Source organism: Oryzias latipes, chromosome 7 (assembly GCF_053564925.1).
Source record: "Oryzias latipes strain Hd-rR chromosome 7, Olatipes_Hd-rR_3.1".
Classification (NCBI taxonomy): domain Eukaryota; kingdom Metazoa; phylum Chordata; class Actinopteri; order Beloniformes; family Adrianichthyidae; genus Oryzias; species Oryzias latipes.
The window spans coordinates 17,250,147-17,392,706 of NC_136243.1; the positions used below are offsets into that span (position 1 = coordinate 17,250,147).

Sequence of the window (142,560 nt, forward strand, 5' to 3'; positions counted from 1 at the left end):
AACTTTGAATTCTACACATCAAAAGGTTTTTTAAATATATTTTATGAGAAAAGTATTTTTACAAACTTCTACAACCTGTCAATGGATCAAGAAGCCATTTAACTTTAAATGTCATGTTCATTTTTGACACCTCACCTGAAATAATCAATATACCAAAGCAATGTAGTCCTCAATAGGGTGTATGGAGTGTACTACTGGGTGTACCTGATGACCTCAAGAAAGTACAGCAAAAACAAAACATAAGTGGCATTTTTTTAATCCCAAAAGCCAGATATAATGACCAGGGTCAGGTCACAGAGGCCTTTGATTGCCACCCAGACTACATTACACCACCCCATTTTGAGCTTTCCTGTGGGTGGTGGGCCCACAAGGGAGTGATACCACATCATCCCATTAGGTGGGTCCATGGGGAGGGCCACAGCCACCAGGTGCTCCCGTGAGCCCCCACCCCAGGCTCGATGACCTCAATCTGAATCTTGATTTTGTCTACCCAAAAGGGTTTTTGTGTGCTGCTCATCCCCAAGGACTTGTCTGCCATGGAGACCCTACCGGGGGAGTTAGCCCCAGGCAGCTTGGCTTCTAGACTCTACTGGGAGCTAAGCTCTCAAACTCCCCCACCACGTTAAGGTGGAATTTCACAGTGGGGCTCCTCCACATTGAAAGGAGCCAGTTGAGGTGACTCAGGCATTTGGTTCAGATGTTTCCTGGACGTGTCCCTGGGGAGGTGTTCTGGGCACGTCCCACCGGGCAGTGAGCCTGTGGAAGACCCAGGGGAATCCCTAGGAATTCCTAAGGATTCCCCCAGAGGAGCTGGACGAAGTGGGCAGCGAGAGGGAAGTCTGAGCTTCTTTGCTCAGATTGCAGCCCCTGTGACCTGGTCCTGGATAGGGGGAAGAAATTCAATGAATTGATAAATATATTTTAAATTTTTTATCTTTTTTAAATTTGACAGATGCAACATATTTTTTTTGTTTTTTCCCAGTAGGAAACATTTTGCACTTTTATTTTATTTTTAATTCTTTGACTTTCCATTTTTTCTTCTAAAAATCAATCAGATGTGTTCATTGTTTTTTTAAAATTCTGCCTTTGATTTCTCTTAAACTCCATGTGTGAGAAAGGTGCCAAAGAGATCAGGCTGCTTTGCTTCGGGGGTATTTCACTAAAAAATAAAAATCTTTCACAGGGGGGTTCATTACAGTGGGGTAAATTATTGCAAAAAGATTAAGAACAACTGCAGTAATGAGTGTAAGCAAATGCTGCAATTCAGCCAGAAGGAATCAGTAAGAATGTGCAAAAGCAAAGGATAATTGTTTAATTCTTTCAAAGTGGGCACTTATGATTTAATGAAATTAAAATGTCATGCTAGCTAAACTGAAACAACATTTCAAGCAATTTCAGATCTTTGATTGCAAGACATTTCACTGAAATCTGTTTACTGAGCAGTTGAATGCCTATGAGAATGTCTGCTAATGAAGCTAAATGAACATTTTTCTGTTGATTCCTGAAGTGAAAGGCTGACATTCCTCTGCTTTTTAAATGGTGCTCAGAAGATAAGAGTGAGCCTTTCACAACCAGATGGCTGAAGGTTAGTGTCCCATGATATCTAAAGAAACATTTCTGTTGTTTTCAGTGTTTATCATTTAGAAAAAAGAACAATCTATGAGGATGCTGGAAGAAAAAAATGGTAATAGTTACCATAAATACGGGGGGGGGGGGGGGGGGGGTGTGAAATGAATAAACACACAATAGTGTCACTGCAAAAGTATCTGAGATCACATTTAAACATTTTAGAACAACAGATTTAACGGTCAAAGATGGCCAAGTAAAAGTCAGCAAACATGTTATGAAGACATTCTATGAATGGGAATTCTGGAGACAGATATCAAGTCTCAGGAAGGTGAGAGGAATAGGGAAGCTGCTTAAAATTCCAAACAGGTAGGAAAGAGCCTTCAGGAGGGTAGAGGAATATCTTCTATCACACACACGTTCATGTCGATCCTTCTGTTTCCTGATGACACAATGCATTCCTCAGCCCTTCAAGTGATGTTAGTCAAAGCAACCAGCAACTAGACTTTGGCTGATTTCACACTGAGATAGTCCCAGTTTGAATGGGGGGGGGAATGCAGATAAACGTTGCCGCGTCTTTTTGTTTGGTTTCCCACCCAAAATGATACAGTTCCATCAGCTGCGAGTTATGGGGGCAGTATTGTCAATCCTGAAAGTTCTGAGTTTAATATGATTTAAAGAGGTCAATCAGAGGTCATTTGCAAGGGAAGCAACATCTACCTTTCTCCAGAAGACCAGGGTTCACTTGTTTGATCTGCATCAGACTTTAAGGGCGTTCTTTAATGACTCCTGCGGGTCCACAACACCAGTGTGTTTACCCTTTAAGTACAACCCATAGTAAAGACCCACTCCTTTCATCTTACAAGCTATTCTAAGTGTTCCCAGTGGTTTTTTTAATTATGGTTATGCTGAATCAAAAACGTTTCTGTAGAACGGCACACTTTCATTAAAAAAGTGTGGGCTGTGACAAGAAGAGGCAGAGGGCTGGATCCAAGTGCAGCAGGTTTATTAGCTCAGCTAAAAGCTCAAAAAGCTAAATCAGGGTCAGGCAGGTGGGGGTCAACAGCCGGCATGAGATCATCAGAGGAGAGACGGGGTTGTCAAGATCCAGGCGAGAGTCGGGGCAGGCGGCAGGCGGCTGTGAGGCAGTGAGGCAGTGAGGCAGCATCTGAGAAAATTGTCACAAGAACATGTTAAAAACGCCAAAAGCACAATTTTTTTTTTTTATCAGAGTCGGTCTTTAGCAACGACACCCAATTCAACCAAACGGAGCTCCTGTTTTCAGGACCAGCTGGAGAAATGATATTTCTCAGATGGCCTTAAAGTGCTTCCGTTCATCTGAAAGAAACGGCTGCAGAGAGCTTTGACTTTTACTCCCTTGAAAGCTGAACCCAGAAAAGTGGGAGACAATGGATGTTGTACATTTATGAGAAGCTATATATACCTTTGTACAGTAGTGTTTCTATGTTTTATAAAAGAAACTAGTCACATTTAGATATTTATAAAAAATATAGCAAAATAGTCACTTATATTTATACCCCATTCTGAGGCGACAGTACATTCATAGTATTATGCAAACGGTAAAGTGAATACCGGTACTTTACATTCTGTCAAAGTGTGATATCTTTATTGTCTTCCTATAAATAAATTACAACATATTACAGAAATGTCAGGGTCCTACCTGCTTTTGGAGATACTATATGTTGGACTATTTCCCCCCTAACTGTCTCATATTTTGTCTTGGATTTAGAATTAAAAACAGATTTATTGAAAAATTTCTTTTTACTAATTAGACACAGTTTAATTTTAAGGGTCACAACATGATCAAAGGTGAAATTTGACACCTTTAATTGCCTGATAATTTTATAAAACTATATTAAAGACATAAAAAACAAAAAACACTTCCATCTTTGTTGAAAAGAAAACATCAGAAAAAGAGAACGTTTATCAGGTAATACTTAGTGTCCATGTTTGTGCTTCTTCTCCCTTAAATCTGTTTTAAAATGACATTAATAGAAGAGTTGGTTCAACAAAAAGAAAAGTTCAATAAAAGACATGATGGTGATTTAGGTGACACCAACACATGGCCAACAAATGACTTTTCCCTGCCTCCAGTTTCGTTTGTGAAACTCAGCCTCCATTATAGATTCGCAAATCAATGTGACTGGATTAAACAGATAAAGTGCAGAAATGGGGTCAGTTGTTGAACGGCTAGCTTCAAAGCCTCCACACTGTTCGAGCTTCAGTTCTGTAAAAACAATAAAGCTAGAGCAGGACTATGACTTAAAGAAAGGCTGTGTGCTCTTTATCTCAACGGCTGTCTGTCGAAGCAGGTAAAGCCTTAAACTGTCTGTTGACACACGCTGACCCTGTTTGTCCTGCCAGTTGTCCTGTTTACCAAGTGTGCCAGTGCAGCTCCATGTGCACTACAGTGTATTGCACAACTACATGAAGATGTCAAACAAGGAAAACATGGCTGAAAGTGGAGCCTGGACCTTAGAAGGCCTTTAAATGGATTTAGATGCTCCTCAATCTGTAAAAGCAGTAAAGAAAGTATGCTGACCTCAAAACAGAACATCAGGCTTCCGTTATGCAAAGAGCCTAGCAAAATCAAAGTGATTATTTTAAACAGATTTTCTTTTCTTTCTAAAACTACTATAATGCTTGTTTTTTGGTCATTGTTTTAACATCTTAGGGTTATTTTTCTCATGATGGAGGACAGGAACAGACAAAAAATTGCAGTCTGAAGCTCCCTGCTCTGCTTAATTCTGATGCATCAGATTGCAAACAAATGGATTCATGGGCGTCTTTGTTTTTCCTCGCCTGAGCTGGAATCTGGCTCAAAACTGTAAAGCTGAATATCTCCGATATTGCTCGCCATTTTTGTTGCACCAGTAATTAATTTTGGGTTGTTGTAAGGGACTGTAAGCTAGTGGGAGAGAGAGTGTCAACAGATGGAAAGGGGGAAGTAGAGGCAGGCTTATTTCACACAAACTCAGAGGCAAATTTCTACTTAACTACTGCTGCTCTGCAGAAACTATGTCCTAGAAAGCGACACAGGATTCTTAAATTTGGGCAAAAAATAGTAATCCTGTGTAAAAAGATCACTGGGAACAATTTTACAGAAGATCAAAAGATGATTGGAGTAGAGCTTAAACATTAATGTACTCATTTTAATACTTACAAATATGTCAGATGGGGATGAGAAAAAAAATAAAAAATTTTACTTCTTCTTTTCCTCCTCCAAATGTTTTCTCCTCTTTTCCACCCTCTTGATTCCTGGTGTGCACCTGCTCCATCATTGCCCTCACCTCCACCCCCTTTTTTAATGCACCCAGAGGTCAAAGAAGCACAAGCATCTTGGGCCTTCCTCCATGGAAGCACCTCAGGTGGACACAACCATGAAAGCAACAGCTGCTTTTGCTTGTAAGAAGAAACTCTAAAAACAGCAACCAAGACCGTTGGGTGATAGAAACACTCACCGTCTCCGGTACTTCCAGGAGATCACACACATACACACACTCCTGTCCTGCTAATTGTTGGCTATTAGTCTCCAAGTCTGGGATTACTTGTCTTATTAAATCCAGAATTCAAAATGAGCTCCGTTAAACAAGAAAGTGCTCTAATTTTAATGAATCTAATTTATATGGAAATTGCACATAATTCTGACGATTCAGCAAGAGATTTATCCTCCCTGGGAAAGGCGTAGAGGACTGCAGAACAAAACAGAGATTTTTTTTTCTTGTTGTTGCAGTTTCAGTCAAAGATGAACACTGCAGTGTTTTTGTTGACTCGCCTTAGATCAGGTTAGAGTTTGAAGCACACCTCTAGAAGGTGAGGGGGTCATGCACGCCTGCTCTGGGCACAGTCAGCAGCACCCCTGTGAGTGTGATGAAGAGCATGTGAATGAACTTCTATCCTTGTGCACCCCCTGCAGAGCTGCAGCCTGCCTCTGTGCCTCGCTCTGATCAATCAAGCTGTCTGATTGCCTGAAGAAAAGCCATTAGTCTGAAACAACACAAGACATTAGCTGTGAGCGCCTGTCTCCTGTCTGTGCCGGGCTGATTCCTCACCGCTCGTGGATGAAGGCCGTACTGACTGGCCATTTGATTCCAGATAACAGTAATAAAATTTTTACACCATTAATCTATGTGTAAATGCATGTGGATTCCTTTTTCCTGTTACCTTTTGTCTCTTTTAAAGCATATTTTGTAATCAAGCCATAACATGACCACATCTTTCTCTGAGGGAAGAGGTTCGGCGTTGCCCCCTAGTGGTGATTACTTAAAGATCTAAGGATGGCAAAAATGTTCTATTGTCACAGGACTAAAAAAATGTGGGAAAGGTTTCCAAACACACTCTAGCAAAATGCAAATGATTAAAAAAATGTAAGATAAAATGTAATTAAAAAAAATCTTTGATTTTGCTTCAGAGCTCCTCCCTAAAATGACCTTTAACCTCAGTTTGAGATTAAATTGGGAAAACAAACTTAATACTGTTGAAATATTCTGTCCATGCAGCATAACCCCTTTAATTATTTATATATAGAAAAGCAGGTAAAATGTGAAACCAGGATAAGTTTAACCACATCCGGAAACAAGACTTCATGACAGAGGAGGTATCAGACAATTATTATCTGCAACCTTTATAATTTACGGTGCACTTTTGCAACCGCAATCTTTCAGCGTCCTTTTGCCTCCTGTTACCTTGGAGACAAATGCATTATTCAGTGTATGCCCTCAAAGACAACAATGGAAACAAATTAAATGATCAAATGATACAGGTTAACAAACAAACGCTTTATTCAAAACATCAAATTAAAAAAAACAAAGTCAATGATTAAAAGTGGACAGTAGTGTTCAAAGCTATTAGAATTTAGACAGCAGATTTAAAAAAAGGAAAGTATAATATTTGTAAAGTTAATCAATTGTATAATTATAATGAAAATGCCATCTTCATAGACTGCAAGTGTATTTTACGAGCAATTCTAGTTTTTAACTCTACCATCCTACCATGACAAAGTTGGATAAAGGTGGAAAGATTTCATGTAATCCATGGACACCAGTGAAGATCACAAATCATTGAAGAAAAAAGGTTCAGAGCACTGTCTAGTGGGTCTAGATGACCCAACTCCCAATGTTAAAGTGCCTAGGATAGCACAAGGGTTAATACTTACAAATATACGTCAGATAGGGATGAGAAAAAAAAAGGGTTACAAGAATAAAGAATCCGTTGAATTGGGAGGACTGGCGCCATCTAGCGGCTGCTCGTGGTATAAATCCATTATATTATTGACAAAATTAACATTTATTGGAACAATCCCAGTCAATACGTGCCGAAAATACATGGGGGGGGGGGGTATGGGAGGAGCCTAATAAATTATAACAGCAAAAGGGAACTCCTGTAGGATCCGACAGGCTAAAAATCATTTTCCAGAGCCACATCGATCGCTGATGTTTAGATGGGACAACATGAATTTAAAAAAAATATTTACTTAAATTAAAAAAAAAGAAGAAAAACAGTGTAGGTTCGAGTCCTGTAAATCATGAATACAAAAACCTGCATTGTACATCTGCAGCGTTAAACAACCGAGTCCACTTAACTCTAATAAGGCCATGAAGTTACAGAAAAGAAGACAGTCGTAGCACAAAGCAAACACACATCCACAGGTCAGCAAGCTGCATCCTCACTACATACAGAAACAGGAGTGTAAAACAAATACTCACACATGTATACGCAACAACAGTCAACTTCAACAAGTTTTCTTTTATAAAAATACTTTTAAAATCTGACACGTTTTTTAGTACAGTGTAGGGTTAACGTTATATATTTTCCTTCAGAGACATGTTAATAAGAGGCTGGTACAGCAGTCCTCTGCTCCTTTCCTCCTGTGACATTGCCACTTGCAAACATGGGCCTCGACCGACCGGGAAAAGTCCAAAAGAGCGCCAGACCATCTCCTCCCCGCTGGAGGGCTGAGAGGAGCGGCTCGCCGCACATGTGGTGATGTCACGATCACTGAAAAGGTGTGGGCATGGAGCGCAGGGGGGGGGACAACATAAAACCGACCGACCGACCCGTCTACAGTTCAAAGCTGGAGCCAAAGAGATCTTCAGGGCAAAAAAAAAAAAAAAAAACCAAAGGCAGGCAGGACAAGGTGGACAGATTGTCACTTTTTCGTGTACAAGCATTTGGGGGGGAAAAAACGAGCGGTTACATCGTCGCTGAGCGTACAGTCAACTAAACAGCACTGTACACGCGTCATAAAAGGTGCACTGAAAGCCCCTGAACCCCTATAATCAACTGCTCCAAAGCCCCAAGAACCGGAGAGAAGAGAAACCGAGCACAACACAGGCAGGACATGTGACCAACATCGTAAGGACACTTGAAGAAAGATTGTATTGTTTTGCTATGGACCGCTGTTTGCTGGTTATAGCTTTTCCAAGCATATAAATATTTATCGCAGGACAAAAATAAATAACTGAACCCTCTTGCATCAGTTGTAAAAAAAAGGCCACTGAATGCTGAAGTGTGTGATATGCAACATGTGAAGTAGCATTGAAGTCCTCAGCCTTTTAAACCACCATGCATTTAAAAAAAAAAAAAGGGGGAAAAAAAGCAAGCTTAGAGATGCAGTTTCTTGCAAACATTACCAATCATGCCCATCGCAACAAGGTTTAACAGGATGCAAACAGCACAGTGTCGCCTCCTCGCCCTGCCAGGCAGGCTGCTCTGCCAGCGAGGAGACGGGGGAGCCGCAGAAAGAATCCGCTCAGCTTCAACGCTGTCATTTAACCAGCAAGGTAAAAAAAAAAAAAAAAAAAAAAGTGGCAGTAAAATCTCACTCGTCACCCTTTCTGAGAGTCCACAGTTGAGCATTAAAGGTTGAAGTTCTGCGGTTTGGCTTTTACGCTTTCTACTCGCCTCAAATCACTTCCCCTTTGACCTGTGGAGAAAGAAACTTTTACATTTGGAAACTTTCTCCCACTCACAATGCTTCGTCTCTTTGGCTCAGACACCTGAGGCTAAGTTCAGGTTTTTGTTTTTATTTATGTATTTATTTTTAATAAGAAGTTGCCCCTTTAAGGACAGCCACTCCACTTAGTGTTAAAACGACATGTGGGCCTTGAGCAGCCTTCATCTCTACACCATATTTTACATTTGACCATTAGCTGAGGGCCAACAAAACTCGTTCTTTCTCGAAAGCGTCATAACACCGTAAGGTCCAAACTCTGGACGCCAACACCTTCCCGGAGCTGCACTGAAGTCGGTCGCCTCCACAAAGTCTTGCAACGTTAAAATTTCGGAACTTCTATTCCACAAAGGGACGCCTCAAAAGAGGTGCAGAGCCATCCCCGTTAAAGCATCAAAACCAGCGATCACCCTGCGGCCAAAGAATGACCAACACCCACAGCAAACCGCAACACGCAGCCTTCTCAGAGGAGGAGCTTCAGCTCCAGACGGACGCTTTAGCGCGGTTTAAATGTTGTTTTGTTTGTTTTGGAGAGCAGGAGACAGAAAGCAGGTGTTAAAGTGAAGAAACTGTGCGCCGCTGCGTCCTCATGAAGCTTTGGCTTTTCTTGCCCGCGGCGACGTTTTATCCTCGGATTTGACCACTCCGTTGGCGGCGCCGACTGAAGACACAAGTCAGTCCAAACATTAGGAGGGAGTTTTGTCTTCATGACCTGAAACTCAAAGATGGAAGAAGATGAAGCGTCTCCTCACCCCTCGTTGGTTCCCTTTTATGAAGCTTGCTCTTTGGGCTAAACGTCTTCTTCTTCGACGCCTGACTCTGGCTGTGCTCTCTCCACTTCTTCAACTGGAAATTAATGAACTTCCACATCATCCAGGCTTGAGTCAGGCAGATGGCTGCCAGGCACGTCATCCTAAGGGGATGAAAAAGTTGGCTAGAGTTTGATCGTTTAACTAGATTGAATCCCCCTTTTCCCTGCACCTACCTAACGGTAAGCACGTTGAAGTTCCCGTCCGCTAAGGAAAAGCCGAGGTTTTCCGTGCGGGGAAGGCCGAAGCCAAACGTCAGCACCGAGAGCGTGAGGGTGAGGAGACGGGCGATGACGAAAAGAAGAGCCCACAGGGTGAAACTGGAGGAGCAAAGCCAACCACAGATTGAGAGAGAAGCAGACCGCCACGGAGAGAGCGATGCAGAACAAACGGATACCCTTTTTGCTTGTTCTCGTCGCTGAAGTAGAAGAGGCGGGAAGCGTGGAACAGGAGCTCCACAAGGTAGTGAGGAACCAGCAGCACCAGGCCCAGTCGGTGGAGGCTGAGAAGACAAGAGCGATGGAGAATCAACGACATACATAACACACCTGAAAACCGGATAACCCATTTCAAAAACTACAAGCTACTTTTATGCTCAATTTCTTAGTGACCAGTGGAACTCACTTCAGAACATAGGCACCAGTGATGTGGACGATGTAAAGGCAGATGTAATACAGCTGGCGCGGGATGTCTTCCTGTGGAAAAAATGACAGTTTGTTCCGTCAGTTCATTAAAAGTCTCACCGTGAAAGTCCCTCTTTGATCATCTTCTGATACATTTTCAAGGTGGTCTTTTAGTAAGAATGATGCCACTTTGAGCTAAATTAAAATTAAAATAAACTGTAATGTTTTCTAGGACAAAGTTTCTGCAGAGCAGCAATGGCTGATTTGTGGGCGGGGCTGTTTCCCATGCAGACAGTTCCTCACTATTTGATTTAATCTCAGTGATGTTTGGGGAATTCTCCTTCCTTATGTTTTTTATTTACATTTAGGGTTTGAGTTTCTATTGTGGAAGCTTAAGAAAAGGGGTTTAAAAATATCAAATGTAAACGTAAAATAACCAGGTTATTGGGAAATGTGAACTTTACATTTATTTTTTCACAAGGATTCTAAAATAAAAGGCAAATCTATGAATATGACATGATGGATTTGGTTCGGTTGATCGTTTCACAAACCACAAGACGGTGTTTTTCTGCAAAGAATCAGCGTATGTAACCCTTGTGCTATCCTAGGCACTTTAACGTTGGGAGCTGGGTCATCTAGACCCACTAGACAGTGCGCTGAACCTTTTTTCTTCAATGATTTGTGATCTTCACTGGTGTCCATGGATTACATGAAATCTGTCCACCTTTATCCACCTTTGTCATGGTAGGGAGAACCGTCAAAGTAAGGGTGGGGTCATCTAAGATAACACAAGGGTTAAACCAATATCACTCTTAATAACAAGCTCTTCTGGCATTAGATAATATGAAAACCTAAACACGGAAAAACATCTTGTTCAGGAAAAAAAAAAACAGCACTTACCTTTCGCACTTTCTGAAAGTACAGCTCAGGAAGAGCGTGGAGCCAATATGCAATTTGGCAAATGTAGAAGAACTTAACCTGAAAACTGGATCAGCATCAACTTAGGTTAATTATGAATAGTTTCTTACTCCAGACTATGATTTACAGGCTGTTTTTCTGCATTTATTTCAGACGTTACCATCATTTCATAAACTGAACAGGAAAACAAAATTTAGAAAATGCATCACATTTAACTTCTTTATACACTTACTCGCTTAAAAGTCAAAACATGTGCTAACATTTGTGCAGTGGGAGACATTTCTTTGTAAAAATGTGAACTATTGCTGAACAGAGATGTGTTGGTTTTTACTTACACCATGCGAGTGTGTGGGTAGCCCTCCCATAAGAATGTAGGATTTTTTGCAAAGTCCTCCTGCCATTGAAAACATAAACAAACCAAAAAAAAAAGAAAGACTGTGAGTTAGACAAAGCCCTCTGCAGCAGGAGAGCGCATGTTTTGATTTTTGGGAACAAGTGAGCCTCGTACCGCTGTCAGGATGCTGCAGCCCCAAACAAAGGAAAACAGGTAAAACGCTGCCAGCTGTCCAGACTCATTAAACTTGCTGTGTTTGGTTTTAGACAGATGCAACCTCCTGTTTATTTTCTGAAATACAATTAAGAAAAAAGCACATATAAAAACAAATGGTGCAACTTTCTTTATCTTTTTTTCTTCTTATCTAGCATGACTTTTTGCTCTAACGGGTCCTGCAAAGATCAGATGAGAGAAGTCCTCTGAGGGCCTTCGGGACGTCTGTGTAGAGCTCATCTGGATGAGAAACTTTAAAAAAAAAAGTGCCTTTCTTTGGTATTAAAATAAAACAAAACACTTGATTTTTCCCATTTTTTTCCTCTGCCACATCTGCTTTTTTTATGTAACGGTAGCTAAAAATGTATTTACATTTTTGCTTTTCATTCAACGCTGTCTGTTATTTGTATTAACAATGTACCCATATTATGGAGGCTTCGTCTTCATGGCCCAATTCACGAGATTCTTTGTTTCCGTGGACATAACCAGCAAAGTATAAGAATCATGGGGCTAGCACTGGTTTGTAGGAAGGTCTCCTTTATTTGGCAATACCAGGGAGGCTGTGGTAAAGAATAAACCAAAAATTTATTGTGATATTCCTACAAAAACTACATTTTTTCCCACAAGTAGCAGATTTAACGTGAAATATTTTCATTGTTTTGACATCTGCAAACGTTTTAGTCAGTTTGCAAATGGTGATAGTTTTTTTTTTTTTTTTCAAATAGACGGTGGTGCAAAAATTTCCCCATGTGAACCACAAACACGTTATTTTATTATAAAACTTTAAAAAATGAATAATAAAACTGAGTAATTACTTATTTTAATAGTTTATCAGAGGCTGAAAACTGAGGTACAAGTGTTTCAACTCAAAAAAAGGTCAAGTGTGTAAGATGATCACTTGCAAACAGAAATCAGAGTCGATTCAAACACAAGTGAAGCCTGAAGTTGGATATGATCCATGACTAATTCATATTTTTCCACCAACTTCATGTACTCACCAAAAGTCAATACAATGTAGAACTTTTAAAGCCATTTGGGGGGGTTGCATCACAAGTTAAAACTGAAAGAAGGCTAAACTAACAAAGCTATGGTTTCCGAACAAATGCACTTACATCGAGAATGTATTCCTGTATCAAGGCGTGAAGGATGACCGCTATCAGCAGGTAGAAAAACACAGTCGCCACGTCTTTGGGGCCGTATTGGTAAAAGTTAAGCGGCTCGCTTTTCTCATCTGCAAAGAAAAGACCAACGATGAAAGAGCGACTTCTGGAAGGATTCAAATTTAGATTCACGTCAGCGCACCAAGGACTTCAGTGACGTTGTACTGGACCGTGATGAACATGATGGCAAACTTTGCTGTGACCTGGAACCAAAACAAAACAGATGTCAATGAAACAATGACATCAAAATGTGCTTTTAGATCTATCTACATCAGGAAAAGGACACATCCTACATTCATTCTTCTCAAATAAAACAAGAACTCTAAGATAATACGTGGATCGTGCATACAATAGTAGAAAGCACAGCCAAATGATGCCAACACATAAATATTATAAGCAAGGGTTCCTCACACGGTGGAAGGATGCTGACAGCCGCATATTTCTGTGGGTTGAGGGTGCACACCATTACTTTACATCGCAAAGATGTTTTGGGTGGATTTGTAAGTTGATCTGAAAGTTTCAAGGCTGTGTTTGGGAGGAGACTTACTAGCTACTGCTATTTTGCTCTCTTTAGCTAGCTAAGCTACAGTCCCTGTGTAAAGTGCAGCAGGCTGCATGCATCGATAAAAATCACATGCTTATTATCTAGGGGGCATTAAAAGAGTCGTGTTTACAGAACTAGTGTCTGATGGGCTTTTAAATTATCTAAAAAAAAAAGGCAAGACGCGCGCGCCATACTCTGCTGTCATGCATGCTAACGACAGCTAGCATGCTATGAAGAAAGCTGAAGCAGAACTCCTAAACCAAGCGGTACCTCAAACATCAGTCCGAGGAGGATAATCATTGCCAAGCACGAAACCATGTCGGCGTGATTCTGGATCACGAACTCGTGGCTCAGCACCGGCGGGCTCTTATTTTTCTTGCGAAAACCCATGGCTCGAACGGCGGGTCCTGTTTCCTCCGTTGGACTGTGTTATTGCTACAGATGCCGCGCGCCTCAGCTGACAAACGCCAGGGGCCGATTCCTTCACTGCTGTGCAGAAGTCCGGTGAAACACAGCACGCTTTTTCTTAAAAACACGCATGGAGACGCGTTGCAGCGAGCACAGCACAACACCCAGTTTTTTCCTGCCTGGAAAAGTCAGAGTACTGGGCCCTCCCACTTGAGAACCCCATTCATGAACCGCCCCGTGCCAATGACGTAAAGGAGAACCCATGACTGCGATGCCTTCACGTACCTCACGTAAAGGTTTTTGCTTTTTTTAAATTAGCTTTTCAGACGAAAATCACAGTAAATCACGTCTCATATATTTTAATTTAATATTTAACAACAACAACAATAATAATAAATTAGTTGTTTTTATTTGTAAATGCAAATGTTCTTAGATTAAGATGTTGCACATCTTAATGTAATTCTGCTTGATTTAGTTACTTTCTTCACTTTCTGTATGTGCTGGATATATAAAAAAAAAAGAAAAGAAAAAAACACGATTTCAAATCTCCAGCAATATGCATTTTGTATGTAATTATCAGTCATTCAGTATAATGAAGTGCTCTCTAAAACTGCTGAAGTGATTTTTTGGTTGACGTTCATTACAAAAACTTTTAAAGAAAGAAAATAAAGAAATGAACACCCTCTCCCCTCCACACAAACACACAGAACACAGAGATGCATTGTTGCCAAGATTTATCATTTTCTTGTTTTTATACTTTATAAGTTCAAGGGGAAAGTATTAATTTCTTACATGCTGCTTTGGTACCGTTATTATTTTTATATATATATTTTCACGTCTGTAAGTTTTAACTTAAAGAAAAAAATCTTCTCGTGGCTAAATGTACATAAAATGTGCGTTATTGACATGACGACATTTCTTGTTTGCCAATTTAACAATTGACATTTTTCCCCTAAATAAAGTGACATTTGGCCAATAAATAGTTTTTTCGTTTTATCTCCTTTAGAGGGCGACATGACACAGACCTGGAACGACAGCAATGGTTGTTCCGGTGGTTAAGTAAACTATGTGATCGTTCCTGTTTTCATTGCCCGGCTAGCTCAGTCGGTAGAGCATGAGACTCTTAATCTCAGGGTCGTGGGTTCGAGCCCCACGTTGGGCGTAGATACTTTTTTCTCCCATTGAGTTTCTGTCTTATGGCGATTTTGTGTCGAATCTCGCATTACGTTATTTTTGATCCCCCAAAATAAGTTGGACATTTCTATCACGTCCCTGTTTGTTTTTGTTGATAACATTACTGTATGTACATTCTCTGTGCTTGATTGCATTTATTTCCCAAATTCCAACACAGAAATGATTCTTTGACCAACCAAAATCATTGTCTTATGTTTATGAACGGACTGCCTGTGCATTTACTATTCATAAACTTCTATGATCAAATTGAACCCTTAGTTTAAACTGTTCATAAAAATTATTGCTCGCTTTTTGCGACTTGGTTATAGAATTTGTTCATTTGAACAGGTGTAGGTGGATTTGGTGGAAAACTCTTTTCTCCCTTTGAGCCTAAGTAAGAGGGCGGAGTTTAAACAAAGGCCCTCTGCAGATGAAAATGGAGGCTTGTGTGGAGAAGCCATGGAGCCCTGTCTCTTACTGCACGTGAAACCCTACCAGCTCCACCTCACGAGGCTTCTATCTCAAAGACTCCACTCCAGAAGGTTTCACAACAACCGTCACAGAAGGTTTGTATATCAGTATCCTTGTATTCGTCTTGTATTTGAGCAGTTTAACTACGCTTAACGCTCACTTTTCCTCCCCTGCGTCTGGCTATGACAGCGCTGCCCCTGCCTGCACCGAACAAAGATAATTACCCAGGAAACATTTCGGCCAATCAGACGCGGCCTTGTATCTCGCCTGTGAGGAAAGCGACCAGTCAGGATCTGGCTACCATCGCTGGGCCTGATCGCCTTGCCTGAAGAACGGAGGCTTCCCCAGCTCAGGGTTGAGAGTGTCCTCCATGTTTTATAGGTGTTGACATAACAGTGTGTCAGGCAGCCATGCATCCACAGAGGTAAGCTCTGTCTCTTTTACCTTCACCTTCCGATAAAAAACATGGCTTCCTCGTTTTTGCTGCGGTGACTGTTGGTTTCCAGTGATCAGTGTACACACTTTTAAAGCCAGTTCTGTTGTGCAGGAGGAGGAGGAGCTCGGGTGGATTGGAGGCCTCATCAGGCCTCTGCTCTCCACGGGGCTGAGGGTGGGTGGGTGGGTCCCTCACCCTTGCTCTAAGGGTCACATGGGTGCCTCGGACAGCCAGGCTACCATGTATGAGGAAGGGTGCACCATGACCAAGTGTTTCCCTTTTCAGAGCAGCATTTAAAAGTGGGACTCACTGTTCCTCTCTGTTTAGTGCCTGGCATGGACAGACCTGGGGGGGATGGGCATTGTTCTGTGAGGAGTGTTATGTTCTGTCATTAGACTTTTCTGTTCTGGTTTTAGGTCTAATATCATGATAGGTGAGAAACACAAACATGCTACAAGGACAGGACGATTTTTTTCTTTTAATGTGAATATAGATATGCTGAACCGGACGTCATTATTTTGACACTGCACACTTTGTACAGCTCTGTCTCCCTTTAGTCATGAGGCAATCTCACATTGATTTTTCCAGAGTGTAGACAAGAACATTAAAAAAGGACAGACATCTTTGATCTGAGTCACAGGCCTTGACTTTTTTGCACCTCACTTCCTCAGTTCATTGTCAAAAGTGTGACCCTGTTGGTCTATTGCTCAGTAGAACTATAGGCTCTTCCAACTGATAGGGAATAAACACCAGCTTTCCTTTGTTTTTGTTTTTTATTAATATAACATGTTGAATTGGGGTCTTTACTGGAAATGCTGTTTTCCTTTTTCTTTGGTCAGGTTTTTCTCTCTTCCCGTTTCCACTCTTCTTCTTTTTCAGCTTCAAACTGCAAAAAACCCAAATGTACGGAACCACACTAAAAGTGTAACAACTCCAGACCAGACAAAAAAAAGCCGTATAAAAAAGCTTGTAGTTGTTATAAAATCTACAATCGGCAGCCCACAGGTTCAGCTCCGCACCATCCCACTGATCCACTTCCAGACAAGAAGGTCCATTTTAGTCTTCATTTTCATTGTCAGACATAGCATTTGGGTCAAAACTGTACAGCTGAATAGCTAGCCATTGGCGTTGCACCAGTAATGTTAGTTTGGGGGTGTCAGGCTGTAACTAGCGGGAGAGAATGTAAACAAAGTGATGATGGGGAAATGAAAGCAGGCAGTCCCGCCCACAACTCAAAAGTGAATTTCTGATTAACGGCTGCCGCTCTGCAGAAACTATGTCCTAAAAAACAATAGATTCTGGCAAAAAAAAACAACTGCATAATCATAATTAAAAGACCACTGCAATTGCTTTTTATAGTTTAAAAGATAAAGAAAGAAAATAAATCCTTCTAGATTTGGAAACCACGTGATTTAACACATTTAGTATTATTGTGGAACCTGTAAAAAGCCGTGTGACTCACGCTTAAGTAAAACATTACAATGTTTCCTTTTAGATCAAAGGTAGTTCAGTCGGAAACCACAACTGACATATTATTAGTCACATGGACCAAATAAGCTGACCTTATAAATGTTTTATCAATATGTCAGGAATGTACCGCATCCTGGAGTTGAGAACTGTTTGTGGAGAACTCTCTGTGGTTGCCTTTAAACGGGCAAACACATGCAGTGGTGCGTAACTCATTCCCTCTGACTTATGCATTACGGCCAGTGAACTAATTTCCCAGAAGACCATTATCCCCCCCCCCCCCCCTCCAGATTTATATTATCGTGATCACAAAAGGAACCAAAACAAGCTGCATATTGGAGAAGAAATCTCTGCATTGCAGCAAAAATTATATAGGCTTTCTGAGAGTACGAGGCAGCCTGCACTGGGTGGTCGGTGTGGCACAAGGCAGCCGACCAATAGTGTTCCAGCCTGTTGGCCCTCCAGCCAATTGTAGCAGGAGCTGAGGTTAAAGATCGACAATCAGGGGGGAAACAGCACAGAGAGCAAGGGCCTTCTGGAAAATTCCACAACCATCTTTGATCCACTCTCAACAGCATTATGCAAAATCCAGGTCAAACCTCAAGAAAAAAAGAGTACGGTATATGCTGTTACTAGCAGCAGAGCAGGATCTGGATTCACACAAGAACAGGCATGTTGGTGGCACACAAAATACTGTTGATATCACCCTGGTGTTTTGTTGTATGACGAAAGCAAACTATAGTTGTTGTTTTTTATTATGAAGTTGTCTGAGTGTCATAAAATGTTGGTATGGGGTTTAATTTCTGGGATTTCACAATCTCCGTCGACAATCGGACATTTTACTAGCGGAGAACAGACTTGTTGGGTTGTAGTGGTCACTAAACATTCAACAAAACCGTCTACGACACTAGTGTCCACAGAGAAGAAGGGAGGAAGGGCAGGCGGGTGCGCCTTACTTGGCCAGATTTTCCAGTCTGTGTGTTTCTCCTCCATGTGTGACGGTGAAGGTCTGTCCTCTCGCAACTGCTCGTGGGTTTTGTTTTGTTTGTTTTAATGACAAATTTGTACGGCTTTCTGTAGATCTCTCCTGGTCCTTCTGCGTGGATGTGCCAGTGCCTGACTCTCAGCCTTGGAGTGGGGGATGGGGGGGTGGAGAGGTGGTGGTGGCGGTGGGGGGGAGGGGAGCAAGCTGTGGCCTCCATTTTCTGTGACGAGAGAACCCTGCTCGTCTCTCACAGGAGCTGAGTCTGAAGCCACTGGCTCAGTGCTGCTTCCTTTTTGTCCATCAGGTACTAGACTGCTGACAGAGGGGGAATTCAATGTTTTCTTGAGCCGACCTTCTTTGGAATCTATTCCACAAACTGCTGGGGATTTATTCGCCTAACTGTCTTTGCCTAGTGGATCATATTTCCTGATCTAAGAAGAACCATCTGGATCATACTTTTTCTTTATTTAAAAAAAACCCAAACAAACCTCTGTCTGTTGTTGCAGCAGTGTTTGACACCTAGACCTCAACAAGACATGAGGGTGAGGGTTCTGGGTTGCAGTGATGGTGTGTCAGAATCGTAGACATGCTGTCTTTTCAGGGCTGTGGTGAAGAACGCAGATTTTGGCTAATGCTACATTTTCATGTGGGCCTTGTTTGTTCACTCAGTCCGGAACAGGAAGGCCCTGAAGGCGTGTGTGTTTGTGGGTGTGGGTGTGTGTGCATACTGGCAGGCTGAAACATGAAACCTCTGCTCTAGATTTCCTGGGAAACTTCATCCAGCCAATGTTTGACATTTTCCAAACATTGCAAGACATGATCTTCATTCCCTGAAACTTTGGGTCGCTGTAGATTTACTGTTGTTGGGTACAGTGTGTCCAAAAAGGGGCATGAATCGGCAGAATTTCTTTGTTTTGTTGTTGCTTTTTAGAAACTTTCTGTCCATACCAAGCTCAGAACTGTATAGGAACTTACTCAGCTTTAGACAGATTACAGGGAGATGGAAACATTCCTTTAGGTTTCCCACAAATGCGGTTGACCTTTCTTTTTTCCCTCATTCTCTTAAAAAAGCTATCATCTTAGCTGGAAGCTAGCTGTAGCCGCAGCCACAAAATGGTCAAGTTTGTGACTGGTCATGAGGTTTGTGAAGGGATTTTCCTCTGTGGGCCTACGGATAAAGGATCTATCCTTGAAACGAGTTCCTCTTGCTTTGACAAAAGAGGAGCCAACGTTTCAAAGACCCTCTTTAATTACCAGCTCCCCAAAACCTCATCTGTTCTTTCATTTTTCTTTTTTTGTGTATCAGTGTATATCTAAATGAATGAGGGAAGGAAGGGCTAGGAAATCCTGCATTTTTGTTACTCCTACATTAGAGACTGATGTTAGCGTTTGTCATAACGCTTTTTCCCTACACCTAAAACATGTAGGATCTAGATAACTTGGTTTATTTCGAGCCGTTGTTCTAAAACTCTGTAAACCAACAATCTTAATGTTTCTGGTGAGCTTTCAGGACAGGAGTCTGCAACCTGATGCTCTAGAGCATTGACTGTATATGAGAACTGGACTGAGGATCCCTCCTTTCTTTGCGTTCCAAACAGGAAGTACCCACTGGTCCCAAAAAGCCAAGATCCATAGACTCCAACAGAGAAATATACAGCTATTACTCAGTCATTATGTTTGTCAGAAAAACCATTCTTGATCTGCTGGCTTTTTTTATTTTTTAAACGTTCTTGCTAATCCTAATTTTTTTTCACGATATTTTTGCTTTAGTGCAAGTTATTCAATAAGTATTTCTCAATTAAAATAGGTTAAATTGCTCCTTACTGGTGATTTCTGGTTCCAACATGGCGACCACGAAAAAATGGCAACTGAATTTTCCAGTCTAGTCAATTTTCTTGTAGACACATGCGGGTCTTTTATTCCTCCATTGGGGTTCTCCAGCTTTGAAGAAAATTAATATCAATTTCAATAAATAATGGGTTTGTAGTTTTGGTTAATTGGGTTTGATAATCAAGTTTTTGGTTTAGACTTTTAAAATGTCAGATAACTGAACAAAATTATGGTAAAAGGTTTAATCTATTGCCAGAGTGGTTCATTGATAAGATAAAAGCACATATTCTGATCTGCTGCTGCACAGCAGTGTGTAGTTGGTGTTCTTATAGTATATTTATATACCGGTATATGTACACACTCATTTACATGTGTAGATTTAAAGAAAATGATTTTACCTTATTTTACAGGAGAATCTTATTTAACACAGGTTGTATTTTATTTTGAAAGAAATATGTATATGCTGTGTTAGAAGATAAGAATGTTATATAAACCCATAGAACAAATAACACTTTAAGATTCTATTATTGTAAATATTTAAAAGCTACATGTCATACATGACTGTATTGACCACAAAAACATATATAACATATGTATAAAACACAGTTTTGTAGTTTTAACAATTATTTTTTTAAACTTTTTGGCTCTTATTGGGTTTTGGTTGGTAAGAAACTGGCCCAAATTGCTCTTTTAGTGTTAACGCTTGCAGACCTCTGATTTATGGTAGCGATATTCAAACACACCACATTTTGAAGATCATTCGAGGGATTTGTTTCATTTGGTCTGAAAGAAAGGGCCCAAATCCTTTGTTACTGAAGGGGCTTTCATAAGGCAGTTGTTCTTAGCGTCCGTGTGTCTTTAATGACACCAACCGTTTTGCTGTGATTAAATATTATATGGGTGGGATATGAAAGCGTAGGGCATCATAGCCGTAAAGAACAGAGATGCATAGTAATATTGGCGAGACGACCCAATGTGTCGGCGTGCATATAAACGACAGCCTCACAGAGAGGACTGTTGCCATGGTGATTACTACTTTTCCTGGTCCCGGAACGTAAAGAACCTTTTCTTTTGTGTCTTGATTGTCCCTGACGACAGGAACAGGGGTTAAGCCTCGGCCTCAGACGGCAAATCAGCTGAAAACAATAACAATGGATGAAGGCAGAATCCCCGAAAGACAGATCCTCAGGGACCTAGGTGTCTTCGGTGGTGCTCCACTTGTTTACTATACGCTGATATGGTTGCTGAACACCCTCGCTGACTTTGTGTTCGCCCCTCTTACCGTGTGTGTGTGTGTGTGTATGTGCTCTTGTTTGTTGCTCTGCAGTTTGGCTGAGGACGAGATAAAGACTGAATCTGATGTGGTAGAGGGGATGGATGTTTCTCTGCAGTCCAAAGGTAAGTCTCGAGGCCAAGAGTCTCTCATTAGCTGACAAACACCATATTTTTCAGACAAAACTGGTGCTGGTTTGTCTTTATGAGAGCACAGCCTCGTTCATTAGACTATGGAGAGCTGTTTGCGCTGCAGCAGAACGGTTTGTTTGGAGCCTCTGAATGTTTTTGTTACAGATACTTTTGTAAATGTAACTAGTACTTTTTAAATGATTGTTGTCCAGATGGAGATCGCTCCACTGAAATGTTAATGACATTGAGGTTAAAACGCACAAGCTGTGAACTGAGCTGCTAAAAGTGCACGCTTTCTTTTGCTTTACATTGTTAGTACTGATTATTATAAGATTGTTTTTTTTGTACATTGTTGGATTAAATCTATATACTTAGTCTTTTGTGTACAGAATTCTTCGGACCATAAGGCGCGCCTGTTTATAGACGAGCGCATTACCGAAACTAAACAGTCGTATAATGTAGTATGACTACAATATCCAGAATGCCAACGGAGGCCAAGTGGCAGGCAACTGGTCAGAGGTGTTGATGGGAAGTTTTCTGTCTGAACTGTGTAATTGTTCATGTTTGTCTCTTTTATCTGTAATAATCAGCCTTTGCAGAAAGTGCGACACGACAGATAAGTTAAACCTTTTTGACAATAAGTCAACATTTTTCTATTGTAACATAAAATACAAAAAACAAAACATTTCAGTTCACGACGTTGAGGCACAGTACTTATCATTTCGCCAACCCCTTGACTGCGATAGCTGTAAAGCTCCGACAATCCATTAACTGCAGCGTCTCCGTTGTTGACTAAATTTGTACTAAAACATCTGTGTGGTTTGAGGTCAGTAAGATCCACCAGAATTCATAAGGTGCATCAGTTTATAAGGCACACTGTCCATTTCTGAGAAAAATAAGGCGTTCAAAGTCTGCATTACGGTCTGATAAATGAAGTAATTAGTTGGACTTGAGTGATTGAAGCTTCTCGCTGTTTGGTTCTTTGCACCTAGTCCCTGATCCTCCAGGGTCAGCAGAACGGCCCGCTCCACCACAGAAGCGAAAGGTGTCGAGTCCCACCCATTCTTCCAATGGACACTCTCCCACAGATACCACTCCCAGCCCAATTAAGAAAAAGAAAAAACCAGGGGCTGTGAACTTTAACAGCAAAGACCAGGTAGGACCTCTGGTGAGAGCAGACCTGGCTTGTTCACAAAGGACATATTGCCTTTTGAAGGAATTGTGTGCGTGCGTGTGTGAGTGTGTGTGTTTTTGGGGGGCACAGGGGGTAGTTTATAAAAATGGAGAAAAATTTGCTTTGAAAGCCAAAGTAGAAGATTGCATGTGATCACAAGGCCTAAACCAGCACATATAGTGGTTTTTGTGAGTCTTCTGGAAAGTTTTTATTTTTTATTTAAAATCTTTTTTTATTGTTTAGGTTAAAAAGAAGTTCCACTTTATTATGTTTTTAAAGCTGCTGCTTTTCCTTGAAACTGGTCATTCTCTAGCATAGTAATCATGCCTAGCATAAATGAGCATCCATGGTGCTAGACATTGTAGAATGCACTGATTAGAACACAGTTAAGTCTCTTAAATCCAGCTTAAAACGGCATTTTTCATGAATACAACAATTATTTAAAAAAAAAAGAAGAAGAAAAAGAAAAGTACAGAGGCAGTCATCTGCCCTTAAAGTTTATAGCTTTCATATTACACTACAATGGGCGGCTCTTCATCGTACAACACTGTTGATCACTGAATCGGTTCTTCAATGCATAATTTATTTTGCTCACGTCACTGTTTTACAAGATAAAAGCTGAAAAGAAACCAGTTTCAATGAAAATGAGCAATAAGAAAGATCTGTAAACAGTGTGTGGACTGATAATGAATTTTGCTTCAAGTCTTGTTTGTTTTTATTAAGCTGTATTTCCTTTAAAGACCCACTCCGATGAAAATCGTGTTTCTAACGTGTTCTTGTGGCATTTTTCTGATGACATGCATAGGGAAAATTAAGCTTAAAATTAAATTTCCAAGAATTTCTTTATTTAAATTGTTGTGAATCAGGAGCAGATGAAAAATGCCCTTGGAAAAAGATTGGATTTGTGACGTAGAAAAAAAACAATAGGCGTCCCACATGCTCCCTGCTACGCTCCGAGGAGCGGAAGTGGGGCGGGGTTGCTCTTCGCCAACTGTCATGCCCATAATTCAGTCCTAGAAAATGACTTTTTGTGTGTGTGTGGCTAAAAACATCATTAACATAGATTTTTAAATTGAACAAAAGATGATCAGAGTGGGTCTTTAAAAGTGTTATTGTTTGCAGAAAATGATGTTGTGTTGAGCTGAATGTGATTGATGCTGTTGAAAGTCCTGCTTAATTCCCTCACTGTTGTTTTTCTGTTGCACCTTTTTGTGTTCCTGCGTGTTTTTGAAACCTACTCCCCTGTTTCTCTTACCTGCATTTCAGTCAGAGCTAAGACATGGTCCCTTTTACTATATGAAGCAGCCAGCACTCACAACAGACCCTGTTGATGTTGTACCGCAGGACGGCAGGAACGACTTCTACTGCTGGCTGTGCCACCGCGAGGGCCAGGTGCTCTGCTGTGAGCTCTGCCCCAGGGTGTACCACGCCAAGTGCCTCAAACTACCAGCCGAGCCCGAGGGCGACTGGTTCTGTCCAGAATGTGAGGTATTTTGCTAAAAACGTGGACGAGGACTAGCCGGTTTACCTTTACTCTTAGCTTTGTGTTTTTCAACCTGTTTTTTCGGCCAAGGTCCACTTTTTCCTCTGCAAAAACCCCAAGGCACACCAAATATTTGAAAAAAGAGAACCTCTGTAGACTGTAATAATGATGTAACAGTCCCTCTAGGATCTCTCATGCATTTTTTGTAATAGCTGCGGCACAAAAAGTTTGAAGTTGCAGCTGTTTTTCTTAAAAAATTGCGATACATTTCAATTATTTTCAACTAAAGGCTGCAGGAATATTTGCAAACTGTTCTAACAGACTGGTCGATATCTTCATTTGTTTTTCTTCATGACAGTTAACAATAGCACAGTAACAGATCGCATTAACCCAATGAATCATGGGAGATGTAGTGAAAAAAATGGTGGTGCTGATGCCAGACTCGCATCTTTACGCTTCATTCTAACTCTGGCTTCTGTGAAGCTTCACCGTGATACAGTCTTTCTTATTAAAAGTGCCTTGAAAAGAAATCAAAGAAACGTCTTTTTATGATCTTTCTTATTTCTGTGAAATCTGGTTCCATTTTGATTAACGCAGCGTGGATATCCTGGAAATGGGAAAGGCTTTTTTTAGACCAATTAGGTCAAATTGCACACTAGTGCACCCAGGCCCACTGGTTGAAAAACACTGCTGTAGCGTGACTAAACATGGCCTAACTTTTGCAAGCATGATATAATGCTGCAAACTTTAAAAAAAGGAAATTTGCTTGAAAGATTGGTGCATTTTTGAAGTGCAACTAATAAAAGAGGGTGCGACATGTAACCTTTTACCACAGTTCATACTCTATTTGGATTTATTGAACTTTACATGTTTGTGTTCTATTATAAAGCAATGCAAAAAATGCACTTTTTTCTTTTGGTGCAGAAAATAACAGTTGCGGAGTGTATTGAAACGCAGAGCAAGGCCATGACAATGCTAACAATAGACCAACTCTCATACTTGCTCAAATTTGCACTCCAAAAGATCAAACAGCCTGGGGTAAGAGAGCTGTAATCGTTTTTCTGCATGTTTAATATTTAAACATATTTCAACAAATATGGCCAAAAAAATGGATTTCCAGAAAATGAAGAATTGAAATTTCAAATGTTTTGTCTTAAAAGACGGAGCCCTTTCAGAAGCCTGTATCTCTGGATCAGCATCCAGATTATGCAGAATACATCTTCCATCCTATGGACCTGAGTACCTTGGAGAAGGTAAAGTGCCATTCCAAATGAAAAAATAAAACTAAAACATTAAGGGAAACGGCAGAAACGGATTCCAATGCATATCCGAGTTTAGAATTTCCTGCCCCTAACTTTTTTTTTTCCTTCCCCCGTCTCCTTTGTGATAGAATGTCAAAAAGAAAATGTATGGCTGCACTGAGGCTTTTTTGGCTGACATGAAATGGATTTTGCACAACTGCATCATCTATAATGGAGGTTTGCTTTCTTTTACTCTACATATGTCTCCTACTGTTCGATTTTATGAAGAAAACTGAAGTAAAACCTTTTTTTTTTTTTTTTTTTCCTCAGGAAATCACAAATTAACAGCAACAGCAAAAGTCATCGTCAAGATTTGTGAGCATGAGGTAAAAGATTCTTGAAATCAGTGATGGCAGCAGCTGTTTGAGACTTGTTAACAGGACTTTTTGAACTTCAGATGAATGAGATCGAGGTGTGTCCAGAGTGTTATCTGTCTGCCTGCCAAAAACGGGAGAACTGGTTTTGTGAACCATGTGTAGGTCCTTTTCACAAACTATTGTAAATCGGAAACAGAGAAAACTCTGCTTTTGAATGATTTTATTTTGTATTTGTCTTTTGGATTAGAGTCAACCCCACCCCCTGGTCTGGGCTAAGCTGAAGGGCTTTCCGTTCTGGCCAGCCAAAGCACTTCGAGAAAAGGATGGTCAGGTGGACGCACGCTTCTTTGGGCAACATGACAGGTGAGGTGAACATTCGGTATCTACCGTTCCTCCGTTTGAGATGTGCTTTCGGTGTCGTTTTTATGCTTCGCTTCTCTGCAGGGCCTGGGTTCCCATCAACAACTGCTACCTCATGTCCAAAGAGATCCCTTTCTCTGTGAAGAAAACGAAGAGCATTTTCAACAGCGCCATGCAGGAGATGGAGGTGTACGTTGAAAACATCCGCAAGAAATTCGGGGTCTTCAACTACGCGCCCTTCCGCACTCCCTACACACCCAACAACCAGCTGCAGATGCTGTTGGACCCCTCCAACCCCGCTGCTGGGACCGTGAAGACGGAGAAGCCAGAGAAGCTGCGCTTCAACTTCGACATGACCTCTTCCCCAAAAATGGTCCTCAGTAAGAGTTCTACACACAGCAGCATGAGCCGGCGTGTGTCCATGACGGAGATGCCCCGCTCACCAATGAGCACCAACTCCTCGGTCCATACTGGTTCGGATGGGGAGCAGGATGGGGAGAAGGCCAGCAGGAACCCAGCCTTCCACTACAGCACAGGGGAGGAGTCCATGGACTGCACTAGTAAGCAAACTTTCTCAGGTTGCAGACATTTCACTTTGTCAAATGAAAAATAAAGATTGTAAACTTTTTTTTTTTTCTTTTAGCATCTCCTGCCTCAGGAAAGATGGGTCCTGCTGGCAGCGTGGCAGAAAGTCCAAAGTCTCTTAACCCTCTCCCCAAGCAGGAGAGGACCTCAGGAACGGGCGGCATCCTCAATCTCAATTTGGGTCAGAACCACCAATCTGTGTTTTCTTAAAAGATGCTGGGGCAAACGTCATCGGTAATTCTTGAATTTATGTGGGCTTTTTCAATGCAATCGTGCAGATCGAGTAAAAGCTGAAATGGATCTGAAGGAGCTGAGTGAGACTGTGCAGCAGCAGCAACAGCATACGCTGCCGGCTGCTGTCACCACGCCAAAGAGACCCATCAGGAGTCTGGATAAAACTATAGAGAGCTGCAAGGCACAGCTCGGTCAGTATGCAAACACCAGACACATGGGATTCTCACGTTTAAAAACATACTTCAAAGAATATTGGCATACATTGATGCTAAAAGTGTAAATTTGATATTTGAAAACCTATTCCGATCATCTTTTTCATCTATTTTAAAAGCCTTCCCAGTGGTCTTCAATTATGATTTTTTTTTTTTTTTTTAGGTAAAATCAAAAAAATCAGTGTCTTTTTCTAGATTATCCATTCTGCATAGCAGCAAGAGTTCATTAGAAATTCACCTCTGAGTTGTGGGCGGAACTGTTGGCATGGAGGAACACCGCCCCTCTTCCCATCCCCGTTGTTGAGCAGAGCCGAAAATAGAAATTGTGGCCCCCCCCCAGTGTATTTTCTTCGTCACAATTAAGCTCTTTTTCCAGCCACATTTTTTCTTCTGCTCCTGATTTACAACAGTTTCAAATAAAACAAATACTCAGACATGTAATTTTAAGCTTGATTTTCTTACATGTCCTTCATAATCAGAAAACTGACACAAGAATAGGATTAAACGGTTTTCATTGAAATGGGTCTTAAGTCATTTTTGTGCAATCTAATAATAGCTGCCATTTGTTTTTTTTACCGCAGGATCAGTTTATTTGTGTATTTATTAGGAATTTTGATCAATATTTTATATAATCTGTTCAGACAAACATCTTTAAAAAAACAAGTGTTGGTTTTTCCACACAGGCATCGATGACATTTCTGAGGATGTTTATAAAGATGTGGATCACAGCGACTCCGAAGACTCTGAAAAATCGGACTCAAGCGACAGCGAGTCGGCCAGTGACGAGGAACACAAAGCAAAGAGCTCAGTCCAGGACGACAAAGACAAGGCAAAAATGTCCAAAGCCAGCGCAGAGGGAGAGCACAAGGAGGGAGTCGCAGGAACAGGGGATAAAGCCACCTCTGAACCCCTGGTGAAAGAGAAGCAGGGCAGCAGTGGGGCAGATAAAGATCAAGACAAGCCCAGGACGCCCCAGTCTCAGCCACCCACTGAAAAGCCTAAACCCTCCGAGGAGGGCCGAACAGCTGCTGCCCCCGCCGCCGCACCCGTGACCGACCAAGACTCTGACTCGGAAAGAGAGCTTGTGATTGACCTGGGGGAGGAACATGGAGGCCGTGACCCAAAGAGGGCAAGAAGAGAGCTGGGCTCTTCTGTTGCCAAATCCCTAAAAGAGTCCAATGTTGCCAAGCTGGATGGTAAGACGTTCTTCACACTCAAAGGTCAAAACGATCAGAGGAAGGGAGAATGCTAGTGAAATGAGTACTCATTATACTAAAACATCTATTAATTGTTAACTGATTAAAAAGCAAAATAATGACTTAATTCAGGTGTTGGTATTGGCTTCATAACAACCATTCTATTTTTTGGTCGCCTGGGTAACAAACAGGCTTATGTCATTTTTAGAAGAATCGGCAAAAGTAAACTTTGGGATTTCCTCGGCAGCTGAGATTGTTAACCACGCCCACAATCCTAATGTCTTCACATCATACGTCATATCGTTCTGTTCAGCTTGAGCCAGGAATCTGTATATAAAAATTTCACATTTTACCAGCACAAAATACGCGAGCAACAAACGCTCATCAAAAACATCATATTCCAACATTTTAATAACTCTGGAGGAGTTATAAGGCAATCAAAATCCCCAGGAGTTTAAATTTGTAGCTAAAACTAGAGGCAATTTTAAAAAATGTATTTATTCAACCTATTAATCAAAACAACTTGTGTTGGTGGTTGTAGACTTAAGTTGTCAAATTTCACACTTTGTTACATAATGACCACCAAGCCCTAGGCATAGGCTTCTATGGCCATCCCATAATGGATTTCAAAACTTTGTTTGGATAACCCTGACAGCGTGTGTTGTAGTTTCGTTAGAGGATTTGAAAAATCTTTTTGAGTGCCGTAAAGATACAGACACGCTGAGCGTGTGTCGTGGGTTCTTGGACACAAACACACTCTTTAATAATCAGACAATGTTTTTTTTATTTTTGTTTTCATTGTGACTTTCATAGTTTAGGTCTATCTCTCTGTAAGTGGGGGAACTTGCACAATTGGTGGCTGACTAAATACTTTTTTGCCCCAATGTATATGAACAAATGAAATATATAGTATTATATCATTCCATTCAGGCACAAACTGCAATTATTCATTTCTCCGTCATGATCAATTTTTCAAATGGTTGGCACTTCCGTAAGTCGTAAGGGACGACGCTACCAGATCAAAGTCCCTGATTGGTTAACTGGTTTTACTTTCAACTCATGGAAATTGGCTGCGCGTTTTGCACACGCAGCCCGAAGCGGATGTGGAAACCTCTGTAGCTACGTGTGACTTTTCTTTGGAGGTGGATGCCTGATCACACGTTTCCAAGGGTGGTGTGAACGTAGCTTAACCCTTGTGCTATCTTAGATGACCCCACCCTTACATTGACGTGTTCTCCCTACCATGACAAAGGTGGATAAAGGTGGAAAGATTTCATGTGATCCATGGATACCAGTGAAGATCATAAATCATTGAAGGAAAAAAGGTTCAGCGCACTGTCTTGTGGGTCTAGATGACCCAACTCCCAACGTTAAAGCCCAACTCCCAACGTTAAAGTGCCTAGGATGGCACAAGGGTTACGAGATTTTATCCCCATTCATTCAAAGGTGCAGTAAGAATGAAGAATTGCGAAAACAATTTGGTCCTTTCAGTCCTAGACTGCTGCAGGCCATGAATGTTGTTTTTAGCCGTACGAAATTGGTGTGTTTTTTTTTTTTTTTTTTTTGTAGAGATTTTTATGTTTAGTTCACCCTAATTATTGAATATTTTTTTTCCCACCCAGGCAAACTGCCGTCTGCTGCGCCAGGTCCACCTGCACGAGAGCCTTCCTCCCACCTGAAAGAGCCGTCACAACCGCCTGTGGCAGCGGCTGTTGCTGCCAGCGCTGCGTCCACTGCAGCAGCCGGTCAAACCAGTTCTACCGCAGCTCCCAGCGGGTCCTCCACAGCGCCGCCCGCTCCTGCAGCGGTGAAGAAACAGCGCCCACTGCTGCCTAAAGAGACGAGCCAGACCGCGCAGCAAGCAGCTGCTTGGAGTCCTAACAAAATTCCGACCTCTTCCCAGAAGTTGCAGGTGCAGAAGGTGCAGAAGCATCAGCAGCATGCAGAGCAGTCAACTGCGCAGACACAAGCCCAGAGTCAGGTGCAGTCCCAGCAGCAGAGCTCCTCCAGTGGTTCCTCCAGTACTCGCTATCAGACCAGACAAGCAGTGAAGGGTAAATACACCCCCCCAGTTCTGCATGTTGATATAACTCCAGAATGTCTCTAAAATAATTTCTCTCTCATTTCTGCCGATGTCATCATCTTCAGTGCAACACAAGGACTCATCTCATAGTGTATCTCCTTCAACAGCTGGCCAGCTCACATCTGCCACCTCCTCTTTAATTTCAGCAGACCTGCAGATCCCCACAGTTTCAGCAGATGTGGCTGCAGATATCGCCAAATACACCAACAAAGTAAGCCAACATTCCCAGCTCCCTTTGATGTCCCTTTACTCTTGAAGCAAAAGCATCTCACGTGGCCACTGAGGTTCCAAATCTACTTTTCAAATGGAAATAAATAAAACACTATCAGTATTTAGAAGAGCAGAGGCACAACATCAAAATTTCTTGAGGTTTAGAGTTGAGTTCCCCCCAGTGCCAGTGTGTGTGTTGGCCTGAGACGCCACCGTTATGTCAGCTTAAGGTCAGCACAGCCATCAACTGTCTTTTGGAGCACTTCATCCTGTCCTCACCAGCTTTATGGAGATGCTGATTTAATTTTCCAGCGGGAACTCTGGCAAAGGATGAGTGTCTGGATTACAGACCACTGTCTGGTTGATTAGCCACAGAATTCATAGAAGCTCCAAAAAGATCCAAGAAGTTTTGTGAAGAGGAAGATACAAAGATGGCTGATAATGCATTGCTGCAGCAATAGTTGCAGATTTCAGAAAGTTAACTTTAGTTGGTTAAATTGTCCAGGATTCAGATTTACAGATTTTAATTTGTTAAAATGTATACATGTCTGCCTTTTTGTTTAATAAAAAAAACTCAAATGTAGTCTTTATTGAATATGTATACATTCCCTCTTTCAACTAAATTACTGAAAGTCATCCACCTCTTGACACCGACTGAAAGGCATTTTCTTTGTTAATAACAGATTTTTAACATTTTCTTATGTGTGCATTGAAGTTGTGTATTTCTTATTTTTATAGTTTGAGGTTTTTCTCATCATTTTTCAGATTATGGACACCATTAAGGGGACAATGACTGAAATCTACAACGATCTCTCCAAAAGTACATCAGGAAACACCATTGCAGAGGTAAAAATCCACCCTTCAAAGTATGAAGCACATATAGTTGTCCTTAAAATAACAACAAATAAGTGTAACAAGGTTTACTTTTGCCTCAGATAAAACGGTTGAGGATAGAGATTGAAAAGCTCCAGTGGCTGCATCAACAGGAGTTATCAGAGATGAAGCACAATCTGGGTACGTTGTTATGTTTCTGTGAATGAATGAGGGCTTGGCCTCCTGGGACGGCATTTGAACATAAATCCTTGTTCTTCCTCTAATTGTCAACATATTCAAGAACTGACAATGGCAGAGATGAGACAGAGTCTGGAGCAGGAAAGAGAACGTTTGGTGGCTGAGGTGAAAAAGCAGATGGAGCTGGAGAAGCAACAAGCAGTAGATGAGACCAAAAAGAAGCAGTGGTGTGCAAACTGCAGGAAGGAGGCCATCTTCTACTGCTGCTGGAATACCAGCTACTGCGATTACCCCTGCCAGCAAGCCCACTGGCCAGAGCACATGAAGTCCTGCACGCAGTCAGGTAACACATTACAGTCAGCTCTGTTTTAAGTGAGACAGATCAAAAAGTGCTCTGTGTCAAACTGGACACAGTTGCATGCGTCTTCCTGAAACTTCTGTCCAATCAGAAGGTCTGAATACTGTGATGTTGCCTAAGCCTGCTGGAAAGCCCTGCTGACACCAACTCAAAATCTGATTGGTTTGAAAGAAATGAATGACTGAAATTGAGTTCACATCACAGGACCTTCAGAACTCTTGGTGAAGGCCCTTATCCTTCCTGGCAACAGAGGACAGCTAAAATGCGATTGGTTTCCTTGAAGTTTTGTGTCTCTTAACTTGTCAGGAGGATAAAGCTTGGGTCCATTTGGGGAAACTAGTCTTACACTGAGGTTGTGCACAAACACTAAAATCAAATCATTACCTGATTTCTTGAGTTATTCCATTTTTGAGTCACCATATTAACATAATAATCCAACAATCTGACAACAGCAGGTTTTGGATGTGACATTGGATGAAAGCGTGTAGAGTTTCCCCCCCTTAGAGCCAATATTTCTGAACATGTTTATCCTTTTACCAATTTATTTCGTAGTTCTACATCTGAGCATTTGGGAATCTACTCTGTTTGAGAAAAAACTGAAGTGCAGCAGCAATACATCACTTTCTTCTACTTGATGCTTGTTTTTATTTTTATATATTAAACCACATAATTCCAGAACTGTCTTCTTTAGGGTGCCTATTCACGTGTTTTTGTGTTTTTTTTTATTCCAGCCACAGCATCCCAGCAGGAAACAGAAGTGGAGTCCAGCTCAGACCCTTCACTGAAACCCTCCAGCCACTCCCCTCCCACACAGACACTGCCTTCTGGGTCAGCGTCCTTATCAGACAAAAGCAACTCGCCTGCATATGTGGACAAAAACAGGGACAATGGCGGCGTTACTGTGACCTAACAGTTTCACTACAAACACTTTTGTGCACCAACTGTGGGGCTTGTGGCCCTCTGTACTTGAAGGCCTGTATCTCTGTGACAAATCACTGTTTGATTTTATTTTTTTAGTAGTTTGCATTCCTTTTTTTAACATCTTCTTGGTGGAGATCTATAAAGTTCTTTCATTCATCGTATTCCCTGTTCTGTTTTCAGGTCAGCTCACCATGTGAAAGTAGTCGGTTTGGAGAAACAAGCTGTACGTCTTACTTTTCACACTGTACTTTTGTTAGCTCCGTTGTCATTTTCCAGCTCCAATGAATGATTGTATGGATGCACAGAATAGTTTCCACATGATCCCTTTTTATGCTGCTTTATAGTTTTTTTTATTTTTCCTGTTTTCTTCATTCTTTGCTTGTTTATTGTTCTCCATATTGTGAGACAAAACAATCAAAAACTCCCATTTATCACAATCGTATCATTAAGGCATTTAAACTAACTAAAGTTTCATTTCTGACACTTTTCAAATGAGCCACATTTATTTGAAATGTCTTGGTTTAAACATTTCATGTTGTGGCATCTTTGTCCTAAAGCAGCTTTGTATGTTTTTGTTGTTTCACCATAAATGAAAAGACCTGATTTATAAAGAAAGACTACAAAATTTCAAAGTGTATAAAGCTTTTGTAAGAAGATACCTGAACAATATTTATAGTGTTATATGTTTTTATAGTATGTTTATTGAAATCCCATTTCTATGTGTCCTAAAAGTTATTTGAAAAGAATTACTCCATATGAATGTCATCTCTTGGTGAAGTCTGTGTGAGGTCGGTTATCTGAAGCTGATGCCAGTTTATAAAAAACGAAAGCTGCATTTTGCCCAGTTCCTTCCAGTGGGTATGTTTGTGTTCAGTTGTCTTGTTCTTTACGTTCTGTACATACAAGACTTGTGAAAGAAACAATAAAAGCTCTCCTGTAAATGCATTGCTTCATTTTATTAATTTCCCATTGTTGATGGGGAAATTCCTAACTTTACAAAACAAAATAAAGTGGAAATGAGTTTCTCTAGAGCTAGATAATTAGATGTACTTAAGTACATTTGTAAGGGGAAAAAACTATTTCTAAAAGTAGTCCAATTGCACTGGAGTAACTTTCTTTGGTAAATGTATAATAAATACCAAAGCTACTTATTCTACTCACCAGCAATTATTTTAAAATCAGAATTTAATTTGTGCTATCAAATACCACAACTCTGAAATGAAAAAGTTAACGAGGCTTATTATTTTCATGCAGTGTAACCAAATTTGAACCCTGGAGAACCCAAAAACCTTTTCTTCTGGGTCTTTAATTTAATTACTTTTTTTTGTTTGTCTATTTGGGTAGGAGCAAGTAACAGGAGCTAGAAAATATAAACAAACAAATCATAATAGTCTAAGGAAAAATCAATCTGTCTTGTCTGACACAAGTACTAAGAATATACTCATCTAAGTGAGTATTTTACTGGAAATTATCTTGCTCTTACTCTGTGAATTTTGTTAAAAAATTAGTTTTTTTGTATTGCTTTAGAATTTAGTATATTAGGCGTCTGTTAAAATGTCTATGGCAGAAGATAACTTGATTGGTAACAATGAACCTAATTAGGTATTTGATTTAAAGCAATTACTACAAAGAAGTGTATTCTTTGACAATATCATTGTTTTATTTGAGAACATTTGTAATAAATAGACATAATTATTTCTCTACATGGGCTATACTGACCTACTCACTAATTTTGTTTTACTCAAATTTTATTTCATATATTTAAAAGTTCTTAAACTAAAATCAATTGAAGTAGGTACTCACCATAGTTACTTCAGTTGGGGGAGGAGTGTTTGGGTTTATGAACAAGTCTCGCGAGATGTCTGCAGTGGGGCAAAGAAAATGGAAGCTTGTTAGCATGATAGCACCGCCGTTGACACAATAACTGGAAAAATAACAGTTTACAACGAAGGTATGACATTTGTATTGATGTGTTAGTGTCGATATCTCATTACTTCAGTAGAAAATGTTACAATATTCGTAATACTTTCATTTGTTTTGACTTATTGCCGAGCAAATGGCTGATAAATAGCTTAGCGAGCTACAGATCATCATCATCATGAGGATTTGCCTCGCTTCCTGCTGCAAAACACCCGAAAAAGAATGTCACTACCTCTACGCTGTGAAGTGTGAAAACGTTTAGGTTTCGTAGTTATTTAACCAAAGCAGCAATTAGTTTCGATTTTGGTGAAGTTTGACATAAGACGTTCAGTCTACCCTGAGTTTAATGCTTCTTACAAACTGCGCACATAAAGCTTAAATGTTGGGTCTACTAGTTGTTCAAAATTCTCCAAAACAATTATGCTAGACTGATTAAAGTATTTATTTTTATGAAATCAAGAAATTAATATAGCGAAATATGCAGGTTGTTGCATTAAGTCAACTTGTGTCCTTTGAATGCATTGTGCGTTGTTTTTTGACACAAGCCTCACACACACACAGCACATAGTTGTGCATCAGCATTCAGGACTTTATCATGAACAGCTCATGTTAAACGTTCACAGAACTAGAGCAGTTAGTGATGGTCAGAGGAGGGTAAGGGTTGAAACATTTTTAAAATCTATATGTAACATTTTATTTTCGAAAAACCATAGTTTTTTTCTAAAATGAAGACTTTTTAAGCATAAATTCACAACTCATTTCCTCATAATTATACAACTATATTTTCGTAAAATTTTCACATTTTAAAATTTATTTTACGACTTTATTCTCCTATATTTGTTTATTTTCTTCTTTAATGGTTGCCCTAATACTCAGTCATAGTATCTTATTTAAGTCAACTTTAAGTATTGTCTCCATACTTTTCCAAAAATGCCATCTGGAGTTTTTCCTATTTTATGTGATTTTACTTTTTAATAGGCTAGGGAAAAAATAAAGTGCTTTACTCACGAATTGCAGCTGCTTATGTTCAGTTACTCTTCAAAGCATTTTTACAGCAGTAAGTCATACACTCCCAGAGGCTTTGCACTCCAACTTTGTTCAAAAACTGTTGCAGAGCCTAATTTTCCCATATTCTTGAGAAAAGAAACAAATTAACTTGATTAACAGTTGATATTTAGAGGTTAGTAATTGATTGCAAATGCAACCTTTTGGTGCAAAGTTAACAATTTTAAGAACGCATTTGTCATTTGGGTTTAGTTAAAACATCGTTTTGAATGATTTGAAGGGTTTTTAACGCCAATTTCTACGTGTAGGTACATGGAGGTAATTACGTTTTTGAATAAAGGATTAAAAAAGAAAAGGTTAGCAAATCTTTAAAAAAAAAAAGCACCAACAGATATTTTTGGGATTTGATGTTGCCGTAATTAATCCTTGCTTAATTTACTCTGTAGTCATCAGCATTCTTTACAAAACCTTTTTCAAACTAAATTTGTCTTTTCTTTTGCTTACTTTCGATCACTAGAATGGACACAGTGGAAAATAACACCAACATTGAAGATTCAGGTACATGTCCCCCCCCCCCCCCCCATTTTTTTTTTTTTTTAAAGACCCACTTCGATGAAAATTGTGTTTTTGGTGTTTTAAACAAGTTGAGGGTTTTTTCTCATGATGGAGGACATGCATAAAGAAAATTAAGCTAAAAATTTCATTCCCAAGTATTTCTTTTTTCAAGTTGTTGTAAAACAGGAGCAGACAAAAATGCCATTTAAAAAAGAGAATGTTTGAGATGAAGAAAACACCTTAGGCGGGGCCACAAGCTCCTTGCTCAACATCCGTCTGATGCATTCACCTGTAGACAGCTGCAGCCAGACCTCCATCTGGCCTAAAACAGTACGGCTGGATAGCTCCAATCAATATTAGGTTGGGAGTTTGAGGGGCTTTAAGGTGGCAGGAGAGATTGATAACAGGAAGTGTGGCGGGGCTTACTCCGCACCTACAGTCCCACCCACAGTTCAAAGGTGAATTTTTAATGAACTACTGCTGCTCTGCAGAAACTGTCATAGAAAGTGACATTTGACATAATCATAATTTTAAAAAAACCACTGGGAACACTTTTACAATCGATCAACAGATGATTGGAGATGATTGATGAACAGATGATTGATCTTTGATGAATTTGTGTTAGTGGACGGCTCTTGTTTACTCTGTTTGCTTCTGCCTTTTTTTAGACGAGCAGCAGAGTACTTCAGAGGGATCAGACCTGGGTATTAGGCCAACCCTGTCACAGTTTAGAAAGTCCTGGGGTTTCAGGCGGACAACCATTGCGAAGAGGGAGTTCATTGAGGAGGTTGGAGAGCTTGCCCACAGTCCTCCACTTGTTCGGAGAGGCAGAAGTCGCAGAATCAACCAAACACCGCAGACCCCCACAGACAATGAAAGTACACAAAAACCTCTAACAGCTAGGAGTGTTTTAGATGACCTCCAGTGGTCTGCCCCATCGTCACCTCTGTCAGACGATGGAAAGCTTTCCTCTGAAACCTCTGCAGGAGATGCCCTTGATCCCCTTTTATGGCAGGATTTTGGTTCCGCCTTCCACACAGCCTTTTCTCTACTTGGTGGGAATGAGGGCCTGTCGATGACGATGATGGATTCAGAGGAAGTGTCTGACATTCTAGAAGCTACTGATCCCACTACAGCCCCAAGTCCTCCAGCTATAGAGGAGATGGAGGTGGCAGACAACATGGATGCCATTGGCGACGCACAGCCAGCTAGTTATGGCTTTGTTCAAGAAGAAAAGATCAGTGAGACCATTCTGATCTCTAGTCAAGAAGATGACAGCGATGATCTGACTCTGTTACAGGTGAAAGAGTCTGCTTACCCTAGCGGCAGGCAGGGTGGCACAGTGGCTCGTGGGGGTAAAGGGGGAAGAGGAAGGGCCAGAGGAAGGGGGAGAGGGAGAGGGAAAGGCAGGGGCAGGGGTAAAGGCAGAGGCAGGGGTAAGGCTCTGGAGCTTCAGAGAATCATTGTCGGTGCAGAAGACAGTGATGATGAGGTGATGATTGTTAGCACAGCCGAGCAGCAAGATACGCCAAAAGAAAACGATCCAGATATTCCTGCCGAAAAAGAAGCCTCTCCTGTCAACGTCCCTCTAGACCCTGCTCAGCAGCTCAGCCCAGACTGTGTAGTTTTAGACGGGAGTACAAGTCAGAGTGCTGCTGCTATCCTTGGCCAGTTTGATGATGTGCTGGAAGAGATTGAGGGCAAAAAGAAAGCAGAGAGTTTAAATACATGTACAAGCATATCAGACACTGAGGGGTGTGACCCCAATGCCCTGTGCTGCATCTATCACCAAAAACACGATCAAAGGTAAATTCTCATTTCTGGTAACCCCGTTTCTTGGTTGAAGTCATTTGCAAACCTGAACCATGTGTTACTTTCACTTCCTGGTCAATGTTTCTTTTAGGTTCATGGTCTGCTGTCACAGCTGCCAGGCGTGGTTTCATAATAGTTGTGCGGATGACAGTTCAACAGAAGTCTGGAAGACTGAGAGGAAGGAGCACAGAAACACTTGCCCCCAATGTGCCACAAAGACGCAGCTTGTATTTGAATCTCCCTCCCAGCCAGAAGCTGACCTTAGCCTTCCTGAAAGCTGGAGACAAAGTCCTACTGGAGATGATTCTGTGACGCAAGAGCTGCTGCATAACTTCAAGGTTGGAATTCTTTTAAATTTCTACTGAAAGGATGATTCCTCTTCTGTGCTTTTGTTTAGTCCGTTTCAGGTTTTAAGGGGATAATCTGTTTGCAGGAACATGAAGCTGACAAAGTGGAGGTGCAGCCGAACTCTCTGATGAAGAAGCACGAAGTTGAGATGGAGACTGACCATTCTCACCCTGTGTGCACTGGGCCTGGCTGCTCCAGACAGGCACTGCCAGATTCAGTGTACTGTGGCACAGACTGCATCCTTCAGCATGCTGCCATCACTATGAAGACGCTCTCTGACCCCAAGGTGCCTAAAACTAAGGGGCGTGGGTCGAGGAAGTCAGCAGGGGACAAACCCACTGCAAAGGTAAACTGAAACATTCAGTTTGTTAACATCAAAGTGGGTTATTTTGTTTTTCTATAAGGTATTTTCGGTAGTTTTTCAATACGGTAATAATTTTGGAGCGTCTTTTTTTCTTTTTCTCTATAAATCCCCATCACAGACACAAAAACCAGGTCGGATGTCCAGGAGATTGGCAGAAAAATCTTCTCAGGATGCTGACGAGGAGGAGAAAAAGGAGAACGATGGGGAGCAAGAGGCTGCTACATCCTCTATAACCTGCGACCCCAGTCTCACAGATGTTCAGTCCACTTCCATCCCACCATCTTATTTAAACACAACGTGTATGTACCATTCAATACTCGTACACATCGAAGCAGTTTTACACCATGTACAAAGCACTTCTTTGGCATTTCATGGATGCCTTCTCCCAGTTTCTTTTAATCAACACACCAAAACAGTCACACATAACCTACAAAAATCTTTACACCTTTGAGTTCTCTTTTGGACAACCAATAAGTGGCAGGGGTCAGCAGTGGGTAAGTATGACACCTTTTATAGCTGCTCTTGTTGAAAACGTTGCACCTGGAGGAAACAGGTTTCTGGGGCTGATTAATCACCAATTTGAACAAACGTCGGCGGCGTCTCCTGGGTTATCGCCACGTGTCTGGTTCCACTAGAAAGGGGTGTTTGGTTCTGCATTGTGCTATTCCACAGGTTTGGGCTCGACTTCAAACTGTTTTTCAAAGGTTTCCCCTGAAATCAAACATGACACTCAACAAATATCTGGCAGTGAATATATTTAATCTTTTTGAGATGCAACAAACACCAAAATGAAAATCTGCTTTGAAGAATTAAACTAAACTGCACATAAAGCTCTGATTACCTTGCATATTATAAATATTTCTCATCTTCTGAATATACTTACTACAGTTTGAGCATTCCATTTTAAATCCTAAAATAACTGCCTAAAAATGTCGTTTTTAAGATCTTTATGAGAAGTCCAGAGAGTGTGACAGATTTGATATAGATGAAATACTCTCAACTGTTATCAACTGCATACCTTATATAATATACTGTCAATCTGATGCTAAAATGCATAGCCTTATGTGAAAAATCTCATTTTAAAATAATCCAGTTTTGAAGATTTGATCACAGACCTTCAACAGTTCACAGCACTATTTTTCATCAAAAGTTGCTTCAAGGCGAATCAAACAAAAATCATGGTCTCACAATCAAATGAAGTTTGATGGATATGAAGTAGAAAAGGTAATTATGGGCTACAACAGAGCTTTTGCAGGATTTTCCGCTCTACTTTATGATTATAAGGACTTAAGTCAACAGCTGGTATGTGGCATTCTTTGTGTTGAAGTGATCGGGTTTCATATCAAGCCTGCTTCTCTGAACGGAATGGCAGCGGTCTGAGCTGCCCTCAGTCCTCAGACTCATCACCTTTACAGGATTTTTAAAAGCCTGACGTTACCCAGACCCCTCGCTCTTTAAGAGTCATACAAACTTATAAGTAAGGTTATATATGTTCTTTATTGTTTGATTGAAAGCCAAGCAGCAGATTGATGCCTGCAATGAAGGTTAAGTAGACTGACCATGTGCCTTTAAGAACACTTGGAAAATGTTTTATTACATACACACAACTGTGCTTCATTCAGCTTTCCAATATATATTTTTTAAAAGCTTTTGGTCTTGAATCTTCCACTCCCTTACACCCACAACACTGTTCACACATTTTTTGAGTTAATATGGAGATAAACTGGTCTGAACATCTGAATATCTAGAGATAAAAAGTGGACAGCTGGCATGGGGGAGTTGTTCTGAGTACAGAAGACACCACAGTGTTCAACAGGGGAAAGCTGGAGATATGTTACACTTAACCAACAGACATGTCTCACTTCTATAAATACCAAGTGTAACCTGGTTGCATTCTTTACTTTGAGTCACTTGAACAGTCATTGCAACTGAACACATCTACACACAACCATTCCGAGGAAGAAAAAGAAAACATCTTTTTACCAAGAAGTACAGCATTGCCTGGTCCTCATCCAATGCAGTTACCCTCACTGTACACACATAAGCAAAAGCAAGTAACCAAACTCAAATATTACCTTGACGTTTACTAAGCTGAGAAATGAAGTCACCTCTGTTTTCTATGGAACTGCTAGAATTATCTTCAAAATGGAAACACACATGGTTCAAACTAAACTAAAGTTGGTGTCAGAATATTCTCTATAAATAAACACACAACAGGCCTGTTCAGGATGGACTGCCTTTGCCAAAGCTGAGATTGGCTCCAGCATAGAATGTGAATGGATGGATAAATGCACAATATTTTACTTTTGCTTCATATTTAGTAGTTAAATATTTCCAAACAATCCTCACTATGACTCTACTGACAACAAAGGGAAATGGAGAGCAGCTGACTATTAGGAAATATGAATAATTAGAACACAAATCCATCAAAACTGCTTTTTCCTTTGGCTGGGGGACGGCGGCCATGGTGCAGAGGAAGAGCGGTAGACCTCTGATTGGAAGATCGTAGGTTCCGGTCCCGCTCTGCATGCTCATGTGTTGAAGTGTCCTTGAGCAAGACACTAAACCCTGATTCTGGTGGTTATAGGCTACCGCCAGTGTTTGGCAGCAGAGCCGCCATCAGTTTGTGAATGTGGATGGGTGAATGGGACTATGAAGCGCTTTGGGCCTTCTAAGAAGGTAGTAAAACGCAATGCAAGTATACGCCCTTTACTATTTTGCTCGTCAAGACAGTTTCATAATGTGACCAAATACAAGGATCTTGCTAAAGATGAATTGATCAAAAAAGTAAAAAATAAAGTTAAACCTTATGAAAACATGAGAAATTTGTAGTTTAAAAACCTACTACGACAAAGATCATGTTTTCTGGGTCAAAATGGTCATGTGGCATTTTTCTGATAATTGAAGACACATAAAGAAAAGTAAGTTCAAAATTTCATTTCTGAGTATGTCTTTATTAAAATCGTTGTCAATCAGGAGTAGACAAAAATGTTGTTGGAAAAAGAGCTTATTTGTTATGTTAAAAATATAATTAGCGGGCCAGAAACTCCATGCTCCACCCCGTTCTGATGGATCCACTTGTAGGAGACAACTAGATTCGTCTACGTCTTTTTTTCCCCGTCTGAGCTGGTATCTGGCTCTCACCTGTACGGCTGGATAGCTTGGATATTGCTTGCCTTTTTTTTTTGCACCTGTATTGTTAGGTTGGGGGTGTGAGGGGCTGTAAGCTAGCAGGGGGATGTGTAAACAGAGAACTCTCAGCAATGAGGAGAGGAAAGGGGGTTGGGGTTTCTCTTTGGGGCACCTGTTGCTCTGCAAAAACGTATGTCCGAGCAAAGGACACAGGTTTTTTGATCTTGGCTAAAAATGCCAATCAGAATTAAAAGACATTGAGAACACTTTTACAAATGTTCAAAAGATGATCAAAGTGGACTCTTAAGTTTAGTTTGTCCCTAAAATATTTTTGCTCTGACATAATACCAATAATGTTTGCTAAAAAATTTACCACATAGTTTTATTCATGAACACCGGCATGTTCTAGATTGTGTAACTTTGAACAAAACTCCCATAACCTTTTAGTAGATTGCTGTGAAGTCACTGAAATATGTGATTAATTATATTAAAAAATATATACACTGAATTTTGACTAATATTTAGGATCAAAGCTAAATTCTAACAGAGTGATGAACTATTAAGGTAATCTTTTTTTTTAAAATAACTTTTTATATTTTTACATTTACTTCACATTTTCAAAGATCAAACATTTAAAAAATGAATGAGAGACCACATATTTTTCATACCTGTGGCAGTACTGCCAACCAATCCATTATGTCCCTACACAAACACAGAGAAAACAAAAAGGAAAACAAGAACACAAGGTTAAAATCACATGCTTGTTGTCCTGCGGACCTTCAAAACCTCGTGATGACCAGCTGCACCAGTGTCTGCCTCAGAATGTGCAACTGTGAGGTGCTAAACCACTTCTGGAGGACATGACCCAAACTAAGCAGCTGGCTCCAGGCATGACAAATGTCATTTGACCACCTCCAGGATCTCACAGTGTCTAAGTGGGGTTGAGCAACATGGGATGAGACGAGCTGGGACGACATCTTCGCTCATGGTTCCATCAGGACAGCTTGGCTCTCCAACCTGACAAGCAGAATTGCTCTGATCTATAAAAGCCAGTACTTGAGTTTGGTGCTTCACTATGCAAACTCAGTCACTGATCAAATAGAAAAAGGTGAAATAATTGCACAAAATTCAGTACAGAACTGTTGGTTCTACGTCTTTCGTATTCTAGAAAATTGGTTTGAAGAAAACTACATCAACCCTGTTTTTTTATACGCCACATGATAAACCAATTATACGTTCCTAAGCTTGGGACGTCTCTCCTTTATGGCACTACTAAGATTCAATGGGTACATCTTTTGCTTGGTTCAATGTTTTTTAAAGTCAACACTTCTATTACTCAATTTTTATTTGTTCATACAGTCAGTAGAGATGGGATAAACAGATTTCTTACTCATTTTGATCATTGCTTACACTCACAAAACCAGGTCTTCACCTTTTCTTCTGTGCATACAGCATTCATGAAAAAAGGTCAACGTTGGCTCACCTCACACCTTCAAACAGTTCACTAATAATATTGAGCTTTCCAAATCTGATAGGATAAAATGAAAAGTTAAACAAATAAGTAAGGAAAGCAAAAACAATTCCACAAACGTAGTCCTAATTTCTTTAAAAACTTTCTATCTGAACATACCGTTTTAAATATTGTATCCTTGTGTAAGTCTGCATGTTGTAAAGCAGTAGCAGATGTGTAATGATTGTGTATAATCATAGGTGTTTTGGTGGCGTTGAATACCTTTCCTACGTGGCATTGAGAAACAAAACAAATGCGTAAAATGAAGATGTTCTGTCGTAATATGATCCAGAATAGCTAAACAATACTACTCCTGTAGTCTTGATTCTGCCTTTGTTTAAGCTGATGGCTTAAAAGAGGTGAACATTTTCTTTGACATACAGTTCATCCCATTTTAACATCAGAAGACTCAAACTCATCTTTTGACTTTTTCCAGCTTTTTTTTTTCTATTCAAAATTCTAAACCTGATGCAAAATGGATTTTCTTTCTATTTATTTGGAGTGTTTCAGTTTTATAATCTGAAATATAGACCTTGTTTTAGTTATTGCTTTAATTGCTGCGTACACCTTTGTTAGAGTAGGAGGGGTGTTTCGGACTGACCAATAATTGAGCAGGGGAGTGTTTGCAGATATTTCTGGAATAAAGGAAGTGAAAACCTGATTGCAGATGCACAGCACCACAATAAATCAACCATGTCAGAATGATGCAGGTGTAAAGTTCAGTAAAAAAAAAGGGCACAATAACAAGTACAACTCCATTTCTGCTTTTTTAAGGAGGAACAATTTAACACATGAATGGACAATGTTCTGTTGTAGACTGAACATATATTTATAGCAAGAGGACAGAAGTACTTTGAAAAATATTTAGTTTTTCCTTCTGCAAACATTGAATTGAAAATATTTCTTGAGAGATTTCTTAAGAATAAATACCTCTACATGTGACAAAATTATTCATGTATAGATTTGTTCCACGAATTTGAAAAGATGTTCTGCTTCATTTTATTTCTTTACCTGGAAATGTTAATCCTCTTGTTGTGAAACTAAGACTACCTGCTCCCTAAATAAGAAAGGTGCTTATAATCTAATGCTAAAGAGAAACTTTCTCACTGCCACAGTTTTGCACTTGGTTGTTGTTCAGGTGCCATTTGAGCCAATGGTAGTATGTGAACTTTTTCCAATGGTTAAAAGCTCCAAAGTGGGTGGAGTTTGTCTGTGTGAGTCCTAGCTGATTCAATGGCGAGATCAGCAGCGTTCAGATTTATTATATGAATGCTGCAGCTGTTATAGGAGGAAACTTTCTCTGCTCAGCTGCAGTTGTAACAAGAAGGCACATTTCTACTTTACTTCTATTGTTTTCTTGGCAATCACAAATGGTAACAAGAAATGTTCTTTCTGGTCTTCTTCAAACATGGCCTTTTTCTTGAGTCTGCACAGGTGACATGCGTTACAGACATCCAATGAATTTTGTACTTAATGTTGAAATCTTCTAAACATATCATGGCTGAAATTTCCTCCTCTTAATTCTTGGTTCTTCTAGAAAGCCTTCATGTTTTTGGAGCATACAGTAATATCTTAGCTATTAAAAAAAGAAAATGGTTATCAATAATTCACTTCCTGTCTAAAAAGTATCTTAGTATTTGTGAAATTTAAAATACCGGTAGGAAAGATTAGAGTGTTGGTGAACATCTAGGACATTTTGTTTTTCTTTTTTAATGAGTAAGATGTCTGTCATTGAGTTTTTACAATCTGCTTATATCTTACAGAGTATTGTATCAAGTCCATTTATATTTAATGATCTAGTTTACAGCCAGGGTTGTCTTAAAATGGTGGGAAAGAAAACCTCAACATCAAGCTTTATTATTTTGAATCCCATTCATTTTAGCTCATTCCAAGATTGTCTGAAGTGTAAAACAACAGTCTGTATAGTTGATATATTGCATGATAGATATTTGGAGTAATCCTTATTCTGAGCGAGCAAAAGGTGAAAATGGAAAACCTCAAAATGAAAGATTTTAGGGAAGAAACCTCCAACAGAACAAGACAGTTATAGGAATTATTGGCTGTGACAAAAATACTGGAAGCTCTGTTGGATAACAAACATAAATGTTAGTAAAAGCAGAAAAGAGGAAGCAGATTGATTAACACAAAATCATTGAAACATCTCCTTTAAAAAACGACTTAAAAGTTAATCATTGCAGAAGTAAACGACCATAAAGCAGGCGAGCACAAAATTACCACATTTCTGTCATCAGTCAAAGGAGAGATGTTAGTGAATGACAAAACAACATGAGGATGGTTAAAGGCAAACATCTGTGGATTATCTGTTATAACACAACCAAACTTAAAACTATTTTACCATCTGTTAAGACTCAAATAGTTACTGGAATTTTGCAAGAGAGAGTGAAAGACACAAAAATATTATTATCTGACAAGAAACATAAAAGTTATTGAAGTGTAATTCTTTAAATGATTTCCTTGTAGCTTTTATTGGAACAGTAAAATAAAATCTCACCAAAAACACAAAAAAGATTTTAGGAACATTTAATGACAAAAAAATAACAAACAAGGTTTTTTTTATTTTTTTTTATTTTAAGCAAATTTCCATTTATTAAAGAAAAGTGATGAGATTAGCTGTAATGTTACTAAAGGTCATCTAAGGAGTGTACTGCTGTTGTTGAGGCTCAAACACTTCATGTTTAAATAGATACATTATTGTTTCAAGTAAAGTGATTTCTCTTTGAGTTTGGAGACTTTGTTGTCATCAATGCAATAATTAAAATAGAGGGAAAATGGGGAGAACATCATAGTCTCAATGCTGGGATTAAAATGAGAGAACAAGAAAACCTCAGTCTGAACTGAAAACACTTATCACTGCACTGATGAGGGCTTTGTGTTCTGTTATATGAATCAATACTCTTTGGGTTTTAGGATTTTGAAGAAATTAAGTTTTTTAAATAATGCTATGTAAAAACAAATCACAAGTACAAATCCCTAAATACATGCCATGAAACAGTTTTTTTTCTATGTCAGCCCCATCTTTTTCAGAACATTTGAGTTGTAGTTTCCAGTGTTTCTGTCTGGAAAGGTGCATCGTTGATACGGCTCAATGCTGTAGCTCTGTCTATGTTGTGTCTTAGTCAAACTGGCCGACTGCAATGTGTCAAAATCAGTTTAAAATGCTGTGCATCTCTTGCATTAGCAGAACAAAAATTAGGGTATAATCCTGTTTTTTGCACACTATCACTGTCACAAACTGACAACACCTCTAGGCCCGTGTGGTTTTTTTGTTAACACTAACCCTTGTGCTATCTTAGATGACCCCACCCTTGCATTGACGTGTTCTCCCTACCATGACAAAGGTGGATAAAGGTGGAAAGATTTCATGTAATCCATGGACACCAGCGAAGATCACAAATCATTGAAGAAAAAAGGTTCAGAGCACTGTCTAGTGGGTCTAGATGACCCAACTCCCAATGTTAAAGTGCCTAGGATAGCACAAGGGCTAAAATGCTTCTGATGTCTCTGTCCTGAGTGTGAATGCAGAACACATGCACCCTCTCCTGGTCAAATAAGTGTAGTACAGCACAACAGGGGTTTTGCTGGTGTTTCATTGTTTTAGTTTCTCAGTTAAACCCTTAAGATGATAAAAAATATAATGCAACAATCCGGAAAACTTCAAAAATCATATCTATAAAACATCTGTTAGAGGTAAAATTCAACATTAACAACAAAAAAACAAATGATTCAACTTGGTCCATCAACTCACCTTTGTGTGTAAATGATGTTTGTGTGTGTGTTATAATAACCACATTATATGCGCTTTTTGGTGCACAAAAACAAAATGCCACTTGAGTGAAATTCCTGATGCTCTACAGAATGACTTGAATTAAATTGATTGAGGGTTAATGGTGAACATTTCATTAATCGTCTTTCCTTTGATTGTTTCTTTCTCCTTAATCCTTTGTTTTAATAACAGTTCATTCATTTGGGGATGTTTGGATATTAATGTCTATAAAGGAACCTTTAGAAAAAGCTTTATGATCCATGCACAGTATTTTAGTTTAGATTTGTTCTCTATAAAGTTCAAAGTTTACAAGACAAAGGTATATTTGTCTTTGATTAAAGATTTCCAGAGGATCCGTTAAAAGACAGATTTTGGGGCTCAGACCTTCTTTAGTTTCTGAGAATGTTTAATTCTAGCATATGTGTTTGTGTGCTAGTTACATTCACACATTTGTGTGTCTTCATTTGCTTCTGCTGTTGCTTTTTCCCCCCTGAATGATCTAGACAGAAATTTCATTTGGTGCTGACATGACGCTAATTCTTGAATAAGAAATCAGTGTAATGAAGTTATTTTCAACCACAACCTCAAGAGTTGTTGTGAAGTTCTCACCATTCAGTCATGTTAAGGAGGTTCCGCCCACTGTGTTGCACTGCAGGATGTTTCTACACAACTATATGTTCAAATGAGGAGAGTTTTCTGACATTTATCACAACTCTTCCACTCCCTTTCACTTCAGGGAATGACTGTTTGTTGAGTTGAAAAACAAACCTTCTTCCCAAAACTATTTAAATATTACTTCAATAATCCATAAAAGCAGATTTTGTGAATAAATCAACATCTGCCCCTTCAATAAGAAAAGCTATTTTTAGCCCTAAAACCTATAACAGTAGCCCTTGTGGATCATCAGACTTCGTTCTACTCAGTGCTTGGACATTTATAAATATTCTGATTAACCACATCAGTCTTTACTTTAACTCTTTTTACTTTACTAACCTGCTTCAATTGGAAGGTTTTCCTTCTGTTATGTCGAATTAACCCAAACTACAAGTCAAACTACAAGTCAATGATGTGTGGAAAACGGTCTAAAGTAAGACAATAAAGTTTTATGCTTTATAAATAAGCTAAAAAAGTTTTTAGATCAATAAAACTTTAACACAAACATAGGATTTATATCATCAATGTATATATTATTTGGACATGTCTGCTTAATTGCTGCTCTTAAAGTTTACATCCTGAAGCAACAATTTATTCCCTGGAACATCTGCTGTGCCACATTTACATAGATATTTACATTTTGGCAAATCCTCCTTTATTGCATTTCATGAATGTTGTAGAACAACAAGACTTGTCCATTACTTAAAATGATCAGAAAAAGTAACCAAACACAAGGAAAGTCAGCTGGGGAAGTATTTTACAGTGAATTTGGATTTGCAATAACATTTCTATTCTTTTCAATTCAGAAGAATTATTTGAATAATGGATGGAAAAGATTATTTCTCTTTAGCCTCAATTTTATGCATCACAAAAAAGCTGTGCAGACACCAAACAAGGCTTAGATAAATAAAAAATCTATAAATGTTAAGATATACATTCTGTACGTGAGAGTGAAAGGAAACTGTTGAAAATGTTTATTGGTGATCAGCAGGATAATCCTAAAGAATTTTTGATTTTTACCTTTAAAGTTTTATAGCAATGCATTCATTTCACCCATTACTCTACCACACTGGAACATATTTGGCATTTGACCAGATGTTTACCCCATTTGCAGAAACAAACATGGAGTTGTAGAAAATTAATATGAGGCACATGACAGCTTGCATGCTTGATTCAATCATCTTATAACCTCCAGGTTTCTAAGTAAAAAAAAAAGGTTGCCTTTAAAAAAAGTGTTTCCAACTTGATTAAAAACTTTAACAGACCCATAATTGTTGATGTAAAACAGTATTTTTTTTATATAATAAATACATTCATTCAGTTGAATATTCTCTGGAGCTCCATAGAGTCTAAAGGTTATCCAAACACCATACTAAAAGGAATCTTAAAGGTTATTGGAACACATAAAGTTTGGATACCTCACCTCACCATCAGTGCACTTCAAAAGAAGAACGAAACAGTAGACAGAAAAAAATGGAATGGGAAATTTGTCATTAAATTATTTTCTGCAAGATACAATAGTGCATTTTCTGTTGTTTTACCCAAAATAAACTTGTGATATTAAAAGCAAAATGCAAGTTTCCTATAAAGGAAAGTATTAAGTTTAGTTTAGTCTGTATAGTTGAAGTATGATCCTTTTGATTGTATGTTTACTTTACAGTTATCGGTACAAAGCCCATCGAGACGACTGTTGTGAATTTGGGCTATACAAATAAAATAAAATAAATTAAACAAAAACTGCAACGATATACACACAGCCAAACATACATCCAAAAGACCATGATTATTTAAGTTAGAAATGATTGACTTCGACTTTGCTCCTTTAATCATAATATCTATGACTCGTATCTGTCAAAACTAGAACAGGGTACAACATGCTCAAAAATTCCCCAAAGATGAACCCCAAAACACATGCATTTGGCTAAAGTCGTCAATCCATAAAATATGCAATACCATAACTTTACTCCATCAGTCTTTTGTGACAAAAAGTATAACTGAAATATGCATTTTGCTAGTTTGTCCTTTCTTAAAACAGCTTCATAATAATAAAACTACCTGTTTGAGTCCATGAGTATATTTTTCTTTCCAAATACACTTGACATTAGCTTATTTAAACCAAAACAGAAACCTGCAATGAATCTCCTTGTGGACAGCTATATACAGATAAATCCTTTTCATTTATTGTCTGTTCATTTAATGACATTTGTAGGAAAAAGTCTGAACAACCAAAGTACCATTATTCCACATTTTAAATTTCAGTTTACCTTGTTCTTGTCATTCACTTATTTGTTTACTTCCCACAAAAACGCTTGATGCCAAAAGCGGAAAAGGTTTGGGAAAAACAAAAAAAGTAAATGTTTCAACTGACCAGAAAAGTTGATCATAGACATAATTATGTTCTTGCATAATTTCAACAAAGGTTCATGAAAAAATATAGTTTAATCAACAGTAGTATCAAAACATCAAAAGTACATGTTTTAACTGCAGTAAAATTACTTAACTGAAAAGTTAAGAGGTGCTTTTATGTAAGTATAAGATTATGTTAACCTACATTTTTACCATTCCTGCATCCAGTTGAAAAAGATTATTGACACTATTATTTGCATTTTTAAAGTAATCAGCTTTACTGGATTGACAGTAGTTTTTGTGTGTAGCACAAACCCACTATGTAATAAGAGAGATGACAATGATGTAGAGATCTGAATCAGTTAGTAGTGCTCCAAAAATACATTTAACTTGCAGCAAAGCACAACAATTTGTAGCTCATCAAAAAATGCTACACATTGCCATTATACCTTTAAACATTCTTGTTAAGGCACACTGAAAAATGGAACAATGACAATATTTACTACTTAAAGGGCCTATACCATGCAAAATAAATTTTTATAGCTATATGTATTTTGATGTTCATTCCTCACAAAACGAAACCTTAAAAGTGGTATTTTGATCGCATTTCTGAGTTTTCCTCTAAAAACCTGTACTCTGAGCTCCAGCCCCTCCCAACCCACGAAAACAAGCAGGTTCTCACGAGTTGAGATAGACCAGTAAGAACAGCCCCTTCCAGAAAGATTCTGTGCTGCCGGCACCGCCTCAAGGCTAACACACACACACCCACTTTCTCAGCGGTGGTACAGATCTCAGCAAAACCCCGCCCTTTTATATGCACAACATGCACATCCATCTTTCCAAGAGTTTGGAGGCTGTTGTTTTCATGGGCGAAACACAGACACGCTGCCCAGGCCGGCTCTAGGATGATGTCATGAAATGGGCGGCTCCCACAAGGAGTGGCGGTGCCTCAGAGATCGAGTTGTCTTCTGGGTTGGAAAAGAACTCAGGAAAATAACTAATATTTAATTTTAAAAAATCGTTCTTTTGTGTGCATTATATTATCATATACATGGATATTGTTTACTATTTATGCTCTTAAAATGTATGAGTGGATTTTAAACACGAGTGGATTGAAAGATTATGTCAACAGCTGAAAAGTTTAAACATCAAGTTATTGTCAGTTTAATAAACTCTTGAACGAAAGAGAATTATTTTTTCTGTTATTTTAGCAAAGGTAACTAAAATAATTTCAATTTTACACATATACACTTCTCTCTTTTCTTTCAGCAGTGAATGAGGCCGACAAAAACCCTGTGACTTACTGTGAGGCTGGATCTTCACCCAAACATCTTCCAGATGACACCTCAAGAAACCCAGCTGTCATTTCCAAGTCTGCAATGGAGGAAGCAGCTGCACAAAGTCAAACCCCAGAAAAACCTAAGGACCCGGAAAGCAGCAGCGCATGTCCTGAAGGAGCAGTTACTTCAACAACGCCTTCATCAGAAAAATCTGGTCAGGTCCTGATTTTAAAACCTCCAACCTCTTCAGCATCTAGACATCATGAGAGCGGCGCCCTCGTGGTCTCAAAAACCACATATGTCATCCCAAAGAAACCGTCTGCATCCCAATCTGTGTCAAGACATATTTCAGCATCAGCTGCGGTAAAGAAACCCTCCTTGGGCCTCGGTTTGTCAAGTGAAACCCGAATTCTGCCTGTGTCGCCGGCACCCAGTGCTCCCTCCTCCAGACCCTGTCAGCCCAACACCCAGATCAGGCAAAGCATCCAACGCTCCCTCACAAGCATCCTTCTCAAAAGGTGGGAATCTGTAAGATGACAGTTTTATTCACTCAAAAACCATCTGTTATGTTTATCTTTTATAGCCAAATTGTATTTTCCAACCACAGTCAAAGAGAGTTCCTTGTGATTTATGTTGCGCTGACATTGTAATTTCTTTATTTCTTCAGGATCTGTGATTGTGAGGACCTGGAGATGTCTGAGAGTGAAGTTGCAAAGCTTGTTGCTTGCATTGAAACAGAGATGTTTGACATATTTCGCAACACAGATAGCAAATACATGAACAAATACCGAACAATAATGTTCAACTTAAAAGACCCAAAAAACAAGGTTTGTTTAATGTTGTTAGTTTTTTCAAAATGTCAAATTCTATGGAGTGTGAAGTTGTGAATCTGTCGCCTTTTAGGGCTTGTTGTATCGGGTTGTGCATGGAGAAATTGGCCCTTTCCGACTGGTCAGAATGAGTCAAAAAGACATGCAGGCTATTACGGCGCCTGAGCCTAAAGCTGCAGAAAAATCCCAGGTAAAAAAATAGTTCCGAATAGCTCAACAACTAAGGATTTTGCAGCGATTGTGATGATTCAGTTGTTTTATTTGTACAGAAAAAGGACGGGACTGCTAAATTGACAAGTTTGCAGAAACCTGAAGCTGTGAAGATTGATTTGCCTAGTTTGAATCCTAGGATTGAGAAGAAATCTGAAATCTCAGTATGTACACTTCAAATTTACATTATATTTTTTACAGACTTTTGTAAAGCATGCATGGATTAGATCTATTTGACGGTATAATTTGCTTTGCAGGACCAGAAGAAGAATCCTGCTCCTCCTTCATCGAAGGTCAGAGCTTCTCACCCTGGCCAGGATGGTGCTGCTCCAGATATTCTCTCCTGCATGCTAAAGGATACAACATCAGAACACAAAGCTCACCTTTTTGATCTGAAATGCAAGATATGCACAGGTGAAACAACTTAGTTGCTTGACAAAGGCATGCAAATTTAGAAGACCCCAAACGTATAATATACAATAGCCCAAAGTTGCTACTTATGGTTATTTAATTCTATATCTCTTCTGCATCCAAAAGGTCAGAAACAAGGCACAGAAGCGGAAGAGCCTGTAAAGAAAAAACCTAAATTGTCTTTGGGAAAAGATAAAAATGAGCCACCTTGGAAAAAATCTGTGGAAGAATCTTCCTTGCGCGCACCACCTGACTTCGTTGACAAGGATTCGCCTGCATCTTCATCAATAGATTCCTTTTCCCACCTGTCTGACTCCCCAAAGTTGACCATTGTGGAATCGCCTGCTTCACCCACGGATTCACATGCATCCCCTACTTTTGAATCTCCAGCTTCCCCTGTCATAGAATCTCCCGCCTCCCCAACTCCAGACTCTGCTTCTGTGACTCCACCAAAGAGAGGATACACACCTGTTGTAATTCCAGCTGTTTCTACAGTTAGCATTTTGAGACGGGATCCCCGCACTGCAGCGAGCAGAATGGCTAGTTCCTCTAGTAACAATAACACAATTCAAAACCAAGCTCCCTCTTATGCCCCTGTGAAAGACACTCCTCGTTCATCTTCTGCCCCATCATCTTCACTGCCAGCACACAAAACATTACCCAAGTCTATCCTACTGAAGCCATCTTCAACTGCTGATCCCAGACTTTATGGCTCATCATCAAGGTATGTAAACAGTTTTTCAAAATACTGGAAAGAACTTTCAAACTACTCACTTCTAGATGCAGCATCTGACTGGAATCAGTGTAGTTTCTTTATCATGTTTATTGTTTCTCAGAGCCATGGCCTCTAAGGCGCCAGCTGAAGGTGACACTGCCCAGTTCTTAGCCAAGCAAGACATTCTATGGAAAGGCTTTCTAAATATGCTCACTGTCGCAAAGTTTGTCACAAAGGGATACTTGGTTTCGGGATCAGCAGAAAATCTTAAAGTGGTATGTACATACACATTTTAGTTTACTAAACTGTTGTAGAGCAAACATGAAAAGCTGCTACTTTTGTGTAGGATCTACCTGATACGATTCAAATTGGAGGCAGAATCTTGCCTGAAACCGTGTGGGACTATGTCGAAAAACTAAAAACCTCTGTTACAAAGGTAAGCAAAATTTGTCAAATGTCTTTGTTTTCTTTGAACCCTATTAAGAATATTGTAAATTAATATTTTCCCTTTGCTTTTTGTTTCCCAGGAGTTGTGTGTCATTCGGTTTCAGCCAGCAACAGAAGAGGAGGAGGTGGCGTACGTCTCCCTGTTTTCCTATTTCAGCAGCAGAGGACGTTTTGGAGTGGTTGCAAACATCAGCCGGTCAATCAAGGATGTGTACCTTGTCCCACTCAGTGCAAAAGAATCAATCCCATCAATGCTACAACCTCTTCAAGGACCAGGTGTGAATGCATTTTATTACAATTTCTTTAATGTTTTGATTTGCCTTTAAATGCATAGGTGTTAACACTTATAAGACTATAAGTGGAGAGAGGTTATATTTGGCCACCGAGAGAGTTTGCATCCTTTAACATCAGAGAATGAGGTAAAAAGTAGATGTCATGTGGCTCAAAGGGGGTAAAATCATTTTGTAAAACAACAATCTGTAAAACTCTGTCCTTAAAGTTGGATTAGTATTTTTACGCTTTAATGCTAGTTTGTTGTTTATATTTGTCTTATTGTTGCTGACGTAAACAGCTTAAAGAAACGCTAAAACATGTATAGCTAAAATAAAATCTGACAATTGTGCTCAGGTCTTTAAAATTATTTAAATATATTTTTGGGCAAGAACACCATTTTTATTCTAGTATTCAGGGTCTAGTCATACTGTTAATGAGATATTTGATCTGACAATCATTTCTTATGAAAGCAATTATACAAATCTGACTTCTTTTTCTGTTTGATCTGATCTGGACTTTGATTATGAAAAGATTTATTTAAAAAATGTTGGTTAAAATTGCAGAATAGAAATATAAAGGCTTTGCTTGTTTTTTTTTGTTTGTTTTTTAGGGTTTGAAAAAAATCGACCCAATCTTCTCTTGGGTTTAGCAATTGTCCAGAAGGCAAAACGTCAAGGAACCTCTCCTCCGGAAATTGAAGAAAAGAGATCCAAGGTTAACATGTCCAAGGATCCTATGTGGATTCCAAAACCACCAGTCCTTTATGGGTCAGATAAATCGGAGATGTTTCAACCCTATGATCCAGAAACACCTGCTAATTCCTCTCCTCTGTTATCACCGTTGGACTCTTCAGCTTCTGGATCAGTTAAAACACCATCTGTTTTAACCGCCCACAAACCACCTCCTCCTGTCCCATTTGTTGTTGCCCCAGAGTCAACATCTAATAGCAACTCCGAGAAGAATACAGCACAAGCATCGAATGAGAAGACTCCGCTACAATCTATTTTGAAAACTTTGTTTAGAAATAAGCAGTCTGACTCCAGTGCCTCTGAAGAAGGTTCTGCAAAACCAACTCGTGGTACCAGGAAGACCCCAGTGTCTCTAATGTCTGACTCAAGTTTGGATCCAATTGTCCAACAATATGGACAAAAATCTAAAGTTCAAAACTTGGAGGAAGAGGAGAGTGACTTTGACAGACCATATGACCCTGAAGAGGAGTATGATCCTGCAATGAAACAAACAACAGTTACCCCACAGACAAAAGAAACAAGTGCAACTGATAGCTCTACGGTATCAGAGTTTGTGGAAGATGATGTAGCCTATGATCCGGAAGATGAAACCATCTTTGAAGATATTCAGAGTAATAAAGCCGTAATAAAGCAGACTGCTCCAATTCAGACCCCAAATTCTCCATCATGTCCAGAACCAGCTCTAACTACTACTTCAACACAGAGTTCTGTTCCAGTTTCAGTCACATCAGAACTTCCCACTGGTACTGTGGTTGTCTCAGCTGCAACATTAACGGAGCAGCAGAGGATGCTCGAAGAGCTCAACAAGCAAATAGAAGAGCAAAAACGTCAGTTGAAAGAGCAGGAAGAGGCCTTACGACAGCAAAGAGAAGCTGTGGGTATGTTCATGGCTCAGTTTTCTGTTTCTGACTCTCTTATGTCTACTCCAACAAAAGCTTTCCCTCTTAGCCAGCTATCATCTGTGGAGTCTGGTTTGTTAAAGACAGAGCCTATAGCTTCAGACAAAACCAACATTACAGGGGCAGATGACAATTCAAAAATGATTTCCAAAATGTCTAAGATAGAGGGCACTGTCTTAAAAGATGATAAAACGAAGCCTGATGAAACAAAGACAAATGTTGAGGAACGGGACAAATATTCCTCAGCTGGAGAGATTGATGACTCTGATGTAGCTTATGATCCAGAGGATGAGTCCCTTTTTGATGAAATACAAGATGATGTTTTTAAAGGTGGGAGTACAAAGGCAGGTGATATTTCATTTAGATCAAGGCATAGTGACACTAAGAGTGGAGGTTCTCCAGATTCATACCATGGCAAAAAAATGAAATCCTCACCAAAACGACGGAGTCGTCGTGAAAGGCACCACCATGGAAGTCCTTCAAGGAGATCCCAGCCTCGGTCCCACTCCCGTTCCAGTAGACATAAAGACAGAGATAGACATAGAAGAAGTGAAAGGGACAGGTCAAAGCATAGGGTCAGAGATCCTTCTGAACGACAGAGACACCATCACAAAGACCCCAGTGCATACCGACATTCTCGAGGACATAGAAGATCTCCATCAGCTCCTCGAAAAAAACATTCTGTATCTGTTTCTCCAAAACGACACAGGGCCCCCCTCTCTCAAGGTGTTGAAAAAACAAAAGAAAGTGATCTTCTCGAATCTTCTGACTTTGCTGCACAGAATAATGAATCAATTTCTCAAGTTCCAATTAAAAATACTCCAGATGGAAATCATCTGGAATCCATCTCACAAATGGCAGAAAAGGATTCACTCAAAAATACTTATAGTATGAAGACAGATATTCCACATCTGCCAATGTCTCAAAACAGTGAAAATAAGGTATCTGGCTGTAATCTTTCTACACAGACATGTAACTCTGCCCAGCAGGTTTCATTTTTTACAGATAAATGTGAAAACACAATTCCATTAAGAGAAATTGAGCCTCCCATTCGAGATTCTCCTGAGAGCCCTGATCCAGATCCACGTTTTGTAAAACATTCCCCCATTGAAGGCGATGGTTGTTCTGAATCTGAGGATGTGAAAGATCCAGAAGTGTTTACCAATGACTCAGTGTTAATTAAATCTGAAAAAGACTGTTTACCGATTGGTAGTGAAACAACAATATCCTTTAAGGTACTAAACCAACAGAGTCTTGGTGTCAGAGGTCAATATTCAACACAACAAAAGGACAAGACAGTAGCAGATTCCAATAAAAAGGTTTTGCCTTTATCCACCATGGAAGATTTGAGAAATATGAATAGTTTACCAAATATTAACCAAGAGGTTAAACATCTGCACCTGGCTATGCAATCAAGAGTTGACTCACATTCACCAATGGAAGAATCGAGAAAGCAAAATGAAAAGGCAGGTAGACACAGAGAAGACCTATTGGTAAATAGACCTGGGCTTGATAATATGATCTCACAGCCAAGGGATCAGTTGTCAAGTGCTGATAGTTTAAAAACAGATGCTAAGGGATTTGCTTGTGGAGACCAAACCAATATTTATCAACATCAAGGCTTGCATTTAAAAATGGAGAACCTTCAGTCAAAACCTGGGGATACTTGTAGATGGACGGAGGTTTTACAGGGAGAAAAAGATGTAACGCCAAACAATCCAAATCCAGGTTGGAAATGTCATGAACCTTTCCAGAGCAAAGGTCTTCATTCTCATACCAGAAATTTTGAATGGAATGTACCAACATTTGACAGGAATAGCAATCAGTGGGATCAGAGTGGACCAGTTGTTTTTGACAGAAAAGGCATTGAGAGCCTCCAATGCACACCGCCAGAAAATAGCACTATAGCTACAAGCTTAACCTGTGAGGAAGGACCAGGGTGTTCAGGTTTCATGGGGCTTAGGACAGAAATAAGGGGTCCTGACATGCATGACAAACAGTTAGATCAAGGACCTGAAAGGACAATAAACAATACGGTGACATTGAATATGGATTCAGGTTTTAATAGAACAGATCCTGTAAGGGCTGGTCTAGAAACTAAGCTTCCAATCCAAGAAAAAAGAAGACAAGAGGCTCCTGATTTTATGGGGCAAAAATATGGAGGTCCATCTGTGGTCAATGAGGGATTTGGTATAAAAGGGCAAAGTGTTACAGGGTCTTATGGGCCAGGATTTAATGACAGAGGTTTATCTGTGGGCGTGTGTGATCCTGACAGAAAAGTTTTTGTTGGACAACATTTCATAGAAAAAGACCTTGAAACAAAGGGTGTAATTAAAGGGACACAAAGACCATACATAAAAGAGTCAGCCAGCCCAGATTTAGGAAATAAATGGCCTGTAAGGAGAGGACAGGGTATTGCAAGTCCAGGACCTGGTATGAACAGTTCCATGGAAGAATCTGGGCATAACACCGACAACACAGGAGGTCAAGGATTTATTGAAGGGCAGTGTCAAAACACAGAGCCCCCTTGGAATAAAATTGAAGGACCTAGACACTCAAATTTCAGAGAACAAAGGCCTGGAGGCAGAGGTTTATCTGTGGAAGATCCTAACCTTTTTAGAAAAGAACCTGCTGAGCTCCAACTTAGAGGACCTGGGTGTGAAAGGGGAAGACCGGTTGAAAGAGGTCTTCACAATAGAGGACGTGGAGGTACAGTTTTTAGAGGGCCACGGCCCAACCAAAGATACTTTTCCAGGGAGACAGTTAGTCAAGGTTCGGAAATAGGTTCAGATTTCTGTGAATTGGCACCTGATCTTAGAAGCTCAGATATTCATGATCCAAGGGCTGACAAAAGAATATTTGAAAGTTCAGATTTTAGAAGGCCGGCTCTTAAAATGAGAGGTCCCACTTTAGACAACCAATATGCTGAGAGTAGAGGGCCAAGAGGGACAGATGTGTGGGTACCTGGTTCAGAAAGGACAGGTTCTGGAGAACAAAACATTGGTGATCTGGGTTTTGACAGAACAAGAACTTTTATGCGTGATAATGGGGGTAACTTCATAGGAGGGGGGCAAGAACAACTTGACCCAGGTATGGAAGTTCTGGGGCACCACAGTAAACAAGTAGGGCAGCAGTTTTGGGATCATGGGGGAGAAGGTAGACATCCAGATTTCAGAGAACCAAATACAAATGTAGGTCCAGCAGGTCCAGTTCCACGCAGGAGAGAAGATGAAGGTCCAAATATTGGGAGGCCAGGGCCTCAACATGCTAGTCTCAACATGGAAAGCCTAGGACCAGAAAGGAGAGGTCCAGAAGGTCCAAATATCATATTTGGGAATGAAAGAATTCCCCCAAATGGGGAAGATATGCCAAACAAGTGCTTTCCAAGAGGCCCACAGTTAAGGCCTTCTGAGCCAGGAATAGCCCAGCCAGATATAGAGGGCCAACAATTTGGCAGAAGAGGGGCACACTTTGGAAGTGTGGGGCCTGATAGAGATACCATGGGAAGTCAAAGGCCTATTAGTAGATATCCAAATATTTCCAGAAGACCAGAAATTGATGAAAGAGCTCCTGCCAATGAGATCCCACTTCATGAAAGACAAATATCAGAAGGCTTAAACTTCAGAAAACCTTGGCTTGAAAGACACTGTGGAGAAGAGAAGGGTGAAAGACATGACTGGAAAGAATCAGGTTCGAATTTTAGAAATCCAAGCATTAGGCATCAGGGGACAAATTCAGAGACACCAAGACATGAAAGACATAACGAATGGGTAGAACCCGAATCTGTTCAAGAAAGTCCTGATATAGAAGCTCCAAGGTTTCATAGAACAGATCAAAACTTTAGGGGTCGGGGACCCATGAGAAGACGCTCAAGAGGTGCAGGCCTCAATGTTCGTTCCTTTGGACCTGGAAGGTGTGACACAGAATCTGTAGAGAACTGGACTAGTAGAAGAACATCAAACATTGAAGCTATAGGAAACAGAAGGGGAAGAGGCGACAGACATGGCATAAACATAAACTCTCATCCATATCGTCCAGACAACCAGGACCAAGAACATAGTCAGCAAGAAATTCTTAGTGAATGGCAGCAAGATTTTCATGGTGAATGGGAGGACCTTTCAGCAAGTGAAGGTGGGATCCTACATGAAGAGCATGATGTCCAATATTCAGACCATGCATCAGGTCCTGGAGGCGACTGGAATTGTGCAGATTTTGTAAGTACAGGGCCTGATCAGGTGAATTCCGATGCTTTTTTTCCTGGACCAGGTAGTGGGAGACAAGAAAACGAGTGGAGAGAGCCTTGCAAAAGAGTTGGCAGACCCTTTTTCAGAAAGGAAGGGGATCTTGAAACAAGAGAACAATCCTTTGATAGAGGCAGAACTAGAGGAAGAGTGAGAGGAAGAAGTAGAGGTAGAGGAATAGGTAGAGGAGGAAGAGGGTCAGCAATGCAACACAAAATAGAGGGACCTCAACCCTTTTCAGGAGATCCAGATATGATGGATTCATTTCCAAACAGGAGTGAATTAGAGATGATGGATCCTGATTTTAGACACCCAGGACCCAGATATAGAAATTCCATCCCAGAGTACCCTGGTTTTGATGGTGAGGCTTCTGATTTTGGGGAGGTGGAATCTGAAATGCTCAATGTAGACATGGCGGCCCATGAGGATAACTTAAGAGAGGAATGGAGAGATCCAAATATAAGACAGCAACGTCGGCCGAGAAGTTGGGACAGAAATGTGGAGTTTCCTATATCTGACAAAAGACGTGCAGACATAAAGGATGAGCAACAAGGATTCAAAGGGCAGTCAGCTAAGAGGGAAAGAAGAGGTTCTCATGCACCAGGCAGATTCCAGGATTTTTACAAATCACATTCAGCATTGTTGAATAGTCGTGATGATCCAGGTCCAAGCAGAGGAAGAAAAACACTCCCTGTATTTAATAGACCACAAAACCAGCCAGTTGTAGAACCCCAGAGACACAGAGGTGCCTTACTTCCTACTCCAAAAGAAGGTCCTTTATTAAGACCAGATCATTCAGTAAATCATGATGCTTTTAGCATGACAGAAAAAGAAATGGGTCACCCAAAACACATGGAACCAGACAGAGGCCGAGGAATGGATTCCCGACACAGAGGGCGAGCAAGAGGGCATAGATGGTAAAGCCTAACTAGTGAGTACCTTAAGTCAAGAAAAAGTTGAAGATATCATTAATTATTTATGTGCAGAAATGATTACCAATAAAAGAAACTAGTCAACATTACTTTCAAACAGGAAGTAACGAGTCATATTCGTCAGAAATTGACAAAGGCAAACTAATCTTTTACCTTTGCTTAAACCATGAACCAAAACTACTGAAATACACTTAAGACTTTACACATAGGTGTGTTTAATGCTTTCTTTGAATACTCTTATGATTTCAATATAATCTGTAGACAGAACCTTTTAACATTTGGTTTGGGAGCTGGAAACAGAAAAAAATATGTATCTGTAACTTGTATTTTTGTTTGTTTTGCTGCATTTGGATAAAGATCTTGGGGTTATGACTAATGCCTCTTAACGAGATTATTTGTTTTTTTCTTAATCCAATGTAGTGTTCATGGTAGAAAAATACTCTGATTGTTGTACAGATCATGTACAGCTCTTTTCTTTGTAATCATAATGTCGCCATTGTAGTGTTCATTTGACTTGTATATTTTGCTGATTAAAAATAAACCTTATTCAGGATGTTTTAAAAATGCTAGTAGTCAATAAAGTGACATGTTTTTTAAAAACTTGTTTTGTCCTATTTTGTCTGTTATACTTTGGCTGATTACTTACTGCACCAGTCTAAACCAGGTGTTTATATGAAGGTACATGGCAAGGACCAACTTTATGAGAGCAACTCAAATGCACAGTCAAAAGTTTAACAAAACGTTTGTATGAAATAGTTTTTCTGGTGGAAGAAAGATTCAATTTTATGCATTTTCACTACGGACCTGGAGTTTTTGTTATTAAATTCGTTTTCCAAGGGGGAATTCAGCTAATAAGTGCAATGTAAAACTGGTAATTGCAGTTGGCTAGTGTAATGTAATGCCTTTGAAATCACTCATTTATTCTTTTCTGTTTTTAGATGTTTATTTTCAGGTAGTTTCATATCTGTCTAGTGCAACCTATTACATAAAATATTACCCGATTAGAAAAAAAATGATTAATTGATTTGACTGTACAATTTGACTGCATTTAAGTTATTGGTCAAGTAAGTGATGATGGTTGACAAGGTGTCCATTATCAGAAATTAACGGACGATGCGGAAGCCTTTGCTTTGGACGGTTCATGCATTCCACAACCGTGAGGCTGCAATGCTGGACCCCAGCCCCCAGCAAAGGCAAGAACTGCGGCATCAACCACCGGCCAAGCCTGCAAGCCCCGGCACAAAGACACCCTACAGATAAACACTGGGGCTAAAACCATAATAAGAAAGACATTACAATTACATAGGTGTCATGTATGTAAATACATAAAATTAAATACTTATTAAAAAATTTAATACAGAAAAGATTATAAAAAGGCTAATAAAGAACATATATAAATAGTTAGGTGATCTGGAGCCTTCTCCTAAAACCTCTACAATCACTGTGGCCCTGAGGCTCTCTGGCAGGCCTCACTATAAAACTTGGTCCATACCTCAGGAACAGCTAAAAGACCAGTGCAGGAAGAGCTCAGGGTCCTAGGGCTCATAAAACATTAAAAGACTAGAATATCGCTGAGTTAAGAAGGCCCAAGACCATTAAAACCTTTATAAACCATCAAAAGTATCTTAAAATACATTGTAATCCCGCCTAATGTATTCTTGTCATTAATCTTAGATTTTGGGCCAACATTCAAAATGAAACTAAATCCTAATGTATCCATAAGAAGCTCAATTACAGACCCTTATCAACAATTAGAATATCATGGGAACGTGTTCTCATTTCCATAATTCTTTTTAAAAATGTAATATATTCAGGGCACACTTCCTAATTGATTTAAAGTATTGTAGTGTATTTGTCTATCTTTATATATTCTTTTTCTTTTTTTAGCTTTTAGGTTTTAGGTTATGAAACCCACGAAAACATACATTTATATATATGCACTAAAAACGGATTTTTTTTTTTTTTTAGAAAAATGAATCAAATCATTAATTCGGAGAAAATATCAGCCTGTGTAAAATTATTTTTTATTAAGAAATTATAATATTAATTATTATTATTATTTTATGAGTTCGCGTTTTCGATTTCATTCTAGTTTCCTGGAAGGAGGATTTAGTGATCGCACAGAACTGGTGGCGCCGCGGACATTCATTCTTTGACATCGGTCAAAGAACTAGGCTGAAAGTAAGTCTGTCTCCATTAAGGGCACTCGTGGACAGCTCAAAACTGATCATACTGGTAAAATAACAAATTATAATTAAAGTTATTAAAGTTTTTTGCATTGTTATTTATATCCTGCACGTATTACGGCAGAACCGAACGTTAGCTTGTCTTAACTTAGCTTAGCTTAGCTACAGTGTGCTAATAGAAATCCACCAACCGGCAGCTATTTTAGCCAATTTTCAGTCTTCATTTCAGCATAAAAATTACCGAATGATTTTAGTCTGGATAGTAGATGGTAAAAAGAATAACAACGCTCATTTATTAAGGTATTATAGTGTAACAGGTTTTGTTTTTACGGATGTTCGGTCGAAAAGAATCATTATGTGAAAAATAAAAAAATTACAAAACGGGGGTATTTTCATTCATCTGAAATTGTATCTACGATTTTATTTGTATACCCCCCACCCCCTCGTATTTTTTTTTTTTAATTTCTTCATTATAGTTGAAACTATTGAGCACAAGGTGGTGGAAGTTTTAAATTTGCCAGTAAACTGTAAATGTATATATAAAAAAGTACTATAAGTGTTATAATTAAGCATGAAAAGAAATCTGCTAATGACAAAACGAGCTTAGCCAGTGTTTAGTTGGTTTAATTTAAGAAACTCCATTCTTAACTGGATATTTCAAAATAAAAAAAGGGGAAAAAAGACTCAGACACACAAAAACGAATTTTACTGAAAGTTCCTTATCCTTTTGTTGCTTCTTGGTGTCAAACCCTATGCTGTCATAAAGGTGCCACATTTCAAAAGAGCTCGCATTTGTTGTGTTGTGCGACTGACTGAAGACTTTGGCAGCCCCCGCTGCTCCTTATCAGATGCCTGATGGCAGCAGCTGTGAGTATCATTGGTGGTCAGGGGGGGTCTGTGGGGGTCTGCATGGCAAATTAGATCGCAGTGTTGATTGGAGTGAGCCTTAGTGCCATATCCAAACGGATGATCAAGTTCTGCACGACAGAGGATGTCTGAAAAGATAAGAACCCTTTGGTTCTTGAAAATCCCACTCCACTCATTTTCTGATCTATTTTAAAAGCATTCCTAGTGGTCTTTGAATTATTCTGTGTTTTCTGCAGAGCGGCAGTTGTTTATTAGAAATGCGCCTCTGAGCTGTATGCAGACTAGTAAGCCCACCCCTCCTTCTCGACATAATAATAGTAATAATAAAAACAACAAACTAACCTAACTTTACCCGCACAACAAAAATGGCGAGCAATATTGAAACTATCCAGCCGTACAGTTTTGAGCCAGATGAAAAAAAGAAACCGTATGTGGATCTGGTCATCTACATCAGAATGGAGTCGCCAAGCCACAGCAGGGAGCTTGTTACTTGCCCTATTAGCTGCTACGGCACACCAACAAGCTTTTTCCAGTGGGATTTTTGTATCTGCTCTTGATTCACAATGAGTTGAATACTGAGAATCTTTCATCTTAATTTTCTTCATATGTCCTCCATCATGAGAAAATGCCACAAGAAACAAGTTAAAATCACAAATTTCATCTGAGTGGGTCTTTAAGTTGTCTTTCCCTGATTTCACGTTTTGCAGAAAAATATGGCTGACCGCTCTGCCCAGACGCACACATTCTGGTTGTCTATTATCACATCATAAAAAGGGGAAATAAAATAATTCAGTGATCGAAGCTGTTCAGTTGTGCTGTTCAGTCATTGTTTTTGATCTTTATTTCATCATCCTCAGATTCAAAAATGTCGTCTCTATCTTCATCCTGTAAAACCGCCCACCCCTCGCCTTCAGTCAGAGAGCACCCTGGTGACTCGGTTGAGCTGATTCTGACACCGAGTGGGTCCGTGACGCAGGATCAGGGGCAGATGTTGAGCTCAGACCTTGGTCTGATCGACATGACGGAGGCTGAGTTTTCGGACCTTCAGCACTTCATCCGCTGGCGCGCAGAGGCTCAGGCGGGGCCTGTGGAAGGCCCGGACACCCGGCCCCGCTCAGCCGGAGTGGTGGTCAAAGGTGCTGCTAACTCTACGGTGGTTTCTCCCCTCAAATCCACTCAAGCCATCGACCTGTCAGTTTCAAGCGACGACCACTGCCTGCTGACGTCGGTGGAAAAGACTCCGTCCCACGGAGAGGTCCCAGGATCCGTGCTGGCCAGGATCAATAGGGAGGATAGCCCGGCGACGCCTCTTGGCAAGTTCAGGAGAATTTCACCGAAGGAATCCTTGTCCAGTGCCAGAGTTTGTCTCGAGAAGAGATTTAACAGCATGTGTCCCGATACCACGGGACAGCCAGACATTCACCCGACTCTCCTCAGCAGGTACTTTAAAAAAAACAAACGTGCGTTCTGCTTTGTTATTGCTCTCTTATAGTGCAGGTACATTTCGACTGTTTTGTTTTAGTCTGCTGACAGCATTCCAGCAGTCGGCAGTGGCTGAAGAGACGGCCATCAATCCTCAGAGGTCAAAGTGGGCGACAGCTGATGGGGAAAATCCTCCGGTTGGTTCCAGCAGAGACATTAATCCAGTGTGTGGTCAGGTAGGATGAAAGAAAATGATGATGCTTTAAAAAAAGAAGCATTTTGTTCAGAATAAAGCCCAATTATCTGCCTTTGTATTTCAGAGTTTTGCTCAGACGACTGAGACGAACAAACACCCGGGTTTAGTCATCTCCAAGAGCTTTTCATTTCATTTCTACCCTGATCACACTTTTCCAAAAAGTGTTCATACCAGCAACAACCTAGAGGAAGAGCAGATAATTGTCAACAGTAAAGAAAAAAACACCACCTTTTATGTTGTATTTTTAATTTATTTATAGAGCAATCTGCATTTAAATTTTTCTTTCTCCAAATAGAGGATGTGGAGACACCTGCTGTCCACAGAAATAACTGCGGCCCCGAGGCCAACAGAGCGTCTGTTCAGGCTCTTCCAGACTCGGTCAAAGAGGCTCAGCGCGGAGGCCGGAAAAGAGCTCGATCTCTTCTGTCTAACAATCAGCGCAGAGAAAGACACAACATTACTGAGAGGGAGCGCAGGTGAGCCGCAGTCTGCATGCAGAAAGGTTATTTTGAAGAACCTCTAAAGGAGGAGCTGCAGCGTTAAAGTCAGGTTCATAAAACAATGCTAGTCTAAACTTTAACAAGAATCTATATCGTGATTTTCTTGAGCCTTTCAGACTAAACTATATCCATATATATGATGATATATTACCTTTGGCACACTACGGAACAAATCTTTTCATGAAATATCAGTTATTTTTTAGCTCTTTTCTTGCTTGAGAGGGGGTCTTTTGGGGAGGGGGGGTTGTTTTCCTTATTCTGCCTTTTTGGGGGGGGGGGTCTCTGGTCCCTATTGGGGGGGGGATACTGTAGTTGTGTTTGAAATGAAAAAATGAATTTTTTTACTTGAAAGGTAACAAAAATGTTACAAATTCATAAAGATTTAGTTTAACAACATTTCAGCTTTGATTATCATAGAAAGAAATTCATTTTAGATTTTGAAGAAAAACCTGACAGTAAAACAAATAATTGTTAAACAAAAACATGATTTAGAAAATACTATGGCAAATTTGGATTTATTTATTATTTTGATTTATTTACAGATCTTTAAACCTCATTTACATGATCAAGTTTGTGCTGCAAAACACTGCACTTTAACTTTAAACCTTTAAAAGCCTCTATTTTCAGTCTAACTTGATTTTCAGTTCTTTTAAAGGGAGACTGCTCGATCTGTTTAAAGTAAAAAAAAAAAGATGTTTTAAACATGCATTTAACCATTTCAGAAGATATTTAAACATGTTTGATGAATGTCAGGAAGAGGATTCGCCTGTGCTGTGATGAGCTGAACACCATGGTGCCGTTCTGTGACCCCTGCACTGACAAAGTTACCACTCTGACGTGGACCACAACCTTCCTGAGGTACATCACCAAGAAGTATGGAGACACGTTCAAAGAGGTGAGCCTCTTGTGTTTGCTGTGACTGCAGCTGACGTGCATCTTTCAATCTCTGACTGTAAAAGAGAACTGGACTGAGTGAGTGTGACGTTACCCATAGAAAGAGACTTGGTTCCGGCTCCAATGAAATGAAGTCATTCAGTTGCCATTTTTTCTCAATGTGGACGCCGCCATGTTGGAGCCAGACGTCAGTGAGCAGTGATTATTGGTCTGAGTCATTTCAATGGGAATCGCTCTTACCAATCAGGAGTGAGCGAGTTGGAAGTCCACATCCTCACCATCCAATTGATCAGATGTTTGAAACGTTCGATGTGAGGCAGCATATTTTTATCGAGGCATCTGATTGGCCAGTTTATAACTAGAATAGTTTTGAAGAAAAATATTTCAAACAATTAGGACTAGAAAGAACTCGTTAAAAAATAGCAAAATGAGAATAGTCCTTCTGACAAATAGAATGAATGAGTAATAGATGTTTATTTTTCTATAGAAGTCTTCTGGATTTTGGCTTCTTGGAACCAGCAGGGGGAGGGGTCACTCAGTCCAGTTCTCATATACAGTCAATGGTCCACACATCATAAAGATAGATGTAAGGCTAAATACATTTTTTGTGGCACAAAATAGGCTTTAAAATGACAAATTTTCAGTTGTTTTTTGTTCTTGTTCTCTAACGGTTGCTTTTGCTGTGTATTTTTACTTATTTATTTTTGTTCAAATTTAATTTACTTTGTCATAAAAAAGCAGTTGTTACAGATGTTCCTCTGTCTCATCTATAATGTTGTTATGAAGGTCACTTTTTTCTCTGTGAATGCCACTTTTTTTTGCTGTTTTGTATTTCTGAATGTCTTTTTTGCTTCTGAAGATAAGAGTATTTCCCCATTGTGAGATGAATAAAGTGTATCTAATCTAATCTAATCTAATCTAATCTGGACAGAGGTTACAATTTTTGTGGTTGTTTGTACAAGAGACAAATAAATAAAACCAGCCTCAGCAGGCAGGTTTAAACAGAAGTGACTCCATCAGTTCTGACCTTTTATTTTTTCTGTTTTGTCTTTAGGAGTTTGGGAAGCTCTTTGCTCATAAAACAGAAACGTGTCTGAAGAGCGGCTCCTCTTCAGGCCAGCACCCAATCCAGCCGGAGGTGAATGAGGCACTCGACCCCTCCCTCGCCGCTGAACAATAACCGTTTTGTTTTTAATCCCCCAAAAAGTTTACATTTCATTGATTTGTCTGTGTTTGTGTTTTCACGCTTGAAAGTCTGAACCTGTTCACTTTCCAAACTCCGTGTTAAAACCTTTTTTTTTTTTGGCGCCATTAAAAAAACATTCGTTCAAAGAAACTTTTAGAACAGATGAAATGGTTTTGTTGGAGCAAAAACGCTGTTTGACGTTGATCTCTTTATTCTCGACCAAAGTCTTTACCAAAGTAGATTAGTTTTGCATCCTTTTTTTTCAATCCTTTTTACTAAAATATTGAAACTTTTGAATTGAAATAAGTTCTGTTAAATTTCTGCTGCAGTTCCTCTTTATCTGACGTGTGCCGTTTTCTTTAGACGGGTAGAAAAGAGGAATATTTGACTGAAAAGTGGCTTTATTTGGTCTTTCTTACAACAACGTCGCTGTAGCATCTTACTGTACATACAAGTCACCCACAAACAATAAATAGTATTAAAGTAAATGTATATTTAATAGTTACAGCACCGGAGGGATATAGTGGACGTGGTCATTGCAGATAGGAGAAAAAGGAACTTATAAAACTTAAAACCCCCTAAGCCTCTTAAATGATGTTTATTTCGCATTTCTAATTTATGCATCGGCAGTTTTTATCCTGGTTTTGATTCTTAATCTTTACATGTGATTAAAAACATATTGGCAGAAAAACAAGTTACTTAAAAAACGTATCAAAATATTTATGTTTACATTGTCTGAACAAGTTCTGGGCCCCTTTTATTACTGTTTCAGTACACACAGCTTTTTACCTCCTGCATATCCTTCCATATTTTACACTATTAAGCTTGTTAGTTGAGGTAAGACCTGGGATTTACACAATGCACCATGATGAGATCACATCGACATCAGACAGTCACAAATGTTTGCAGCGAGGTTACAGATGTCGATGGGGCGCTGGCTACGACATGTACAAAGTTTTTATACACAAAGGGATTGTTCCAGTTTGTAAATTGTGTGATGATGTTTGGATTGTTGTTCTCGTCCTCTCTTCCATGTCTCTGCCTGCTTTCTTTCTGGGTGTCACGCGGGGTCTTTGCTTCCATCACACTCGCTTTGGTGATCCTCCGTTCTTCTCCAAATATCTGATGTTACTTCCCCCTTCTTGTGACGCTTGTATTTTTTTAATAAAGAGATGTTTTTAAGAACCAGTCTCCTTGTTTTTCATTCCACCTCCTTGTAGCAGAGGATTTTAGGCTGCAGGAAGTCTTTTTTTTTTCTTTTTAGTTTTTGGGGTTGGAAGATTTTCCAGCCACTGATGCTCCCTGGCAGGCTGATGTATCACAGATCCCAGGAGGTCCCTGGTGTCCAGTCCTACCCACTCTGCCCGCCTCTCCAGGCTCACCTGGATCTCCCGGAGATCCATCACGCCCGTCTTTGACAATTCCAGGTACTCCTGGTTGACCTGTGAGAAGCAACGCACACAGTTGTAGAGGCAATCATGAAAGTTAAGCATCTTTCCTTGATTTAGAAACCCTTCCTACCTTGGTGTCCTTGGTCTCCAGGTGGTCCATCAACGGCTTTACCGACTGAACCCTTGTCACCTTGATCTCCCACATCACCTGTATAAAAAAAAACATACTAGTGGCTTTGCAGTAGAGTGTCCAACAATTTGAGACTGGAATATTATGGGTAAATTCCATGATTTAGTCAAACCAAGGGCCAAAAACGAGATCCAAAGCTGAATTAAGCTTAAGTCATTCAAAGGCCACATCTGTGACTTTAGCTCCTCCACTTGGGGATCTAGTACAGGTAGCAGATTTTAAACCAAATGTATTAATTTTTCTTTTAAAGTGAACTTTCTGTTTAGAACTTCAATCATTGGTATTTGTGCTTTAGCAGCTGGTGAAATGTGTTGGAGCTTCTACAATCAGTACTTGTGGATTGGTGTTGCACCTGCACTGTTCATGTTTAGGTGTTAGCCCTGGGGTAATTGGTGACTCTATGGTATACTGCTTTGACCTGATTTAGTCTTTCAAAGTCACATTTGAAAGATTAAAAAAGGGTTTAAGAAGTAAAACCTGGAGGGTGAAAAACACTCATTTTAATTTTTTTTTACATATGTCCTCCATCATCAGTAAAATGCTGGAAGGACATGTTAAAAACACAATTGTTACCATGTAAATTTTATGCATGTAAAGACTTTTTCATACCTCTGGGACCTGGATCTCCAAGTTCCCCTGGCAGGCCTCTGTACCCCGGTGGCCCACGAGGACCTGGATGCCCAATAGAACCAGCAGAACCAGGCTCTCCAGGTGAGCCGGCAGGGCCGGGGCGGCCCACCATTCCAGGTGCCAGGGGTCGCCTCAAGTTAGCAGCCAACTGTGCTATCTGATCTGCAGGATGGAGAAGAATGGAGGATGGAGTGAATCCTCAACTCTGCTTTCCTTAAGATCAGACGCAGAAAAGGAGAAACTCACCGTCAATCATGGAACCACACAGCTCTCTGATGTGCTGCTCACTCGCCAGTTTACCCTGAGACACAAGAAGGCGTGTCAGAAGTGTGAGCTCACTCAACCAGCGGGTATGACAACTTCTTAAGAGCCTTGAACAGTTAAAGGCGGAGAGGCAAATCTCAGACTCACAGGTACACCTCTCTTTCCTGGAAGTCCAGGCACCCCCTGTTCACCTTGGAAACCAATTGGCCCTTGCTTTCCCGGAGGCCCTCGTGCGCCGAGCTCTCCTTGTGGCCCAGTCACGCCCTTCGGCCCCAGTTCACCTCGCTTCCCTGACTGCAACCAGGAACAATCGTTAGCCTAATGCAGAGGTGGGCACTGAGGGCCGCAGTCCTGCATGTTTTCCAGCATACCCTGCTCTGGCATGTTCTGATTGGCTGGACACACCTGAACCAGGTAATCAGCCATGAGTAGGGCAAGAGTATCTGGAAATCATGCAGACACACCGGCCCTCGAGGCCTGGAATTGCCCACCCCTGGCCTAATGTCTGTAAAAAAATGCCAGAATTCTGGAACAAGAAGCATTTAATATTTCAACACTGAGTTGAGAGGAAAGGTGTTCTTCTGAGAAATGGTGGGGATAGATTCATTCATTGATTTTATTTATATAAAGCACAGCAAAGAAGATACGAAATGCTGCTGCAGCTTAGTTTGACCGATCTCAATCACGCGCTGAGGCCCTGTCGATTGGCAAGCAGTTCAAGGTGAACATGTGGAGGACACTCACAAACAAAATGACTATTTCTGAGGAAGAACTCATTGGTAGGGCAGTTTGAATGATCTGAATTAGTAAAAACAAAAACAAAAAACATCTTTTTTCAGATAATTTTTTACAATACCTTACCTCTCCTTTTTGTCCAACTGGTCCAAAAGCTCCCTGAAAAAAACAAGAATATATTTTAGATTAATTTTTATACAGGCCTGACCTCATTGGCGGATCTTCTTTGAACAAAAAGGCTAGAATTCTTTTCTTTTTCTTTAATAGTTCAAGTTGCTTGACATAGAAGACATGATTTCTGTGACTAAACTTATCTTGCTATAGAAAAACAGAAAATAAGACATTTTTTTAAACACGGGACTTTTTACCGTCTTAAGATTCAGTTTTTGCAGTGAATGGATTGATTTGGCTTGAAGGCTAATTGGCTGCTTTAAAAACAAACAAACAAAAACTCACCGGCTCCCCGTTCTCTCCTGGTAATCCGTCACTTCCTGCCACGCCCTAAAGTGACAACAGAATACTACGGTTATTTAAGTAAAAAATGTAGCCTAGATTTTTTTTTTCAAACTGTTGAAACTTGTTTGCTTTTTGCCAGTGAGCATGGAGGTGATCATAAAAGTGTAAAGGCCGTAACGTACCATGTCTCCCTTCGCTCCAGAAGCCCCCACCGGGCCCTGCAGGGTTTGGAAGACAGACAGAGAGGCACAAGAAATGAGAGCCATGAAGAAATGTATGTGCAGTGGGGGGTGGGGGCAGGGGCAGCGAGGTGGGCTGGTTGACAGGGAATGGGACTGGCATGAAGGCCTGCTTTGTTCTTTCCCCAGGTTCTGAACAGGAGGCCACTATGTGTGCAGACTGAGGCCGAGGGCCTGATCAGCCCAAGCTGACGCACGAACACTCAAACCACTGCGGGGCTTCAAAATACCACCGCAGTGTTCTTCTGCTCACGCAGGACTTTTGAAGCTCTTATAGACCAAGAAAGTGAATCGATGATCCTCAAACTGGAGACATGTAGCAGCAAAACACAGAGACACTCACCCTGTCACCAAACTCCCCACGAATCCCTGTTGGTCCTGGAAGTCCTGGGTCACCCAAAGCGCCTTTTATTCCCTACAGAATAGGCACTCTTACTTTAAAATTATTAATAATATTAATGACAAAATATTAGAGCTACAAATGTGTGATGCTAAATCGCTGACCTGGAAGCCTTTTACTCCCAGAGGTCCAGGGTTTCCTGCTGGTCCAATTCCTCCCTAATGGAGAAACAGTTTGGTTTCACAGAAGAACAAGTCAGAAAATGAACATTTTGGTTTTGAGAAGCCTGATTAATTATTCAGGAAAATGTGTGATGATTCAAAATCAGCACTTATAGCAACAAAAAAAAGGGGACTTTTTATTTTTACTCACTGCCACTCCTCTTGGACCTGCAATCCCCCTCTCTCCAGGTATGCCAATCTCCCCCTGAAAGATAGATGCGCAAAAAAAAACAAAACATAAAAAAATCCCACTAGGTGGAAATATTGTGTTAAATGACACTACAAAGAACCCCCTTAAACACATACAGGAAGACCTGGCTCTCCAGAGGGTCCTGTTTCTCCAGATTTCCCTGGATCACCCTGGAATGAAAGAAATAGAATTTAAAGAGGTTCTCTCCATTTTCCAAGCTTCACGAGATGCTGGTGTGGTTATTTTTACTCACAACTTCTCCTTTAGACCCTTTTGCCCCAACCTTTCCCGCCAAACCCTAGAAAAGAAGGAATTTGATGCTAAATGCTTCACTTCCAGATTAGTGGTTTGAAAATATGAACCGGATATTGATAAATCATGTTATAAAATGGTTATAGTATAACGGGCTGGGGTTATATAAGTTCGCTCCCTTCCACTCCCTTTCAAGCAATATTTATTAATATGCCTAATTATCCTAAGTTTGATTAGTTACTGTATGAATGTATAACTGATGATTGTATTGCTTTTGTGTATAATTTCTATTTGATTGCTTGAAATAAACCATTTCAAGTCAAAAATCAAAAATAGACTTTTTTGAAGTCCCCTACGATCATCTTTTGATTTGTTTTTAAAGCGTTCCCGGTGGTCTTTTAATCATTATCATGCTGATTTTAGCCAAAATGAAAAACCTGTGTTGTTTTCTACAACATAATTTCTGCAGAGCATCAGAAATTTGCCTCCGAGTTGTGGTTATAACTGCTGGTGTGGAGTAAGCCTGCATCAATATCGCATAATCCCTTTGTTTGTCGTCTGTCTTGCCAGCTTATTATGCAAACTAACATTAGTGGTTAAAATGTCGAGCAATATCAGAACTATTCAACTATTCAGAGGAAAACCATCTTTTTCCTCTTTTTCCTTTTTCTTTCATCAGAATGGAGGGGAGCAGGAAGCTGGTGGCCCCCTGGTTGTAGTTGTTAACAGCTACAAGCTTTTTTTAAACGCCATTTTTTTCCACTGCTCCTGATTCACGAGTTGAATAAAAAAAATACTCAGAAACACAACTTTTAGCTCAATCTTCTTTATACATGTCCTTCATGAGTAAAATGTCACAAGAACATGTTAAAAACACCAAAAACACTATTTTCATTAGTCTTTAAAATACTCACAGGAAGTCCATTTGGTCCTTTTTCTCCAACGGTTCCGTGGCGTCCAGCATCCCCCTATCAGGAAATAGACAATACAGTTTGTTTTTATTTAATCCCACAGAGACTAAAAACCTATTTTTCAAGGTGGTCCTGGTCAAGAGGCAGCAGCACCGGCAGATGTAGGTGATCAGAAGTCCGAGTGTTGCCTTAAAATTTTACATGTACCAATAATTCATCCTTTGAATGACCAGGGTGGGCCATCCCACCCGAGTGTGCAGTGCTGTAACATCGCTTAGTGATGAACCTCTGAAAGGCCTTTCAAAGACACTGAGCTGAATCATTCATGTAAAACAGAGTTCCATAATTCAACAACAGCTTATATTTAAAAATAAAAGGTCAATTGAAGTCTTAGTTTGTGAACAAAACTCTCATGTGGTTTGATAGTTATCAGTCAGTACACAAATGTATTTAGACACATGCGCCACCTGCCTGCACCACACTCAGAGGGTGGAGATTGCTTAACCCTTGTGCTATCCTAGGCACTTTAACATTGGGAGTTGGGTCATCTAGACCCACTAGACAGTGCTCTGAACCTTTTTTCCTTCAATGATTTGTGATCTTCACTGGTGTCCACGGATGACATGAAATCTTTCCACCTTTATCCACCTTTGTCATGGTAGGGAGAACACGTCAGTGGTCATCTTGACCCCATAGGATGGCACAAGGGTTAAGGCATCTAATCACAATTAGTAATCATCATAAACTTGGTTTTAGAATGGAGGACTAATTTTCGATCAATACCAGAATGCTGTTCAGCAATACATGCTATTTGCAAGGATCCAGTTTCCAGTGAATGACAGTGTCATCGACATATTCATGTACGTTTGTGTTAACCCTTGTGCTATCTTAGATGACCCCACCCTTACTTTGACGTGTTCTCCCTACCATGACAAAGGTGGATAAAGGTGGAAAGATTTCATGTAATCCATGGACACCAGTGAAGATCACAAATCATTGAAGAAAAAAGGTTCAGCACACTGTCTAGTGGGTCTAGATGACCCAACTCCCAATGTTGAAGTGCCTAGGATAGCACAAGGGTTAAAGAGTGTTGTTCCCAGATGATAATTATACATAGTGAATATCCAATCCAGAACCCAGTGGTGAGCACCTCAAAGCTTTTCTCCCTCTGATCTTGGGTTCAAATACTCAGGAAGCATCAGAACCGCTTACCTTCTCGCCATCCAACCCCTGAGTTCCATCTTTTCCATCTCTGCCCGGCATTCCCTGCCGAAGACACAAATGACCGATATGGTTTGCAAAGCTGCCATTTATACAGATTACAGAGTGTTTTAGCACATAAGAACTCACAGGGTCCCCTTTGGGTCCCGCTCCTCCAGGAGCGCCTTTGGGGCCAATTTTCCCCTATAAAAGAAAACATGCATGTGTCACTTTTGCATTTTTGCCAATTCCAAGTCATTACAAATCAATAGTTTTGACTTACTACTTCTCCTTTGGGTCCTTTAAATCCCTGTGGCCCTCTTTCCCCAGGATCACCCTGGGGACATCAGATGAAACACAAACAGCTTTTCATTGATGGGACCAATCACATGTTCCAGCTGTGAACGTCTACTAAAAGTGTTTGTCATAAATCAAACAAACAAGCAGTGACTCACTGTCTTCCCGATGATACCAGCAATGCCAGGCTTGCCCCTGAAACCCGGGAAACCCTAAAGAGTATGATAGAGTTTCAATCATAAAGATAATCCTTTTATAATAGATGTTGATGGGGTAACACGGAGAGGCTGCTTACTCTGTCACCTCCAGGTCCGATCGGGCCTTGTAAACCTCTCAGACCGCGTGGGCCCTGCAAATGCATCATTAAACCATCATGAAAGGACTTCAGTTTTTAAGGGGAAGGTCATTCCCCATGGTTTTCTTCTTGTGTCTTACCTGTAGACCCACAGTGCCGGGAATACCTGGTGGTCCCGTGGGACCTTGGTCTCCCTATTGACCAAACAAAACAATTAAGCCACAGTGAAGACAGAAAGCAGGCCGTTATTCTTCTCACTGGCTCGGCTGACCTTTTCTCCATCTTTCCCCTGCTCTCCCTTGTCTCCTTTGTGTCCGGTGTGTCCCTGAGGGCATGATCGCACAAAAACATGATGGTCTGAGGACACACATTGTTAGTATGGAACCCATAACTTTTAGTGAGAGGATTTTTACCTTGAAGCCTGGCATCCCAGGAGGACCAGGCGGTCCTGGGGGGCAAATTGCAGGACACTGTTGGGGACAAAGATGCAAAAACTCTGCAAATGATACCTCCTTTTGCTCTTCATTTGCACTGCCAACACCTTACCAGAAGATCACCATTAAGATCCTGAAGAGTGCCAGGAAGCCCCTAACAGACAGAGACAGATCACGACACTTTTTTGTATCACTGATGAATAAATCTGGGGAAAATAAGAAAAGAAAAAGAAGAAAAAAACTTACTGGAGGGCCATCAGGACCGGGAGGTCCAGGAAGTCCTGGAAGACCCTCTGGACCCTAAATAAAAGCAAAAAAGGAAGAACATTGGAAGAATCCTCAACCTCTCTGTCTTTTTGTATCTACCTTGTGGCAATAAGGTCAGAATGTCACAATTATAACGACCCTGTCCCCCTCCACAGAAAAGATTTAGTATACCCCGATGACTGGCATATTGTGACATCATAAGTAGTTTAGGCTGTAGCAGTGTCCACTTCTAGTTTGACACTAAAAGTCAGATTCACATGCTTAGCAAAGATGTTAGATTTATGACATCACACAGATCTTTCAGGAAAAAGAGGCAGAAGAAAAAAACTTCTAGACTAGTAGAAAGAAGTTTTACTACAAAGAATAACCCCCTAATTGTTTTGCACCTGCATTATATGTCCTGCTTGGAACCAATAAAGTTATTTAGGGTTACTTGGTGCACAGCTTTAGTTACTTTATCATTTGATTCAGATGCTCCTACCAATGGATCAAAGAGCAGTCCAAAGTATGAACGCAAAAAGGGGAAAGTTAAAAAAAGGTTGATAAATCTGGTGTAAAGCGTGGTTTGGTTTGAACGAAAAGGAAGTTATTACTTTCACCATTGACAATGAAAGACTAGTACTGACTTGTATGTATGGAACAAGCCATTTTTTTGTCTTTTTATTTCCTGAATAGTTGTTATTTTGGGTAACACCATCCTCAGATAAGTTGCAGTTCAGCTCATTTAGACTCAGTCTGCCTCTATCCACTCAACTACAAAGAAATGTGAAAGAAAATAATGAGCTGAATAAATCAGAGTGAATCATCCACAAAGTGTCAGGAGCTTTATGTGACCTGATTAAGCAGAGAAATATATCAGACAGATACCTACCACTGGACCCTGGGGCCCGACTGCACCCGGGAACCCATTGGTCCCTGGCAGTCCCTGAAAACAACACAAAAAAAGGCACCAGGTGTAAACAACACTTCCAAGTACTTAGTGACTTAGTGTCATAGTACTACTGGCACATGGATCCAGGCTGCAGTTTGGTGTCAGAAGGATTCAAGTGTTGTACTCACTGGAGCTCCTGGTCTCCCTCTGCCCTACGGAAGACACAGGAAGGCAAATTAAGTCCCCACGATCAAGAGGAAAACTACCTCTCACACACAAGGAAGCAGGTGAGTCTAACACAGGCAGATCTGTATTTGGCTCATTGGTACCAGATATATGTGGGGTTACTTACAGGAGGTCCAGGTGGACCAGGAGGCCCCGGTTCACCCTGTTGATAAAGAGGCAGAAATACATTCTTATTTATTACTATTTTTTCTGCTTTCGAAAATACATTTTAACACTCTTATTAATTGTATACCCTAGTTTTTTTTTTAATAAAGAAGCAGCTAATAGACAGTCTTAGTAGGAAATGTTTGTTGGATTTTTTTGTTAAAGCAGAAGTTTAAACATTTTGGTTAAAATAAATAAAAATTATTTTTGCTTTTTTCATGTTTTCTGTGAGTGTAGAAACTCTAGACCAGCCTCAGACCTCTTTAATGAATGTAGTCTTCTAGCCTTTAAATGAAACAGATAAAATCTGGATAAATCATTCAAACAAACAATGTGGAGGCATTGTCACCTCCCAGCTTTATTTGTGTTGTCCAAATTCCAGGTAAACAACACTTGAGCGCCACATTCCTGTTTGTGTGGAGAGCCTGTCTCACTGCAGACCAGAGTCCCAATGCACAGTCTCTGCTTTTGGTGAAGTCGCCACAAAATTACTGATGAACAGCTACTTTGACCTTTAACCCAGTTTTCGATTATTACTGTTATTCATTATTATTGGCTTGTCTGTAATTTCTATTGTATTTTTTAAAATGACTTTTCTTTTTATTGATGTGTTTAGTTTTTTCTTATACATAATACATTTGTAGCTTAACCATATGACGCCTATTGATGCAAATATGCAACAAACCATTCGGCTCCAAAATTACCTTAATTTGGCATCTACTTGAAAGCAAAACATGAGTGTTTTTGTTTCCATTATTGGAAATTAATTCAGGCGCCAAGAAGTTCAAAAAGGCTAAGCTGATGGTTATTAGACCTCCATGGCCAGAACACAGCTCTTCATCTCAGACTTGAATTTCTTTGCAGGGCAGCAATAACAGCAGTTATCATCATACATTCAGACATAAGCTGATGCAGTCAGTAGCTCAGCTAATTAGAGGAACTGTCAGGAAGGTTTAAGGGGTTTTTAACCCTACAAGTTCCTTAGTCTATTGTTTCATGCAGAGGATTTTCCAGTGGCTTAATGTCACATCTGCGTTCATGCCTTCATTTCTTTGAGACTTCTCTGCATCAGATTAAAAAAAAGGAAACAATCATATCTACAATCGTGTGGATTGGGGAGAAACAGGGCACATTCTGGAGCGGATTAAGAGGCTGGATAAGCAGAGCTCATTCTGATCCCTCATTAAAAATATTCCTGAGCCTACTTGACAAATTCAGGCAGACATGGAAAACATGGATGTGAAGCTTAAAGCATGAGCTGCAACATTGGCAAAGGTGATCTGAATGTTTGTGAGAGTTGAGCTATTTGAGGTATCTTCAATTGTGTCATGTTGCATCTCTCAGAAGACCAGGAGACCCTCACCTGTTCCCCTGCAGGTCCATCTTTTCCAGGAGGACCGTCGGGTCCGGTTAAACCCTGGAGAGAAAGAGTCACATCAACTCTCCTCTGCTGTTACTGAACTAACTTCATCTAAACGTGGCCTCACCAGTTCAAATGGGTCACATACGTTTAATGTTTAAGAAACAATAGTCAAAATTGAATGAAGACAAAGTTGTTCAAACAGAACAGCATGTGTGGGCACTCACATCGATCCCTGGAAGCCCTGGCAGTCCTGCTTTTCCTGGTAATCCTGGTGTCCCTGCTTTTCCTTTGGGGCCCTAGAGAGAAACAAGTGAGACTGTTTGACCAAGTGGACACTGGACTTGTATTTTTTTAATTTTGCAATATTACTTGCCCATAACAATCAAAACACATTCAAATCCAGTTGGTATTAGTTTAACCGAGAGAGAAACTGAAGATTTGATTCAGTTTTTACCAAAAAGAAAAAAACGTCTTTTACAAATGTCATCTTTGGAGAGGTGATTTGTTTTTAAAAATATTTTATTATGTATTTTGTCTTCAATAACTACCATTTGTTTCGAAGACATGATGCCAGCTTTACATCAGTGTTTAGTTTATTTTCACGTAATGAAAAAAATCTTAATTCCCCGATTTGGTCTATTTAAAATACACTTAATTCATTGTTGTAAATGTGTAAATGTAGTAAAATGTTGTTTCTCACCTTAAATAGATTAAATAAATGGCTTTCAATGCAGATTGGTAGAAAAATCAAAATCGGACTCAAAGGATTCCAGTCAACCAGATTTGGGACGTTCAAAATGTGACCCAGACTGCTCCCTAACAGTTGCTGAGATGTGAAACTGCAAGTCCAACCAACAACTTGAAGTAGCACCACTGAAAACTACAGAGTTCCATGTCTGTTCACAGCGAATGTGAGCGTGCTCAATAGAACATCAGAGGAAGGAATCCCTGTATGTTTGCAGAGATGACTGATGTGATTGTTGAAATAGCCCTTCTTTGTGTTGAGCTTCAATGTCAACCCCCAAGGCAAAACACGAATGTTTGTGCACCCACAGATCAGAGCCAACCGAAGCTTTCACACAAACTTTGGAAACTGGAACTTCTGACAGGTCAAATGTGAGCAGTAAGAGGACAACAATGCTGCTTTTGGTTGATCACAGAAGAAGAAAGCTCATATTCTTCGAATACATAACACAAAATAAAGATTTTTTGTAAAAGTAATGCAGCTCTGGTCTCAAACAAACATTTGATCTAAAAATTGAGTGTTGACTTAAAATCCTTGAGAGAGGCACTTTCACACCAAAGAGAGCGTTAGGAAACAACTTTATTAGTAAGTGTTGTCTGAATTAAAGAAGACTAAACTACTTAGTGTTCATTTTATTTGTTAGATTTAAATTTTTTGGAGAAATATACTTTTAGACATGGCCATTTGTGTGATAAAAGTTGATCAAATCTGGATGTACAGCTTTAGGAAGTTACTGACAAGGACTCCATGTAGCAGAACATCAACACATGTTTTTGATTTAAGGTATACAGAACAGTAACACTAACAGTAGACCAGAATTAAATGCTTAACAGAACAATTACTTAAATATTTACCAGTCACAAAACTAAAGATGAGTCTTTTTATTTTTTATTTTACTGTTATGCGAATAGAAATCTCAGTACAGTTTCTCCACTGGTACTGACTGAGGTGCTGGTTTTTGTTGATCGGTTGAAATACTTACAGGTTTCCCTGAAAATCCTGGAGGTCCAGGTTTCCCCTAAAAAAGGAAAGAAAAGTGACACTGAGCATTTTAAATATATAAGTTCAATTTCTGTACATTCAGAAAACCCAGTTTCATCTAGTCAAACTGGTAATTCATCCTGTTATGCCTTTAAGGAAACAACAAAAGGGAAAAAAATGCCTTTCTTGTTTATTAGAGGTCCTTTTCCTCTGCAGTGATTGGGGAAGAGCAAATGGCTGAAAATAGTGCAGATTGGTCCCATGATACAAGCCGGAGTTTGGTTTGGATAGGAGGGTGAAGGTGCAGGCAGGAGGTGCGAGCTGAAACTCTAGATGCTCTCACAGGCTTGGGGAATGCATGAATGAGCCCTCTGTGTCTCCAAACTTTAAAGGAATCTGAAAATATCCAAAACTAAGACAAACCGGACCTTTATAAGAAAATTAAAAAAACGTGTAACATTCAATGGTCTGTTTGTCAAAGATTTGAATGCAATAACATATATCCAATCGAGTTATCACAGATTTACAATCCTGTTCATAATTAACGTCTACTTTAAAAATGTCATTATGTTGTCTCACTACCAGATTAACCACCTTGTAACTGAAAATAGCACACAATCAAATTGTGTTTTCCATAAACTCTCAGTATATAATGATAGTAATGCAGAAGCTGCTGGTGCAACCAGTGTCACAGTCTGTTTTGTAAGGAGGAGCAAACAAGGAAGTGTCTCTAGATCCTTCATTCAAAGTAAGTCACACACCTTGATCCTGCCTATTTGCTAAAAGCAATTGATCATATCCAGGAGTAGCTGTGGGAGGAGTCAATCAGTCAGGTGGAACCTATTGGATCGTCCTGATGAACTTAAGACTAAATGAAATTTACACAAATAATGCTACGTCTGAGTTGCTCTGAGTACAACCGGAACACCCGTTATCCATTACTACAAATAAAAATACCAGTTTTTGCAAAAGAACAAGAATTAAGATCAAAATAGTGATCACATTTCTTTACTTTAACTTATGTTCCCCAGTCACACGTCTATTTAGAAGTTAAAATAGTGCAATAATAGTCCAGCTTACAGTTGTGTTAAGATGCAAATATTAAAGGAGTGTCCCTAACTTACATCTGTGCCATCTCTTCCTGGTAACCCTGGGGGTCCTGGGAGCCCCTTGGGTCCTCTGGGGCCTGGCCTCTGCAAGGGAAAATCAACTAAAATCAGGTATTTGATGTAAAGTTGTTGAATTATGTATATAATTTGTTTTGGGGGGGGGGGGGGGGGGGGGCAACTAAAATTTGAAATTGGATAATAACATTAATGAATTAAGAACAATTGGAAGTGCCCTAAAAATGTAACTATTTCTTTTTCAATGGAAAATCACACGAAAACATAACGTCAAACAAGGGAGGAGCTTTTGAAATTATGATGAGTGTTAATATTTCTATTTGGCTTTGCTTCATTAGATGAACGGTAACTTTCTCCAGAGTTAAGCTCAGCTAGGCATGCTGGAGAACAGAGGCGGCTTTGTGCGCGCTAACCTCAAATCTGCACATTCCACAGGTTCAGAGAAAAACAAACGATGCAACAACCTGCACTCAGCAGCAGATCCGAGGGGAATTATTAGGAAATGTCAGCTCAGAAAACACCTTTAAAATTCATTTCCACCCCAAAACGCGCCCGGTATTGAGATTTAAAAGCTTTATCTCTGGGGCATAACTTGCAGCATCTTCTTTTTTTTAAAAGCAGTGCTGCATCAACAGATGCGCCTATAGAAATCCAGGAAAGCAGCGCGCAAAGGCGCACCAGCTCATTCACCCACCTGGGCTGAGGAGGATGCCAACAGCTGGCACAGCAAGAGCGCCCCAACAGCAGAGAACACCGTCATAATCTCCAACCCGAGCGCTCACAGAAGGTCAAATGTCCGGTTCCTGCTCTGGCGTCGCTGCAGCCCCCCTTCTGCTTTTGCGCGTCCGCCGCGGAGCTTTCCTTCACCCGAGGCGCACGGAACCCGACTGTTTTTCTCTGCGCTCCCAAATAAACCCGAGCCTCCAGTCGAAGGGGCCGAACTCAGTCTCACACTGGGCATGCAGGGGTGAGGGGGTATGAGGGGGCAAGATGGGAGGAGGGTCCACCAAGAAAGAGGACTAACTTGAAAGTTAATCCTCTGACCAGAAAGTACAACCAAAAACTGCAAGAATAGCGACTCAAAGTCGTCAAAAATAGTTGAATCACTTGAATTAACAGTGTCTGATTTCAAAATAAATCCCAAAAACAAAAAAAAAACCAAGAACAACTTTTTAGGCAATCTTTCTTGTGGGATGCCGTCTATAGTGTAAAGCTGCACAGTCAAATTACCACTCCATATTATATGGCCTGTTTTAGGGGAAAAAACATTTCATTTTTCAAATGCATATTTTCCCCTTTTAATTTATGTATTTATAAATCTTAATTTAAAGTGAATTAAAAAATAAAAATCATGTATTTAGTTTACAGACTAAATATTTAGTTTAGTCTATAGTTTAGTTATTTAGATGTCACCTTAATATTTTATTTTCTAAACTAAACATTTAAGCTTTGTGACTAAATGTTTATTTGTAAAATCACTGCTTAAGTCCAAATTAAATATTTAGCTTTTTAACTAAATGTTTGGTTAGGAGCTAAAACAGGCTAAATAATCAAACATATTGCTAGTAATATTTGACTCTGCAGCTTTACAAACGACACCACATAATTTCTGACAACAATAATGCCATCACTTATGATTAGATGAAAAATAACCCCTAAGAAAAAAATAATGAGACAAATGAAGTCATTGTAGAGGCATAGCTGGTCATCACACATTTTCAATTGGAACACACAATGGAACAATAAAACTAAAACAAGACCGGACAAAAGAACATACCACATTTCCCACAATTCAGTTCACATTTTTTGTTGTTGCTGTTTTTGTCTCTGGTATATAGGAGTCAATACAGAACTACTTGGGAGACGATGTTCCAACAGTACCAGTCCGTGTTGGAGCAGAACCACTCTCTCTCTTTACACCCAACACCTCACCAAGAAGCCTGGCAGCAGTTGGTAGTGGGAGGTTATTTGTTTTTAGCTTTAGACACGTAGGGATCATTGGTCATTGCGGTGAGGGAGTCCACAACATCTCAGCTGGGTGGACCATGGCCCCCAAGGAGCGGGTAGGGCCCCTGTTCTGGGCACAGAAGGGCACCCATATTTTTCCATCGTTGCTCACAGCAACTAAAGCCTGGTCCTCAGGCTCACCGTCCCCTAGCCTTGTCTAGGGCCTCTGCTGGTTGCTGGTGTCCACCTTCCCAGTCGGACGGTCAGTTCTGCCGCCTCCCCCCAGTTTGTCCTCAGTGGGGCTGGCAGGCAGTATGCTCGGGTGTGCAGTGCGGGCTGGCCAGGGGTGGTCCAGGCCTGACCCTGGGAGCGAGGAGAGGATCAGGACTACCGGGCGGTGGCGAGGCTCTTATCTGGGCCTTGTGTGGTCGGGGCATTGTCTGGGCCTGGAGCGCCTTGGGGTGGGGCGGGTCACTGCCCTGGCATGGACTCTGGCCCTGCACGCTCTCTGTTCCTTCTTCTCCTCGGCCAGGGAACTGCCAGGTCCATTCCTCCGTCTCCGTTGTGGGGGTCTGATGCGCGTGGGGAGGATTTTTCCCAGGTCTTTGTCTGACGGGTGGGTAGGGGGGCTCTTGGATGCCTGGATAGGCCGAGCTGCTGCGCTGGCTCTGGGGTGTGGGGTGCCAGGCCTCCTGCCCTTGCTGGAGCAGTCACTGTGATCAAGATACACTGTAACCCTTGTGCTATCCTAGGCACTTTAACGTTGGGATTTGGGTCATCTAGACCCACTAGACAGTGCTCTGAACCTTTTTTCTTCAATGATTTGTGATCTTCACTGGTGTCCATTAGATGAAATCTTTCCACCTTTGTCATGGTAGGGATAACACGTCAAAGTAAGGGTGGGGTCATCTAAGATAGCACAAGGGCTAAGAAGCACACATTCATTCAACCCACCTACTCATTCACTTTTGCATACATTTTGCATGGTTACTGTTTTCATACCCCTCTCCAATAATTTTGGTTATGCAAATCTTGTGTGTACCTGTCTGTTTGCATAACTTTTTTTCAGTTGATGCATCCTGTGAGATAAGACTGTATGAATAAACTTAAACCTTTAAATAGATATTTGCATACTTGTTGGTGTGTATATGAGAACTAAGTCATGCAATATTAGGTTAGGACTCTGTATTATGTTAACAATCTACAGCAAATCCTAGCTGCTTGTTTCTGATCCATTTCAGCAGTGGGTTCCTCCTTGGTCGTCTCTGTTTAATGTTTTTAGAAATGGTTCTGGGATCCATGGTTACCATAATTGTTTTCTCCTGTGACCACGTTACCTGTAAACTTTAAATTTATTACGAACATCATGCTGCTTGGAGATAATCTTATAGTCTTTAAAATATTTATAAAGGATTTTCTTATAGTCTGTTGGTGTACATATCTCTTGCTCTATCTATAGACCATGTTCAGTGTGGTCTACACACTTAAAACCAACCACCATAGTGTTTGTTGTCACAAACTAAGTTTGAAAACATTTGAAATGGTCATTAGAAGACACGTTACTTACATATGTTATTTTGGTCCAACTATCCTCGAATTTTTCTATAAACATCATTTAGCTTAACCAGCCCCGTTTCATTTGTTTGTTTTTTATTCTTTCTCGCTGGATGTCACAAATTCACGACTTATCATTTACTTATAGGACTCTATTGAATTTGACCCCACCTTAAATAGAAAAAAAGAACATTTTTTAGATAATTGGAAGTAAAGTCAGGCATGAAGGAGTTATTATGATTCTCTTAAACAACAATTAAAAACTAACATCTAATATGTTAGTACATTTTATATTATGACTACTTCTGTCCCTTTTGAGTGATTTTTCTATCACTTACAGAAAGGCACATACAATTTTGTCTTTGTCTATAAACAATGATAAAGCTTCATAATATAAATGTATTAATCCATAGAGCTACAGATGCTGGCATGATAACTAATGGAACAAACTATGACAAATGAGTTGTGTCACAGCATTATTGTCATTTTCAGCAACTGCAGCACTTTTACTATAAAAGCCCAGCCTTTTATGAAAAAAAGAAAGAAATCAGAAAATATGATGACTTTATTTTGCTCCGTAACAGCCAGGTAGGTAGCAGGAAAAACATTACAACTTGTATAAAGTAAGTAGCATCTTATCAGGTAAATACAGTAACTTTAACAGTAAACAGAGGAAATCAAGTGCAAATACAAAAACAAAAAAGAAACAACCCAAAAGAGATCAATCATCTTTACAGTTTGAACACTTTCACAGACTGTAAATGAAGATTTTTTGGGAAAAACAAACACATTTTACAATCACCAGTTTTTTCACATTTTTGGCGAGGCTTCCAGTTTTTCCCCCCACTTGTCCGTTTCCTGAATCTGCCTGGCAACATGCAGACTGTGCAATACACGTCGAATTTCAACCGAATCCCGCCTTGGTTCTAGTGGAACAGCAGGATTGAAGGAGGAACAGAAACCAGCATGAAGCTCTGCTCACATGGAAACGAGGACGAGATCAGTGCTAAAACATCTTAAATGCCAGTGACTTTCAAAGGCTGAAACCTTCAACTGATATGCATTCTTCAAAATGCTTCATGTGTTCTGTGGAAATAGTAAACATGTCTTTTTAATCTTTGTCACTCCTATTTCAAAAAATAAGTTAATTTACCTTTTTTTAAAACATAAAAAACACAAAAGCAGCAATGACTGAAGTCAGTTTGTGAGCCCTCTGATCCACAGCGGCAGCTTATTAGAGTCAACTCCACACGTAACCTCACAAAACCAACCAGACTCAAGGTAATAACGGAAATATGTCATTTTAACTAAACAATGACCTCCTTGACTATAAGATCAAGTCTTTTAGTTAAATATTGTTCAGCAAGTATACAACGGCTCAAATGGCAGGAAAGAAAAAAGTCTCAGATTTTAAAGTCTATTTTTGGTCTGTTTTTAGAATTGTTTCATGTAAAAAAAAAATCTAATTTCAAGCAACTAAAAGATGAACATCAAGTACCTTTCATATTTGGCAAACAAATAACTTCTGTCTTTCCCTTCTTTAAAGTGAAAATGATCCATTTCTTAGCATAAAGAACAGTAGAAATAAGGCCTTGAATTGACTTTGTCCCCGTGTAACCTTTATCCACCAGTGCTTGCCCTGTGTGGTCATGAACTCTCCACTTTTTGATCTGAGCTTGAATGGTTGGACTCCATCTCCACATCCTCTGACTCACTGATGCTTTTCTCTTCCACGCTTTGCTTGCCTTTCATCCGGTTAGTCTCTGACGGACTTCCTGGTGATGGCTCCTCCTCTTCCGTCTTAACCGGCGCCTGGCTGAAATCAGTTCGCGGGATTTTCCCCTCCCTTTCGGAGGAGAGGGAAGGGGAGTGTTTGGAACTTTTAGATTGAGTCTGTAAAGATGGACTCGTTTGACCTGTGACACAAACTGCCTTTTCCTCCATCTGGGGACTGTCCTCTGCAGTGCTGATGCTGTTGGCCTGGACCGTGTCTTCTTTTTTCTTTTTCGGGGTTTTTTCCGTTTCCATGTCGGCGTCTGTTTGCATACTGTCGGCCTGTTGTGTGGCGCGTCTCTGCGCGCCGGGGTCCACCTGGGCTGTCCCGACGTCAGGACTGGCTGACTGATCCATTTCATGAACATCATCAGAAGAGTCGTTTCCGTTTCTTAATTCACTTTCGGATTCAATCGAAACGTTCCCGTTTCCGACTGGCTCGGTCTCTGCTGAGGCCTCAGACTGTTTGCTCCTGTCTTTACTTTTATCGCTTCCTTTTGGAGGCTTGTTATCCCCTCCCTCCTCTTTCTGCTGTACACCTGTGTCTCCATCTTTGTTTTTACCCCGTGAAAGGACCTCCTCCTTTCCGTCTCCGTTTCCAACGGCCTCCAGCCTTTTCTCCGCTTTCCTAAGTTGTTTTTGGATTTTTCTGGGACACCACACAAACTTGTCCTTTGGTTCAAAGTGGAGGTAAGCGTAGCGCACGAGCTCCTGGCGCTTCTGTTTGTCAAGCACGGCGAACAAAAAGTAGTCGAGGACGCTGCGCTTCACGCTGCTGAGGGTCTTCTTGACCAGAGTTTCCTCCAGGAAGAAGCGCACCAGCGGGGCCTGGTAGTGCTCGAAGCCCAGCTCCCCCAGGCTTTTCAGGATGCGAGTGATCCGTAGGTTGTTGTGCATGTTCCTGCAGAATAGGAGGCATTTCGAGACGTAAGGACAAATAAAAACTAAACATTAATCAAGATAGAGATATTTTATCAGTACCTCTCCAAGTTCCCAAAGCGCTCCTTCCAGTTTTCGGCACGTTTCACCTCCCCAGTCTCCTTGTTAACTAAACGGATGCCGTAGAAGCCCAGCATGAGCTCATAAGACTCCACTAGTCTCCTTTTGGCGACCTCATTCTTCCTAAACTCCTGATGACAAAGGACAGCAACATGAAATAAACACCTTATTCTATGCCATTGTCTTTCAGAATAAAGGCATCATGGGAAAAATCAGGAGAATTTCTTTTTTCCAATGTAATGAAACAAAAACTTTTAACTCGTAAGAACCCAGACCCATTTTTTCTCAAAAATAAAAGTATGTGTATTTTAACACAAACCAAGTGGACCACAGAATCCATTTTGCATATTTTTTTGTTACACTGATGTGTTCTTACGGGTTAATTGGGTAAATTTCCATTTACCAAACCCCCAAAAGAGTTTACAATGTTTTTATTTAATGATTAAAACACCCAGAAAGTCATTTTAAAAGAACTTAGGACAATTCTTAAAAAGCTAATACTTTATTAAGTTCAGTAAAAAGTTACACTTTTAAACTGGTTCTTACTAGAAGCCTCTCTTTTTATATCTGACATTATTCTTGTGTACAAAACTATAATAACTAAATTTATTAGAATCCTCTGTTAATAGCAAGATTGGACGGTCAAAAAGATTTTTTAAAAATGTGCTGAAAAGATTGTTTTTACCAAGCTGAGAAACTCATATCAAAAGGGGAAAACCCCTGTGGAGGTTTTTAAGCACGGTCACCTTTTGGGTTTTCATTTTCAGCCAAATCAACATTAAAACATTCCAAACGTTTCATAACGTGCATTATTTTGTCGTTTTATGTAATCTAACTTTGATCAAGTGTTTGCTGTAGGACAAACGGCCTCATATTCAAAAAACCTGAGAAAATCTTGATTGACTGTTCTCTTGAGAATGCAAAACACATGACACAATTAAAGAAAAAAAGAAGCCATAACCTATTTACATTTTTTCTCTTCCTTTTCTTTTTGTTTTTAACAAGTGTCAATGATCAGAATTGACAGTTAGATGACAAAGACTGAAGGCTGTCCTCTAAAACCTTTTAGTGGAGATTGAAGGGATGCCTGGCAATGACTAGCAAAATGCAAAACTATAAAAATGCCTGAACCTCCAACACAAAGGTTGGTTAAAAATGTAAGTCTGCTGCATTTCATGCACACTTTTACCTTTCTTTAAAACTTTAAATGACATTTGATGGTAAAAAGAAAACAACACAAATTGGATCATTTGAAAGATCATGACTGACATGAACAAAGATCTGTTTTATTTAAAACATTTATCTCTTTCCCATCATCGCTATTTATTGAGATTGATGTGGTTTATTAGTAGTGTTGATGCATGAAGGACAATATATTTCTATTTTAATCTAACTTGGCTTTGCTCTTTGCTGACACCTCCATATGTTTTTCAGATTGCTGGTTGGAATCTAACAAAGTTACACATTTGCTCTTATTAACATGAGGCTTTTATAGATGAGTGAAATAGGAGGAGAAAAACAAACGTGCATTTATACACATCAGCATTGATAAATCAAATCAGCTGCACAGACTGTGTGATCAGAGTGTTGATGCACTAAAAGGAGCAGAAAGTATTTTCCACAGAAGCATTCAGGTTACTGTTACTCAGTAGATGCTTTGAGCCAAAAACTAGCAGAAGTAAGGCTGCATGTACTTTCCAAAGTCTTTTACGTGGAAGCACTGGGTATATAAGGGGGTCACGTTTGCACTTTGGCTCAGATCTACTGTCACTGTTCTGGATAAAACAATCGATTGAGAAATGCTTCAGATAGACCTGACAGGAGGAGTTTGGTGTTTTATTTGACATCATGCTCTGACATCACGGAGAGACGCAATTTCCAAACGCGTTCATGGTGCAGGTACCTCAATCTCCTTTTTGGTGAGTTCTGAAGCCATGTAATTCACACCTGGTTCTCGGAGTGGAAACAACCTTATGATGAGACAGAGAAAACACTGCATGGAGATGAAATACACTCAAACTAACGTTAAAAACAACTTTAATAATAGGAATCTATCAAAAGAAAAGTCGGAATCTGAGCATTACGAAGACAGAACGTTTTCTCATCAATTTATAGGGTTAGGTCAGAAGTCTGCAACCGTCAACACTAACTGAGCCATTGGAGTAGATTTCTTATGACCACAGCCATGTAAAAGCAACAAAGTCTTACTTCCCCCTTTAGAAAACACTGATTTGTATCTATGTTGTTGTAACTATATGTTTTATTTTTTGCATACATTTTTTGCATAAATTAAACATAAAGACACATTTTTTGAAATATGAAATAGTTTACAACTTTTAACAGAGGTTCACATGACTTCCTTTCAAAATAAAAGACCACCTGATGGGATTAGATCAATGCAGCAAACATAGTAGTGGGTAGTGTGATGTCAGCAGTGATTGGTAAAAAAGAAATACTACACATGGTTTATTTTATTATTGTTGGAGTATTTCGATCAGAAATTCATAAATGTTAAATCACAAAAGTTAAATCACAGTAAATAATATGGCTTTTTAACGATGAGGTATGAGCCCCGCTGAGAAGACTGTGTTGTAATATTGGGCTGTAAAAATAAAATTGTATCCAATTCAATTGAACAATATGAAACCTGCCCTGTATTCCGGTGCTACTTAACCCTTGTGCTATCCTAGGCACTTTAACGTTGGGAGTTGGGTCATCTAGACCCACTAGACAGTGCTCTGAACCTTTTTTCTTCAATGATTTGTGATCTTCACTGGTGTCCATGGATCACATGACATCTTTCCACCTTTATCCACCTTTGTCATGGTAGGAATAACACGTCAATGTAAGGGTGGGGTCATCTAAGATAGCACAAGCGTTAAGTATCATCTCCAGAGTTCTAAATGCACATCATCTCCCAGCAACCCCAGCGTCCAGTCTCTGGATGCCACACACCTGACTTTCATTTGCATCCACTCACAGTATACTTCAGCTCTGCACTGAGCCTCACTCAGGTTGTGTTAAAATTCCCACCCTACTCCCTAACTACTAAAAAGCTATATAGTGTGGGTCTATCTAGAGCCCTGGATTTTAAAAGCAATTCGGACACCATCTCTCCACCTTTTTTATGATAAAATGATGTCATTCACTTCATGAATGTTTTTTTTTAACATATAAGTATTTGCTCCAAACACTCTATCACCGAAAAAATAAAGTTGTAGAAATAACTGGAAAGTCAAGACAATCATGACATTGTGTTATTTACAAGTGTATGTAAACTGTAGAATGAGTTTACTTGCTTTTAATCAGACAAAAAGCCTCACCTATAACTTACCACTGAATGTAGGAGTGAACCCTCTCCAGTCGCTTGTAGTCATTCCTCCATTCTTTGAGGAATGAGTCAATGTAGATGTCTGCAATGAACCAGAAAAATGCTGAGTCCCATCACTCTTTCCACTAAAACCTGAATCAACATCTCAGCGTTTTACCATCAGGAGCAGAGGGAAACTTATTGAGATAAAACTGCAAGTTATTCATTTTGTCCTCCGAGCACTCATCATCCGTCAGATTCTGTCAAAACAAATCAGCAAATGAAAACATGAAAAATATTTATTATTTTATTTTGACAGCTGATCAAGTGTTTCCTTTGGTGTTTTGTACTTACAGGGTAGCCTCTCCTGTAGTTCTGCATGTCCCTTGCTGCCCTCATATTTCTGGGGGTGTGATGCCACTGCAAGATCAAATTGGCCGCCGTGCGTCAAACATTATTCAGCAAGAATAAAACAAAACAAGCAAAACACTAAGCGAGTCATCAGAAATGATGATTATGCAGATTGTATAAGTATTCATGTTAACGGGACACTTGAAGTCAAAAGCTAAGGCAAAATCATTCCATGATCTTCTCAAACTGTCCTAAAAATCCTCACCGTACGACAAAAAGGTACGCAGGTTATTTTATACAACTGTTGCAAAATGCTTGAAAACGGAACAGTTTTTAGGACAAAAACGAAAATCCTATAGACAGATTAGAGGTTTAAAAAGTCTTTTTCCCCCAAAGATTTTTAAGAAACGGCAAACATGTTTTCATAGGAACTGATTTATTTATTTCTCTTTATTAAGTTTTTAATTTTTGAATCTCTTCATGGTTAAAAAACAGCTTTAATAAGTGTTGAATCATCAAAGTTTCTAACAGGTCACTTTTCTCTTTGATTTCCAGATTTTAATTTTTTGTAAAGCAAATATTTTAGGAAAGGAAACAAAAATTCTTAAAACCAACCAGTATTCCCTTTCTTGACACTTTATAAGTGAGTTCAAGTCAAAAGAAATCTTAATTTCACACTGAAATATATCCACATTATCTGTTCTAACATCATTTTTCTCATCAAGTCAACAAATAGCATGAATTTGTTTTACCTGGTTGAAAGTTTTTCCGAGTTAAGGTTATCGGATCTTCTTCTCTACAACCGATTTTCTTTAAAAATAAAACATTTTGTGAAGTGGAATTAAATGTAGGTTAAAACATTATTTTTATTTACAAGAAAAGTCATTGCCTTTAACCATTCTTTATTTGATAAAGTATCAAAAAATGCTGCTTCTTTTCTTAAATATAGACATTTACGTTTAATTATTACTTGTTTACTTGCGTCAAATTAATAAAACCGATGAAGATTTTACATTTCCAAATAAACATCAATTTTTTGGGTTATGTTAAACGATTTTAACATAAAATGTGATAGATATATAATAAATTTAGGCATTTAATATTTATAATGTAATTTTTTACTCAAAATATATTTAAAAAATGTGCTCAAGCGTTTATTAAACAGGAAATTGGTCCATGACTTTGATAAAACAATATAGCACATAACAACGAAGATAGCTTGTTAGTTTTTTTTAATTGCCCAGCATTATTTTACCTGTTTTTCAAAATAAAGAAATCAAAATAAATTGCATTTGAAGTGTACACAATACTTTTCATTTTTTCTAATGATTTAGTGACTTGTTAAAAATAGAAATAAATCCAGCATTAAAAAAAAGGAAAAAAAGTGGAGCATCCTTAAGAAATAGCCGAGAGCGTGACACATCTGTTCAAGATTTTCTCTAAATTTATGCAAAAATAAAGCAAGAATAATGAGAGATCCTGAGGAGGACTGCTGGTGGTACTGGGAGTTGTAGAAAATCAAAACATTGTAATAAAACACACACGCCGAACCAGCTGTTTGTATGGATCTGTGCTCCCCAGAAAAGGACAGATTGTCTCCCTAATTACTATCTCGACACCCCCTTTCTTTGCTAGGCTAGTTAGCAGGGCTGTGGAACTGTGGGCACACGGCTAACGGCCGCTTTCCACCCTCAATACCAACACTAAGCAGCCGCTCCAGGCGCAAACCCCACAGAGTCCACGGCGACACGACAAGATGATTCGGCTGCAAAACGGCGTGTCGGACGGTCGATAAAAGCACGTACTATAGCCCACGCAGATTTGTTTTTGTCTTGGTTTGACCGTCGGGTCTGGCTCTCTCCGGCCGGGTCGTCTCCATCACTCTCTGTGTCCCAGGTCGAGTCGTATTCACAAACACAGTCGTCGTCCATCATTTAGGAGGACAAAAAAAAACTAAAAAAAAAAAAAAAAAAAAAGGTGCGCAGCCTGGCTCTGCAGCAGGACCAGGGGGGAACGCGGTGTTACACTTGCATGTTGAGGACACACGGGGACGGCCCTGACCATCCGTCTCCGCAGCCGACCATCGTCAGGCTGCAGCTTCTCCTCTGGCGGCTGCAGCGCTGCCTTCACGGACCCTCCGCTCAGTCGTAAATGTCTCAATATTAATACAATCCGACACACAGCTTAACCCTGGACAGTAAAACGCCCCATAAATAAAATAACATATTACCCCAATTATCTTCTACCTATAAGGGTCAACCTAGAATCTTAACGAATGTAGCATTAAATCATTTTATTTGAGGGGATTGGTCTATGGTGGACGCAGATAGCAGTCAGATTTATTCTTATAGCAATTCAGTACACATCAAATGCATCATTGCTTCATGTTTAAGAAAACGCTCAAATACAAAGTTTCCTGTTGTCTTTGAATGCGTCACAGTAGTTGGTACTTTTGAGAGAGGCTGCACACCAGCTGAGCTGAGTCAGACAGTCTATGAAGAACAGAAAGAAAAAAGAACTCCTACACCTTACTGTTATGTAAAGACAAGATAGAAGAATTAAGGACAGGTGAGCAAAAGTTGTAAAACAACAATTAAATATTAAATCAATGTAGTGTTGCAGGACATATTTCAGAGAACTGAATTAAATAAAAACAGTAATGGTCAGGAACTGATGGTGTAGAACACAAAATGCAGGAGTATACTTACTGGCAGAGATTTAGAAACTCTAATAAACTTGACAAAACCATTAACACTCACTGAGACGCTGAATTTAAAAAAAAAAAACCCTCTTAGGTTGTGTCCAAATTCCTTCATTACTCTCGACATAGTGCTCTATATAGGGCGTTCGCTATTTTGCAGTGCCATCCGAATCTCCCGCTGTGTCCAAATTGAAGCCTTGCAGCCTTTGCAACCTTTGAAATTTGGACATAGCCACTAATTCCAAAATCGAGTGCCCAAGAAATTTCTCAGAAGTCTCTGCAAAATTTTTGCATTGATGCTCTCCAGACTGACAGATATAACCCACCATGCATTACAGTTTAACAATTGTTGTAAAAACAAAATCTCAATTAAACCATCCATGTTTTCATCATTAGGACGCAGAGGATTCATAACTAGTCTTTGTAAAATGTTTGTATTTATTTGGTTTTTATGTTGGGAAATCAGTGACATCATATTTGCCGTTAAAAAAAACTAGTAGTGAACATGGTGTCCGAATTGCTTTTAAAACCCAGAGCACTAAATAGCCCTGCATCATGTAGTTTTTTTTTTGTAGTTATGGATTAGGGAGAGAATTTGGACATAGCCTCAAATACATTAAGGATCCTTAACCAAAATGATGACAGCTGCAGATAGGCTAATGAGCACATGGCATGACTGTAACAGGGCAAAAACACAAAAAACCTGAAAACAGCACAGGAGAAAAATGAAGAAAGCACGACTGAAAACAAACCAGAATCCTCTCAGTAACTTACACCCATTGAAATATAATCACATTTTTTTATTACTTTATTTGAGATTTTTGTCTTTTTTCGTGGTAATAACCTTGAATCTAATCTTTTGTAACATTGCTGTAAACCCAGCTGGGAGTACTTCCAGGATGCAACAACACATCCCTCAGCTTTTGAGACTTTCTTGGGTCTTTGTCTCTCTTTAAGGATTAATAATTCGTTTGGCTCACAACTCGTGTTGCAGTGAATATGCAAACTTGCCAGTTTCTGTGTTATTCTAAACTGAATGCTTTGATGTAAACCACAAGCATACCTTTATGCTATATTGCAGGTAAATGGTAAATGGCGTATACTTATATAGCGCCTTTCTTCCTACAAGGACAAAGCGCTTTACAGTCACAGACCCATTTACACACACATTCAGACACTGGTGGCGGCTCCGCTGCCAAACACAGGCGCCTGCCTACCACCAGAGGCAAGGTGGGGTTCAGTGTCTTGCCCAAGGACACTTCGATTCATGGGCGGGCAAGGCGGGAATTGAACCTGCAATCTTATGATCATGGGTCGACCGCCCTGCCGCTGCACCACGGCTGCCCCCAAGTATGTATGTTTACATAGAGTACCTTATTTTAAATTATTTTTTTCACATTTGTTAACTTTCTTTTAAGACAGAAAAATAAGTCTCCTTTTTTTTCCCCTTTTCGTTTCCCAGGTGTAAGATCCTTAGTTTTTTTGTTTTATTGGAAGGAAAAAAATAATCATAAAACCTGTTGGACCAAAGGTGTAAGTAAGCAGTGAATTAACTGACAGGGTAAGAAGTCGCAGCAGCTTATAGGAAAGCATTTGAACGTATTGAAATTATTCCAAGTCTAGCCAGATAAGTTAATGTGCTTGCCCTTTTCTTCAGCCTTTCAGGACATCCAAACTCTCTTAAACGTCTTAATTCACCTGAACAAAGCAACAAATAAGTTCTTTGTAATTAAAAAAAAAAACGAACACAGAGATTTCAGCGTTAGTCCATTTATCATTGTTTGTCTTCACGTTCAGATTTGATCATATCGGATTCTCTCAAAATGAGAGAATCTAAAAAAAAATTGAAGTTGATTAAAAATCACAGAAATAGTTAGATTTAATTGTGTTTATATCAAAAGATTTCATTGCTATTTACACATTAATATGTGTGATGGGGAGACAAATACTTCCTTTTAAAGTGGAGAACAAGTTTCAGTGAGAAAGGCAGTAAATCTTTGAGGGGCTGCAGATAATTAGGTGTAGATTCAGACATTACTCAAACATAAATAGAATTCAAACTTGATTTGAGAAATAAAACCAATGAGTAATCTGGTTATAAGATCTACTGAAAACACCCTCTACCTTTGCTCATACAGTACCGCACTATCACTGCATGAGGTGTTTTCAGGTTTTTAACTATGAAGTCCAGCACATACATGACAGCATACACGTATGAATGCGTTGTTATTTTGACAAGGGGTTATTTCACCAAAATAGCTTAGTGCGCTTTCACATGAGATTCGGTGTTGAATAGCCGCTGGTGTAGGTTACTATATTTGTTCTTAGTTACTGTGGAAACCAGAGAGCTCTGCAGGCATCCAGCATTCTCTGCTGTTTCCCTCCTCTGCTTGATGACATAGAATCACTTTTTTTTCTGTGCCAGCTCCAGACAGATGGAAAGATCTGCTCTGCTATCACGCGCAGAAATTACGAAAAGTCGCGAAAGCCACATCAGAAGTCTCTGTCTTAGCTTTGGCATGCTGCTAAGAGTCATTTGCAGCTTCCTATTTCCATTCTATCAACTACCTTCCATGGTCTCCCTGCAGAGTTTCTGGTTTCTTTCCAAATGTCGTCAACATTAAGGGGAGCAGCTCTATTTTGAAAACGTGTGTCATCTGGAGAGTTTTTAATCTGTTAAACCTGCTTTTTCATAATTGATTCTGACTGCAGACATTTCTATTTTTGGTTGTTTCAGTTTTTTAAGGACTGTTCAGTCGATAAATACAGATAATTGTTGGTCATTTAAGACTGTTTGGAGCTGATCACACTCACAGCTCACTAAAGGTTTACATACCTTTCATCAAATATACAGAGAAAAATATTTGTGTCCCATTGAGGTTTTTTTCGTGCAAGTTTAAGCACTACTGAACACTTCAAGATAATCATCTTCAATTGTAACTGGGATATTGCTTTGTCCCAGGTTGTATCACGGGTTAAATTGGTCCAGAGGTATTATTTGGTCCACAGAGAACTATATACGTTGCTGTTTCACATAGTACATTCATTGGAAATGTTTGAAAGATATATTTAAAAAGCACCACAGACTGCCCCATGAATCTCAGTAAAGTCAGCAGAGCTTCTAACAACAATATCTCATGGTAACATTTTTCCTGGATCTCAGTGGATAGTAATTCATAGTTAATATTTTTATCAGTTCTGAATTGTATGTGGTAAAGTTTTAGTTTACTTTTTAACACTACCTGTGTTCAGTGCTTTTTCTGTTCTTCTCTGAGAATGACAATGTCATTCATTCTATAAAATTTAGCTTTGAACATAAAAATGATTGCATGTTACATGGAATTCATCCATTTTTAAATCAAATGATAAATATGTATTTATACATTCAATTGTTGAATTGAATGTCACATATATAGTCCACAGTCACACTACATAATAACTTCCCATAGTTATCGATTGACTTTGACTCAAATACCGGGACTTAACAATGCGTGGACACCACATTTTGGGCTATACTACCACAGTGGTTAATTCAGCCTCGTGACCGCGAGTGTAGAGGGTTAGCTCAAATATTTGCTAGGGTCTCGAGAGGTTTAAATGCAGACCATTCAGTTCAATTAATCTCCAGAGATTACAAAAGTGTTTTTGAGTTAGAAATGTGCGGTTTAAGACTCAACTTGGAATTATTTTCAGACTTAACTCAGTATTTACAAAAAACTTTACTGAAACATTTGTGATAATATCTGGTCTTTTGCTGCTGTTTTTGTTTTTAAGCTACCATTCTGTGTCCAAGTGACTCTGAAGAGTGATCAGGCTGCCTCTGGATTGGGATCAATCTTTGTTTCTATTTTCTGGTAAACAGTGGGAACAAAAGCTATCAGCTTAGCTGTCTGTAAGGGTTGTGTGGTTTGGTTTGGTTTTTGGTCTTGTTGTGAGTTGCCCTCAAGTCACACTGTTTCCTGGTCCATCATGATCCACAGCTGTTATCATTTTAGTTAATTGCCCTCAGCCTATAAGTGTCTGGTTTTGAGGTAATCTGCCTTGTTGTGTCACCTTTTTGTTGTTCCATGTGTTTTGTCATGTTTCATTTTGTTTATTAAATATTTTATTTTCTGTCACCAAGCCTGGTCTCCTGCATTTTGGGTCCTCCACCACCAGTTCCTGACACTGTCACATAACTGCCTGAAATATTGTTTTTGTTCACAAAAGCGGCTTTCAGTAATGACATTTATTGCCATAAAGTTTAGGAATGAAGCTATCAAAGACGGTAAGCATAACAACTCTTCATTACAAGTCTATTTATTTACGCTTAAATTCTGTGACAAGCTAAAGTTTATATCTGTGCTTAGATTATTAATCTGTTTACTTCTGAAATATAATATGGCCTACCCTGCAATCAGCTTGATACAATTAAATTAATCAATTTTATCAGTCTAGTTTTGGGAGACATGACCATTTGACTGGATAATTTTGGCTGCATAATTAAGCATTGTAATCATGACAGAACAGAAACAGAACACCAAGGGGGGACCTTTCTGTGTTGAGTTTGCATGGTCTCCTCTCATTTTCTCCAGGGACTCAGACTTCCTCCCACCATCCAAAAACATGTTTCAGAGGTTAACTGGTTACTCTAAATTGTCCCTAGGTGTGAATGTGAGTGGCCAGGTTGGGCTCCGGGGACCCCGAAAGGGACAAAGGGGGTTTAAAAGATGAATGAATCATGACAGAAGCATTGTTTTGGTAAACGGACAGTACTGAGTCATGCCTTGCATTAGGTAAAACTGCGCTGCAGAATTTTATCTACAAAAAAACATTTGTTTCATAAAAAATAATTTCAAAAAGTCTGTGTGCTCAATAATGAAAACAACAAAGAAGCAACAAGAAGCTGAAGAAATGCAAAAAAGGCCCGTAAAAAAGGCTAGTTATTTTAAAGAAAAATCTGAATAATCACCAAGGGTCTTTGCTAAACAAGTTAACAATTTAAATTTATTCAAATTTTTTTAATTTGTTTTTATAAATCCATATTTCCTTGATCTGATTCTAAAAGGTCTTGTAGGTGAGTGAGTTTTCATGTCTTGCTTCCATGTTTTGATCTAAATAAACCTGACAATGTTTACTTTTTGGGATACATAGTTTGTGTAACCTTTCTTTCATAATCTTGTTTTTTTTAAATCAGGATTTTGTCTCAACTGCAAAATGAGTAGAGGGAAAAAAGGTCATCTTCAGCCTCTTTTTTTCGCTTTAGTTATGTTTCTAAATATATTTTGTGCTCATTTGTTCTCATTATTCATCCCAGTGCACACAGCAGGGGTCCCCATGTTTTGCTTTGTTTTTTTCCTATCAAAAGATTGCATGCAAAGTGTAAAGATGTGTTGAATCAGTGATTTACAAGTATACATGTGCTTAGAAAAGCCTAATAAGTGAAATGCATTTTATCCTCAAAAGCGTCTGTATTGCATCCATGTTTATGCCTTTCCACATTAGATAGTGTTTTGCGGTTTTTGATTCCTCGATAAAATGAACCTCAAGAGGCCAGTGACAGCAGAACTCATTTAACTCAGCGTGTTTCCTTTAAAGTCTGGATTGTTTATCCCTGTGGGGATCATTCCCCCTCTTTTTGGGGCCGTTGGCCTTTTAAATGGATTTAAACTGAAGCAGTCTGTTGAAGGATGGCTGTTGTTTCACGATCCCCTCATATCAGCTGATTGTCATGCTTTTCATGTTCATCAAAATAAAGCTTTAGGAGTGCAGATTCAGCCACCAAAACAGAAGCATGGGGTTTATGTGATCGACTGGAACAAAAAAAAGGTGCATAATTCACCTACAGAGTTGCTCTTGGCACAGTAAAGGCTGCTTTTGTTAGATCTGGGATATTAATATCTTTACTTCAAACATTTTTACATTTATGTAATCTGAGCATCATTTGCCAAATGCAAACCAGGATCATTAAGCTTCTATTGGCTTCAGCCTGTGACTGATTAGCAAAACTCTGCCTTTGGTACAAGTGCAGTTACCATGGCAACCAGATTCACCTACAGTAAATTTCCAGAACCATCTAGTGTAGCTGTCTTATTTATTTAGCCACTGTACATACCGTGCATGCATCAGTATTTCAAAATGCAGTTGATCCAAACTGTTTGTCACAAATTAGATCAGAATTTAAAAATGGTCAGTTTCATAACAATGCGTTACAAGTATTAGTTGCATTTGTGTTGAATCAATTTAAATATATTTTACCATTTAAAAAAAAAAAACCCTCATTCTTTCTATCTTAACAGATTCTTTAAAATGAGGATTTGTCACCTAACTAAAATATGTCCATGATTTTTTTTTATATCATTAGGATTAAAAGATGGTGGGCACATTTCATACTTTTTATAACTAAACATTCAGAATGTTTCAAAAAAATATGAACATGTCATTTAAAACTATTAAAGCTCTAAAAAGGATATGAAAGTGACTGATTAAATGGCAGATGCAGGTCTGGTCGTCATTTGATGTCCACTGGTTGCTGTCCATGGTGCTGGAGTTCTCTAATGTAAGGCACACACCTACATCACACGCTGGCTTTCATTGGTGACTGCTTTGCGCATGCGATGAAGTAATCCCAGAGTAATTTAAACAGATGTCCATATCAAGACCAGCAAGAACATCAAAATGCATTTTTTTTAAACATGCATGAAGAAAACTAATCCTGTTTTAGAGATTTCCAGGTGTGACTTCTCTGTATGCGCCTCCTGCCTGAGTTTAACGCAACAGGCTGCCGCACCAATCTGGTGTCTCCGCTGAGGAGCATCGCTGCCACCTGTAACTGTGCCTCCGCGCTTCGTCTTCCATGCCGTCATCGAGGATGAAGAAGCAAAACGTCCGGACGTTGTCGCTCATCCTCTGCATGTTCTCCTACCTGCTGGTCGGCGCCGCGGTGTTTGATGCGCTGGAGTCCGAGACGGAAAGCGCCCGCAGGCGCATCCTGGAGCAGAAGCGCAACGAGATGAGGAAGAAGTACCGCTTCTCCGAGGATGACTACCGCGAAATCGAGCGAGTTGTGCTGCAGGCTGAGCCCCATCGCGCCGGGAGACAGTGGAAATTCGCTGGCTCTTTCTACTTTGCCATAACAGTCATCACCACTATTGGTAAGTGATTTTTTGTATTGGAAAGCTGGCAGGTGCCAGGAGAATTTAAAAGAAATCCTTTTTCTGCGACCTTCAGCTCTTTTTATCATATTTTTCACATTTTATTTTCATCTTAAATTGTTATAGTACATGTCCACCATGTTCTCTGTTAGGTTATGGACATGCAGCTCCAGGAACAGATGCAGGAAAAGTCTTCTGCATGTTCTACGCCGTCCTCGGCATTCCACTCACCTTGGTCATGTTCCAGAGCCTGGGAGAGAGGATGAACACATTTGTGCACTTTCTCCTGCATAAGGTGAAACAGTGCCTGGGCTGTCGACGCACCGAAGTGTCCATGGAAAACATGGTCCTGGTGGGGCTCCTTTCCTGTGTTGGGACCCTCTGCGTGGGAGCTGCAGCCTTTTCCCACTTTGAGGGTTGGAGCTTTTTCCACGCTTACTACTACTGCTTCATCACACTAACCACTATAGGTTTTGGGGATTTTGTGGCCCTGCAGAAGAAAGAGGACCTGCAGGAGAAGACGCCCTATGTTGCTTTCAGCTTCATGTACATCCTGGTGGGGCTGACTGTCATCGGGGCATTTCTTAATTTAGTCGTTCTTCGGTTTCTCACAATGAACACGGAGGATGAGAGGCGAGATGCTCAGGAGCGGGCGTCTCTGAAGAGAGACCGAGGCCTCCTGGAAGGTGCGCTTGGCCTTCATGCCATAAGGGATCAGAGCAGAGAGAGGGGAAGAGACAGGGGCACCAGGATGCACAACCACAACAACAGAACACTCTTCATGCCGATAGAGGAAGGAACAAGCCGCACTAACCTTATCCCTTCCCCAGCAGAGAACCAGGAGAAGCATGGAAGTCCATGCAGGCAGATGCGTCATTTTCAGATCAACGCAGGTGCACGGAGGCAGGATTCCAGCCTCAGTTCCCTCTGCTCTTCCTGCGACTGCTACGGCTTAGAGGTTTGTGATAGTCCTCTGATTCTCCACGGCAATCGGCACGACTGTCATGTAAATTCCATTTGTTACAACTCAGTCTCCTATAAAATCGACAGCTGCTGTTCCAAATCTGGGGAAAACACAGGACTCTCCTCCCCGAAGAGCACGCTCTCACCCGGGTACAGTTTCAGGAGTTTGAGGAGGAAATCAGTGTAGAGAGCATTATTGTGAGGAAACGTGTTTTGCACAGACTAATCAGCATCAAAGTGGCATTTCCTTTTGTGCATGTCCGAAGCTACAAATCTCTTTGAAGAGTAAACTCCCTGTTGTGGGTAGTAAAAATTCTTTTTAAAGCAAACTTTTTTTTTTTTCACGTTATGTTGTTGGTGTTTTGCTTGCATGTCAGCCTAAGTGCCCTGCATGCTAAAAGAGAATGTATTTCAACAGGAACAAGAGCTAATTGGAGATGATGTCCAAAAGTTCTGTCCCTGTACTTTTCCACAAGAAGGATTTTAGCTAGATTGCTTTTTGTTGTACAGCATACCAAGGAAGGATTGTGGAGAATGAAGGTAAAAAACTACAGTGACCCTGAAGAACAAATCGCATTAAAAAAATCACTCAGTGGAAAAACATTTAAAAGATCACAACGGCCTTTAAAAAAAGCAAAACAAATGATCAAAAAAGCATTATATTTTAGAAATCAAAACAAAATTCCCCATAAAAAAAAAATTAACTTTCCGGAAAACCAAAATTTCAGAAATCAAGATGTTAAAAAACAAAAATGGAAGACGTTGGTACAATGGGCATCACTGATTGGATGATGATGTTTTATTTTTGATGTTTGTGTTTTTTAAATGTCTTCAATTTCCTCATAGTATTAAAAGTTTTATGATTAGTTTGGAGCATATTAATTTTTGCTTCATGCCAAACAACTTTTTACTGAAATAATAGACAAGCTTCATCATCCAATCAGCGATGACCGATAGTACCTACCTTTTCCAAATTTAATTTTTTGTTCTTTAGCATTTCATTTTAATTTCCGGAAATTACCTTTTTTTCTTTTCCGAAACATTTCATTTTAATTTCATTTCATGTTTTTGGACTTGTGTTTTGGTTTCTGGAATTTTGTTTTGATTTTTAAAATGTAAATTTTTTTTTGAGTTTTAAGCTTTTTTAAAGATTATTGTTGTGATCCTTTATATGTTTTTGCGTGAATTAATTTGATGGTGTGATTTGGACTTCAGGGCCACCGTAAACCCCCCCACACACTTTCCATGCCATTGCAAGAAGATGTCACTACACTTTTCTATGAGAATGCCTTAAGGAACTTTGACTAACTTTTTCAAAGACATGGCATTTTAAATAATGTTTTACTATTGAGCACTGGAATAGAGTGATTGGTGCACCAATGCAATATATTATAAAGAGATTTCTAACATAGATGTATGTAGCACAGAAAAGACATGTAGCAAGTCCCATATTGATGTCCTATTGTTCTGGAAAACTTGTCATTTTCCAGCGGGGAAGTTGATATTTTAACAAACCATGTGACTTTCTTCCAGTATTTTGCTTTCTTGTCTAACCAAAAACAGGACTGTTACATGCACATTATTTGACTTCATACATTATGATTAACTTTGACTTATTTGAATGAAGTTTTGAAACTTAAATCTTCATTTGTCTTCCTTTGTTTGTTCCTGAAAAAATAACACCCAGCAAAATAATCGTATTCTTTCCATTGTAAAAAGTTGTTTGGGTTAAAATGGTATAAACTTGCTAAAAAAAAAACCTGTTGAAGTCGTACATTTTGTCTCAATCTCACATATTGACATGAGGTGCCTATTTACAAAAATGTACAAATGTAAACATTTTTTTTAAGTGTTTTGAATACTAAACTATCCATGGTGTAGCCCACCTTTGGCCTGCAGCAGTTGAGCATGCTCCATTATTCCTGTGATCCTAAACAGGAATAAGTGGGTTCAGAATGAATGGACGAGTTAAATGCAGGGGTGAAGCTATGGGGGCCAGCCCCCCCTCCTTGAACCCCCCCCTTCCCCCTAATTTTTTGAGTCGGCATTGGTATCATTTTTTACAAAGATGAAGAAATGATCAATAGGAGTTTCTCTAAGCATTGCAACTACTTAAAGAAGCATTAAATAAAAAAACCTGAAATGTGTATTTGTAATGGTCTTCCGCTCTGCTTGTTCTAATTTTGCCAACCTTCCAAAGTCTTCTACACCCCTCCCAACCCCACATGAAGTACTTGCTCCACCACTGGTTTAACACGTGATGTAATGAATTCATTTTCAACTCCAACTCCTGATACATTGAAGTGTATTTTCAGCAGGAAGTAGCATCAAGACTATTTTTTTAGGTCTATTTAAAAGTAAATCTTTTCTGGATAAAAAGACACATGCTGACTCAGCAAGTTCACATAAACAGGAAAATCCCTGTAATGTTGTAGATGGAAGGTTGACCTAAACTGTCCATCTAACTGTCAGGGTTGGCAGTGGTTCATAATAATTGGGGCCTGTTTTGCAGCTACAGCTCTTCAGTTGTTCCAGGTTATTCCATCCTGGAGTGTGAAGATTCAACTTTTCGGAAACTTGATAGTGGGTAAAGATTTACAGCACAGCTGCATATCCGCTGTCCAACATAAACAAGTCAGACAAAGTCCAGTCTTTCTTATTTGCAAAGGGGGACAACTGTACATAAAGAACTGGTCTTGATGGGTCCAACTCCTTCCAGATACCGTTGCTAAACAAACTATTGATTCATTGGGTGTGCTCCATTTATCACACAGCACATCTGATTCTAAACTCCTTTGTGGGTCATAAGACCACCACTTGTTGCTCCTATTTATAAGCTTTGTTTATCTGAGATTAAAAAATTCTTTGATAACAGCTTTTTATTTGAAGTAGTTTCATTCAATTTAACATAATTACACACATTTTAAGTGAAATTTGTTCACTTTATTTATTTGCAGTTAAACCCATGCTGTTAGCATTTGTTACATAAGGACAACCCTTTGCTTAAAGGGCCTGTGTCATGCAAAATCAACCTTTTGTGCTTTTAAGTGTAATATGTTTATATAGTTTCTGCAGAGCGGCAGCCCTAAGTTGTGGGAGGGACCGTTGGTGTGGGAAACCCCCCTTCTTCCTCTCCCTGTTGCTAAAAGGTTTCTATTTAAAAGTAACAGGGAGCTTGTGACCCGCCTAGTGTATTTTCTACATCACCAGTAACTCTTTTCAAATGTAATTTTTTTCATCTGCTCCTCATTCATAACAATTTGAATAAAGAAATACTCAGAAAAACAAGATTTAAGATTTAGGCATCTGAGTTCATACTTACTAATCTACTCTGATCCAGAGGCAATTACTCCACTGATAGAAGGTAAGCTATTAACAGAAGTGAATTACATTTACTCGGTTACATTTACTTTGGCTACTTTTTAAAAACTGGACTCTAATAGTAGTTTTCTCCACCATATTTTATTATTTCATTTGAGTAGATTTATGTTGTTCTTGCTCAGTTACAATGAGTTTTCATTTCTTCACCACTTTTATTTGCAACATTTGAAGCATTTATTCTATGATTAAATGATAATATTAACACAATGTCAGTATTGGCAGATCATAGCATAAAACTATAAATGTCTTAGGAAAATTTTTACTGTTCCTTTGCAGCAGGGCTGCTGGTCCTCAATATCTGACCCCCTGCCTGTTTTCCCAGCTCTTCCTGCACTGCTTGCTGCTGATTACTTGGACCAGGTGTGTTTATCCAATCAGAATGTGGAGACATCTGATTGAGCTAATTAGCAGCTAGCTGGGCCTGGAGATCACAGTCCATCACAGGGGCACAAAGATAGACAGCTGCACACAATCACATGCACCTTGTAAGGGACAATTTACCTATGAAGACATTAAAAGTCTATTCTATGTTTTGGGACTGTAGGAAAAAACTCACACATGCATGAAGAGAACATGCAAACTCTACACTGGAAGGACCCAACCATCTCTGTGCAGCCCCCAAAGAATGACAAATATTATTAAATTATTTTTTTGCTTATCAATTTTCTTTCCTATATTCAACAAAGTGAGCAGATATTCCACACAGCAGCTAAGTTACACAAAATAAACTGAAAAATAATCAAAGACAAACATTTTTAGAATTCAATGTATTTCAATCTGATATTTGTGTGAGTGTAGCAAAGTGTTAGTCAGCACAAAACAGCCTTTGAAAAGTGGCTGGAAGAAAAATGGGCAAAAATACACAAAAATGAAAAAAATTATATAAAACATTAAAATTAATTAGAGCCCAGCAAAGATAGCAGGCAATGTTAATAAAACTGTCATTTTTTTTTTTTTTTAGAAATTTGATGTTAAAGATAATAAAGAACAGTTAAATTGACATATCAACAAAAATGATTCTTTTAGTGCCAAAATGTCTCTTTTCTTTTTATACTACCTTTTGCTACCATGAGACAAAAATCACAATGCGTTGAAACTTCAATACTTTCCTCCATTTTCTGTCTTCACGCTTTGTTTTGATTTAAAACGAGGCAGAAAAATCACGAGGTTACCGCAGAAGTATCCCCAGGCATCCATTCTGAGCCATCTGTCGCTCTCCTGGAGAAATCCACTACTTTACATATAAATGTTCAGCTAACTGGGCAATTGCTTCAGGAATGGTAATTGGTTATGAAACGCCATCTGCACCGGCTGCTTGTGGGTGCACACTGACATGCTTTCTTTCTCTTCTTTTGTCGTCACTTTCCTCTTCTCTCAGACGTTTTTATGCCGAGCAGAGTCTGTATCCTATCTTTTTGAAATTTGCACAAGTGTGCTGATCCTGTAATCTCAGAAATTACAGAAAGGAGAAGATCAACTGCAGTAGCTTTGACAAGGAGGCCCTCTACAGGTGATAATGCCCCTCTAGTGATGTCAGGAGAAAAAGGTGCGTCTCAAATAGCAAATCTCTGCCACTAGAGGGCAGTATCTGTCTTTGGAAAGAAGCTGAGACTACAGAGAAATTTGACTTCAGCACTGAGCTAGAAATTAAAGAGAAAAAATCTAAACAAAACCCAATAAAAGTCACCTGCGCACCTACTTGATGTACATATATGAAAATCCGGGTTTGGTATAAAGTTTAAGATTTATAGCTTTTGGAGCTTTTAAACTTTAATGGCAGGGCAAACAAAGCCTGCAAAAGAGTCTTATATGCGAATATCACCTTGGTGTCAGTGCCCAATGCATTTAATCCAGAACCTTGAGGGATTTAGTATTCCCCACAGTGTAAACCGCTCTGCATGCTTAGACCTGCAGTGAAACCGAAAATAAATATATAAGTAAATAAAAATACACAATAAAGCTGCTTAACTGGGAAAATATTGGAAAATAAACTTCAGCTAGAGTGATGTGATACTTCCTCCAGGAAAAACAACAGCACAGCAGATGCTGGGAACACATTGCAAATCAGGATCCCTGCCCAATCATGGCCAGCCCCCAATGTTCCAATGACTCAATGAAATCAAGGTGGGAATTATAGATTGATGAGGCAAATTTATGGTGAATATTATCCCAAGGAAACATGAAATCACATCCAGATTCAGCTTCCAAAAGTTAACGGAAAGTCACCCTGGCACAGCACGATAAGTGAAATAAAACAAAGCATAATTGTTTATTTGCTTTTGCACATGATTAAAGATCCATTCTGATGAAAATTGTGTTTTTTTATGTTCTTCTTACCTTTTTCTGATGATGGAGGACATACATAAAACTAAGTTTCCTGTATCGCGTTGTGAATCAGGAGATTAAAAACTGCTGTTGGAAAAATATCGTATTTGTTACGTAGAAAAATGATCCAAGTAAGTCCAAGTAAGTTCTCCTCATCTGAGCTGGTATCTAATTTCATAGCTGTACTCCTGGATAGCTCCTATTTTGCTGGCCGGTAATGTTACTTTGGTGTAAGTGGCTGTAAGTTAGCAGGAGAGCATGTAAACAGAGGGGTGATGGGAAGTTGGGGCGGGCTTATTAGGCGCCAACTGTCTCGCCCACAACTCTGTGGCAAAACTCTAATGAATTGCTGCAAGACTGCAGAAACTATGTCCTAGAAAACTACACAGGTTTTTTGACTTAAAAAACTCCCCAGCATAATCATAATTAAAAGACCACTGGAAACACTTTTAAAACAGATCAAAAGATGATCAGAGTAGGACTTTAATGTAGAAAAGATGCAAAAGAAAATAACAAAATAACTGGAGCCTGGTCAGTTCAGATGGGAACCACTATTGACTTGATAAGAAGTAATATTTGTGCGACTATAAGAAGGCCAAAAGGCACTGAATTAAAATAAAATCTTAAACTGCACACAAAATGTACAGTTTTAACATATACATTTCTAAGAGTCTATAGAAAAAACTACCATCTGTGATGATTGGCTTGTTTTGTGGCACTTTTGTAACACTAAGGTCAGAGTTGAGAATGCACAAAATGAGGTTGAGAGGGAAAAGGTTGAGAGCTTCTGAAAGCAGTTGTGTGAAATAGCAGGCTATTAATCAGGTTTAACTCTTGTGATATCTTAGATGACCCCACCCTTACATTGACGTGTTCTCCCTACCATGACAAAGGTGGATAAAGGTGGAAAGATTTCATGTAATCCATGGACACCAGTGAGGTTCACAAATCATTGCAGAAAAAAGGTTCAGAGCACTGTCTAGTGGGTCTAGATGACCCAACTCCCAACGTTAAAGTGCCTAGGATAGCACTACAGTTACGAAGTTGACAGATGCAAAAGGGTATTTTATAACAAAAAAAAAGTAATTCTGAAAGTGGAATGACAAAATCTAAACATGGACATTCTTGGAACTTCAATAAACCTCGTTATTTTATTTTATATTTTAGCCCTGCAATGGACTGGCAAATTGTCCAGGGTTTACCTGGCCTTCACCCTTTAGAAACTGAGCGGCCCCAGCAACCCTGTGACCCCGAACAGGAACCACGCAGATTCCGAAAATAAATGGATGGAAGTACTTTAAACAGGTGGGGTTTCCTCTGATTGACATGTGACTATTGAATCCTCAAATTAACAATTAGTGTCTAGCGTTTTTGTCTTGTTTTTAAATGGTTGCTTATGACAAAACCTGTGGTGCAGCTGTAGAGTGGTCGACCTCTGAATTGAAGATTTCATGTTCGGCTCCCGCCCTTTCCATATGAAGGGACCTTAGGCAAGATATTGCTCCTGGCTGGGGGTTATAGTTTGGTGCCAGGGTTAGTATGTGTGTGAAGGTGTGTCTGTGAAGTGCTTTGTTCTTTCTGAGAAGATAGTAAAGCACTATGTAAGTATTCAACATTTACCATCCAGTCATGATAAAAAGATGGTTTTAAATCAGCCCAAGGCAAATCAAATGATACAGGCTTTTCCAATAATATGTGTCAAAGTGTCAAAGTCACTGAACCCCACATAAATAAACGCCATTTGCCGTAATACCATTAAAAATGTTTACTTTGCATTTATTGTGTAACCTTTTTTAACCTTTGTTCCCATTGTTGCAGGTGTTTAGTCAATTTTCTGTACCCCAAATTACTGCAATGGCACTTTATTAATACAGATGGAGCTCTATGTAAAAATCCAGTTTCCAGACTTCTTTAGAGGCCATGAATTTTAAAATATTAGTCAAAAACCAGTTTTTCTATTTACCGCCAGACCGTTCACATTTAACAATCAGAGTCTTCCCACATGAAATTTGCCATGATTTATCAGCAAATACAATATTTATTCAGTGAGACATGACTGGAGTGGAAAATATTGACTTGACCCTGAAGGAATATTCCTTTTGGATTTTAGAATCTTAGTATCCTAGCTGCTGACGCAGATGACACATGATTCGAATGTTAATAAGTCTTTAAACCACAAACTTATTCCTGATGATCTTATCTCTGGCCTGCAATTTAAAAAAAAAATTTTTTTAGAGTATCCACAGATTAAAATAAATTAGGAAATATAGGACGATATATCATTTGTACTACATAAGTATAATGTCACCTCAGAAAAATCCCCTGAGGTGACCCAAAATTCCCTTCATCTTATGCAGCTATTTTATCCTCCGCCCAAACAATCTCAGGTTGTGTGAGGCTTTTTGTGCTCTGGGACATGGATCAAAGTGAGGTGCTTCAGGACTTCTCCTGCTAAAATGAATGATCTTGAAAGGGATAATCAAATTGAGACTCATCATAATGCATGATGGCGCCACTAGGAAGTGGAGATAATTATGCTCGTCTCGGGGATACTGCACATTGGTTAAAATTTTAAAATTGCACTCTGTTATAATGTGACATTAGACCTCTATTTATTCACTTGAAGTCTTTTTTTTTCTTTTCCGGGGAGTGTAAATGTTCATAGCATTCACTTAATCCGGAGAGTTTTCTCTTCACTTCATACTTATGTAAAATAGGTCTGAAGATGAGGTGCGCCCACTTGCCAAACATCATCTGGTGTGACACAGATAATGGATCCATTTTAAAATGTCGGTTCCTGTTAGCAGCCGACGACTGCGAGAAAGCATGATGAAGGAAAAGTTTCAACCAAATCTTTGCTGCTGTCACTCAGCATACTCCTGTCTGATCTCTGCACCTTGGAGATGTGACGCTGGTCCTTGGGAACATGTGCTGCATGCGAGTCAGGGCCTCTGTGTCTCACACAGGACATGGCAGCTACAGATAAGAGGACAAAGGAAAAAGGAGCTCTCATTGGTAGCCGAGTATTGATCGCTCATTAGACTCTTTTTTTGTGTTTTTTTGTCAATTATTTTGACTTCAAGAACACCGAACTTATATTTAGGTTAGAATTTCATTTTTTTGTCATTCTAGTAATTTTTTACTTGACTTATAAATTCATCCTATTACATTTAAATTTAAATATAAATTTAATAACACACGCACCGTGCTTAAGTCATCAGCGATCTTAGTGTCCTTCAGATTAAATGCACAATTAGACTTTTGTGGCAAGTCTGATGAACTCCTTTACATAATAAACCAGCAACTTAAATTAATAAATTGACAGGTATTTTAAATCTTTTATTGTTTTTGGATCATGACAATTAATAATCTTTGGTATTTATTTAATTGAACAAAATTTCATTGTTTTAATTTTTTAAGGTTTTCCAATTTGTTTTGCACTATGTGCTTTAACCTTTTGACTGTTTGTACACTTTTTAGTTAAGTATTAAGTTTAACTATTGTAAGTGTTTAAAAGTCTGAGCTGACAAACTGAGATGTTTTGTCGTTTCAGCTTCATCACAATTAAAAGAAGTGCACAGAGTCAATGCAACCAAACAATGAATGCACTCAGGTTAGGTCTTAATGGGTTGCATCTTTTAACATTCATGTCTTCTCAAATGTAACCTGGGTGTGTTGTGTCAGAGCTCCAACAACTATGTAATTTAGCACTTTGTCAAACTGATTAGCCAGGCAAATTGGCACAAATGTGCAAAAACACATGAGAGAATGACAAAAAGATCACATCCATTTTTCCAAAGTCTCAGCACAGAATAACAAAAAAATTAACTATTTTAAATGAAGACAGGTTTGGCACCGAGTGAAATGATGGGCGCGTGAGACGGAATTAAGTAGAGGAGGAAGACGAGAGGAATATTTTACACGCAGTATTCATTGCTCTTTGTGTCAGCATGAATGCTTTCTTTGTGTGCTGCCGTGTGATTAACAAATAACACAGATTGCTACAAATCACGGCTATATTATTAATCCTCCTCTTTAAAGCTTTGGACACATGATCTTATGACCTGCTTGTTGGAAAACCAGAACTGGGTACAGGAATATTTGCAGATTTACTCAGCCTCACAATACTTTGCAAGTTTGCTGCGACTAAGAAGGTCCTCCATTAATCACAGCATTTGAGCCCTTAAGGAAACTATCCCTTCTGTCAAACTGTCCTTGAGCAAGTCACTGAACTTGAAGATGCTCCTCTTGACGGTGGGGGTGGGGGGGGGTAGCACTTAACTGTGTGGGACTGTGGCCTATAGGGAAAATGAGAGGGGAGAAATTAAAAACAAACAAACTTTTTTTTCCTTTTTGCAAAATTTTTTTTTGCAGTTGTTAAAAATTACAACAACAACAAAAACTGATGGATTTCCCCATCATGCTTTATAAACACAACCAGATTTTTGAGTTTTCGTGCCAGTTTTAACTGAATTTATCTGTGATGAACCTTGGAGTCAATTCAAACAAACTGCGTTTTCACATTTTGAGTGTGTGAACCATAATCCCCCGAATCCAGATGATTGGAAGGTTATGGCTATATCTGTAAACACCTGAAAGGGTTAATCATGCAGTTGAGGGTAATCTTCGCTCAACTGAGGATGAGGGAGTCCCATTACGACTCAATGACAACCTTTAGCATGGCTTTTAATGCACTCCCAGGTCTGAGACCTGAAACTAGTTAGAGTGTTTGCTCACTTATCATCATCAAGTCCAACTCCTCCCTCCGAGGAGCCTATGAAAACCAGTTCTTAGCAGTTTTTTTTAATGAATTCAGAAGGCGTATTGGGTGAGAGGCAAAATGTCGTCGGAGAACCAAAAAAATGCCCAGATGACATTTCCAAACAGTTTTTCTGCTATGTTTTATGCTTTAAATGTATCATCTTTCTTGCAGTTCAATGTATGTCAAAAGGAAAAAAGGAAATCGTATTTTGTTTTTATCAAAAGTATTCAAAAATGTAAACTACAGACCTGAGAGTAAAAAAAAATTTGTTAATAGCAACTCTCATGCTTTGACAATATGCTATAATAACTTAAAACAGCTTGGACTAATTTTCTTGGAGATTTTTTCATGTTGCTTTCACTTATCATCTGCACACATTTCACGAGAGCTTTAATCGACCTGACCTCCTGACGCTCCTCACCCTCTCATCTCAGCATCTCCTGTTGGTCCCAGAGCAATTAGCCTGTTTGCAACCCAGTCATATGGCTAATCTCTCTCTTTTTTTCATGATCCTCCTTTTTCTTCTTTATCGATTCCATTATGTCACGTTAAGACTTTTTTTTTCAGTCTGACTGTGTGGGATGGATGTAACTGGAGGTGAGGCCAGTTTCACAGCTTTTACACTAATAACCTTCATTTGCTTGTAAAGGGTAGTTATTGGGAAGGCAGTAATGAATGTGTTCATCTGATGCTGTCAAACTTTTGGCTGTGTGTTTTTGCTTGTGTGCATCTGACAAGGACGTTACTCTGTCAGAGCTGTTGTAAAAAACTGACATTTTTGTGCTTGAGAGCAAAGTCCTTTGTGTTTCACAGGGAAAAAGTTATTTGGACTCTTTAAATTAAATTTTTTCATTTCAGGACATTTACAGTTCCCTGTTTTCTATCAAAGGTATAAATTGAATTGAATTCTCTATTAGCTTGTAGAGAAAAAATAAAGTTTAATGTTTTCTTTGTGCCAAAAATCTGGTGTAAAAAACATTTTTAATGAAAATTGTTAAATTGGTACCTGATATCCCATTATAAATGTAAATTAGAACATAACCAATAGATAAAAAGCTAAAACAAATTTGACAATCGTATGAGTATTAACAAACTGACCAACTATTATTTGCTTGTTGTTTCTAAACATCAGGACTTGTAGCTAAAGATTTCATCTTGTCATGTTTTTTTTTAATTTTGCTTTAGGTATTATTCTTCTATAATCAAACATCCCATTTTGCTTAATTCAAGCTGAGTATAAAATAACTACATTATAACCTATTAACCAAAATCTTGATTGACAAATTAAATATCATTAATTGTCCAAAGTATGAATCAACTCCTTTTGTCCAGATTGCATTTGGCAGTCAACATCTGTTACACTTGACAACCTTAAAAAAATGTATCAAAAACAAATGATCCTAACTAAAGTAGATTGTATGGAAGGCAACAAACCAAGGGTACGCAGTTGGTAACTAACCACAGTTATTCAAGTTATAAACTGACCAATCAAATGCCTCAATAAAAGCGTGTGGTCTCATGTCAAACACTTACTTGACAGATTCTCCCGAGCCTGCTTACAAACGGCAGGTGCGTGACCTTCCAACAAGCTCACCACTGATTGGCGAGAGTGGTTGCCATAGAAATGGTGATTCAGACTGATTGGGACCAATCTGTACTTATGATATGACGGTTTCTATATTGCAAAAAAAATTGACTTCATTTGGTTGGAGCTGGAAGGAAGCAATTTTCTACGGGTGATGTCACACTCACAGTGCAGTTCTTATGCATTCAATGGACACAACCCATCCCTGCCAGTTTCAGCTGTGACTGGTTTGAAATGAACATGGGGAAAAAGCAATTACATTTTATACAGTCATATAAGAATGTCTGCAATTGAAAAACATAGTTGTCCTGGTTTGGAGTGTTGATGGTCTCCAGGATGGATCAGGAAGCAAGCAAGTAAAAAAAGTAGAACATCCATGCTACAGGTCATGTAGAAGCCAGGGAGGTCAACCCTTGTGTTGACTCAGGTTCAATTTGCAGTTAACAGTTGGTCAAATTCAGTGGTTGTGATGTAATTATTTACATATGTATGCATGGCCAAGAGTTATGTGGTTCTACTTTACTGTTTCCAGAATTTGAGTGAACTCTGTGGAATGGACGTTTTGCAAAGATTTTAAAGGACTGAAATAATGCAACATTGATAACTGTCTGTGTATATTTACAACTACAAAAATCAAAAAATCAAAAAATCAATGGAATTATTTGGGGTCCCTGGATCATTTGCATGCATTTGGCAGAAATGTATAGGAATTAAACAACAATAGAAAAACACAGTTTGCTCAATTTAATAGCACAGAAACACATTTTTATTGAACATGTTATTATTCACAATGCAGAGTGGAAAAAAATAAATACTTCAATGCTTCCTTAATTTTCTGCTCAAAAGATCCTTTGTGCCAAGTCGGAAGTCTTTGCATTTAACTTCAACTCAAGCCTGTTGTAAAAATAAACATTTTGTTCTCATAAATTTAAATTAAATTACTTTTGAACAACTTGTGGAGTCACAAAAACAGGCTGTTGGTGTTTCTAGATTCTCAATGCAAAAGCTTTGTAAAGAAAACTTTTACTTTTAGACCTGACATTTACCTGAGTAAATAAATAATAAACAAAAGAGCATGATTCATAAATCCCAAACCTCAAGTCAAGTGTAGAGTGTTTAAGGTTAGTCTCAAGTCACTTCTCTGCATGTGAGACTTAAGCGTAACTTATGTCCAAGTCTCCATCTTTGGTGTTAGCTGATGGTTTTAAACAAACAAACAAGTGTTTGTCATTTTGTTTAAGGGTTACTTAGACTTATTTCTTTATTTTTAGATAAAAAAGATTTGGTCATTTAAAGATAAGATGAATAAATCAGTTTTCTTGGGAAATCAAATTTGATCTTACCAAAACAACAAAGTAACGCAGTCATCTCCAGATAACAGCAGAAGAAAACAACCTTTATTTGAACTGCAATGGTTTACTTGACATCAGCTGTAATTATATACATTTTTTGCCATGTTACACAACATATACCCAACTTTTTGGTGTATGAGTTGTGTTTTTTGCATAGTTTGGTCGGGGGTGCGACTTGAATGTGATTTTTTTTTTAAAGAACAACCACTAGAGGGCATTAAAGGTGTGTGTATTAGAATTTGCTACTGACAAAACCGCAGAAGAAGAAGCACAGCAAAGCAACACAATTAATGAAGAATTGAACAGTTTTAATGATTTGGAGTAATATAAAGAGTTTAGTCTACTTGTTAGCAAGTTTTATACTATGGTTATTGTAATAGTTATTTATGTACTAATACACTAGAATCTTCCTATGTTTAATGATGCCAATTAACCCTTGTGCTATCTTAGATGACCCCACCCTTACATTGACGTGTTCTCCCTACCATGACAAAGGTGGATAAAGGTGGAAAGATTTCATGTAATCCATGGACACCAGTGAAGATCACAAATCATTGAAAAAAAAAAGGTTCAGAGTACTGTCTAGTGGGTCTAGATGACCCAACTCCCAACGAAAGTACCTAGGATAGCACAAGGGATAAGCATCAATGTGTTATGGTAGTGAAGTGTGCAGAAATTCAGTCTAATATTGTTTTCTATTCTATTATGATTTGCCTTTCAAGATGAAATGTCCGTCCTTGGCCCCGTTATTTGTTAATTAAATCAATGTTCTCCAAAAAGTTTGGCTTATTTTCCAGTGTGATTTATAAATGATTTTGTTCTTCTTTATTATACTCTTTTTGGCACTTCCAAAAAGTTCTACTTGGACTTCTACTACAGTAATAATGCGGTGTACATTGATCTTTAACAGGCCAAACATTCTACTTTTGTTTTTTATTTTTTGTTTTTTCTTCTTAAGAGAAAAAAAAAATCAATGCATAACTTTGCAGACTTAGGAAAAAGTAATTAGTGTTTCTTGTTTTATTCTCCTAAACTTTCAGCCAAAAGGCTAATAGCACAGTTGCCATCCAGCAGTAGAGTAAACACGGCTGAGGCTCCCCGCCGGCTGCTGCATGCGGTGACCTGGGAAAGAAAGAGCACAGTCGTGCTGACTCTGTGAATCTGAACGCACACACAGGCTGGCTTGTCACAGCGCCAACGCCATTCGATTTGTTTAGAGACACAATATGGCCATCTTGGCTGTAGGCTGGAAAAGACACCAAGGGAGACGACGCTTGCCAGCCAACTTTTTCTTGTCACTCTTCCTCTCATATTTTTCCCAGTGAGACAGCACTCTGCAGGGAGTATTTGAAGATGGAGAAGCACTTTTTTTGTAGGATTCAAAGAGATGATCAAACATGCAGCTCTTTTTGAAATAACATGAAGTTTTCATTGTCTTCTTGTTGATTTAAAACCTTCCGTCTTCTAATATAATCATGTTGCATTCTTTGGTGCATTTTTATGAAATTTGGAGTTGCACACATCATTTTAGTCCTTTCCTTTTAAACAAACTCAGTTAAAATGAAGTTCCATTTATTGATAACTGGAGTCCATTGGAGTCCAAATCTGTTAAAATCTGAGAAACAACCAAAAGAGACAAGAGATTCCACCAAAGCTTCTTGCTTCTTTTCCTAATGGTCTTGGTCCAGCTCACTTCACTGCCATTAGCAACTCTTTAGTAAAGAAAAGTGGGATGAAGAGAGTTGGCTGCCCCAATAGTTGCAAGACAAACTTAGGAAGGTTCTAAAAGTCAGAAAAAACGTTTAGTAAAAAACATTTTTACAACACAAATGCATCAGTGGTGTCTTTTCTTGCATGCAGATTCCTCACAGATGTGAGGAACTGATAAAGGACTCTAAATGCAGGAGATGAGGCCTGATGGCACGACCCCCAGACTTAAAAAATAAATTGACTTAAAGTTTAACAAAAACATGAAAGAAATGAAGCAAAACAAGGGTGACAATGCAGATGACCTCACAAAGATGAACAAAAACCAGACACTTGAATATGCTGATGATTGCCTTATGTGAAAGCAGCTGTGGATGGTTACAGACCTGAACCCGACTGACAGAGGGAGACAAAGGGGCATTTGAATTTCCAAGTGGAATTGTTTCCTATGCTGCAGGATTAAACAACCTTTTTATAAAATGAAATACTTGTTTTTACTCAGGAGCATCAATTCCAAATTTGTTTCCCCCGTTGCATCCTCCATTGCAATCAGGCTCATCATCTTCACCTGTATCCCTCTGGAAATATTGCCTTCACTCTAATCAAGTGGTGACAGTTCATAGTGGTTTTTCCCATTGGTCAAGTGTTGCTTACTAGTCCAAGTCACTGATCCTGCTTCAGACCTTGTCACAGACTCTGTTTCTGTCCGTCGACCGTGCTCATGCCAAAACCTTCATCACTGACTTTCCTCCTGTCTTTGGCTCCCCAGTGCCTTTTTGTTTTGGGACAGCTATGGATATTTCTCATTGGTGGATTCTCATAAAAAAAACCATCAGGAACACCATATTGCATAAAAGCTTCTCATTCCATTCCTGAACCTCGCTGTCAGCTCCGAGATTTCCTTTTACTATCCTCTTCTGGAGAAACCAGGAGGCACACGTCTGTTTCCTTTCAACCCTCAGGTAAAAATTCCTCATTCCTCTTTTTCTATCTAAAACTCCTGCTGCTTTTGAATTTGATTCTAGGTTTTCCTGCTTGGTTTGAAAACTTTTGCATTTGGGTCTTTCTAATTAAATTTGCCTGTCAAAATTCAGCAACCAATAGGATCCCACACTTTAGTTGACCAATTTTGATCACAATGTGAATGAGTGGTTTCTGTCAGTATATCCCTTAAACAGGGCACTAACTTGGGTGTTTACTAGTTTGTATGAGCATCCAAATGTTTAGTGAATGAAAAGGAGTGCACTTAACCCAATGAAACACAAAATGTACTGCAGTGAGTGGACGATGTTCCATAAATTGGTCAAATGGTTCATTATGATTTGCATGCAAGAAAACACACCATGGTAAGTAAGAGATGGAAAGAGGTGAAGAGTGGAAATATGGCTTTTTACCAATCACTAGTGATGGTTCTGCCAGCAGTTAGCTAAAATTTGGTCTAAATTAGCTATGAATCTTTTTCCCCCCAACTAAATCAGAGCTGCTTTAGAGACCCACTCTAAAAACAGTTTTTGGTGTTTTTAACATGTTCTTGTGGCATTTTCTACTGATGGAGGACATGTATAAAGAGAACTAAACTCAAAATTGCATTTCTAATTATTTCTTTATTCAAATCACTGCACTGTGATGCAACCACTTCTAGACAAGTCCATCCTTGTACGTCTTTGTTTCCTCGTCCGAGCTGGAATCTGGATCAAAACGGTACGGCTAGATAGCTTAGATATTGCTCGCCATTTTTGTTGCACCAGTACTGTTAGTTGAAAAAGTGTGAGGGGCTGTAAGCTAGTAGGAGAGGGTGTAAACAGAGAGCTCTCAACAACGAAGAGGGGAAGGAGGGGGGTACTCTTCACCAACACTCCCGTCCACAACTCTGAGGCGGATTTCTAATGAGCAACTGCCGCTATGCAGAACCTGTTCCAGAAAATGACACAGGTTTGTTGATTTTTGGTTAATAATGGCATCATCATCATAAAGGACCCCTAGGAACATTTTTAGATCAAAAGATGATTAGAGTGGGTCTTTAAAGAATAAAATGGCACTGAAAGTATTTAACATCGAGCTAAATCAAAGACTGATTTTACACTTGGTGGGTGTTGACAGTGTGGCCAGCTGATAAGGCCACAGGTGGAGAATGATTATTGCTTGTGTTGTTTATGATGGACATTAGTAACATCTCTTTCCTGTCTGATATTTGCAACGTGATTCTTAACAAAGTAAAATGCAGTTTGATTGGTCATGATTTCCCTTTTCTCAATTAAGTTCTGGAAAGATTTGAATCACGTTCATATTACTGTCATGCCATGTAAAAATGTGGAGACAAAGATGGTGCTCGGAGGCTGGATTACTCCTGTTAGAGCTGGTAACAGGAAAACCTTTGGGGTTTAGAAGGTGTGAACTGACTGATTTTCTTTCAGGATCAAATCTTTTTGAAAGTCTGTTAATTAATTCTAACAAATCTGTTCAGACAAAATGCCTCAATACATTCAGCGAAAAGTTCCCAAACCCAGATTTCTGAAGTGCAGCAAGCGCAGACTTCAGTTCACCTTTTCAAATGTTTTTTTAAGGCATCAAATGACGATATTAAAATTGTATTTATTTAATATAATCTTAATTTATGTTTATTTTGTATTTAATATCTATTTATTTCATTTTTATTTATTTCACATTTCTTATTTATTTATCATGGAAACATCCTCAAAGGTTATAAACTACAAGTCGATAAAGCCGTTAATAAATCTAGTCTGTTTTGCAAGTATTTTATTAATAATTTTAAGGTCTACATTGATTAAAGAGATGTAAAGGGGGCTAGAAGAAAGTGGGATATTGCTTTTGTTAGTGGAGGAAAATCGTGTTTTCTAAGTTTTTGGTAATGTTTGGCTTTCCTTTACCCTTTGGGACATACTTGATTCCAACAGTTAAATGCTGTGATCCGTGGTAGCCCAAAACCACTGTCTTCTTGATCCTGCACTACATATTTTGCCTCAAACTCAAGACCTCTTCAGTCACTCGGGTCAGCTGTTGGAACATCTGTTTTTAGCCGTTTTCTGCTTGGTCAGTCTTCCAGATCGCCTGCCTTTCTCTTGCAACTCTTTCCACTTTTAATCAGCCTATGAAATCGAGGGGATTCTACTGTGAAGTGGAAAAAAAAGGAATAAGCTGTATAATAAATTGCACACTTAAAAGAAATTAAATAGCAGTGTTGTTCTGTAGCTTAAAAAATACAGTATGTGCCAGTTAGAAAGCGTTGGCGCTGATCATGAACGTATAAAGGATCTTTGTGAGATTAATGGGCAGTAATGGCAACAGGACACAGTTAATCAATAATTAGAAGTCAGCGTTTTTGTTAGTTAAAGTGATGTGGGAACTTGCTCCCACACTGCACCTCTATTCCGTTTCTCTCAGTTCATTAGGATCTCCTACAGTTTATTTGTTTGCTCTCATCTCTTGCTCATCTTTAATAGTATCATTAAAATGTCATACTTGTCCTTCTGTTGTCTTGGCAGTAAAGTTGGAACTTTTTGCCTGTAATGGGCTCACTATTGAACGTTCACTGGTAATTGAACAGTAATGAACTGTTCTGTGACCTGTGGTGTGTGAGTAATTGATTCTGAAAGCGGCGTTTGTGGGCGCGGTTAGTGTCTGCAGGGCAGGCAAGCACTGTAAAAAAGGCAGCTGTTGTTTTAATGGCAGGATGGTGTTATTGCCACTCTGGCCTATAGATGGTGATGCTGCTCTTCCTGGTGCCGAGCAAGCTCTTTACCAGTGATGCTAAAGTGCTTTAAGCAATCAGCCTGCACTGAAAAGAAAGACAAATGGAGGAGGAGGAGGGGGGGGGGGGCTGCCAGTGTCCACCTTGTTAGGATTAAGAATTGTTTTGTGATGTTTGAGGATTTTCATCTTACCTTTCTGCATGTTTTTGTTAGTCCACACTCTTCTGCTACCTCTCCCTTTTTGGTCAGTGCTCATGCACACATTAACCTGAATATAATGAGGTTTTACTCTACTTAAAATATGTTTTGTTGTTTTTCTTCATTTCTTTTTTTTAATCTGCCTGGTAGACCTTCAAAGATTTTCACTAGTAAGCTGCACTGTGTTAAGATGTATATTTTGTTACTGAAACAATAGAAATAAAACACAAATGATTACAGTTTGCTTAATGAAAAAATAAATCCACGGGGGAGGGGGGGGGGTCTAAAAATAGATTTAATGAAACATAATTTAGATGAACAAATGCCAATGGAAAAATGGTTAAACAGTGAAAATTGCTGTCTTCCAACGCAAAAGTTGCAAACACTATTGTAGCAAATTGAACAATGCTCTATGAGGATGAGAGCATTCAGAGGAACATAAGCAAAGGGGGCTCTGAGTGTTATACTGACTGATGTATAGGTGAAGCATCTGCAGTAAAGCTCCTAAATTAGAAATGAATCTGCGTCTCTACCCTTACCCATGAGCTTTGGGTAGTGAACAAATAAATAAGCGCACTGAAACAGGAAGTGGGAATCTGATCACCTTGTAGGGCCAGTGGGAACTCTCTGAGGATAAAGGGTAGAGCTTAGCCATCCAGAAGAAGCTCAGAAGAGTCCCTCCTCCTCCACATTCCATAAAGCCAACTTGTGGTATGGACATCTGGTATAAATACCAGCTGGATGGCTTCTTGGTAAATTCTAGTGGGCATAACTAAACATAAAGATGATTTGTGTTAGAACTCAAACGTGTTGGAGAAATCATATCTTTCAGTTGGTTTGGGGAAAGTTCTCTCAGAGAACCTGGTAGGGAAATGGCTGAAGAGGATGGAAGCTCTGAGCCCTGAAGCTGACACATGATGAACTGGTGGAACCTTCTGCTGCTTAGAACCTTTATCTCTGCTGATCAGAAAGAACATGTTTGTGAAATTTGGTCTTGCAGACATTTCTCAAATCATCTGCTAATGCTACATCACGTTTTGAAATATTAGCAAAACTGTGTACGATCTGCGTCCATCCATTTTCGGCTGGGTTTGGACAATATTCCCGCAGCCTCAAACAAAAAAACCCCTGCTGGAAATGAACAATATTCTTCATTGCATACACAAGTTGCACTGGAGTATAAGTTGCACTTTTGGGAGAAAAGTGCAATGCTTCTAAACAAACCCGGACTAATGCTGTGTTCAAACAGACTGCGATTCACACTTCAAATTCACATCCATCACCTCTTTCTTTTGACAATCGTCAAAGTTTACTGCTTGACTCTCGACTAAAAATGTCTTCATAAACTTGACACTCCCATTGCGTGTAGGAGAAGCTATTAAGAGCTCCACAAAAGCATTGGTAATCATATCTGGGTTCATGAGATGATTCACAGACTCTCCCAGTACAGTAAGGCTCACCATCTCTGCGGAAGTTGTCTGAATGACGGCCGCTTTCAGCGATACTTCCGTGGTTTGATAACTTGCTGTCCTGCATTAGTCAGTAAAGGAAAAAAATAAAGCAAAACACAACATTAAAGGACCTTCTTATTGTCTTGTTGCAAATAAAAAATCTATAGCAAAATTCAGGAAGTGGGCGATCAGATTCCCCGCTATGTTGATTTTGGAGTCCAGCTGCTGATCAGATTGAGTGGCACTTCTTCTTCTGTGTTGCCAGAGAACATGTGAACCCCCCCCAAACCGTACTATGAAAAAGAAAAACATGACTTGCACTCAGAAATATTACGGCCTTTTTGCATTCCATGCTAAAACTTTGTACTCAGTGTGTCATACTGTCTCTTCTAGAGGGCTGGTATATAAAACCAAATTTAGTTGAAGCGTTAAGTGCGTTCTTAGAAGTTGTAATGCAGTTTTAAAAAGTGTCTCCAAGTAAAAAACTCCTTTTTGCTGCTGAGTGATAAATGATAAAATCCACAGTTGTCTTGTGTAAGTAGTATGGTGTATTTACTTGTCTGACATTTTAGACTTATTTTATAGAAATAAAAACGAAAGCAAAGAACAAGTTGTCAAAGTAATGTCAAACCCCAGATGCGCTGAGAATAGCAGGCATAGCATCTGGGAGTGTTGCTGAAAACACACTGCTTTAGTCTTTCTTTGAACCTTATTTCTGTCTATATGCCCCTCTGATTGCACTGCGTGGAACAGTGTTGCATTAACCTCTCAGTCACCCCGAGGCTCATCATTTTCATCGGCCCTTCACTCCAACGGCTGGAGTGGGGGTTTTGCCTTGAGCACAGATGGTGAGCACCATGGAACTCTGGAGACCATCCAGGCTGACGGCCAACTTCTCTTTGTGTGAGCAGGTAAACTGTTTGCAGGGCCGTGCAGGACAACAAGAGGCCAGATATGATAAACACAACAATTCTGATGACCACATCATTGAATAAACATGTTATTCTGTTCATTTATGCATATTTGTTCAGCATCCAGCAGAAAAACACAAGTTCATGGAAGTTAATAGGTGGACGGGTTTGTGGTTTGAGCTGAAGTGTGCTGTGAAGTGTTTTCTTCCCCATTTCCATTGTAGTCAGAGATGTTGAAAACAGCTAAAGTGGATTTTATTGCTTTTGTTCTTAGTAGTGATGAAATGGTTCATCATGCATTCTGACAATGAGGGTTATTGTGGCAGTCTGCTTGGTTTTATTCTTCCACTTGTATTTTGGGAACACAAACTCATCCCAGAATGCAAAGTTGTAAAATTGCAAGGTTGTACACAAATTATTAATTTGTGAAAAACTTTGACTGTATGATTACGCTTTGTCTTACTGACTGATTCCTTACCCTACATATTTTCCTCTTCTTTGAACTTTGATATTTCATGCCTTTGCAGAAAAATAAGTCCAGTATTATAAAATAAAAACAAAGTACAAATTTACTTGCAATTAAATTAAACGTGGCAAACTAAACGCTTTCTGGACATGAGAGCAAAGAGGAAGTTGATTGACAAGGTCAATAGCCAATCAGGATGCAGAATGCAGAGGGCTGTTAAAGAAAGAAAATTCAAAATTGCTCAAAGAAAAAAAAAAAACAATCAGAACAGTGAGACCACAAAAGGTGAACCGCAATATGGTAAAAAAAAAATCAGTATCCTCCTTTTTTTAGTTTGTACAGTAATTTGGGTTCCATCCAGGTCTTTTAGTGTAATCTTTTAACAAGGTAAAAAAATTTGTGTTGACCAAAACCAAAGGAGCAACACAGCTTGAGGTGAGTCTAAGCTAGCTTGGCGTAACAAAGACATAAAGCTTTTGGGACAAAGCAGCAGGGACAAAAATGTGTTTCCTTTTCATTTCTCTTAAATCCAAGTCAGTCAACTAATCTGACTTATGCAGTTTTATCTTCAGCTGCCACCCACTTTCATTCAGCCATCATCTTACAGTAATCCTCCGCATTTAGACTCTTTTTAAGCTTCCCTCAAATGTTTTGTGTCAAGGTTGGGAGACTTGATCTGACACGAGATTGGGATTTAATTATTTCTCATAGGAAGTGTCAAGTGGTGCTTAAATACTTCAGAGTCAGGCGGGAAATCGGTTGAAGGTGCAATGATGAAAGTATGGGAATGCTGACAGTATAACCAAGCGCCTTATATCACACGTTTGATTACAGCGCACAAAGTCCCACAGGATCCGGCTGTTTCACACAGAAACCTCCAGCGCTGCTGTTTATTCTATCTCACGTGACCTCGCTGATGTGATCCCAGGGAGACCGGCTTCATTCAAAGTGCTGTCACATTGAAAAGAAGTGTGAAAATGCACTTGTCTCTGATTTGAGCTTATGGAAAAGCACTCTAAAAGACAATAAAGCGGCGTCTCTGAGAAAAATGCATGTCTATATCTACATAATATAAAAGCACTGATGTATTGCAACTTCATCTTCTGATCTTAAAACTTATGGATATATATATATATATCAGACCTGCTAAAATATACACTTTATGGATGTTTTTGTCGATATGGCAGAAGTCTAAGTTTTTTTGCTGCACAGACAGTCTAAGTCTTGCATGCAGAGACAGCGAAGATGATTTATGAAGAAATTCTGAATGTGTTTTCAGAAATAGTGCTGATCTGAGCTACTGGACTTTATTTAACTCATTAAAGGCCATTATTACGCATCAAACATGTACGATAATAAAATACTATATATAAAACATAATATAAATAATATTTTGGAGTCAGGAAAAATGCTGCTTCAGTCTATTACAGTCAAACTCTGCTTGGAAAACGATCCACGAGATTCTTCCTTACTCTCTTTAATTGACTTATGGATTTGTTTTGCTTCTACTTTTCCACGTTCTCCTGGTAGGCTCATGTAAACTTCTTATCAAACGTATCATCTTTGCTTTTTCTTTACCTTTAGGGAGCCAAACATCCCTGCTCTGCACTGACTGTAAACGGCTGCCAGTAGAAGCAGACGGAGGAGGGTGCACTAAAGACTTGAAGAGTGCTTGGGATAAATATTCATATTTCTATGCACCCACGATGCTGGAAAAGCACCATCTGGGACAGGCCATAGATTTGCATTACAATATAAATGGGAAGCTGCTGGAGCTGAAAGGGTGATGTGAAGTCACTCAGCCAGCCCCCTCGCACTGACAGGTTGCATCTCCCTCCCCATGCTAGGCAGCAGGCAGGCACATTGCACTTTGTTGGCGCTCGGTAGGCTGGGTGCATTTCCCCCACTTACTTTTTCAAACGATCAAGCTGAAATTTTTATTTTTTTATTTATTTAATGGCACATCTCCGTGCACATAAACGCAGTTTTAGCACCAGCATCTCTTTCAGATGTGATCTTCTGTTAACCCCCAGAGCTCTTTTTGTGGATGAACAGATGCCCCAGAGACAAGGAGATATAAAAACAAGCGGTGCTGCGAAAGGTAGTGGTAATGGCAAATATTTTGGGTGCCTATTAAAATTTGTTCTACAACATACTTATCTTGTGAAACTTTCAAGAAACCTACTTTTGAAAATAGAACCGCCGTTGGAGCAACGCTGCAGCACTATAACAAATCCTGCTACACAGCTAAAGGACTTGGGGTTTACTGCAGCCTGAATCCTCTTGGCAGCTTTTCCTGTAACTTATTTAAAAATAAAAAAACAAAAATAAAAACTCTTTGCAAGACTAAACCCTTCCCAGTTTGGTGATACACAAGCAGAAGTTAAACACTTCATGGGAGAAGGGCCGCTCTGCATGATAGAGCAGTGTTGGCGGCAGAGGACCATGAAAAGGCATCTACCTCAAACGACTGATTCTGCTTCAGCTGTGAGCCTGCGGAAATGTTTCTAAGTGGGATACTGTGTAAACTGCTGCAAACAGGCGTTTAAGAGATACGCTTTTTGATTTTAAAAACAATTCAAATGTTTTTGTCCTGAATAAAGGTTCCCCCTCAAAGCAGCAGGAAGAACCATTAAGTGTGAACTTTTGTCCTCCACATTAAACTTTCATTGTTACACATACTTTGCGATGCAAGGTCCTTCCCTTTTTTATTTTAGGCATTCAGTGAAGAAACGTGTTTCAAAAGCCTCTATGGAATAAATATGCACAGCTTAGCTACATAGTTTTACTGAGGCAGCAATGTCAGTCATGCATTTCTCACACTCAACTAAACCTCATATTTTATGCAAAGATTAACCTAAAAATTGGCAAGGTGAAAGGGGAACACAAGTGCAAACATTGTGTGTTTTGTTTGTTGCCCCAATGACGAGAAGTTAAAGAACCACTTTGATGAAAATTGTGTGTTTGGTGTTTTAAACTTGTTCTTGTGGCATTTTTTTCTGACAATGAAGGAGATGTATGAAGATAATTAAGATTAAAATTGCATTTCTGAATATCTCTTTATTCAAATCTGTGTAAATCAGGAGCAGACAAAGAAATGCTGTTGCAAAAAGATCAAATTTGTTACTTTGAAAATAGGCTGAGCATGCCACAGTCTACCTGCTCCGCTCCATCCTGACGCATCCACTTGTAGATGACTAGATCCAGGTATGTCTTTGTTTTCCTCGTCCGAGCTGGCATCTGGCTCCAATATTGCTAATGTTGATAATGTTAGGTTGGGGGTGTGAGGGGCTGTAAGCTAGCAGGAGAGACTATTAAAAGCAGATGACGGAAAGTTGGGGTGGGCTTACTCAGTACCAACAGTCCTTCCGACAACTCAGGGGTGAATTTCTAAGACTGCTATACGGCCTAGAAAACGACACAGGTTTGTTGGCTAAAACGGCATCATCATAATAAAAAGACAACTAGGGAACGCTTTAACAATGGATCAAAAGGTGATCGGAGTGAGAATTTAAGCAAACTTCACAAAAAAAAAGTCAAGATGGGATATAATAAAGGCAAAACGAAAACGAAACTTGACATGACAAAATGCTATTACAAAAAACTAAAATAGGACAGTAATTTAAATGACCGGGGCTCATGTTTCTACTAAGTACTAATTAATTTCTGTCAAAAACAAGGAATAATGATTTTCTTTAATTAAAAACTAGTGCTCAAGTAAGAAGGATAACCTACCAAGAGGTGTGTGTATATATAAATATAATCTTCTCCTTGCTTTGGAGGAGGGTCATTCCTTCTTCGTCAAGCGTATGTTCTCTTCACAGAGGTCTTTGAGCTCTAGGTTCCTGCGCAGCATCTTTTCCAGCTCTTCTATTGGCCATTCATTTTTTCTCAGGCTTCACATGTTCTTTCTTCTTGAACTTTTAATCCCTTGGCATTGCAACATTCATCGCCATATTCTCCTTCCGGAGTTTGTCTTTCAGCACATTGTCCTTCTTGTTTGTTCTATCTGAATAATTCAAGGATCTTCTTAGTGTACCAATGCATGTTCTACTGTGGAACCTGAGCCTGTGGATGACATGAAAAAAAGTCAGTCTTGTTCTTAATGCTCTGGGATGTACTAAAACTGGGATGTTGGTTTCCCTCTTTAAAAAACTAACATTGTGGAGCAGAGATTTTGTTAGCCAACTCAGGATTCATACTCTCTATTAAATCTGCTGGTTTTAGCTATTGACTGCATGAGAAAACTGAACTGAGTGAATGTGATGTCACCCATAGAAAATGAATTAGTAAATGAAATCAAACAAAATGAAATCAATTTAGTCATTTTTCACAATATGGACGCCAACATGTTGGAGCCAGATGATGTCAGTAAGCAGTGATTGGTGTGAATCAATCTGAGTCAAAGTTTCTATGGCAGCCACTCTCACAACACAGGAGTGAGGTTGTTAGAACGCCACGCCCCCATGCACAAACAGTTTGCGTAATAGAATGAATGAAATATTTCACACTAGTTGTTTTTAAGGCATAAGTATGCGTGTGTAAACACTATCTGTTTTGTGTACATGTTGACATGTGGACGTTTTTGCAGCTAGCAGGTGTGTTGATAACATTTGAGTGTGTGTGTGGACAGGCCCCGCCCTTTTTGTACTACATTTGAACCTCACCGTAAATATAAACAACCAGTAAACTTGTTGCTTAATTTTTTAATTTTTTTAATTTTTTTTTTAACTTGTCCTGTCCAACACCTGGCCAGGCAGATGAGAGCTGAGGGCCTCTTGTGTTGGACATGTTTTACTTTAACAAGAGGGGTTATTAATCTTCAGACTAACCAAAGGTATATCTGAATAAACCCCTTTTATAATTGAGGCCAAACTTTATTAATTTCAACCATGTTTGAAAATCTTTGGTGTTGGACCAGATGGAAAAGGAAAGAAGGGAAGAAGAGAGAGGGATGTTAGAGAGAGGGGGGGGGGGGGGGGGGTTAGGAGGGTGATAATAGGAGGGGAGGTGTGGGGCCTGGTCATGTTTTTGTCTCATTTCTGGCAAAAGGCATAGCATCACTTCACACATCGCTACTGCTTCTATCAATGTCTATATTTAAGCTAAGGTAAAACAAGAATACTTTGTTGTTGCATTTAGACAGTGAGCCAACTACAAAAGGATTTCAAGCTGACGCTGTCAAAAAGGGTCTGGCTGATTACCAACCGGTCCCGGCTGTATCAAATGCGACCACCTGTCCCACATCTTTTCAGCACACAACCCCCCATCTGCACCTCCCAGGTTGTACTGAAAAGTGGAGTAGTGGGCTTAGGTACAAAGGTGACACTGGTGACTTTTTCCAACCCATTCATTTTGTCTGCCTGCAGCTGTGCAGACCTTTCAGCTGACTGTCCTATTGTTTTCTGCTGTAAATCTCAAAAAGTTCTTCTATCAAATAAAAAAAAACAAAAAAGAGGGTGAAAAAAGACATGATAATAGCAGCCTTTGTTGGACAAGGCTTTGAAATATCAAATATAAATAGATGCCATTTGAAAAGTGCAGCAACTGTTAAGTTTGAATAAATTGTGATAAGCCCTGCATGGAGGAATAATACTCATTAAAGCGTGTGCTTTCAACCTTCAACCAAAAGTAACTGCTGGTGTGGGGAAAAAAAAGAATGTAGAAAAATAAAAACCTCTTTGTTTTAATTCTTATACCATTAGAATTGGACCTTTCTTTGCTGCCTATTGCTGACGGCTACTCGTGCTTTTATGTTTCACACTCGGTTTTTTAAGTCATGTTCTTTTCTTGTTCCTTTGAATAGATTTAAGACTTATTTTGGTTTTATTAGTCTTATCAAATGATGAGACTCTGCTTTACTGTGGAATAGCACTGAAACCTCATCTGTTTGGGGTTCATTTGTAAAAAGGAACATCCTGATTACTGGTGAACACAATTCAGACTGATAATAAAACACATGAAAAGGCATTAAAAAGCTGAGGATACAACAAAACCACAGTTTCTATGAATATACTACAAAAGTACAAAAACACTGTATGCCCATTCGTTAGACACACACAGCATAGTGTCATTTTCTCAAAGTTTACTCCTAATAAATGCACCACTGCTTTTGAATTTCCGTCAACTCATCTGATCTCTTCTCAGAACAATATTAATTGTTGGCATGCTCTTTGATTTGTCTCATTTAAAGGGGCTTTGGTTAATTTAACGGATCACAGAGGGAGATTTCTGAAGTTTCAGACCGAACGTTGTAAAAGCAGTTTATTCAAGATCTCCCAAAATGTCAAACTGAATATACCATTGTAAATAACAACAAAAATCTTTTTAAAAATGACCGGTTGGGGCTCAGATGGCATTGTAAACTTTGTGTTAAGTTGGTAATTACCATAGGTGTAACAGCTAATATACACACAAAAAAAGAATCTATATATAAGGTAAAATTTCAGAATGACGACAAAGATCTTGTTTATCTCAGATGCTTCACTCACATGGTCATTTTTGGTGATTTAAGAATGCTTCATGAAACTGATTCCCTATTGTCTAACATCCTTTTTTGCCCAGTACTGCAGGCAGCCAGTTTGTCAATCAGTCCTCAGGGATGTTGTCAGAATTTTGTCTGTCGGTGCAGAACATCATATACACAGCTTCATATTCCTAAACATCAACAGTTCAGATGATCCAACTTTGTTGCTGAACTGTTTAAGCTTCCTGTGGGGCCTCAGCTCACTTGGGGTCATGGATGCCTGCAGACTTCTGTACCTGCACAACTAAGAGCATTCTCAAAAACTGCATCTCTGCATGATGTGACAATTTTACTGAAGTCCACAAAAGGCACTCCAGATGGTACTGAAAATTGCCCTACAAGTCCCTGTTACCCTTTTTGCACAGGACTGAAGACATTTACAACAAACGCTTCACAGGTAGGGACCGAGACATCATCAAAGATACATAAACCAATTCACACATTTTATCCCTCCTACAGAAATATCTGCTCTCCCTCCGGTGGATTCAGGATCAGGGTTTTTTTCCCAGAGGAAACTGGTTTTTCAACAGAGAAACATCCATGAATGAATGAAAATTTATTTCTGCAGCACTTTACAACACCATTAGAGTATCAAAGTGCATTACAAAAAAAAAGGTTAAACATGTTTTAAAATAATGCAAGTTAAGAACAAAAAATTTAAATAAACAGAATAAAATTGCAACAGACAATAAAATACACAAGATGCACGAAAATATAACAAAATTAGTAAAATAAGATAAGATGCCACCAACTACCGAGTATTAAAAAGCCATTCTAAAACGCTAATTCTTAGTTGACTTTTAAAACTGTTCAGGTCTGATGTCATGCGCAGTTCAGCAGGAATATTATTCGGTTACTGTGGGCCGGCCAAAGATGAAGCATGATTCCCCCAGTCTCTTAATTTTCTCTTTGGAAAGATTCATTTATGTTGCTGATTGTCACATTTATGTCTCATACAAATGTGCATAAAAACACAGTACCAAACTTACAGAATTACATGCTTGTATTTACTGTCCTGTAAATACTGGAATTCATAAACCATGTTCATGCTGTTTTGTCTGAGCACACACTGTTTCTGATAATATTCAACCTCAATTCTTCTAATTGGCTAAAAATCACTCAAAATATTGCTGTGATCTATTCTACTCCAGTTTAATCTAACCTAAAACAATCTAATCTAGAGTCTTGTTTATGGAATTATTCAATTGTTTTTTTTTTCCATTGAATATTTCATTGGATAAACTTAAAAAAAGGCTAAAAGACACAAAGTGTGACAGGCAACTATCCAGTAAGTATGTTTTGTTGAATTCTCTCTCATAGAAATGGATTTGAACCCTTGATGCACTTGTACGTCAGCAAGATCCTGCGCTGCGTAAAGCTGCACTGGCTGCAAAATGGGCCCAAAATCGCTTTTGTTTCAGGGGTTTTAAGGGCTGCAGCAATTACGTATCCATAGAATGAGAAGTCACTACTGTTATTAAACAGAAAAATGTAACATTTAAATGACAGCACAAAGAAATGTACTTTTTTTTCTACATCCATACTTCTTCTTGTTCAGCTCAGACAAATTTAGATATGCAAATATAAAAGTAGCTATAACCACTGTTTTGTATCAGTTACCTGAACGGATTGCAGTGAAGTCCAGTCTGAAGTGTTCTGTTCTTCCTATTTCTGGATCATTTAGCTTTTTTAGGAATTTGTAGCCATGTGGGGGAATAAGACATGTAGTTCACAGCATAGGAAGCATAGCATAAAGAGTCTTTCACACAGGTCTATTCCAGTTTGAACGTACATTCTGTGAAAAGACATTCAAACGCTTCTCTTCACTACAAGGTTGGAAATTGGAGCCAAAAAATCTCACAAATCTCAGAAATCACAGAAAATGACAGGATGCAGAATTGGGTTTGCTTGCAGGTACCTTGACTTAATGCAGAAAAGATTGTTTAGTATTTTGTTTCCTGGCTAATCTGGACACATGTTTCAGTCACATCCGGTTTGTAGGCCAAATAATCAAATTCTATTGGCCTGCAGGCTCCTGTCATGACTACAGTGCAAACTGTTTTTCTTTTCACATGATTTCAATCTAGAAGTTTAAAGTGAGCATTAAAATCAAGCACAGTTGGTAACATTTTAAGTGAACCCAGATTTAATGTTGACACAAGCTTTTCTTGACATTTTCTTTATTTTACTTTGTCTTCAAATAAGAAATTCACAGTAGTTTTGGTAAAAACGTATAATTACTTTCTATATGAAGAAATGAAAATATCGCATTGCAAAAAATAAATAAATAAACAATTTGTTCATTTGCCGTTAGTTGGCCCCCTCTCAGTTTTACCAAGTGTGGCTCTCTTTGCAGAAAAGTTTGGACACCCCTGCTTTAGACATTATAGGTGGAACAAAGTAAGAAGAAACTAAGTTATTTGGTGGGGGCATGTGCTCTTCCTTTGCTTTAACCCTGGCGTTTAGGTGCGGAAATTGTACAATCTTGATTACGTTATGCAAGCAGAGCATGTCCAAACTCAAATGCAGTGCAATTGGTTTTTATTAATTGAATAATTTCTCTTCTTTGAAGTCTATTTCACTGATGATGCAAAGCAATGGCGTGCTGGATCCTGAGTGGAGAGTAGTTTTCAAATAAATTAAATAGTAAAAAAAGAATTGAAAATCAAGAAAAACCTAAAAGAGCAGTGCTTCTTTGAAAGAAGTAAAGTGGATTTGCTGAAATCTACAGTGTGAGAGTGTGCTCAGTGGTTTAACAGCACAGTGATTGTGTCTGTGCATGTGTGTTTGTGTGCGTACGACTGTGGCCGGCTCACGCTCATAAATCAATGTCGTGTTTTATTTAGAGACATGGCCGGCTCTCTCCCAGTGAGCCCCCTGCTGCCCGTCTTTCCGAGTCCCCCGGTAAAGACGGTTCACACGAACACAACACCAGTGGAAGCTTTTCTTATCAGCTTCATCAAAAGAGGCTCCAGAAACCCCCCTCCCTTCATTCTTTCACTCCTCTGCCTTTCATTTTGAACGCAGCACCTCCTTCCATTACCTCCTGTGACATGCATTTACTCACTCTTTTACGATGAATTCATAAAATCACAACAGTGATGGAACACTAAGAATGCTTTATGGAAACTCATTAGGGAGTGTCTATCTCTGCCTGCCTTTCTCCCCCTCATGCCCACAGATGCATACACACTTTCTGTCTCCAGCGCACACAAAAATGACAGAAGCAGCACAGTGAAGTGAAAAGTTGGGTTGTGAGCTCTCTGTGGAGTGTTCTGATAAGTATATCAACGCTTGGCTGCCTGATACACTTGGTGAGGCTGCAGCCGTTTTTCTCTGAAATCCCTTTTCAGATCAGTCAGGCTGTCTTTACCACATTAGCCTGTGTCGTTGGTTAAAGTGGAAAACGGGCTGCTACATCTTTCTAATAAGGAATCCACTCTGATCATCTTTTTTCTGATGATGAAGGACATATATAAAGCAAAATAAACTTAAAAATTGAATTTCTGAGTATTTCTTTGTTCAAATCATTGTAAATCAGGATCTGACAAAAAAATGCCTTTAAAAAAAAGAGAGCATAATTGTGACAAAAATTGCGCTTAAGCTCCGAGCTCTCAGTAACGGGGGGGCACGACTTGCTCTGCTCAAACAGTCCTGCCCACAACTCACAGTTGAAATTTTAATGAGCTACTTTTGCTCTGCAGAAAATATGTCCTTGAAAACGACACAAGTTTTTTGGCTAAAATGGTATAATGTTCTATCTGTTGCAATTTTCAGCTTCATTTGTTACTTGTATGCACCAATTTGGCAAAATCACAACTATCAATCAGACATGTGCAGAAAGATGACTAGAAATGAGGAATGAATCAGTGAAACGAGTGTTCAGAAGTGATAACCATGAAAAGAGGAAAAAAAAAATACATCTTACATATTGAAAGGTGTATCTATTTTTTCTTTAATTAAAACAAATATTGGTTACCTGCAAAAATTGGCCGTGAGACAACAATGTGTAATGATCGTAGCGTTAAAAGGAGGGAGGGTCCTGTGATCATGTAATTGCATTCATCTTCTAATCTGTTTTATCCCTTTCCGGGTCACGAGGCTACTGGAGCTTATCCCGGCCACTTATGGGCGAAGGCTGGGGACACCCTAGACAAGTCGCCAGTCTGTCGCAGGGCCACAATCACACATCCATTCACTCTCACATTCACACCTAGGTATACTTTAGAATAACCAATTAACCTAAGAAGCATGTTTTTGGACGGTGGGAGGAAGCCGGAGTCCCCGGAGAAAACCCACGCTTGCACGGGGAGAACATGCAAACTCCACACAGAAACACTGATGTTCTGTTTCAGATCCCCCAGCCGGGACTTGAACCAGGGGTGCTGTGAGGCAAGACCGTAACCACTGCGCCACCATGCAGCCGATGTGACGATGATGATGATGATATGCAATAATTATGGCTGCTCTCTGTGGGATTGCATTTAGCAAAATCACCATCGTCACATAGAACTAAACTCTATGATCCTGTTAAAATTTTGTGGGAGCTTTGCCAATTTGTCCTGAAAAGATTATCTTCATGAACATATAGACATAATAGAAAATCCACTTTTCAAACTTTCCTGGATTTGCCGTCACAAGACATGGATGACATGTCTGTCATGACTTTCGGATGTACGTTAAATAACTGCTGATGCAAATCTAAATTAGTTGCATTATTATAAAACACTTATAGCTGAAAAATGAATCTAATAATGGAAAAAAGTACTGTAGCACATTTGTGAAAACTTTTATTTTTACAATCAAAGTGTTACTATGACAGTTGCAACCACTTAAAAACATGTATTTTGAAAAGGGTCTGACAATACACATTTTAAAATGTACAAAGAAACCGATACAAAGCAGAAAGTGTAACAGACTGATTTAGATTGTTTTTATGAGGAAACATTTAATTATTTTGGTTTTAAGTGGGGAAATCATCAGTTGTTTCCTTTGCATTGTGTCTGACATGATTGGTTTGCTGCATCATGCCACTCACGTTTTGTTGTAATGCCTAGAAAGACCAGAGGGGGCGCACTCTCAACGTGGTCCATTTGTGCCAAGGCAGTCGCAAAGTGAACTCTGTCATGAATTTATTTATGCTCTCCCTTTCTCAGGTATTGATTTTGTTTTATTATTTTTAAACCTTTAGAAAAAATGTAACCACACTACTTCAAGTTGGACAACATTCTCACTGTCTGAGCAGCACATGGCCAGCAGGTGAAAGGGTTATTACCCTATAGCACTCAGAGACACAAAGACTTCAAATGCATTTAATGTATAAAGTAAGTATGTATAAAGTATAAAATGTATAAAGTTAGAGAGCCTGCTGCAACGATGATTTGGTGTCAACTTAATCATCATTTAATTAAAATCTTTTCAAATTTTGTGGACTTTCAATTATTCTGAACAGAATTGATTCTTTTTTTTAGATCATATCACCAAATTCAATGCTGCTGTTAATATAATCAAATGAAAACTACTGCATTCTTGCTACAGCCTGTTTAATTCAGCGTTCATTATGTTTATGCAGTGATAAAACTGCAGAATTATTAGCGCATCTTCTTCTTTGAAAAAATTTAATTTTCACAGAATAATTTGTGTTTACACAGCCGAATACACTCCGTTTAGAAACAACCACCTTCTCCAGAAAGAAAACTGGGAAATCTTTACATGAACTCATTCAAACAGAGAGAAATCCTTCAGGGCAACACTTTGAAGAGTTTCCCAAAGGAGATTAATGTGAAAACGTAAATGGACCGATTCAAAGCAATGTCACATATTACATTCAAATAATCAGCTGCTAACCTAATCTCAGATTGTAAAACCCTTCCTTTCTATACCATTAATGCAAGGTTTACTTTTTTGTCTTGTAAACTCAACTCGAGGCCTATTTTATGACAAATCTCTTCTTGCTCATCTACCAATGACCTGCAGACATACATTTTCTTGACAATGCTGCTGTCTTCTCAATGCTTTCAAATTTTTTATTTTATATCTTTTAAACTTGGACAAAATCTGAAAAGTTGCATTGGAACACTTGTCCAAAGGCTTGGCTCACAATGTCACACTGTTTACACATAAAAAATGAAAACCTGGTAACATTAAGATATTCATATTTCTGCCTTTTTCTGTCCTGTGGCTGTTGAGCGAGTTAGTCTGGTCTGAGGGCAGTAGGAGACACCATCTGCCCCAGAATCCAGCCGTGTAAACATCAGCCCCCAGTCATGAAGGACATCGCTTTTGCCAGAGCAGGGGAGAAACCGCAGGCAGGACCTAAGACCCCAACCGTCATGACTCATGACTGGCAGTTACATTTGGACTTCAGGAGTCAGCTGAAACTCCCAGAGTGATGCAAGGACATCACTGAGGGCAGATTTGATTCTAACGTCTGACTCAATTAAGCAGGTAGTGCTGCTGGAACGTACCTGGGAAGAGGGGATGGAGGCTGAACGGAAGAAGGCCCAATATCTGGAGCTGGTTAAGGTATGCAGAGATGGTGGTTGGAGTGAGAGCCTGTGAAGATGGGCTGTAGGGGTTTCCTTGGAAAATAGTTATCAAGTCTTTTAGGAAAGAAGAACCACCAAAAACAAAAAGCCTCAAGGTGGCTGTGAGTTAAGAGATGAGATAGTAGCATGGCACCTTGACACTTGTTGGGTCACCCAGGTTAGGATGTTTGAAAATCAAAGACTGAACCACCCTGTGACCCTGGGTTCTTTACAGAGAATGTGTCTAAGCAGCATTTTTGAAGATGTTCTGAAAATCTTGACAGAAAATGTATGAAGCAAAAACAACAAAAATTACTTGGTCATGTGAGAATACATTGAGAATACTTTAGAGTTTATTAAGTAGAATATCCATATGATTGTGACACTTCAACCAGATGGTGTGTCAATTAAAAATAATCTGTTTGCTTGCAAGCGTACAACTTGCATTTGCAATGATGAACCCACATTATAATCCCTCCACCACTACTCACAGTGGCTGTGGTGCAGAGGTAGAGTGGTTAACCTCTGATAGCAGGATTAAAAGGTTTAGTTCCAGCCTTAACCATCTATGTGTTGAAGTGTCCTGGGGCAAACCACTGAACCCCACATTAGTCCTGGTGGCTGAGGTTGGAATCATATGAAAACATAGCTGCCATCAGTGTGTTATTTGGCTCATGGGGGAATGGGGATCTGACTGTAAAACACCTTTAGCATTGATGAAGGAATAGTGCTAAATAAGTAAAGGTCATTTTACTTGACAGCTAGTATGATGTGTCTGTGAGGTGATATGCCATGAGGATATGGTTTTTTCTGTATATAGTGGAAGAATGTCCTAAAAAGCCAAAAGTCACTTTAGTCTAGTCTGTTACAAACTGTTACAAAGTTTTTTGTTTAAACCTGCAACTTTAAGTTGTATCATAATTGGATGTTTGGCCTGGTTAACCTTCATAAACACCCTGCCTCTGCAGTATTTTACAAAAGACATTTAAATGTTAAAAAAGCCTTAACATTTCTCAGTATGAGCTATACCTGTTGTTTTTCTATTTTGTAATTTCTGGGAGAAATGCATGTTGTTTCCTTGGTTTGAACCCTACTGTGCATGTAGGTTATCACACTTGCATGTTTGACTGCAGAAAAATACAAAAAGTGGCTTCTATGAAATCTTTGTTTTTATAGATATGGAATTGTTTTATCTAAAATTAGGTAAAAAAAACAATGAAAAACAGGCTGCTGCAGATATGAAAGCGGCATTGCTTCAACTGTGCAGTGAAAACTCGCACAATGTTTTCTCTCCCTGTGTACATCATCATCTGGAAACTTAACTTACCACTGGACCATCTCTCTGATTCCCAACCAACATCGCAACCCCTCCAGGTTTGTCTGTATCCCAAAACGCTCTGCTGTGATGAGAAAAACTCATGCGTCCAGAACAACCCGAAGGCCGAGTTTCCATTACAGAAAAATTCCATTCCATTGCAAAAAAATTGCATGGTTTGCTGAGGCACCAGCACTTTTTCAGGTTTGAATTAGAGTAGAGTGAGAGACCCCCCCCCCCCCCCCTGTCCCATCCCCCGGCAGACGAGCTCAGCAAGATGAACATCATCACAGAGTTGCAAGTTTTCTCAGAAATGATTTGCTGAAGTTAAATGAACCACTTTTACACTTTAGATGGAACACCAGACTGAGACATAAACTCTTGTTTAAAAATAGATTCTAATAATTAAAAATAGACGATGACTCTTAAAAACGCTCAAATTCTTAAAATATGTATTGTATATGTATAGGAGTCACATGGGCTACCTAGTGTACCCTCAATTTTTGGTGATCTGTATTGTGTCCAGAATGCAGGTTATCAGGTGAACATGTTTAAACATATAAACATACATAAATATTAAAAATTTCATTGAAGCCAGACTCTATACATTTGATTGGATGTAAAGGTAGAGTTTTTAAAGTGCAATTCAACAGTAAATTACTGTCTTTACTAAAACCAGCCTCTAGTGGTCAATTAGTGGTACTTTTAGTTTGGCTTAAAAGTTACTAAGTTATAACTAAACTTTTCAGCCAAACTAATTGAATTAAGTCTCCATAATTCAGACTTTGGGGTTTTCCATAGACAAATGGACAGATTCCGTGTGGTTTTTGTCACATTCTTCAAAGAATTTTCATCGTAATCTTTTTTATAACAATTTAATATTTATAAGAAAGATGTTGCAAAAACCACATGGAATCTGTCCGTTTGTCTATTTGTCATGACTTGTTGTTTTGGAAACACTATAATTAGTATTATGGAGCCCTGAATAATTTTATAAATTCACTAAAACAAGACTTAAAAACTGGAGCATTGAACCTGAACGTGACGCCATCTCATATTTTAGGGAAATGAAATGCAGAAGATCTGAAATGGAGCAACTAAAAACACAGACTTGCAGCGAGGAGAATAAATAAAAATGGAAACCGGATTGCTGACCAAAACCAGCTCGGGTGAACACAACTCAAAGAGGAAAAAAAATATCTCGTCAAGAGACTCAATGCAAAATTGAAGAAGCTAAACATGAAAAAAACTAGAAGAAAAAGTAAACAAGAAATCTGAACCCAAGTTATCCTCACACCACATGCGGTTAAAAAAAACATCCCTGTCATTTCAAAACAATATCTAAAAATGTTTATTGCAAGTTAGGGATAAACTCTTGTCTAATTTGTTTTAGGTTTTGACTTTTCTATCCGTTACCGCCATATGGGACAAGAGACAAAAGAAATAAATAAACTAGCAGGAAGATAACACAAAACACCCAAGGCCTTGCCTGAGGAAGCTAAACTCTTGAGAGAGATCAGGGTTGAAAGAGAGTCTTGATTCCGACTGCTTACTCCCAAATGTCCAGGATCCTCTTTCCTTTCTCACATGCTTCAGAGTTAACACAAACCATGTCAGTTTATCTCTGAAACAAGTGTATTCATGTGTTAAACTCTGATGACTAAATGAAAATATAGAATAATATCTTTGTGAAATGTCACAATTTTATTGCCTATCTGTATGTATAGTAAGGTCAGTCCCATTCAAATCTGTAAAAAGTGCAAAGACTTTCTCAAAACCAAAGGTTAGCACAGAAAACAACACAGAGCCTAGCTTTAAACGTCAGCTCTGGTTGGATGGCATCCAAATACTGACCTGTGATTGGTTGTTTTATCTTAATCACCTCAGGATCACTAGTACTTAGAAACCCAATTGCCCCCATGGAACTAGGTAAAGCCAAATACATATTTAGAAAAATTCGAAAACTGCTGAACTGATGCCTTGGTCTCAAACACCTGTGTGGGGTTTTCCCATTCTGGGTTTCACCTGCTTCACCCTTCCTTACCTTACACAGCATTACATTTAGAAAAAAATGCCTGAACATTTTGGCTCTATGGGCTCAAAGAGTAGTCTACAATGTTGATATTTTGTGTGACCCACCTCTATGCCTCCTAGGTTTTCTCTTTTTGTTCCCCTGCTACAACTACACAGATAATGTTCAAGGCTGCAACCGTGTAGTTAGAAATATAAAGTTCTTCCCAAACTAAAGTTTAACTTGTGAAAAAGACCTGTTGTTTACAAACATTAAAGCCTGAAATTAACTTTTGCAACCCACTGAAACAGAAATTTGGCCATATGGCTATTAAGTCTGGAGAGAATTGTGAGAATCTTGTAGGCTTTAGAAGACGGCAGCAAATGGAAAAAAAACAGGGGTGAAAGTCTAAGCCTGTCTTCAGTTGACCCCAACAACGACGGGCTGCTGTTTTGGGTCATAAGGGTTTATGCTTGTTGGTTTGTTTTACTGTTTCTATCTTGCCAAAGCTACGTAAAAATAAAAAAAGCTAAAAAATATGCAGAAACCAATCTTAGCAATTAAGATTTATTCAGTCATATTCATCCTGAAGAAAGTATGCCTTTCATCAATACAGTACCCTCAGTGATGCTATTTTAGTAAACTGCATTATAGAAAAATGGTGAAGGAGATACTACATCCTAGACAGTCACCTCCTGTTTTTAGATGAGATATTTGCTGAAGGACAAATACAGTCACATTCAAACTAACGACATGTGCAAAAAGTAGCTGCTTCTTGTAAGAGTTTCATGTATAAAACGCTGGAATAAACTTGTAAATAGGGAAAGTAATGATATTCTTTTATTCCCTTGTGTCTGCTTATGTATAAACAACATAAAATGAAACTCACAGACACACACATGCAGGCAGTCAGTCAGAACGACAAAGTCTATAAATAGCAGCACTTGCATAAAAACCACAGCAAGTTTTTCTTGAAGTTGTTTTCTGGGTTTATTTTTGTGGGTGTCACAGGGTGGCAGACTCTTAAAGTTAAAGGAATAAATAAAAGTTGAGGCACGTAAAAAACATGAACAGAGCAATGCAGAAGCCATTCTAGAATTGAAGTTAAAGACAATCTAAGGAAGAAGTGTAAGTTTATACCGATCTACCACAAATAATGATCCAAGGAAAATGCACAAATGGTGGAGCTTTTAGCTTGCAGAAGGTCTGGCCTATAATGAAAAATGTAAAGAAAGGTAAAGTTTGCCTTAAAATAAGACCCACAATATTCTAGGATGGGAAAGGGACTGTAGTTTTACATGCACGACAACTGTTCACACCACAATAAAA

The 142,560-nt window shown here is 39.2% G+C and overlaps 7 protein-coding genes and 1 non-coding gene across 25 annotated transcripts; 5 read left to right on the top strand and 3 right to left on the bottom strand.

Annotated features, from left to right (window-relative positions):
- Nucleotides 1-6,350: 6,350 nt before the first annotated feature.
- zgc:113278 (Translocating chain-associated membrane protein 1-like 1-like) lies at nt 6,351-34,673 on the bottom strand. 4 transcript variants are annotated; one of them, XM_078950412.1, is made up of 11 exons: nt 34,563-34,673; nt 12,739-12,799; nt 12,549-12,667; nt 11,398-11,514; nt 11,225-11,283; nt 10,872-10,956; nt 9,973-10,043; nt 9,746-9,850; nt 9,525-9,668; nt 9,292-9,452; nt 6,351-9,200 (listed from the first exon to the last, which is right to left on the bottom strand). In XM_078950412.1, exons 1-11 carry the CDS (start codon nt 34,656-34,658, stop codon nt 9,127-9,129), a joined length of 1,092 nt encoding a protein of 363 aa, XP_078806538.1. In that variant the 5' UTR covers nt 34,659-34,673; the 3' UTR covers nt 6,351-9,126. The 4 variants fall into 4 exon arrangements, with proteins under 4 accessions (XP_078806538.1, XP_078806540.1, XP_023812912.1 ...); XM_078950414.1 differs by lacking the exon at nt 34,563-34,673 and adding an exon at nt 25,977-25,997; XM_023957144.2 differs by lacking the exon at nt 34,563-34,673 and adding an exon at nt 13,411-13,841.
- On the top strand, nt 14,638-14,710 carry trnak-cuu (transfer RNA lysine (anticodon CUU)). Its single transcript has one exon. It is a non-coding gene; the product is annotated as a tRNA-Lys (tRNA).
- On the top strand, nt 15,083-33,700 carry LOC101161311 (MYND-type zinc finger-containing chromatin reader ZMYND8). Of its 9 annotated transcripts, none has more exons than XM_011477382.4 (21): nt 15,083-15,287; nt 15,382-15,616; nt 21,238-21,308; nt 22,307-22,470; nt 23,755-23,976; nt 24,896-25,009; nt 25,132-25,224; nt 25,362-25,449; nt 25,543-25,598; nt 25,670-25,747; nt 25,837-25,952; nt 26,034-26,509; nt 26,593-26,715; nt 26,813-26,959; nt 27,664-28,176; nt 29,799-30,230; nt 30,325-30,470; nt 31,235-31,315; nt 31,405-31,483; nt 31,584-31,823; nt 32,570-33,700. In XM_011477382.4, the coding sequence occupies exons 2-21, from the start codon at nt 15,603-15,605 to the stop codon at nt 32,746-32,748; spliced, it is 3,432 nt and encodes a 1,143-aa protein (XP_011475684.1). In that variant the 5' UTR covers nt 15,083-15,287; nt 15,382-15,602; the 3' UTR covers nt 32,749-33,700. The 9 variants fall into 9 exon arrangements, with proteins under 9 accessions (XP_011475684.1, XP_011475688.1, XP_011475687.1 ...); XM_011477386.4 differs by having other exon boundaries at nt 30,406-30,470; XM_011477385.4 differs by having other exon boundaries at nt 15,133-15,287; nt 23,833-23,976.
- Nucleotides 34,571-61,776, top strand: si:ch73-181d5.4 (uncharacterized). 4 transcript variants are annotated; one of them, XM_011477379.4, is made up of 16 exons: nt 34,580-34,710; nt 36,202-36,242; nt 36,908-38,045; nt 38,143-38,389; nt 38,485-38,745; nt 38,882-39,062; nt 51,459-51,987; nt 52,137-52,296; nt 52,373-52,489; nt 52,569-52,673; nt 52,767-52,923; nt 53,047-53,644; nt 53,757-53,910; nt 53,982-54,071; nt 54,163-54,358; nt 54,966-61,776. In XM_011477379.4, exons 2-16 carry the CDS (start codon nt 36,203-36,205, stop codon nt 61,163-61,165), a joined length of 10,173 nt encoding a protein of 3,390 aa, XP_011475681.2. In that variant the 5' UTR covers nt 34,580-34,710; nt 36,202; the 3' UTR covers nt 61,166-61,776. The 4 variants fall into 4 exon arrangements, with proteins under 4 accessions (XP_078806533.1, XP_011475681.2, XP_011475682.2 ...); XM_011477380.4 differs by having other exon boundaries at nt 51,462-51,987; XM_078950407.1 differs by lacking the exon at nt 36,202-36,242 and having other exon boundaries at nt 34,571-34,710.
- A 1,467-nt stretch (nt 61,777-63,243) lies between these two features.
- Nucleotides 63,244-69,672, top strand: LOC101160811 (uncharacterized). 2 transcript variants are annotated; one of them, XM_004070906.5, is made up of 7 exons: nt 63,244-63,357; nt 65,087-65,669; nt 65,752-65,887; nt 65,972-66,116; nt 66,203-66,383; nt 67,161-67,302; nt 68,356-69,672. In XM_004070906.5, exons 2-7 carry the CDS (start codon nt 65,095-65,097, stop codon nt 68,479-68,481), a joined length of 1,305 nt encoding a protein of 434 aa, XP_004070954.1. In that variant the 5' UTR covers nt 63,244-63,357; nt 65,087-65,094; the 3' UTR covers nt 68,482-69,672. The 2 variants fall into 2 exon arrangements, with proteins under 2 accessions (XP_004070954.1, XP_020560010.1); XM_020704351.3 differs by having other exon boundaries at nt 63,300-63,411.
- Nucleotides 68,871-83,229, bottom strand: col9a3 (collagen, type IX, alpha 3). Its single transcript, XM_004070801.5, has 32 exons — nt 82,968-83,229; nt 82,274-82,342; nt 81,151-81,186; nt 79,648-79,719; nt 79,424-79,477; nt 78,023-78,058; nt 77,859-77,882; nt 77,671-77,724; nt 76,779-76,832; nt 76,645-76,686; nt 76,512-76,568; nt 76,370-76,423; nt 76,239-76,292; nt 76,099-76,152; nt 75,962-76,015; nt 75,790-75,843; nt 75,657-75,710; nt 75,519-75,572; nt 74,310-74,363; nt 73,397-73,441; nt 73,260-73,313; nt 73,105-73,158; nt 72,897-72,950; nt 72,736-72,807; nt 72,336-72,371; nt 72,154-72,198; nt 71,824-71,856; nt 71,110-71,256; nt 70,945-70,999; nt 70,678-70,860; nt 70,009-70,086; nt 68,871-69,929 (listed from the first exon to the last, which is right to left on the bottom strand). The coding sequence occupies exons 1-32, from the start codon at nt 83,031-83,033 to the stop codon at nt 69,748-69,750; spliced, it is 2,034 nt and encodes a 677-aa protein (XP_004070849.1). The 5' UTR covers nt 83,034-83,229; the 3' UTR covers nt 68,871-69,747.
- Nucleotides 83,230-86,321: 3,092 nt separating this feature from the next.
- On the bottom strand, nt 86,322-102,296 carry ogfr (opioid growth factor receptor). 3 transcript variants are annotated; one of them, XM_078949834.1, is made up of 7 exons: nt 102,273-102,296; nt 92,211-92,276; nt 92,035-92,116; nt 91,881-91,959; nt 90,450-90,516; nt 88,529-88,677; nt 86,322-88,448 (listed from the first exon to the last, which is right to left on the bottom strand). In XM_078949834.1, exons 1-7 carry the CDS (start codon nt 102,279-102,281, stop codon nt 87,422-87,424), a joined length of 1,479 nt encoding a protein of 492 aa, XP_078805960.1. In that variant the 5' UTR covers nt 102,282-102,296; the 3' UTR covers nt 86,322-87,421. The 3 variants fall into 3 exon arrangements, with proteins under 3 accessions (XP_078805960.1, XP_023812908.1, XP_011475680.1); XM_023957140.2 differs by lacking the exon at nt 102,273-102,296 and adding an exon at nt 101,460-101,616; XM_011477378.4 differs by lacking the exon at nt 102,273-102,296 and adding an exon at nt 94,013-98,968.
- Nucleotides 101,744-105,160, top strand: kcnk15 (potassium channel, subfamily K, member 15). The gene is made up of 2 exons (XM_023957143.2): nt 101,744-102,041; nt 102,194-105,160. The coding sequence occupies exons 1-2, from the start codon at nt 101,744-101,746 to the stop codon at nt 103,189-103,191; spliced, it is 1,296 nt and encodes a 431-aa protein (XP_023812911.1). The 3' UTR covers nt 103,192-105,160.
- The last annotated feature ends 37,400 nt before the right edge of the window (nt 105,161-142,560 follow it).

Bases quoted from the DNA above. Each gene is read 5' to 3' on its own strand.
- zgc:113278 (XM_023957144.2), bottom strand. From the start codon at position 13,530: ATGGGTTTTCGCAAGAAAAATAAGAGCCCGCCGGTGCTGAGCCACGAG. The intron at 12,800-13,410 runs GTACCGCTTGGT...TTTTGGTTCCAG, and splicing joins TCCTCGGACTGATGTTTGAG to GTCACAGCAAAGTTTGCCAT. The intron at 11,515-12,548 runs GTAAGTGCATTT...ATTGTATTTCAG, and splicing joins TACAGGAATACATTCTCGAT to AAAATAAACAGGAGGTTGCA.
- LOC101161311 (XM_011477382.4), top strand. The intron at 23,977-24,895 runs GTATTTTGCTAA...CTTTTGGTGCAG, and splicing joins GGTTCTGTCCAGAATGTGAG to AAAATAACAGTTGCGGAGTG. The intron at 25,953-26,033 runs GTGAGGTGAACA...GCTTCTCTGCAG, and splicing joins TTCTTTGGGCAACATGACAG to GGCCTGGGTTCCCATCAACA.
- si:ch73-181d5.4 (XM_011477379.4), top strand. From the start codon at position 36,203: ATGGACACAGTGGAAAATAACACCAACATTGAAGATTCAG. The intron at 36,243-36,907 runs GTACATGTCCCC...GCCTTTTTTTAG, and splicing joins CACCAACATTGAAGATTCAG to ACGAGCAGCAGAGTACTTCA. The intron at 38,390-38,484 runs GTTGGAATTCTT...ATCTGTTTGCAG, and splicing joins AGCTGCTGCATAACTTCAAG to GAACATGAAGCTGACAAAGT.
- LOC101160811 (XM_004070906.5), top strand. From the start codon at position 65,095: ATGTCGTCTCTATCTTCATCCTGTAAAACCGCCCACCCCTCGCCTTCA. The intron at 65,888-65,971 runs GTAGGATGAAAG...TTTGTATTTCAG, and splicing joins TTAATCCAGTGTGTGGTCAG to AGTTTTGCTCAGACGACTGA. The intron at 66,384-67,160 runs GTGAGCCGCAGT...GATGAATGTCAG, and splicing joins ATTACTGAGAGGGAGCGCAG to GAAGAGGATTCGCCTGTGCT.
- col9a3 (XM_004070801.5), bottom strand. From the start codon at position 83,033: ATGACGGTGTTCTCTGCTGTTGGGGCGCTCTTGCTGTGCCAGCTGTTG. The intron at 81,187-82,273 runs GTAAGTTAGGGA...TTCCTTTTTTAG, and splicing joins CAGGAAGAGATGGCACAGAT to GGGAAACCTGGACCTCCAGG. The intron at 77,883-78,022 runs GTAAGTAACCCC...TGTCTTCCGTAG, and splicing joins CTGGTCCACCTGGACCTCCT to GGCAGAGGGAGACCAGGAGC.
- ogfr (XM_011477378.4), bottom strand. From the start codon at position 94,141: ATGATGGACGACGACTGTGTTTGTGAATACGACTCGACCTGGGACACA. The intron at 92,277-94,012 runs GTACGTGCTTTT...TTGATCTTGCAG, and splicing joins ACAAATCTGCGTGGGCTATA to TGGCATCACACCCCCAGAAA. The intron at 88,449-88,528 runs GTACTGATAAAA...CCTATTCTGCAG, and splicing joins CGCTTTGGGAACTTGGAGAG to GAACATGCACAACAACCTAC.
- kcnk15 (XM_023957143.2), top strand. From the start codon at position 101,744: ATGCCGTCATCGAGGATGAAGAAGCAAAACGTCCGGACGTTGTCGCTC. The intron at 102,042-102,193 runs GTAAGTGATTTT...GTTCTCTGTTAG, and splicing joins AACAGTCATCACCACTATTG to GTTATGGACATGCAGCTCCA.